Below are 144,179 nucleotides of genomic sequence, written 5' to 3' on the forward strand. Positions count from 1 at the left end.
TTTTCAGAAAAATGCCATTTAATCACACTAAAAAAGAGCCCATTTTTTAGCTTGGTGTGTCACCGAAAAACCCAGATTTTAGACTGTCACTGAAAGACACCCTATTTTTTTACTTGTCACCCAAAGACCCCCTATTTTTCATTTGTCACCCAAAGACCCCCTATTTTTCATTTGAACGCATCACCGAAAGACCCCTATGTTCGAGATGTGTGATCTTACTCGTACGTCACTTTCATATTGAGTGCCCCTCCCCCCGGGGAAAATATGTACCGGCTTGCACTTGTGGACTTTGCTTTTCTCCATACTGCAGTAGTTTTTTTGCCAGTTCTTGAGTCCATTTCATGATTAATCTGTCAGACACATCCCCATGAACTGCTCTGAAATCACCATCTATCTGTGATGCAAATTAAAATGCATAAAGAAGGATTGTAAAACCTTGATTCAGTATGGTAATTTTGGGGTGGGCACATGTGTAATGTCTAATTGCAAAATGAATATCCAGCAACCAAGGAGCTAGGCCTTGATTATGTTAATGACACCTGGCAAAAGTTACATGTAGGGAAGTATATTATTATCAGTAGTACCAAATAAAAACAGGCAGAATTTGGTAGACTTTTGTTACTGGTCCTGGCAGGCAAAAAAGATCAATGAGGAATTTTATTTGGGTTTTTGAGAAGCACACCTCAAGAATTAATGCTTTACTGTACTTTTGACATAAACCAAGAAAACAAAAGTTACCCCATACCATGTTAGGGACATCAAAGAGTCGAGGCCATTGCAACTCGATGTCATGCACGGTAGATTTCTTCTCTGAGTGAATTTTTCTTGTCTTTTCAGTGCAGTCTTCTTCATGAATTCCACCACTTTAGGGATAGGGCTATTATTATGTTGAAGCCATTGCTTCATTTCTTCCAAGTTCTCCGGCTCCATATCTTTTTCTGAAAAAGACAAGGTGATAAAAAACAAAATCAATAGTAGGCTACCTACAGCAAACCCTAAACTACCTTTTACAAAAAGTTAAAGTCCTTCTCAAGCCTTTCGGCCCATAGAGCGGCGCCTATCTCCATTTCAATAAACCTAGGCCACATGTCTACTGGAAAGTAGAGAAACTACAGCAGGGGGTTAGTCCACTGGTAGCCATGTGTTTAACTTCCCTACTCCATTCTTCTAATGTCGAGTGCCTGACAAGAAAGCAGTAGGTACCATTTCTAAAGCCTTTGGTATGGCCCGGCTGGGGTTCAAACCCACAACCCCCCGATCATGAGGCGGACGCTCTAACCACTAGGCCACCATGCCGGTGACACCTGTTTAAGGCTCTAAAATTTGACGGCAATCAATCCTAAGATCTAGTGCACTGATGTAAGTCCCGGGGGGGGGGGGGGGGGGGGTATCATGCTTGACCAAGAATTCACGTAAAAAGGGTGTTTTTTACAATCATGCACGTTACGTGCGTAACTTAAATAGGGTCTCAAAATCACCAAAAATCAAGAAAAAGGGTCACTTTTTTTAAACCGATGAGTTACGCATTCAGTGTCTTTAAAAAAAATTCACCTTACCTGTGTACTTAGGGCTAATTACATGTTCATTTAACACTACAGTTTATCACAATGATGGAATATTCCCAAATCCCAGCCAAAAACACTTTGCACATGCCCGCAAACACTTGAATTAGCCCGACCTCATGCACGGAAAGCAAAACATATATCACTATTTGCTTGGTTTGAAAATAGTTATTACTTGCTTTGGGGATTACTTACTTAGGGTAGCAAATTACCGATAATCATACTTATTTAGGGTGTATATTTTTGCATTTGTAAATACTTGTTTAGGATGCTTTTGGCAAGTCCTTGGTCATGCATGATACCCCCCTTTCAATGAGGACAGACCCCCCCCCCCCCTGGGATGTAAGTTCCTGACCAGATGCACTACAGGAATCAGACTAAGCTTCCTGTAAAAATTTATCTAAACTAGTTATAGGTTTCTTGTAAGAGGTTGGAACATGCCTTTGATGCAAGTTGATTAAGTGTTACAAGCAACAACAACAAAAAAAAACCATGCAGATGATTTTAAAGTGCGCTCTACAAATTTAAAGCGTAAACTCACAGCCTCAACACACTTTGAGAGAAATGGCATTGATCACTTTCACCCAAAAGACACTCCATTTAGCATCATCCAGGGATGCAGCTGCTATTGGGCACAGAACCCTATTCAGCCTACATCTAGAAGAACAATATTGCAACTGGGACCAGCTCTCGGAGTCCCCGAATATTATACCGGTAGCTGAGACAATAAGCAATTAGTTCCGTGGCCAAGGGAATTTCAATCAAACATACAAATCATGGCTGCGCTGGGACTTAACACACAACCTTAAGATCTGGAGTACAATGCCCTACCGATTGAGCTAACTTGATCACAAGCAATCTACTGAGCATCATGAGGTGAAAATTGGTAGACCAAAGACTGGTCCCTGTGGAATGTGGAACATTATAAATCATCTGATAATTCTGAAGATTGTAATCAAGTAAGCCTACCAAACCCAACTTGAACTTGAAGATGAGCCAGTAATAATTAAACATTCAATGTTCACAAAGCATGCAACAAAACTTAAACTAGGCACATTAACATACCTTTAGATTTTAGTTCTTCAATTTTTTCCTTGGTTGATGGTTCTTTCTGGTTCTCCTCACTTGAACTTGAAGGTTCCAAAGATGTCCACCCTTGCTTTGGCATTCTCTTTCTCACATTTTTCAACCTTTCTTCGATGAAGCCCTTTGCATGTTCACCCTCTACTGCTGGTGTATACCATGCTTCCTATGTGCGAAATTTATACAAAGAAATACATGTAACAGCAATGAGTGAATATACAGCACCTACTTTACAGTACAACCTAAAAAAGTGTAACATTTAAGTGTAAAAATTTTGTTCAATTCAGTATTTAAACACTTATGATGGTGCAAAATAGTTGACAACGCATATTGTTGTTATCGAACAGAAAGAATATGGCACGAGAGAAACCGAAATGCCACCAATAAGCGTTAGATGAGTCCGGTATTTTCTCTTCTGTTCAAAGTTATTGTTCATGGGGAAAGCCATATGGTACAATGGGACAAAAACAACTTGTTGATAACAACACAATTTTCTGCTTCAAATGATGTTCTTTTAACGTGATTAAACTTATACTTACATAACCAGGTCCTTCAACATTTTTCAGTGCTGGAAATTGTTGAATCATGGATATTGCCATGCCCACCTTCTGTTCAGCAGATGGTCTATTATTATAAAGATCCAAGAAGAAAGGAAAAAAATAATGATCTACTACAGATACCTATAAGATAATATAAGAACAAATTTGTCTTTTATTAGTAAATAGATTTTGCACTCATTCATCTTCCAGATGCTCCCTACTGCCTTTAAACTATGCTGCATACTTTTTAGCAGCACAGCAAGGGCAATCATCTTCCAGTGATGTCACTGCACCATGACCCTCATGCATCTGAACAAGTTTGGAGATGAATATTGATTGTAACTGTCTTTTCATTTTCTATTGAAAAGTTATCTTCAGAAACCTGAAACAGTCAAAGTTTTGTAACAAAGCAAATATTTCAGTTAATTTTTATAATGAAACTTCCCCCCCCCCCCAATTTTAAGAGTTGTTGAATCATATCAGGGATATGAAAATCATCAATTTATCTTTTCTCCTACCTGAAGGTTGAGAACTTATATCCATCCCTCATATATCCCCAGACAGGGCATGCATAAGCTGGCAGCAAACCTGCATTTCACCACTTTTGTGAAAATAGCTTTTGACTGGTCTAAGCTCCAACCCTGGTCTATTGATTTTGTTAGTTGTTTGGAAATTTTTGAGTATTTTCTTACTTGTTTCCATATTTCTCCATGAGGTGGGATACAACTATTCTCACCATTCTTCGTCTGTTAGAGGCACTCTGTGGTCCACCTTCTTCAAGTTCACCGAGAATGGACTGGCCACCAGCAGCCTTTTCCAGAATAGCACTTATGTCCTAGAATTTGGTAAAGAAAAAAACAAATATTTGAACGGTTATTTTTATTATACCAGTATTTTTTTTTCAGTTAGGCCAGAAAAAAATTATTTGTTACTTGTTAAAGTACATGGGAATTAGAATTTACTTCTTGTCAGAACTGTTTAAATTTATACCATGTGAGGCATTTTCTTGAGATTTGACAAAAATACTTTTTGTTATCAAAAGTTTTTGTTAACGAGTTGATATGTACATGTAATTATGTATAGTGCAATGAATAACGAAATACAAAATGTTTACATCAATCTGATTTTGTAGGCCTATTATTCAGCATGACTCCCATTTTGCTCAAAATATTGGGTTTTTATTATTGATTAGTATTTTTTTTTATTGAAAGGCAGTCCTCTCAAAAATTTAAATGAACATCCAATTTTGCAATTCTAAACATCCAATTCTAAAAATTTCAGGGTCCCAAATCCAATATTTGTCTATTTGTCAAAACTCTATTCATTTTCAAAATGCAATTTTTTGCGTTAATTTTCAACTGTCCAAAAATCTGACCGAACGTCCAATTTTGCGATGTAAGCTGTGCTTACGATTTAAAACGACGCTTGCGCGTCTTTTCTAACATTGGCGTACAAAATTGTACATGCCGGCTTAACATCAAAAAAAAATTTCAGGGTCCAAAATCCAATATTTGTCTTCATATCAGACACAAAACTCTATTCATTTTCAAAATGCAATTTTTTGCGTTAATTTTCAACTGTCCAAAAATTCAACTGAACATCCAATTTTGCCCTATGCAACCTGTAGGAGCTTTACATGGGATGAATGATAGACATAAATCTTAAGAAATAACATCTTTCTGAAAAAATAAATTCCTGCAGTTATAAGAATACATTTTACTTGTGAGAAAAACAATTGTTAGTACTTCCAAGTCATTTATGATGCACCACATACCTAACTGAAAATGGAATAGTCTAGACATACAGGGTTCAATAAAGTTCAATAAACTTATCATACCATATAGGTTCATCAATTTCGGAATAGGGGCATCAACATAATGGGGAAATATGTCAAACAGAAGATACAGTGGCTAAATATCATTTTCATTGCATTATAATAGATTCTAAAGGCATGATTATTCAGTTTGTTTTCTTCCTAAAACTGATATTGCTAAAATTTAGGCAACTCTTTGATTATCTTTGTAAGTAACTTACTCTACCCTGCTTGAGAATAGACTGGCCTGTCTACCTATTTGCATATGATATGCGCGCAGTGCTTACACACTGGGTTGTGTGTATGCGTAAAGCACACAAGCACATAGACATTGCATGGGACATTGTACTGTGTGTTGTAGGCACAGAGATACGATCTTACGTATACTAGAGAGGGAACTCTTTCCGCGTGTTTTTATCTCCCATAGGTTTTGTACATAGCCAACATGGCTGCCGGCGGACAATTTGAAGGATGATTTTGGAGGGTCAATGTTTTATTCATAAGAATGACGTCAAAATACGTATAATGCACTTGTATGATTGGATTAAACGCTAATGTTTTATTCATGTACTCATGCATTAAACATTTTTTTCCGTCCCACAATTCCCTACGATATCTGTGCGAAGTGTCGTTCTTTTGGACTCTGCGAATTTGAGGTTTCTGAAACGAAATAGCTAGACTAATTATCTGTTTATAGAATTGATGTTCGAAATCATGGTTTCTGAGTGAACTTCATTGGAGCGGAAAATCTTGGAGGGAACATCAATACTATTCTAATGACATTCCATAGGAATAAAAGTAAGTTACGCTCATTTTCATGTTTTGATCTCACTTGCAAATTGTAATGTGTTTGCCGGGGTTCGGGGCTCATCCTGTATTACGCACTATGTAAACCTCAATTTCAATATTTCTTTTGCCTGACTTCCAAATAAGTGTGATCATTGAGTTTCTCAAAAAATACTATATCTAGGGGGGCCTATATAGTTTGTCGTAGATCTAGACATTCATCGGAATGCTTCATGTAGGTCCAAAGTAAACCTTTATTTCAGTTTTATTGTGATTAGACAATTATCAGGGGTAGATGTGGACTTGTTTCCGACCTCCTGTTTTTTAGTAACGACAAACTGTCGATTTTAGGCCTATTCAAATTTAGGTCAATGTAGGGATATGGTCAGAGCGGGATCCGGCCTTTGATATCGCCGGTGCTAGCCGGCTAGCGAGATTGTCGATGTAGTCATGGGGTATGAAAATAGCGGGGACGGACTAGGCCCAAACTTCAAGCTTGAAAGTTGAAGTTTAGGCCTAGTCCGTCCCCTCTATTTCATCTTCATATGAATAAGTATAATTCTCAGCAGTTTCTTTTATTCAGGAACGCTTTACTTCAGAATAATCAGTGTTGAAATACGATTGACTTAGCATTAATGTCTGTTATGTTAAGTGTTACTTGTCTAAGTCTTAGATTCTGGGCTCCGCCCGCGCAGCGGGCGGGAGCTCTCTGGGTTACATGATGCCATGCACTGCAATGGCAATGCCAATGTCAACGTGTTATTTTGTGAAATTACTTAAGCTTAACGAAATACTACAATCATGTAAGTTTACATACCTGTAGTAAAGACACAAATATGTTTGACACTCAAGACAAATTTCTTACCTTCAAACACAGCAACTAAACCACCTAATCCCCACTTATTTAGGAGCCTCTCCATCATCAACACCAAGCGGTCGCATGCAAGACTGCAGTAAAAATTTCGCAACTTGAGACGCGGCGGCGCGGCCGGGAAATTCGAAATCATACTCACCATACATTGAGTGATTCGACCTGAAGTAAAATAGTTCTTTGATAAAAATAATATATATCACAACGCAAATGAAGTGAAATACATGGAAAGTTTTAAAATGTTGTTTCTTTCACACTGATTAAATTTGTTTGCTATTACAACATTACAAGTATTAGCAAAATAACTATTGATTATTGAACACTGCACACAGTAATATATCCCTCCGCCGTTCAACTTGCATTGCAGTCATTGTGATGATGACTCTTTAGGCAAGTTATTTTTCCACTTCATACACCTAGTCATTTTTAACTTCCGGCGCAGTCAAAAAGCCAATAGGCAAAGTAAACAGTGAAAGGTTGACCCTATATGCAGTCAAATTTGACTACATCCAGGGTTATTTTGAAATGACCACCCAAACTAGTCAAAATTTGACTACCTATTTTTAAGTGTGTATCGCTTTTGTTGGTGTGTCTGCCACACCGTAATCTATGATACATACGGACAAAATGCATTTCGGTATCGGTAAAACACTATTAATTTTGTTTTATTTGTTTCTATTTTGTTTCTCTTGGAAAATTTACAGGAGACATTGCTTTGCAGGTTACTGCTTCAATGAAACTCTGGCACATGAATCATGACGAATGTATCCTACCTCAATCCATATTTTAACTTTATTAAAATATATATCTTTTTGGAGACCCCGAGGTGGCAAAACTGCATCCCCCTGCATTCCCGCCACTTTACAAAACCAGTTTGACTTGTATAATCGACTTGGAAAAGACATATGTATGAGACATCAGTCAACATGTTTCCTGAAGAAAGTTTTTTTTATTTATTTAAGCCTACGTCCATGGGAGCCCTCCGAATTTACCCCATCCCCTCTCCGTATTTCGACTTTAAATAAAGAAAATATCGTGTTTTAAAACCATCGGCAAGGCAAATTGCGTTTTTTGGTATAATAAAGCAACTTTTATATCTATATTTTTATATTTACATTCATCATTATTGATATTATTATAATTATTATTAATATTATTATTATTATTATTATTACTGTTATTATTATTATTATTATTATTATTGTTCTGCCATTTGTAATAGTGCTCTAGCACAGTAAAGGCTATAACCCAACAGGAGCATGCCTAGGATACCCTCTCCCTTTTTGGTTTAAGTATTCAAAAATAGTTTATTGTCTTTAGAACTCTTAAAAGATTACTTTTGTTTGTATTGATATCTTGGAATAGATTGAGGAGAAAATACTCTACAACTGACATGTAGAGGAGCTGTGGTACATTGAAGAACAGCCACACAGCCCTTTATAGATTCCACTCAATGTTAAATTTAAATAATTTTAGAGCCCGATCGGAAGAAAGATGCATTTCTACTACACAAAGTAAAGACTCTTTGCATTCTCCTCTTGAAAAAAAAAAAAAAACATAGAAGGCATTGTTTTATATCTCATAAAATAAGTTCGTGTACGTGACGGTGGCCTGTCGAAGTTGCCCAACCGTTTATTTTGTTTCAACAATATATATTTAGAATATCGTCTAAATGAAACCCTCATCTGGAAAAGGGCACTTATTAAAGGCAGCATCTACATTATATAGAGGAGGCCATGGCACTGGGAAGAGGGGGCTGAAGTTTATTAAATTTCTTCGGACCAAAATTTTACATTGAAACTATTTTGCTTTTCAAATTTACATCAAGAAATTTAACAAGCAAATAAACAAAATGGATTGCACTACAAAATGAAGTTTTTTTTTTTTGTAACGTTTCTTTTTTTCGTTTTGTCACATCTGCCGGAATTCCAGGGGGTGCTGTCTATAAAGAATAACACACGCAGCACAGCCCCCTCCCCCCCCCCCCCCCTTCAGAAAAATCTTGCGGGTGCTTCAGCCCCCGCTTCCAAGTACCAGGGCCTCCTCTATATAATGTAGATGCTGCCTTTAATATGTGCCCTTTTCCAGATGAGGGCTTCATTTAGACGATATTCTAAATATATATTGTCAAAACAAAATAAAGGGTTGGGCAACTTCGACAGGCCACCGTCATGTACACGAACTTATTTTATGCGATATAAAACAATGCCTTCTATGTTTTTTTTTCAAGAGGAGAAAGTAAAGAGGCTTTACTGTGTGTAGTAGAAATGTATCTTTCTTCCGAATGGACTCTAAAAATATTTAAATTTAACATAGAGTGGAATCAATAAAGGGGTATTTTAGAGCTTACGTGTGGCTTTTATTCAATGTACCACAGCTCTTCTACATGTCAATTGTAGAATATTTTCACCTCAATCTATTCCAAGATATGAGTTCTAAAGATAAAGACAATAAACTATTTTTGAATACATAAAACCATAAGGGGAAAGGGTATCCTAGGCATGCTCCTGTTGGGTTATAGCCTTTACTGTGCTAGAGCATTATTAAAAACTGCAAAACAACAACAATAATAATAATAATAACAATAATAATAATAATAATAATATTAATTATAATAATGATATTAATATAGATAAATATGAAATATAGATATAAAAGTTGCTTTATCATACCAAAAACGCAATTTGCCTTGCCGGTGGCTTTAAAACACGATTTTTTTATTATTTAGTGTCGAAATACAGAGAGGGGATGGGGTAAATTCGGAGAGCTCCCATGGACGTAGGCTTAAATAATAAAAAAAAAACATCCTCTGGAAACATGTTAACTGATGTCTCATACATCTGTCTTTTCCAAGTCGATAATACAAGTCAAACTGGTTTTGTAAAGTAGCGGGAATGCCGCGGGGAATGCAGTTTTGCCACTTCGGGGTCTCCAAAAGATATATATTTTAACAAAGTTAAAATATGGATTGAGGTGGGGTACATTCGTCATGATTCATGTGCCAGAGCTTCATTAAAGCAGTAACCTGCAAAGCAATGTCTCCTGTAAATTTTCCAAGAGAAACCAATTCGAAACAAATAAAACAAAATTAATAGTGTTTTACCGATACCGAAATGCATTTTGCCCGTATATACCATAGATTACGGTGTGGCAGACACACCAACAAAAGCGATACGAGAAGCCGATGGAAGCTATTGTGTTGAGATTGTGTTATCTCGAATGACATACCATTGATCGCTTTATTGTCCGATTCGTGAGTGTGACTGTGACATAGAGGTTGTTTTGGTCTCGTTTTAGCGCAATATCACGTCATACATTTTGACATATTTGCCCTCTTTCTAAGCAAATTAAGACACTAATACTGTCATGAAGCATATCGATGTTTTCGCTAATATATTCTCTTTCATGTAGAATGTTGATCTTGTGCATTAATTGCTGTTATTTACAAAACAGTTCAGGATTCATGAAAAAATACTTTGTTTTAAATTATAATTTGCATAATTTATGTAAATTAGGTAATAATAAACAAGGATATCCCAATTATTTTATGACAATTTTCTTCCCTTTCTTTCCCTAAGTCTTTATTTCAAATTTTAGGGCAGTTCTGGTTAAAAATATATTCTGAAATACTTGTTTTTACTATATCGACATAATATGCAAATTTATGCAAATTACTTGCTTATTTGCATAGATACAGCGTGTCTCTTTGGATGAATCTTTTTCTTTTGACTCAAGGAACATTTGTGCCAAGTGGGACATTTGTACTAAAAAATGCAGCGTTCACCCCTTTTTTTGCAGTTAACAAGTCTACTAGTGGGGGAAGTTACAAATTGATGCAGAGGTTCGAGGCTTCGAGCCCTGGTCACGTCTTTCGGTTCGACGGTGACGTTAAAGGTCGGTCCAGACGTAAATAATCATATCTGATTGATACACGTCTGACAAACCTCAAATACACACACGGTACGGTACGTCGGTACCCTATCTTTGAAACTAGACTCCTTAGCGCTTGCCAGTGTACTGGATATACACATGTCATTGCATCAGAATTTTCGACATTTGGTGAGTGTTTCATTGCTCAGTGATTTGTTTTATATAAGAAATAAAAATCCCAATCTGTATTGATTCATATGATTTTAGTTTTTAAATATGGTCGTCGATAATCAGTATTGGTACCGGTACGAGTATTTTTTCCAGGTTTTAGCGTCCGAATTCGCGTTCACCGGGCCGGGATCGGTCGCGCATCCATCCATCTGTTTGCACGGAGCGATAGGGTAAAAAAAGGCGGAGCTCGGGCGCGGCCCGCGTGTGAGCTGCATGCTGCTGCAGCAGAAGTTCTTGGCGCTAATGCAGTTTCGCACCGGCCGATTAATTAAAGGGGAATCCAGCCTTGGTCGTAAAATGTTGGGTTGGAAAGGAGAAAAATTAATAAAAAAACAATGGTGAAAGTTTGAAAGAAATCAGACAAGCGATAAGAAAGTTATGGCTGTATTAAAATTGAGATCCTGGGCCTGGCTTAAACTAAAGCCTTAACTTCTTAAGTCAAGACTATGTATGTCTATGCTGTACTCCCTGTGCTGTAGTCATGGTAGTAAAGTAGGTAACCCAGGGAGCTGTCAAGATTTACAAGTCTATCTCAACTGCAATATTATTTAACAAACAGACCACAGCTAACAATACATGAGCTGCTACACTAGTCAGAGTCCTACTACTAGTACTACCTAACCCAGGGAGCTCCCGCCCGCTGCGCGGGCGGGAGCCCAGGCCAGGGGCTTACCCACTCACACTAATACGAGGTTCGTATATATATACAAACCTCGTACACCGGACCGTGTTTGACCGTAGATTTTGAAGTAGTCGGCAAACATTGCTTCATTGCTGAAGTAATATTTGCCGAAACTCCTTCTCGCTACGCACCGGGGCTCTTTCCGGTAAGTAGCAATACATAACAAAATTATACATATCATATTTAACTCATTTAATTTAAAAAGAGCAAATTTCGCTTACCTCGGCCTAGCAAGTGACTTCGTTTGTCTCTTCTACGGAAATACAAGGAAGCCCGTTGGTGGCGCTAATAAATTTCACAACCTTGATTCAGCTCCTCGGTAATTTTATAACTGTGTCTAAATTCTTTGAATGCGCAATTCTTATGATTAATTTACTAATTATGGGCACCAATAAATAAAATACCTTCAAAAACATAATTCAGGATTACTATTGGCGATGATAACACTTTTGTTGCAATTAATTTAAAACGATGACTAATATAATTTTTTTTTTTTAAATACACATGCCTGGAACGAAACCAGCAGTCCAAGCAGTATTAACGAACGTCACGGTATACCAAAGTCTATACAATGAAAAGATTGGACACTTCACGGACTTCGCGTAATGCCTTGCGTCGATTTGCGTGTAAAATAGTGTAGGTTCCTAATCTTTCCCTTGTCGTGTCTTTGATATGAATATAAATCGCGCGCCCTCTTTAGGCGAAAATTGATATCTACGCTGACCAAATTTTATATCCGTGAAATCTTCACTAAAGATCAAGAAAATATACATATTTTTAAGAAAAAACTTCAAGGAGAAGTCACGGAAGGATCTAAATGATTCGGTAAGTGTCATAGCAGAATGTGAAATACCAGATTATTGGTGATATTTTATGTGGGCAAAAGCCCACTATCTTTTTGACTTGTCGTGTGTGTCGCGTGCATATGACTGATATTCCTTCGCACGCGAGATGATATGAACCCATGGGTGGGGCTTACCGTGTATTTGACCATAGTCACCGGACTAGGGTGATTTATGGTCTAAATATTTCTCCAAATGAATTGTGAAAACAGAAAGTATGCAATTACCACGATTATATGGATGAAGGTCTAACGAGTGGCAGTTTCCTGACATCTGGGCACAGACTGGAACCTCAAAAAAACGAAAAGTTCTCTCCTTCTACCCCCGTCTCGATCGGCCATTTTTGTTATGAATTGTAACAAAATGGCCGATCGAGACTGGGGTAGAAAGAGAGAACTTTTCGTTTTTTTGAGGTTCCAGTTTGTGCCCAGATGTCAGGAAACTGCCACTCGTTAGACCTTCATCCATATGATCGTGGTAAGTGCATAATTTCTGTTTTCACAATTCATTTGGAGAAATATTTAGACCATAAATCACCCTAGTCCCGTGAGTATGGTAAAATACACGGTCAGCCCTGTGCGGGCGGGAGCTCCCTGGGTTAGGTAGTAGGACTCGGAGTGTAGCAGCTCATGTATTGTTAGCTGTGGTCTGTTTGTTAAATAATATTGCAGTTGAGATAGACTTGTAAATCTTGACTGAAATTAGCGACCTAAGTCTTGGGAACGCACGAGCAGATCGTTTGGTTTGGTCGTTCAGTCCTTTTCTCCAGCGTTGAGTTGAGCGAACCACCACCATTATGACTGAGTCCTACTCACTGTTTGGTTAGTGCACTTAGACTCGATCAAAAGGTTGTGAGTTCGAATCCCAGCTCTCCACTTTAACCAGAAAGGCCCAGAGTATTTTCTGTTGCCTATAACGGTCAGCTACCGACTGATTAACTTAGTCTTAGATATAAAATGTTTCCTATTGTCAGAAGAGGTGCTGCTCTAAAAATAAGGCTCATTCCTATTTACTGTTTTAATACAGGAATTGTATTTTGTTCATAATGATTTTTCCACAGAAGTAATCTTTGTGTAGGAAAGTTCATTCACCTGTCAAGTACCAACATGTACATGATGTGGCTGTCACCAATCGAGTGTGCTAGTCAATGTAAACTGGTGTTTCAAATTTCATAACTTTACCAAGATTATAGGAAGATGGCAAGTCATATAGACGGTGAAAGAAGAGAGAGAGAGAGAGAGAGAGATGGAGAAAGAGTGAGAATGCAACAAACACCCCAAAAATTCTAATGACCCCCCCCCCTCCAATAAAAAAAAATGCCCCGTTTTAGAATTTAGAATGTTAGTCAATAAGTAGCTTTCTATCGCCAGCTCCAGACCGAACGTCAACATGAGTGCAATTTCTTCGATCTTTACTTGTCCAAACAATCGGATTAGGTTGGTTTATTTTGTTTTTTTCTACTTCTTGCATCATAAAATAATTTTGTTGGGAGGGCTCTAGATATGAATCAATCACCATGCGATCATATTTTTCATGAAATCGTTTCTTAGATCATGTAAATTGGAGTGAAAGTTTTAATTTCCATGATAGCGTAAGTCATGTTTCCCAGCGGAAATCGACGAGGCTGGCCGCCGTGACTGCCGGGCAGCACGTCGGCTGAGAAGCCTATAGCCAATATACTTTTAGCTATCGGTGCAACGCAGGTATTTCGTTTATGAACATTGTTAGAATTGAATTTTGTGTTTATAGGTATTTTAAAGAAAATACTGTAGGCTTAGTATTTTCTTAGCCTGCAGCAATTATATCCCGATTGAGGAGTTTGCCTTGCCTGCAGTAACAGGAAGAAGAAGAAAAACTACTTGAACTTACTTAGGCCTAACAAAAGTTAGTATTTTTGAGAAATATCTCTAGCTCTGTGTAAGTTCAGCCTGCGCCGGCGCCTGATGTTCGCCATTTCGGATGGATTCAGCGTATACGATGTAAATTTGGTCACCTGATCTGAACATTTAGTCATGTGATATCGCCGAGGGCCCCGTAGTGAAAATCGAAAGTGCTTCTGCGAGAGAACGAAGGAGGTCTGCACAACCTCGATACGCACCAGTTAACTCGTAGTAGCTAACGTTCGGTGTGCGGGTAGAAAGCTCCGTATTTTTGTGTGTCCGGGGGGGGATTGAGGTCATAGAATCTATTTTTAGCACTGATCTGTAATTGCTGTCTATGTCCTCCAGGGTGAATTGGGAAGTGAAAAAAACATGATAATCTCAATTTATCAAGACATGATTTGTGTTGGTTTATGAGGATATCCTTGTTTTCTGGGACAAGCCAAATTTTTTGGCCAGCACTTACATACAGTAAAAGCTTGCAGGTTGATTTGTGTGTGCTGTCCAAGCGATGTGGCTGCCTGTGATGCAGTACGATGAAACAACTTGATGTTTCATTGTCTGGCATTACTTTGCTTGAAGGGTGGCAGGGTTTGATATATCCTGTTGTCTTATATTGTGATGTTGAAATCCCAACTTTGCCTTCACATATGTTTCACTTCTCGTGTAGGTGAGGACGAATTGAAGGGGGTTGGAAGAATGACAGAGTCTGTGGGAACCAAGCGCAAGGGAACCCATAAGGTTTCTACCTTGCAGAGCATAGAGGAGAAGATACAAAAGATATGGGCAGACCAAAAGATCTTTGAGGAAGATGCACCCAAAAACTTTCAGAAACCCGGACCTGGGTAAGTATTTGCTTTGGTTTTGATTCATTTTGTGCTATCATCCTTCCTTTAACTAATCTTATTATCAAAATTTTAATAAAGTAACAGAAGTCTATTCAAACAGACTAAATGTGTGTTTGTGAAATCTAATTTACTTCTCTATTTTGTTTTCTTGGGTGAAACTTGGCAATACTAGAAATTTCTGTAAAAATTATATGTGGAATACTAATATCCATCTGGAGTTTCTGGCTTAATGCTGGTATGCAGCTTTTGGCTCGAAACTCACTGTTGCATTACTTTTTATTGAACTTGATTATATCACACTATCCTTCATTTGATCATCTTACAAGTTTTCAGAATTGATTTGCCTGGAAGCTCTGTAGGAAGCTAATTTCTTTGCTTAGGACAGAGCTGCCAAGTAGTACGATTTTCCCGTATTTCATACGGAAATCAATTTAAAATACGGCAGTATGCTTTTTCATGATAAAATACGGGAAAAAACAAATTAGAGAAGAAAATGTATTGTTCCCCCCCACTACGCATCCGGGAGCTTTTGGGCGGAAACAATATGGCGGCCAGCCCGCGTCACTCGCAACGGACTTCGTATATCCATGTGTGTATGTTTTCTGCATGTGTGCGGTGCTTGTAGCATCAATTGTCTATGTGTGGGACCGAAGTAAATCGGTGCTCCAACTTGCCAATGTATATACACGTGTGTGTGTGTGTACGTGTGCATGGGACATCAACATGTGTGTGTATGTGTGTGTATGTGTGTATAATTATGTAAAGTTATGTTGAAGCTTGATTTAAAATGGGATGCAATGATAATACATTTAGGTTGATTTCTGTTTTCCTGCAAATCATTGATATAGCCATTTAACATTAATTATTATTGAAATACATAGAGGGTTGGGGACTCAGTTGAGTTATTTTTTTTTTCAGATATAAAAGTATAATTTTAAGGAGTTTCATTCCGTCCTTATTTGCTTCAGTTCTTGGTAAATATATATGTACTTTTTTGCATATCCTTGTTGATATGAAATGAAGATTTGTATTTTGTTTTGTATTCATCTGCAGTTTATGTAATTCATTTGAATGAAATCCTTAATAAAAACATATTGAAAAAAAAAAAAAAAAAACATCGTTGATTGAACGTGTGTCGCATCGCATCGCGCATTGCATCGTTTTCATCTGTGCACTGTGCCAGTGGTGTTTTGTGGTTTGATTTGAGATTTTATCGTGGAAATCATCAAAATGTCTTCTAAATCAGCTCAACCACGCAAACAACATTTCAAGGAGGAATATTGCAAACGATGGAAGTGTATCATTGCGTCAAAGAGGGACCAGTTCAGTGCGAGATGCACACTTTGTGAATGTGATTTTTCTGTGAGCCATGGAGGAGCGAATGACATTCAAGCACACTTGAAATAAAAAATGCACAAGTCACAGGAGGTAGGGAGTTCTGGTTCTTCAAATATTGCGACCTTCTTTCAAGTTAAGTGTTAAGTTCGTTGTGGAGTGTTCAGTATTCAACACAATAGTTTACGTGTGGGGCGCAAATATAATGCATGCATATTTATCTCACATGGTAAAAATACTGATTTTTTGTCAAAATACTGATTTTGGGGGATAAGAATTCTGAGAATGCAAAATACAACTTGGCAGCTCTGTTAGGATATAATAAAATGTTTAACTATGTGCTATTGTGTTCTTCAATAATGTTTCATATTTCAAGGTAGCTAAATGTAAGTTTCATAAATTTGAGTTATATAGAAACAAGTTCTTTATATTTTTCAAGAACGATTTATTGATGTTTGTTTTGTGTGCAGTGATGTTATTATGTCTACTTTAGATTTTCATGTAAGGTACCTTGTCAAAATTTAGAGACACATCCTTCCCAGAGATCCTGCATACAGCTTTTCTTTACAAATCATCACATTTCATCACAGGCAAAGTAATGGGGATTGCAGGAAAGCTACAATGAAAAGACACATCACACCTTTACAGTGGGATTCCTGCTTAACCCTAAAAGGACCGGGGGGGGGGGGGGCGGAATCCGCCCCCCTCGACATTTTTCGCGATTAATCCACCACGCGAAATTTTTTTACCGCGCTGCTCGCAGACTTTTTACTTTCAAGTCTCGCGCAACTTTTGAGACCAAATTGGAGATGCCCGGGTACGCGGTTATGAAATTACGCAACATTATGTAAGTGCATGTCAGACCCAAATTTGCTCAAAAACGTGAATTCATGTACAAATTCAATGCAAATTGTGTATTTAGCAAAAATTCATAAATGTATCATTATTTCTACTTTTACTGATTAAAATCAATTAATTTTGTCTTGTTTATGATCAGAATTAAGTCTGCAATGTAAATTTCCATCAAAAAAGCAATAAAAAACAAAAAGTAAAAAAACAGAGAAATTAAAAAAACAATAAGATAAATAAGAAAAAAATTGTGATACCAAATTTTTTTAATGTACATTTGATCAGAATCCTACAAAGAGTCTGTGAATGAATATTTAACAATTTAGGGGCATAATAAGTTAATTAGAGCAAATGTTTTATTTCATGCATAAATTAGCATAATTAATTCATTGAAAAAAAGTCTTATTTTTTCAGAAAAATTAATCATACAGCCTTGTAGATTTTATCGCACACTACCACTGCAAATTTTTGTGGCGCTTGTGCGATCGACGGCCGAGATCTCAGGGGGGCGGAATCCGCCCCCCCCCCCCACTCGGCTGTGAGATGGGTCCAAATAACCCGGCTCTTTTAGGGTTAATGACACTGCACAGACTTTTGACAAGTTGCCTACGTCTGCTGGACACAGTATTAATGAAAGCTTGTCTTTGTTTTTGATACAGGAAGGACAAGTTTCTTGTGACCTTTCCTTATCCCTACATGAATGGGAGACTTCACCTTGGTCATACCTTCTCTTTTTCCAAGGCAGAGGTATGATTCATTATTTGTGTCATCTCGGGAATTTTTTTTTTCTTTTAATGTTTTGTTCTTTGAAAGGTACAGTTTGTAGATATACATATGTTCAGAAGAGAAGTTTTGAGTGAATTTGTAACTATTTCTGATATCAATGGCAAAAAGAAGCTGCTGAAAACTGCTTATCTAATAAAAGAGAGCCAATGGAGTAAATTAGAAAGTAAAAAAGGGGCCAAGCTTTCGATCCTAGCAGAATCTTCGTCGGAGGCAAAATGACAAACGTATAAAGTGGAACAACCATAATATAGACCACAAACAAGCTACAGCAACACTAGAAACAAGGAGACAAAAGGGGCATTAGTGAGTAGAGAAGACCAATCAGGTTAGTGAAGGGGATGAAAGAAAAGGAGTAGGCAGACACAAAGGGAAGTTAGTGTAAGTAAGGCCAAGAGGGATTAAGATAATGAGGCAGGCAACATCAAACAGGATCTGGAACAAAACAGCGATAGAGGGATGAATAACTAGAGAATTAGTGAGAGGTGGGTCAAACAGGTTACAAAGAAAGGCATAATAAACTGGTGCATAAGAGTGGGGGAAAAAAGGAAAAGAATGGGGAACAACTGATAATGTGCAAAAGACATATAAGTATATATGAAAAATATATACATATATACTTATATGTCTTTTGCACTTTTGACTTTCTATTTCTGATATCATAAGGATTTTTTTATTAGGGATTCAGGAGGATTTAGGGGTCAGTATATATAATGGTTAGATTCCAAACATTCTTTCATTTTCTTTGGAGTCATATATTGCTACCGTACCTCAGAATCAATCCCTTAAAGTAGTCGCCTAAAGATTTAAAAGTATTTTATAATGATTATTTTTTTCATCATTGTAAAGGGGAAGTATTACTTGTAAGATAAATGTCTTCCCTATTTGTCTCGCCCACCAGAGGTGAAGGCGAGACTTAGGGATCCAAATGTCGTCCGTCCGTCGTCTGTCGTCCGTCCGTCACAAACCTTATGACACATAACTCCACAATCGTAAGTCACTTTTCAACCAAACTTGATTGGTAGATGGACTGGGGGGACCTGCATGTTATGCTGCAGTCAGAGGTCACATGGTAAGGTCAAAGGTCATTTTCAGGTCAACTTTAAAGTATAGATGCAAGACTCTCTTATGACACCTAACTCCGCAACCGTAAGTCACTTTTCAACCAAACTTGGATGGTAGATGGACTGGGGGGGGGGGGGACCTGTAAGTTATGCTGCAGTCGGAGGTCACATGGTAACTTCATAGGTCATTTTCAGGTCAACGTTAAAGTTTACATGCAAGACTCTCTTATGACACCAAGATCCGCAACCGTAAGTCACTTTTCAACTAAACTTGGATGGTAAAGAGACTTGGGGGGACCTGCATGTTAGGCTGCAGTTGGAGGTCACATGGTAAGGTCAAAGGTCATTTTCAGGTCAACATTAAAGTTTACGTGCAAGACTCTTATGACATGTTATTCCATCCCAGTCATTTCACAATCAAGTTTCGATACAATTCTGTTGCGTGCCCTCGCAAATCACGATATTTCTGGTTATTTTCATAAGTGGGCGAGACACAAAATCGCTTTTGCCTTGTTTCACAATAGTGAATGAGGCTTGCAGTAATCATCTCTCAAAAAATTATATATTTTCAATCCTTATTTCTGCCTTAATCAGTCCTCTGTTGAGCTACAATATATAAAGTGACATCACACCCCGAACACTGCTGGCTGCAGCTAATACATTGGTTAGTTACTTCGCACAAATTTGCATTTTTATCTGTCTGTATGGGGTATCAAAACCTCACAGACATTTCAAAGATATTTATCGGGCTAAAATTCATTCACAATATATTCACATTTTTTACATAACCAATTCAATTATAATTGTATCACCTTTCTTGTATGTTCTTCCATTATTTTTTTTTCTTGGTTTAGTTCATAGTTGGATATCTGAGAATGAAAGGCAAACATTGCCTCTGGCCATTTGGACTTCACTGCACTGGAATGCCCATCAAGGTAAATGATTCTATTTCATCAATGTTAATTATAAGTCACACAGCGCAACATTTATTGAATAGTGTGTTCTCCAGATAAGGATGTTTTTTGTGACTCTACAATTACAATAGTAGTGATAATAATGTGGTATTTATTAGGCCCGTTTCGGGTACACGTGTACACGCACGGTCAAGTCAGTGCACGTGTACTAAATTCCATCACCGTGTACACGGTAGCATCTGCATAAAGCTTGCATGGGACTACAAAATCAGTGAACAAGCTCACAGCCTCACATTAAATCATAGTTCTCAGACACTGCACATATTCTAATTACTAATATGTCAATATATTTCAATTAATCTAGAGTGAGTTCACTTCCAAAATCGCCGATTTAATCCACATACATTCTGGAGACTCAAGTTTTTGTACCACGAAATGGGTCTGCTCCGCCTCCGGTCTCGAAAGTGTTGCTCAATCACACTCATAGCCAATTTGAGAATCACCAATTGCAACAGCGATCATTGCTACAACTTCTGTGTTATACGCTCGTACACATGTGCTACAAGCCTACAAACAAACGCTCCTCAAATTGGCAACAAAATAATGAAAATCAATCGATAACTTCAGTTACACTTAATTCTGCAGCGATCTGTGCATGCACGTACGGTACAGTATACAAAATGCGCATCCAACGAGCGTCGGCGCTAGCAGGGCCCTGCACTGATTTTCTTTTGCATTCTTTATTAATTTAATGCGCTGCTAAGCTGAGTAAACTTTTAATTTGCACCAATTTTTGTGGATTGATACTTCAAACTTCTCTGGTAAGCTTTAAAACCGTGACTTAGGCTATATAGACCCCCTTTTTAATGACATGTTGATGCAGGTCCGTGTCGACATGAAAACAACTCGCTCTCAGAGTGTTTACAACGTGTACACGTGTACACGACCGAAAAACACGCCGTGTACACGTGCATCAAAAATGGACTTTCAAAACGGGCCTAGTATTTATACTTTCGACGTATCTAAGCGCTTATAGATTAATTATTACTCCCTGGGGAGTATTCCTGTGCACACTTTGCACAAGCTACAATGACTTACATCTTACCGCGTACCCATTTAGCACCTGGGTGGAGAGTGTGGATTACTACCTTGGCAAAGGACGCCAGGCCGCTGTGGGATTCGAACACATGACCCAATGATTACAAGGCGAGAGTCAGAACAACTACACCACGACACTTCCACTCTATAGATAAAAAATGTTAACTTCAGACATCATTGGAACACAAAATACCTATACATTTGATAGCCAACTATTTATCACCTTGTTCCTTTTTTCATTGGACAGCAACACTTACCAACCGGAATGTAATGTATTGTGCAATTTAGAAATAAGAAAGAATTGTTTCCCTTGTTATATATTTCTCCAACAGGCCTGTGCTGACAAGTTGAAGAGAGAGATAGAAATGTTTGGTTGCCCTCCGGTTTTCCCTGTAGAACAAGCTGTAGTCCCAGACGAGAAAGATGATCCAATCATCAAAGACAAAGCTAAAGGAAAGAAGGTAAGGTCGCTAGCTACACTAGCGTACCTACGGGGGGGGGGGGGGCAGAGGGGGCAGTCTGCCCCCCCCTGACGAGCCACAACCCATGAAAGAACTCCCCCCCCCCCTGACGAGCTTGAAGACCTTCTTTTTTTTTTTTTTTTGCTTGTCAAATTTTTTTTCTGGTACGGAATCCTTCATTTGTGATTGAAGACCTTTTTTTTTTTTTTTTTTTTTGCTTGTTAAATTTTTTGGCGGACGGTTTTGTCCCCCCTGTGAAAAATCCTAGGTACGCCACTGGCTAGCTATCAAACGTTTCTTCCATGAAGTTTTTTTTTTATGTTTTGATAAAATTAAAAATATGATAAGAAATTTTTATACTTGTCATGACTTTCCCTTTCATGATCAAAATATAATCTCATTCTTTAGATTACATGATCGTATATACGGTGCAGTTTTAAGCTTATTTACCTGTAGTTGCAACAAACAAGTATTTCATAAGAAAGTCTTTAAAATCAAGTTCAATTGTCATCGTATGCTAAATCTAGATCTGGGGGCCGTTTCATAAAGCTGTTCGTAAGTTAAGAGCAACTTTAAGAACGACTGTTGATCTTTCTTACGTGCTTAATCATTACCAATGAATATACCATATTCCAAAAGAAAGGTTCACCAGTCGTTCTTAAGTCGCTCTTAACTTACAAACAGCTTTATGAAAACACCCACCTGGTTAGTGACATAAACCTAACTGTAAAATCTAAGCTAAAAAATGACTGCACTGACAATCACTTACACAGATAAGCACATGTGGTACAGTGTATCATTATTGCTTTGAAAAGACCTGACATTTGACTGGAATATGGTGCTTCTTTAATCAACTTCTCAATAGTCCCACATTTTCTAACTTAAGAATTAAGCAATTGTTTTTATTCCTACATAAAACTTTTGATGGTCATTTTATTAGTTTCTCATTTTTATAACGTTACCACAACTTGCATTTTTGTTTAAACATAAATCAATTGTTTATTTTGATCGCAGAGCAAACTGGCAGCCAAGACAGGAGTGGTCAAGTGGCAATGGCAGATCATGGAAGGCCTGGGGATACCTGCAGAAGATATCCCAAAGTTTGCAGATGCCCTCTATTGGTTGGACTACTTCCCTCCTCTGTGCAAGAAGGACGTCTCTCGTATGGGTTGTAAGGTAATTATATTGTTGGTTTTCATCCACTTTGCCAACTTTCTTTTTGGTCTCATCACACATGGTCTATTCCTAGTATCTATTTAATGCCCCTTCTAGAACTCATTGCATGGTGTACCTCTTCTGTACTTTTCCAAACCACCATGCAAACTTCAAATATTGTCTAATCCTAGTATGTCTTCATCCAGTCTGTCTACTAACCATTTAGCCTATTCACTATTTTGTCATATTTCAAGTTAAGCTATAAGATACCAGTTTTGTCAAATAAATAACCACTTCGTCTCGCATCACTGAGTCTAAGTGATTAGATGAACTGATTTATGAACCAAATTTCATTTGACAAAGTGCAAAATAATAATAAGATAAAGTGGAAATTAGACTATCCAGGCATTAGACTACATACCAAGTGATTGTTGGAATAAATGGTAGTTAGGCTTAATGATTAGTTGACAAAGTGGGCTTAATCATGATGGTGTTTGACAAACTGAGAATTAGACCATCTGCTTCTAGACCAAGTGGCTACAAAATCACTGTAGTACCTGTTGGTACACCTTTATATTGATCAAAGATATTGAAGGGTTTTTTTCATTTGTTTCGTTTTGTTGTGTTTTTTTTCATTGATCAAGATGTTGGAAGTTTCTTTCTGTTTTGTTTTTGTTTTAGAATTGTTGAAATAGAATTTAAATTAAATTAATTTTTTTTTTCAAATACACTGTAGTTGAATGAGATTTGCTGGTGATTTGTTATCCACTGCTTTGGAGGGGTTCACAGTGGTTTGGGTAGATGGCCTTTATGATTATGGATTACATATAACTATATTGAATGAAGAGTAAGTCCTGATGAAAAACTTTCAGTTCAGCATGTGGTGCTGAAATTAACATTAATATCTGCATGGGAGTTACTTTCCTGCTTCTGCTGATTTTAAGATCAAGTCAAATTGTATATTACCTTGGTCAAGTAACACAAAGGTAAGCAATTAATCGTACGCTTGATATTAACAATTGATTGTACATTGTAGTCAATGCAATCAATCATAGAAATATGTTCTACGATCATTGCTAAGCTTTGTGTTACGGGCCCCTGTTCTGTTTTGCAACTCTTTACGTCTGTGAATGGTGTATCATTGTCCCCGTGTATGCTGTCTCTTTGTTTGCTTTATGATGCTCCCTTGTTCATTAAAAGTTAACATTTATCAACATCGGCAATATGAATTAAATTTTTCATTGTATGGAATCTTGGACTCTGCGACTCTTGTAATGGATGGACTTCTGGGGGCATTTAATGAAAGGACTTGTTGATGATTTATCCCGCAAGTATGTTTCATATTACAGTGATGGCAACTGTGTTCTCGTCCAATCAAAATAAGGAAAGTTGTGAGATCTGACATCTTGTCAGACAAAAAATGTTGATGAATTGCCCCCCCCCCTCCCCCCCCCCCCCCCCCCCCCCCCCGATGAACCATACTGGCCCATGTTCTGACCAACATTTCTGTTTCCTTGACAGTACTGCGTAATCAGTGAGCAGGACAGGTAACAATAAATTTAGTAATTATTTTGATATTGTATTCTTTTGATGATCAGATTGACTGGCGACGTACATTCATCACCACGGATGCCAATCCATTCTACGATTCCTTTGTGAGATGGCAGTTCCTGCTCCTGAAGAAACGTCAGAAGGTCAAGTTTGGGAAGCGTTACACCATCTACTCACCAAAGGATGGCCAGCCTTGCATGGATCACGACAGACAGTCTGGAGAGAATGTAGGACCCCAGGAGTACACCTTGATCAAGATGAAACTCCAGAAACCATACCCACCGAAGCTCAAGTGAGTATTTCTAGTCATATCACTTTGGATACACAGTCAGAGATGCCAATTGCTCCTTTTGTAAAAATATTTTATCCTCTATTCAATATAGAAATACTGCAGGTTTTGTGAAAAATACTTTATTTTTCAAAATGTACATGTCAATTGGAGAAGGTTTAAACTACTCTTATATACCCAAAATACTTTTCTTAAATCATCCTTCAAGATACTGTGATTCTCTTCACTTGATTGGCATCCCTACACATTTCGTCGGTGGTCATCCGAACCGTCGTATGTGTGATATGACAGTTGGGATGACCGCTGACAAAATATGACCGCGCGCATTGAAATCGCGGTCAGTCAAAACGTTGTATTGCTCTGTTACAGTACATGTTTCCAATGGGATTTGCGCATTTCATTAAAAATGTGTATGGCATCGCCATGAAAATCCTCTCATATCTCAGAAAGTGAAATAAATTGCTGCCTATAAATTTAGTTATGAATAGAGTAGAACTTGTACTTACATTTTCTGCAAAAATCTCAAAATCAATTTTTTTTTTGGAACAAAATTGACTAATACGACGGTTCGGATGACCGCCGACGATTTGGTGATTTCAAGGTTGGTGTGAGGGTTGAAAGCACTATTTAGAGTGCCTTACATCACCTAAGCTGAGTTTATAAAAATGAGCCTAATTAATTTAATGATAGCTATACACAGGGAGATACATTACAGGGCCAGCTTCATTTTAAAGAAGTAGTAGTATTTTATCATATTATATTGGCAGTGTCATTCATTTTGATCATGTTTTTCAACTAATCCATGAAATGATGTATTTTATTTCAGGAATTTAGAGAGCAAGGATGTATTCTTGGTTGCCGCTACCCTCCGGCCGGAGACCATGTACGGTCAGACGAACTGTTGGGTGCGACCTGACATGCCTTACATTGCTTATGAGATGGCAGGTGGAGAGGTCTTCATCAGCACCAACCGAGCTGCCAGGAATGCTGCTTTCCAAGGAATGACAAAGTCAAATGATGTTGTGGATGTCCTGGTGGAGCTAACAGGACAGGTAGCTGACTGCTGAATTCTCTCATTCCCATACTAGGCCCGAATCATTATGTTTACTTTGAAAAAAAACATTTTACACTAATAAATGGATAGTTAGGACTAACAGGGGGGGGGGGGTTAAAAAGAACTTCCCAAAAGTTGCTGACATTTTACATTTCACATCTTTACATCCATGAAATGGCCATCTATTTTCCCGTAAATTGGTTTGATTTAGTTGGTGCCTCCAAAAATACTATTCACTTAGAGGTAATATTGAGTCACCTCTACCCATAGTTTTAACCAGAAACCCTCAAAATCAATGTGTATTCGTATACTAGGGATAAACTAATAACTTGATTTATTTGTTTGGCTCCTATTTGACCAAGATTGCTAAAATTGTTGCATAGATACCAATACGGATAGAGATGGAGAGCTGCACCAAATAAGCAGTAAAGAAAACAACAAAAACTAGTCCAAAGCTGTGTAAGCCTTCATAAGTTTAAGTACTTACTATTGTTAGTGTCATTTTCCTTTACATATTGTTTTCCAGTTTGTTTAATGATCACTAAATTTTATGTTTTGTTCAGGGTCTTTTTTAAACCTATGTGAATGAGCAATTAAGAAATCACCATGTTGAATAATCAAATTGATGTTTACTCACTCAGGATATTATGGGCGTGGCTTTGAGTGCACCCCTTACCAAGTATGATAAGATCTACACCTTGCCTATGATGACAATAAAGGAAGGTAAAGGAACAGGCGTGGTCACCAGTGTACCTTCGGATGCTCCTGATGATTTTGCTGCCCTCAGGGACCTCAAGAAGAAAAAGGTAAGGTGCATTGGTACCTTATTAGAAGCCAATATTTTGATTGATTGATTGATTGATTGATTGATTGATTGACTGATTGACTGACTGACTGACTGACTGACTGACTGACTGACTGACTGACTGACTGACTGACTGACTGACTGACTGACTGACTGACTGACTGACTGACTGACTGACTGACTGACTGACTGACTGACTGACTGACTGACTGACTGACTGACTGACTGACTGACTGACTGACTGACTGACTGACTGATTGATTGATTGATTGATTGATTGATTGATTGATTGATTGATTGATTGATTGATTGATTGATTGATTGATTGATTGTGGTGATAATAATGAAAAAATGATGCAAAAATGCTCAGGATTTTACTTCTGCAAGTAATGATAAATGAACACATTCAAAGTGCATGGTAAGATATGTGCAATAGGTTGTTTAAGTTAAAAATAATCACACTTTTGTAGATGTACATTACAAGAATTTAACCAATTTGAAAATAACACATAATTAACAGATAATGAAATCAAACTATATTAAAGTGAAATTACGCTCATGTTTGTTGTGCCATGCAGGATTTCCGAGAGAAGTATGGTATCTCTGATGAGATGGTGTTGCCCTTTGACCCCGTACCGATCATAGAGGTACCTGGATATGGCAACCTGTCGGCAGTCAAGGCGTGTGATGAGTTCAAGATCAAGAGCCAGAATGACCGGGATAAACTCCAGGAAGCCAAGGAGAAAGTCTATCTCAAGGGCTTCAATGAAGGGGTAAGACCGGGAGAACATTTCAAAAACATATTTTGTCATTGAATTTCACTGACTTATGTTATAAGCTATTGAAAAATTTGCATCTGATTGGCTGACAGCAAATTTGTCAGTAAAAATTACTATTTGTGTCATGAAATATCCCCCTGGAGAGCATTACATGAAGAGATTTGTCATTGATTTTCACTGACTTCTGGGCCCCGTTTTACAATGAGTTACGATTGATCAATCAATCGTAAGTATTTGTAAGACGGGGGCCTGATGTATACTATTGAAAATCCTGCCACCTGATTGGTTGAGAGCAAGTTAGTCAGTGAAATTTTCTGACAAGACCCTTCATGAACAGCTCCCTTCAGTTTTGAGAATAAAAAACTTATTCTGTTTACTGATATCAATGACAATTCATGCAATCTGATACACACCTAGAAGCCTAGATTATCCAGCAGTCTTCAAGATATTTGGCAACCTCCCCCCCCCCCCCCCTTCCAGATGAGAATCAACTGCATTTAGTTTTGCACAGCTCAGTGTGAGAATGGAGATTGTATGAAAATGAGACCTTAAAGCGGAGTACAATGTTCATAAGCATTGCATACTATTACCCTAGCTAAAGCTCAGCTACCCTAATTTTGAACTTCTGCATTCATTTAATTCCTTCCGACTAGGTAACCATTTATGATGCCAGGGCCCTCTAACACAAAGATACAATTAATGGAAAACCATGTACAAAATTGTTAAGTGATTAAAAATATTAAGTATATATCTTTTCTGTTACATCTCCGCTAGATGAAGAGAGGCAGTTGTAGATTACTGCCTTTTATATGTGGATGTAAAGGGATCATCGTTAACCCTCAATCTCCCGGGGTATTTTGATTCTTGTCAATCCGGGGGGGGGCCATTATGACCCCCCCTTAAGATCTCGGCCGCCGATTGCGCGAGCGACGCAAAAATTTGCACACTGGTAGTGTGCGATGTAATCTACAAGGCTGTATGGTAAAATTTTCCAAAATAATGAGATTTTATTTTATATGATTTAATTATGCTAATTTATGCATAAATCATACTTTTTGCTATAATTCACTAAATAAAGCTCCTAGAATGCTAATTTTTGGTAAAAAAATTCTTTGTAGCAATCTTAACAATCGCAATTAAAAAAACTTCGGTTCGGAAATCAATTTCTTATGTATTTTATTGTTTTATGAATTTCTTATGTATTTCTTTGTTTTTTTACTTTTTGTTTTTTATTGTTTTTTCAATGGAAATCATTCCAGACTTAGTTCTGATCATAAACAAGGCAAAATTAATTCAGTTTAATCAGTAAAAGTAGAAATAATGATACATTTATGAATTTTGGCTAAATACACAATTTGCATTGGATTTGTACATGAAATCACGTTTATGAGCAATTTTGGGTCTGACATGCACTTACATAATGTTGCGTAATGTCGTAACCGTGTACCCGGGCGTCACAAATTTGGTCTCAAAATTTGCGCGAGACTTGAAAGTAAAAAGTCAGTGAGCGGCGAGGTCAAAAAAATTTGCGCAGCAGATATATCGCGAAAATTGTCAAGGGGGGGGGCCATTATGGCCCCCCCCCCCCCCGGGAGAATTAGGGTTAAGTATTATTCATCTCCATTCAACCAATCTAGTATCCGCAAAGTATTAATCACTTGTAACTTTAATCGCAGGTCATACAGGTCGGAGAGTTCAAAGGTCAGAAGGTCAAGGACATTAAGAAGGAAGTGAAGTTGAAGATGGTGAAGGACGGGGATGCAGTGATTTACTACGAACCTGAGAAGAAGGTTGTTTCTCGTTCAGCGGAGGAGTGTGTGGTAGCTCTATGTGATCAATGGTACCTTGATTATGGGACACCGCTATGGAGGGAACAGGCCGACAAGATGCTAGAAAAGATAGAAACGTGAGTCAATCCATACCAATAATAGAACAATTTGATATGATTTGTTGGTTCCATGACATTTGCACCGGCGGCAATTGCTCCATTGTAAATTCCATACGCTAATGGAATGACCAAATCAACACTGGATTTAACACTATACGGTATACCCTATCCTAAACCTAACCCTGAACCTAGCATAAAACCCCACTGCAACCCTGTCCCTAACCCTACATCTTAGACGAAATAAAGCCCGGAGCAATTGTCGCCGAAGCATATGACATATGGCCTACCCATTGTTATGATTATACCTTTGACAATAGAGGGGGGTGCTGCCACTGTATGATGACATGATTCACATTTTGGTACAGAATTTAGTGGGATTTCCTTCATTTTGATATACCAAAATTATTTGTCCTTCATCTTATATATGGTTTTCAGGGAATGTCATATATTTTAGTAACCATAGTCATGTGTTACATCTGTGATTACTTACATGATATTGACGTATTAAAAATGTTGGAGATAGAGCTTGGCACTTCAGAACGTAATTATAATAACGCCCCAAGCGCAAGACTTTATTTCAGTTAAATCAAGAAAAGCGAATTTAAATTTCTGTTAGTCCATAAAGGAATTTGTTCATTTTTTTCATTTTATTATTTCTGGTACTTCAGGAGCCCATTTCAAATAGATTTGCAACTTTTATAACTTTGGCATTATGAATGTTACCATGGTAACAGGGCTCAGCAGCCAGTCAAAATCAAGGTTCCTGTGGTAGTTACAATAATGGAAAACTTTCTATAAATGTAATTTTTAATATGATGCAGGACTGAGGTTGGTACTCTGAAATGAATTTCTTACAAGATGGGCTCATCTGTAGCAACAATTTTGTATGTTTGACAATTTGACCAAGAGATGGACTTTGTTCATTGTTATAATTCATTTTGAAGGGTAAGACATTCATTTTTTAATTCATACAGCTATGCAGAAGAGACGTACAAGAACTTTGTTGCTACATTGAATTGGCTACATGAACATGCATGCTCTAGGTCATACGGTTTAGGTGAGTTAACTCTTCGTGTGTTTCGTTCGCATCAATACACACCCGTAGACGTGTTGCATTTGCATTTTTGCACAACGAGATACCTCCCTATTGATGACCCTTTGTCCGGTAGATTTGTAGTTTCGTAGTATTGTTTTTTACCTATTCATTTTCAAAACCATTAGGAGGAAGACTCAATTGTACCTTCTTTACAATTAAACAAGAAATCTATACATCCTCCTACAGACCCAGGAAGTTCATTTAACCCTTATTAAACTGGGGGGGGGGGTCAATTTGACCCCCCCTCGACAAATTTTGTCACTACGCCGTCGCGCCAAATTTTTTTACCGCACCGCTCGCTGACTTTTTACTTTCAAGTCTTGCGCATTTTTTGAGACCAAATTTGCGACGCCCGGGTACGTGGTTCCGAAATTACGCAACATTTTGTAAGTGCATGTCAGACCCGAAATTGCTCAAAAACGTGATTCCGTGTACAAAGTCAATGCAAATTGTGTTTTTCAACCAAAAATCATAAATGTATGATTATTTTCACTTTTGTTTGTTTTAATATATTTATTTTATGCTATTTATGATTGCAAAAGGGTCCCTGACAATGTTCATCTGAAAAAACAATAAAAAACAAAGGTTTGAAAAAACAAAGAAATACATAAGAATTTAAATAACAATAAAATACATAAGAAATCAATCATATTTTTGGAATTTTTTTGTAGATATTTGTTAGAAATGTAATAATTGATACTCCCACCAAAAATTAGCATTCTTCTAGCTATAAAAATTTAGTTAAAGGCAAAAACATACACAAAAAACCAAAGGTACGGTACTTGAAGCTACTGTTGATCTCGATGGAGAGTTGTAGGCATGCAGAAGTCAGGATGCAGTATCTACCCTTTTGAAAACCAAACTGGAGTTCATCAGGAATGAGTCACGAAGAGGATTTTTCAGTTGACGTTTCAGCAGCAGTTCTAGTACCTTGGAGAAACTTGGTATGAGGGAGATTCCATGATAGTTTGATGGGTCATGTATTGGTTTACCCTTGCCTTTGTGTGTGGGTATAGAGTAGCACAAGGGCTCGCTTCGTTGGTTCGGGTATATGAGACAAAGTCATTCATGCATTGAACAGTAGAAGGAGAAGACTGCGACAAATTTGGCCAGAGAAAATTACATGTTCTGGCATGATATTATCAACCCCGTTGCTTTGCCTTTCTTCAGAGAGGAGATGACAGTATCAAGGGCCTTATGTGAAGGAGATAGGAGAGTCAGTTACCTTTGAATAGACAAGAGTGCTTAAGTTAGCGGATAGAACATCCTGTGACCTTGAGCTACTGCTATCATCCTTGGCAGGAACTGTCCCTAGTTTTCTGAAGCGCTCATCAAAGCCTGTAGTGACGTTTTTGCCATTATATGTAACGCCTCCAATTTCCGATGACTGTTTTCTGCGTAGATTTCTCACTCCTACGGTTCTCCTTAATCAGCTTATAGAAGAGAAGGGTTGCTGTGGGAATTGGCAGATTCAATTGCTTTGTGGGTCTGATGACAAAAAATAGCCCTGGAATGCCTGAGACTCCTGTGAAAAAGTTTCTTGGATGTGATGTATGCTACCCACTCTTGGCTAGGTTGCAGGGGTCTGCGTGTAATCTTCCAAGTAATCCAAGATCTATGAGCCTGTTTAAATGTTTGTGCAACCTTGTTTGTCCATTCCTTCTTTCCATCTTGTGGGGGAGTGATTTAGATACCTGTAACGTATTCTCTGAGAATTTCAAACATTCGGTCAATACCAGTTGTATCTACAGTGCGTCCCAGAAAAAACGAAACCGAGATTTAGCGATGATTTATCATAACTTAATCACAAATACAATAGACAAATGACCTACCAATGTAAAGCTTAGAATCTCCTCTTTCATCTGATATTACTTAAATTATTCCTCATTCACGCATGAGCGAGCAAAAACAATTTGAAGAAAGGATACCAAAAACTCATTTGGCGGGGGGTATCTGAATTTCAAAAAGAAAATCACATGTCGTAAAAGTTCAATATCTGCTCTTCAATTTGATACCTCAATTACAGAAAATGGTCAAGAAATAACAAAGTTCTGGTTATTTGGAATAAGGCTTGAATTTCCATAATTTCATTAAATAAACTGTTTTCACCAGTTTCCCACAGAAGCTATCGCATGGTTAACAAAAGACTTAATGCATGGCTGATCGTAAACAAAACGGAGTGTCGAGTGACTTAGAACGCTAGCCTGTAAAACCTCTTCATTTTATGAAATTATTGAAATTCAAGCCTTATTTCAAATAACCAGAACTTTGTTATTTCTTGACCATTTTCTGTAATTGAGGTATCAAATTAAAGAGCAGATATTGAACTTTTTAAAAATGTGGTTTTCCTTTAGAAAGCCAGATACAACCCGCCAAATTACTTTTTGGTATCCCCTCTTCAAATTGTTTTTGCTCACTAATGCGTGAAGGAGAAATAATCTAAGTAATATCAGATGAAAGAAGAGATTCTAAGCTTTACATTGGTAGGTCATTTGTCTATTTTATTTGTGATTAAGTTATGATAAATCATCGCTAAATCTCGGTTTCGTTTTTTCTGGGACGCACTGTATAGTTAAGGAGGGCAGAGTCAGGAAAAGTTCTGCAGGCAATACTTCCAGGGGATGAGTATAGACTTCCTCAATATGATTACAAGGCCATTCGATCTTGAGGCGCTGCAGTGGCTTGGAGCTTGGAGCCACAACTCCATCACTAGAGGCTTTAGAATGATCAGGAGGACTGTCACCGGCCGATGGTCAGAGGTATTCATAGGATGTTCATCATGAATGGCGAGATTTTGGAAGCGGTTAGAGAGGTGTACAAGCATACATGTAGCACATCATACCTAAATACAGTACATCTATGTTTCTGGATTTGATTTGAGTTTGATAGGCCTCATGAACTGTATGTTTATTGGTTCCATAATTATTATAAAAATGATAATAGCCGGCTTTGTATAGCACTTTTTGTCTGTGGATACAACATGCTATTTTTACCTAGAATTTAGCTAGAGCTACCAGTTCTTCAACAGCGCTCATGCCAGGTACCCATTTACCTCACCTGGGTTGAGTGTAGCACAGTGTAGATAAAGTTCTTGCTGAAGGAACACATGCCATATATAATTTTGAACTTGAACTTGAGTTAGCTTCGGTCGCCGCGAAGATAGTTTCTGCATTTATAGCAAACATTTTTGATATCTTTGGTAGATGAGCTGAACTAATGAGCAAAGAAACAGCAAATATGATATATATTTATTTGCTGTTGAATGAGATATATTGGTTTGGCTTGTATTTTTCAGGTACCAAATTACCATGGGATGAGCAGTACCTGATAGAATCCTTGTCTGATTCTACTATCTACATGGCTTACTATACAGTCTGTCACTTGCTTCAAGGTGGAGTCTTTGATGGTCAAGGATCCAGCCCTCTTCATATCAAGTAAACAGATCTATTTGTATGATTCAATTTGGGTTTTGTAACTTACATGTAGGACATAATGGGCGGAATTCACAAAAGTGGTTTGAAAATCTATGGTTGAATCCATGGTTTATGCAGATTTCCTGTATAAATTACGCTTATTTTACAGCGTATATTAAAAAATGTCCAATGCTGATGCACGCTTTTGTCACAGTGTGCTAAATTGATGCCTGTTGCCATGGTTATCCACGCTATTTTATTCATGAGTCCACTGTGTTTAATAGAGTCCACTCTTCAACAGTGGACTCATGAATAAAGTAGTGTATCTAACCATGGTAACAGGCGTCAATTTGGCGCACTGTGACAAAAGCGCGCATCAGCATTGGAATGTTTTATACAGGCGCCCAATACATGCTAAATTAAGCGTAATTTATACAGGAAATTTGCATAAACCATGGATTCAACCATGGGTTTTCAAAACCACCTTTGTGAATTCGGGCCAATATGGCAAGAGATTGTTGTCTTCACGGATAATCAATGGTGATGGGCGTGACAGAAGATCATGAGGTTGATAATGAGGATGATGATGGTGATGGTTAGGATGATGGTGATGGTATTGATGATGATGATGATGATGAGTGATGATGGTGATGATGATGATAATGATGATGTGATGATGATGACGACGACAATGGGTGTTGTGATGGTATTTTCAATGAATATGATGCTGATGATTGTGATCTTGATAAGAAAATACTGGTTAGGATGATAATATGATTATTTTATTGGAGATGGTATTGATGATGATGATTATGTTGATGCTGATAATGGTGATGATTGTAGTAATGATGATGGTGTTGGTGATGGTGATCATGCTGCTGCTGCTGATGATGATAATGACACTAGTAGATGATGATGATTATGTTGATGATGATTAAGGCGATTGTGGCAGTAGTGATGATAATGAAAATGACAAATGACGATAATCACTGTGACAGTGAATACCAAGAAAATTATCATATGCTTTAACTATCCTGCAGACCAGGACAGATGACTCCTGAAGTCTGGAACTACATCTTCTTCCAAGAGAGTCCTTTCCCCGCTTCCACGGGTATCCCGAAGACCACTCTAGATCGTCTAAGACATGAGTTCCAGTATTGGTATGGTGTAGACCTGAGGGTGTCTGGGAAGGATCTCATTCCAAACCATCTCACATACTGGATATACAACCACGGTGCAATCTGGCCAGATGAAGAAAACAGGTACCTCTGTTCTATCCATTTCTTGAATTGAAAACAACATGAATATATCGTCGGCGTTCATCCGAACTGTCGTATCAGTCAATTTTCTTTTTAAAAAAGTCAATTTATCAATGTAAAGCACTTGTCTTGGTCTTTCCTACCATGTAGTTTTTCTAGCAATAAAGGTCTTGTACGGCTTTGAATTAAAAGTGCAAACTGCAAATTATAGTAAACTTTGAAGTTGATTTTTTTCTGAAATGGGTTTGGAACTGTTGTATCATGGTACAACGTTTCAGATGACGCCGACGATATATAGTTATGATGATAAAGTAAATTTCTTTAATGTAGCTAATGTAGATTACGGTAAACAATTTTTTCTTGCACTCAAAAACTCTAGTGGAAATTATAGATGTCTAGGTATATGTCTGTTCATTGGTAGGTTTGGCCAGGGGTAATAATTGTGTTACCAAGGAATTCATGATTCATGATTTCATGATCTTCTCATAATTTTTTTTTAAAAACAATCTTTTAAACAAAATTTTCAGTAACAATTTGCCACCACTTTGCAGGTGATATGCTTGTGAATAGGATGTGCATGCTGACTTCACTTGTTGCGATGGGTCATATTGTGATCAAACAAAGATGAGAAAGGTTGAGCTATTGTTAACAGTGGATCCACCCTCCCAACCATTGTCTCATCATAACCTTTGAACACTTTCTGAGAACTGTAATTTTAGCAGTTGAGATGCTGATTGGTCTTCACCTAGTTCATCTTATGTCTGTTTAGTCTCACTCTCATCCCACTTTGTCTAATCCTATTTTCTATACAACCAATTATTAGTATTCTACCAACCAATTTGTCTAATTACCATTTAGCATAATAGTAGTAATAATAATAATAATGGTATATTTACCCAGGGTAGCTACTTCAGTTCCGAAAACTGTTCTCCCAGCGGGCCCTGCTATTATTTTTATTACCCCAGCTTTAGCTAGGTACCTAGGCGCTCAAGAATTTAAGAAATTTCTTCCTAGCGGGTACTTATTCACCTCACCTGGGTTGAGTGCAGCACCATGTGGGTAAATTTCTTGCTCAAGGCAAACATGCCATGGCTAGGAATTGAACCCACATCCCTCAGATTGGGAGATGATAGTCGTAATCACTAGACCACGATGCCCCCCAAAATATATTCACACAGCATATTTAGCACTTTGTCTTATTTCTAATAAAGGCTCTACCCATTCATTGTATTATCCACTTGGCCTAGCACCATTTAGTTTATATAGTTAGGTGAAATGTTTATGAATCTAGTTTTCATCTGCCATAGTACAAAATGATATGTACACAACGTGGAAATCAGACCGTCTGGGCCTGAAACTAAATGGGAATTAGACTAAGTAGGAATGAGGCCAAGTAAAGTGTCTAACCAACAGCAATTGGACTTCATTTGGTAGTACATGTAGGCCAATTCTCACTACCCCAAATAGGAACAAAAATTTCATAATGCGCGAGACGAGATAATTTTCACTCCGTCGGGTCGTCATCACCACTTCCGGTTCAGAGTCATGCTCGCGCGAGGTTCGCGATACCGAGTTTTCCACCACGCTGAAATCTATGCCAATCAGCGTAATATGTACAGATTATAATATTTTTTATTCAATTTGGTCAGTTTTGATTCCATTTGAATTATAAATAAAAATGAAAAATATATTTCACGTGAAAATAATTTTTATTCATGTTTTTATTTGGTTATGAAAAAATTAAACAAAAAATGAATATCTTAAAATTTTGCATTTAGCGACCGGCCTGACATCACGATCGTATTCGACTAGACGCTAAATATATATACAGCATTCATTCCGTTCAATTTTTTGTCGACCACAAAATGGATAAAAAATCAGTTTCGGAACTTAAAAAAATCTTAACTGACAGAGGAATACCTTGCAATGGAAAGCTTCGGGCAGAATTAGTGACTTAATTAAGCAGAAAAGGCCGTTAAACTGTATCGTGAAAGAGAGGGTTGTGATCACGAACTTTCCGAGTGAAAGCAACGTTGTGTTGTGCATGACGGCACTGTTGATCTGAATGGCAAAACAGTGCATTGGACTTCCGAACAGGAAGTTGTAATACCGAAAAGCTATCCCATAATGCAATGCGTGTTACAGGGATTTTCCCGGATCTCGGGGAAATCGCTATTTGGGGTAGCGAGAATTGGGTTAAGTCCATATTGTATTATCTAAGACGTAGACCAACTGGTTGTAGACCAAGTGTATTGTAGAATAAAAAGTATTTAGACCACATTGGTAGTAGAATAATTGCATTAAGCTCATATGGTATTAGACTATCTGAGACTTAAACCAACTGGTTGTAGACTAACTGTAGTGTAGAATAAAAAGCATATTAGACCAAGTTGCTAGTAGACCAATTGCATTAAGCTCATAATGGTATTAGACTACCTGAGACTTAGCCCAACTGGTTGTAGACCAAATGGATGTAGTCCATGGAGACGATTTAGATTTCTTGTCCTCTTGATGTAGATGGCCTAAAGGAACCCGATGCAATGGTCATCTCATGCTAAACAATGAAAAGATGTCTAAATCAACAGGAAACTTCCTCACCCTTGCTGATGCTATAGACAAATTTTCTGCAGATGGTATGTATAATGTCAATATCATTAAAATAAGTCACATAATTGGTCTCTTAAGCCCAGCGCACACTATACGGTCCGACTACGACCCGATTTTTGAACGAATCGCAATTTGTATTTTATTTGAAGTGCAGCATAATGCCAAGAATACTAAAATCAGAATTCGGCTTTAGTGCAAGCCTTGTGGTCGGAGCAAAGTCCAAATCGGCTTCAAGTCGTAGGCTGATGATTTAGAATTGAATTTGCTTTTGTTCCTACTGGGAGGCTAAAAAATAGACTGGAATTTCAATTTTGATATTCATCCCACTATTCGGAACTTGATTGTTCAGATTTTATAGGTTGAATAGTTCATATAAAATGCTATTATAATTTCCTTGTTAATCAGGATTGTGTAGTGTGCACTGGGCTTAAATGGATTTTTTCGAGGGAGCGTTTCATCAAGATTTTTGTCTAACAAGTTGTCGGATCTTAAAACTTTCCTTGAATTTGATTGGCTGAGAGGCACTAGTACTGCAGTATCTGTCAGATAAGACATCCGAACAAGTCCTTTCATCAAGTCCTTTAATGAAATGCTCCCAAGATGTTAATGGAACTCTTCCTCTCAATCAAATGTATACAACTTCAGTTATGCTGTCATGAATATGATTCTCAAATGAGACAATTATCGAAAGTTCAATCTTGCGTTAGGCAAAAAGCTACATATAGCCTGTAAATTAGTAAATACATCCATAGCATTATTCTCTGCTTATCTCTTTGAACAATTTCTCCTGTGTAATTTTGTGTATGATGATTTTATCAGGAATTCTCAAAGGTCACTATTAAAAAAAATTTTCTTTTAAGCTTTATGCAGTCCTACATAGTCTAATTAAAAGTATCCTTTTAGATCCTGACCGATTAGTGAAAGGGACAATGCCATTAAATAATCAGCCATTTGGATGTTCGCACCCCATTTTTCTCCATTCGTACTTCTCTGTCTGAACTACTTCCTATGGCTTGTTTTGGATATAGGTATGCGTTTTGCCTTGGCTGATGCCGGTGACTCAGCTGTAGAAGATGCTAACTTCATGGAGACTGTAGCCGAGGCAGGAATCCTGCGTCTTTACAACTTCCTAGAGTGGGTCAAAGAAACCCTTGAGAAGAAAGACACCTTCAGGACAGGACCCTGCGATACTTTCAATGATCGGGTCTTTGACAGCGAGATCAATAAGGCCATCCTGGATACTGAGAAGCAGTATGATCGTATGATGTTCAAGGAAGCCTTGAGGACTGGTTTCTATGAGTTACAGGTAATTGCAATTCTCATGCATTCAGCATTTCATGGTTCTAGAACAATGATAACATGATGTTCAAGGAAGCCTTGAGGACTGGTTTCTATGAGTTCCAGGTAATTGCAATTCTCATGCATTCAGCATTCCATGGTTCTAGAACAATGATAACATGATGTTCAAGGAAGCCTTGAGGACTGGTTTCTATGAGTTCCAGGTAATTGCAGTTCTCATGCATTCAGCATTTCATGGTTCTAGAACAATGATAACATGATGTTCAAGGAAGCCTTGAGGACTGGTTTCTATGAGTTCCAAGTAATTGCAATTCTCATGCATTCAGCATTTCATGGTTCTAGAACAATGATAACATGATGTTCAAGGAAGCCTTGAGGACTGGTTTCTATGAGTTCCAGGTAATTTTAATTCTCTTGCGTGTAGTATTTCATGGTTCTAGAATGGTGATTGCATGATCAAAGAAGCTCTACCATCTGGCAAATTTTCATCCCGATCGCACAATCTGGCAGAGATCTTAAGGAGGGCCCATAATCCCAGCGGTTGTCAAAAGAATAAAAATACCCTGGGAGTATTAGGTTTAAAATGAACGTAATTGAGATATTTGAATCAAAATCACCTTGATTCAAATATCAAAGCAATTTCACCTCTTACACAATCTGTTGGATTGTTTGGTTCAGTTCTATTAACAAAATGATCTATATTCTGCAAATTTTAGGACAAAATGCTGGATAAACTCTACTTTTTTCTGAGAAATATGTGTTATTTTGTTGTATGATTTCACCAGGCAATCAGGGACAAGTACTGTGTACTGTCCGTTGAAGGTGTTCATCGAGATCTGATCCTGCGTTTCATTGAGGTCCAGACCCTCTTGCTAGCTCCATTCTGCCCTCATCTGTGTGAACATATTTGGTCTCTTCTTGGAAAGGTAAGTAATAAAAATCAAAGGCATTTGATTGGCCTTCAGGTTGGAAGAACATTTTTTTTTATTGCATTGCATTGAATTTTCCTATGCTAAGTGTAACCAGTGGTTTTTTTTTTTACAGAACCAATTGGTTGTTTTTTATCAATAGGTGAATTACTGGCCCTGAAATTACAAATTGTCAGAAAGCTATTTCAAAATTGAATTTGTGTGTCTGTTTGTTGATTATGTACTTGAGCTTTTATACCAACATGTATAATAGTAATAATAGTAATACAATTATAATAATAATATTAGTAATAAAATGGTATATGTGTGTCTGATTGACTGGAAACTTTGTGATGGCACTAAGATGTGTTCTTGTTTTTAACATAGGATAGATTATGTAGCAACTGTATAATGGTATTAACATGTGTTTTTTTATCATAGGATGGATTATTGATGCGAGCATCCTGGCCTGTAGCTGGTTCTGTTGATGACGTCTTGGTAAGGTCGTCAGAGTATTTGATGGACACTGCTCATGAATTGCGTCTTCGGGTCAAGATGGCAATGAACCCTTCAAAGAAGGTAATACCAAGCTCTTTTTATAACAGATTCTCATTTTTTTACATTTACTCATCTTAATTTGTTTTCATGTTTCATAAAGCTTGTATATAAAAGAGAAATAAGTTTACAATGCTATTTGATTAAGGTTAAAGATCAATTCAGGTCCAAAACTTTGATAATTTTTTTGTTTTTTAATTTCATATGTAACTTGTCATATCAGTTCATTTTCTTAAATCCCTGAGGCTTGTATTTACAAATGTTATGAAATAAATATCAAGTTGGAAAGTCAAGGTCAAAGGTCATTTGAGGTCATCAATCTTAAGTACTTTTTCATATGTTTTTATTTCCTCTCATTTTTCGAAAAATTATTAATCTCTGTTGTTTTCAAAGCCAGTACTTAAATTGTGTAATGCAGGCATGATTGTCAGAACCATTCCACTTGTTTTACAGCAAGCTTCTATCCTCAAACAAAACAAAAAATGAAATGTTACAAAAATTTAGACAATTTTAATGAAAGTTCTAAGGCGATGTTGTTACCCACAGGAAGTGGTGAGTATGAGATGGCCCTTGGATGTCTTTCAATCTTGGTTCCATCAAGTGACTAATGTAGGTAGACTAGACAGTATCTGCTTCATGTGTTTTTACACTGCTGCATGCATTACAAAACAGCACTTGATACGACATCTTGTGTCTAGCTAGAAAAGAGCTGGAGGAGTGCAAGTTGTCTGAGCACATTTTTTGCACCATAAGGGGTCAGAAATCCATTGCCCTGGAATCTTTTAATTTATCTATAGTGATAATAAATATGTTCGACTGAATAAAGTGAATCTTAGATCATTTGCAGTGCTGTGCAACCAAAATTATTTCTATTTGCAACTATTGTATGCAATGTTAACTAGTAACTCTACAAATTAATCAAAAGACTTATGTTTGTAAATAAGTGTTTGGTACCGCAAAATAGCCTTAAAAACAAACATACTGAAGCTTTTCGACATGCATTTATCGGAGTAAAATTGCATGAATGACTAGAGCGCCAGAGCGAAACAATATTTACTAGAACCTAAAGAGACAAAGGATGCCAAAAATGCTGAGCTGTGATTGGCTTTCAAGGTAAACAACTTAGGCTTAGTACCAGCTGTAAATTGAAACAAAGCAACTAAAACAACGCAAGGGTTCTTACGAACTCCTTCTGGCGGCACAGAATTGGGTCTGTTAGCTGGATATACTGTACGCTGCTTCGAGCATGCACTTATGTTTGATTTAATGCTTACATTTATTCAACCAATAAAAGGATAAACAATATAAGATAAAAGATTCACAAAGTAACAAAACAAATAATACATTGATGGCTAAGAGACCTCCGAGAAGCAATGCTTGTAAAAAGGAGTCTCCATAAGACATGAATACATTACAATTAAATTCAAACAAAATAGAAATCACATTATTTAAGATGAAAACAAAATGAAACATAATATATCAAATTATGAAAAATTAAGTATAAATTTATATTGAATTAAATTGAACACTCACATGTCGTTTTTTGCAATGCCCTAATAGTTTTATTTAGGTTTCAAGATGTATTTTATTTTATTTTATTTTATTTTATTATGCCCCCGCAGACGAAATCTGGAGGGGGCATTAAGCATTGCCCCTGTCCGTCCGTCCCCCCCCCCCACTTGGTTTCCGCGCGATAACTCGAAAAATGTTTAATGGATTTTAAAGATTTTTGATGTGTAGGTAGATGACACCAAAATACAGGCTAAGTTCGAATTCGGAGTCTGCAGGTCAAAGGTCACAGCTCATTAAATATGCGAGTTGGTTTCCACGCAATAACTTGACAAATATTTAATGGATTTTAGAAATTTTTGGTGTGTAGGTAGATGACACCAAAATACAGGCTAAGTTCGAATTCGGAGTCCGCAGGTCAAAGGTCACAGCTCATTATGTATGCGAGTTGGTTCAAAGGTCTAAATTTGTTCATTATATATATCTATATTGGTTTCTGCACGGTATTAAGTTCAATCATATGAATGAATTTCTGATCACGTTAAGCGGGGGCATCTGTGTCCTTTGGACACGTCAAATTTCTAGTCTAAATGATGTTTATCAGTCCATGAATCTATTCCCTGATAGAAGGAACTATTAGTATATAATTTTAATCAATTATCAGAGTGATGGGAATGAGCACGTTGAATTTTTATTCAGAAAAGTCACTTGTTTCCAAATGCAGTGAATATGCATTTATTATATTTTTTGCCTGAGCTAATGTGTGTAATGTTACAATCCCCCCTCCTCTAATCATCTAAGATAGTGAACACAATTTTTTTTCCTCTAAATAAGTGGCTTTTATTGGGTAAAAACAATACGTTCACTTTCTTAGATGGTTATTGTAATTTGCCATGCTTTTTTCAAGATGCACATTGAAAGTTCAGGAGAGGGCAAATTACTTTGTTGCAAAAATAATTGTACTTTATTCCTGTTTGCTTCTGCAAATATATTGGAATCTTCTTGACTTGAATGTTTTTATCCCACATAATTATGTCACTAATCCAAATCATTACCAGATTATATGAATGTGTATGCTTTAGAATGGTTGTCATGTGAACGATCTAAAAATAAAAATGTGTTTTATTGCATAAATTTGCAGGTTTTACATTAAAATTTATTTTGATTGATTACCTGATCAAAGTTAAATGTCTGCATTATTAGTTGTCTTTTCATATAGAACCCCTTCTCAAGCAGGGCTGAAAACATCGGGATAAATAATTATTTGAAGCTTAAGTGCTTATGGGGCTATTTTTAGATAAGAATTTTGTATCATGAGCCTCTGATGTCTCAGGTTCAAACCCAAGTGCATGTAGATGCTCTATAAAATTCATCCCCATATACATGAATCACAGGCCCTTTGGAGAGGACTTTGAACCTTCTGTCCTCTAGTTATCTATAATAATGCACATACCTTTAAAAGAATTGTTTCCTTGGTATTTATACACTCCAGTTGTATCATGCAATTGGTTACAGAGATATTCACAAATATAAAGGCATTTTAGTAAATTCAGATCAGTCAGTGAAGTACTATTAGTTTTCACAATTTATTTAACTCTATAATATCAATCCTAAGTCCTAAAATTCGCCTGTTTGATTCACCACATGGTCTACTTTCATTTAGTCTAATGTCATTCGGTCTATTGAACCAGTTGGTCCATTAGCCATTTAATCCATATACCATGTGGTCTAATTAAACTAAAGTGGATTTGTTTTGTTTACTTTTTTATCCCCTTCCTCCTGATCTTACCCTTCCACTCTCTCTCTTTGCACCTGTATCTGTGAATCAGAAAGGAGCCCCTCCCCCTAGGAAGCCTACCCATGGTGTCATCTATGTAGCTAAGAACTTTCCACCTTGGCAGAATGCAGTCTTGACAAAGCTCAAAGAACTATGGCAGGTAAGAAAAAATAATGTTTTCAGAACATTATCTGTTGTTGGTGAGCCGTTTAACCCTTGTTTCTCAGAATATGGAGAACAGCTCAGAAATATGACAATGGCGGCAGCCTCTAATTGCCCGAAAATAATTTCCTACATGTCATTCCTGTTGGGAATTCTTTCAAGCCCAAATAATGTTGCCACTCATGTTATAACTCCAAAATAGAACTTTATAAGCTGTCTTTTAATCTTTAGATACAAGGTTTTAACAACTTACCGCTAATATGTATTAGTACATGGTAATTATGACGACTGTAGTTATAGCAATGATGATGATGGTGGTGGTGGTGGTGATGATGATGATGATGATGATGATGATAATCTTTATGCTGTTGACATTGACGATGGTGATGATGATGGTGATGATGGTGGTGGTGGTGGTGATGATGTTGATGATGGTGATGATAGTGGTGAAGGTGGGGGTGGTCTTGAGTGAGTTCTTAAGTGCCGTCTCATTTCAATCTTTAATCAATAAATCTATGTTTTAGTACCCTTAATTGTATCACACACCATTAACTGAAACATGCAGTTCAATATGAAATAAAGCAAAATTGTACCACTTTGGCAGAGATGGTGTGTTTTTAATGAAGAAATAATTGTTTGCAAGACATTTCTTTTACTGCAAATGGTTTAGATTGAGAATATATTTAATGAAATAATTGGATTCAACTTGTCAAACATTGAACTCTCACAAGGCGTGAGACTGGTGGATGTAAACAGAAACCTTGATTCTGATATGCACCTTAGAGAAAATATGAATTGTGAAGTGATAATTACACTGTACTGATATTGACTTGTTTACAGGCTAACAACAGTGCATTTCCTGACAATAAATTGATTCTTGATCAATTGAAGAGTATTGATGTGATCAAGAAGTTCATGAAGAAGGTCATGCCTTTTGTCCAGCACATCAAGGTAAGGTGATTTCTTACATTCTGTTGAAAGCTTGATTTGACATAATGATATATTAAATCAAATATATCCAACCCTAATTAAAACTGTGAAAAGAAGGAGTGAGAGATGGCATAAAGAGTTTTAAAGATTTTAAATTTTGTACAAAATTCTTTGAAAATATTGACAGATGAGCCAAAAAGAAGAATACAGGGGTCTTGATTGATGGATGGATTTGTAAAGTCATTGGTTGAAAGTTTCTACTGAAGACATGTGATTAGGACTTGGGCAAATTAGGATATGGTTTTTTTCTCGTGACCTTCTAGGGTGGTTTCGTATCGAGGCAATTTGGAACTTTTAGACAATTTGATCTTCCTAACTTTTTGTCTTGATTTAGTTTTAGCATGTAGGCTTGTTATTAAACGACTGCAGGTGCATGTATAGAACATATGCTTGCAATGTCCTCCTGTTCTCTTATTCTTTTGTAGAAGTTTGCTGATAAAAAAGAAATATTTGCTGAATCACCACTCGCCCTGTGATTAATATTTTTACATTTATGTTTAAAAATATATGTAAATATTTAGCTTTGCTTAAATGGCTCTTGTTATATTTGTTTTCTTGGAAATTTAAGTCACCTCTTTTATAATATGTGACTTAAAGAAATCTTGATTTCTTGGTTGAATGTATTAAATCATCATGATCAATTGCATGTATCCCCTAGAATTCATAAATTGAATTTGGCAAAAAAATTAGTATCGCTTCCAAATTGAATAATGATGTGCAATTCCTGTGATTAAATGCAAATTTGTTGTCTAATTGCATTCAATTGCAACTCAAATTTCTTTCAATACTTATTACACTTGATCTGGGCACTTACTTCTTTGCAATGCCCCAAAAGTGGTTCCAGAGTCTAGATAGTGATTAACTTTTTGTGTTGGTTTGCAGGAGAATGTTGCAAATAAAGGACCTAGGGCCTTGGACACTACTATGGAATTTGAAGAGACTGATGTACTACAGAGCAATCTTGACTACTTGACAACTACATTAGAGGTATACTCTCTTGCTCATTTTCTGTCTGCCTGTCTGTTTCTCTATCTTTTGCCCTCTCTCTTTCTCTCCTGCTTTCTTTCTCTTGCGCTTGTCTCTCACTCTCTGCTTTTTTGTCTCGCCCACTGGAGGTGAAGGCGAGAGTTAGGGATCCAAATGTCGTCAGTCCGCCACAAACCTTATGACACATACTCTGCAACCGAAAGTCACTTTTCAACCAAACTTGGATGGTAGATGGACTAGGGGAACCTGCATGTCATGCTGCAGTCGGAGGTCACATGGTAAGGTCAAAGGTCATTTTCAGGTCAACGTTAAAAGTTTACATGCAAGACTCTTATGACACCTAACTCCACAACTTTAAGTCACTTTTCAACCAAACTTGGATGGTAGATGGACTTGGGGGACCTGCATGTTATGCTGCAGTCGGAGGTCACATGGTAAGGTCAAAGGTCATTTTCAGGTCAACGTTAAAGTGTACATGCAAGACTCTTCTGACACCTAACTCCGCAACCGTAAGTCACTTTTCAACCAAACTTGGATGGTAGATGGACTTGGGGGACCGTAAGTCACTTTTCGACCAAATTTGGGTTGTAGGTGTATTTAAGAGACCTGCATGTTATTGTGTTCGGAGGTCACATGGTATGGTCAAAGTTCATTTTGAGGTCAACATTAAAGTTTATGGGCAAGACTCTTATGACAAGTGTTATTCCATCCCAGTCATTTCACAATGAAGTTTTGATACAATTCTGTTGCGTGCCCTCGCAAATCACAATATTTCTGGTTATTTTCATAAGTTGGCGAGACACAAAATCGCTTATGCCTCGTTTCTCTTTCAGCTCCCCCCCCCCCCCCCCCCCATGAAGACAAGTTTAATTCGGGAGAGTGTGATGCCTGCATCAAAAAGAAAATGTATCTAGTATTTGTTATTTAATCCTTATTAATCAATAATTCTCTGTATGCTGGGCCATGCTCATTCTCACATGGCTGTAATTGATGAAAATTGAAATAGTGGGGGTTATTTTCCTGAAGTTTGTGAGTCCACCATCGCTGAAATGTCCACTTCTGTTGAAGGCTATTGCAGTTGATAAAATAAAAGCAGAAATGGTGAATAGAATCTGTGAACAATCTCAACATGTCAAAATGCTGGACAGACTGTACAGTGTAATATTTTGTTTCATAAGATATAAATATATATGGGTGTGTGTTGGTATGCTGGTGTGATTGTGTTTGTGTATGAGGCTTGTTTTCTTTTTATCTTTACACTTTAACAACGTGAGATCTGTTTTGTTTTGTAAATTATTGTACAGGGCCCCATCCTCTCAAGCTATGCTTTTCTTGGGGTCCTTCCGATTTTTATTTATGAATATTGTATGTATTTATTTTGATTGAGTTTTTAATGGAAAATAAATGAATTGAATTGAAAAAAAATTTGATTTCATTACTAATTTGGATGCCCTTCCTTTCTTATTTAAATGCCAGCTTGAAGGTTTAGAAGTTCGTCCAAGCAGCGAAGCTTCAGATAAGATCCAAGAAGAATGTTGTCCCGGAAAACCTTTCTCTGTTTTTGTCAACCAGGTGAGATTTTCATTAAATGTATTTTTCGACCCCTTTTTCCCTCTTTTCCTCTCCCCTTCCCCCTTTCTATGTAACGCTAAACTATTTCACCATTGTCACATTAGTTTTTCTCTCAATATTATTCATAACTCACCCATTTTCTTCATTTATTACACATTCCTATTTTTTGTGTCAACAAAATTTGTAATTATGGTTTAGCACCTATCGATTTAAAGACTTTCTTTTAAGTGAATATAATAATATCTTTAGTTTTGTTATAAGACACTCCTTCATTTTCAAAAAATTTGTTTGATTGAAGAAAAAAAAGGCAAAACAGAATATAGCCAATATGAAATATGTAAGCTTAGTAATAAATTGATGTGGATTAATTCAATAATTTTTTTGGATTAATATAGGTGTTGTGGCTCAGTGTAAAAGTCTCTAGACTTAGAACCTAAACTTGTTCAATTATGTATGGTAATAAGGGACCAAGCATAAACTTATTGCTTGAATTGTAGCATGTGTAACAGCTACTCTGCTAAAGCCTGGGTATGATAATGCATTATTGTAGAGTGTTTTACTTTTGATAGAGTAAGTGTGGGGTGCTTTTCATATTGAGATATTATTTAAAATCGTAACTGAATTTCCACCTGTTCAATACATCATTGGGTTCTTCTCTTAGCCGGTAAGTATGATATCACTCTTAATACATGTGCCAGTGTCGTTATGGAAAGTTTCTCAAATTATGCTGTGCCCAATATAAATTGACTTTTTATTTCCATTTCAAGTTGTGAGATTTGATATATTTTGTGTATCTTCTTTCAGCCTTTCTATGAATCTGTTCAATCTTGATGTACCCCAGTCAGTTTATTGAATAAATTTCAAAATTCTAGATCATGTAATGTGGTTTGGCCGAATGATGCCTGCCATGAAATGAGATTTATTCAAGTATTAACCCTATCTTAACTGGGCTATTTCAGACCAGGATATACTGGGGGGGTCAAATTGACCCCCCCCCCTCGGATCTCGGCAGCTGATTGCGCGATCGCCGCAAAAATTTGCATGCGCATAGAGCCTGATGTAAACTACTTGACTGTATAGTAAAATTTTTAAAAAAGTAATTGTTTATATTTTTTAATTAATTAATTATGCAAATAAGTATGAAATTTGCCCAATATGTGTTTTTTGTGTATGTTCTTGCCTTTTACTCAATTTATATAGCTAGTAGAATGCTAATTTTTCGGGGGAGTATCAATTATTACATTTTTAACAAAATATCAACAAAAAAATTGCAAAAATATAATTTATTCTTTATGTATTTTATTGGTTTTTAATTCTTATGTATTTCTTTGGTTTTTATTGTTTTTTGATGATTTGTTTAATGTAATTTATGTATATAAGAAATCACTATATGATTTGCTTGGAATGATTCTATATTATTATCCCATATAAAGTTTATTACATGCACTTGTTAGCATTGTAAAACAACCCAAGTCAAATAGATCTAGAGTATGGCATTTTACCAATGGTCTTTCTTTCTCAGTTACAAACACCTTTCTTGCTCAATCACAAGCGCACAGCTATTACTTTTGATGTGCAGGTCCATGCAAATTTGTAGATGCACCTAGCCCTGACAAACTCAAAGCTATTGCACTGCATTTTTATCAAAAATGTTGAAGAGTTATGTGATGCAAATTTGATTTACATTCGCCATTCCTGACTGCATGAAATGTATGGTACTTGTCATACATTATCCATGTCATTAGCTGTTTTGTTGGAACCATTTCTTGATAGGTTTCTCAGTCAGTTTATAAATAATTTGTACCCCCTTGTTGTGTTCAGTTCTTATTTTACCATAAAAGTTTATTTTTTGTGTATCAGCATGATTGTTGAATGATTATTTTGCTTATTACAATATCATGTAGATATCATTGTGCTTGATATTAAATCTGACAAGAAATTTGTATCAATGGACTGTAATTGGCCCAAATATGTGATAGTTTTTAGATACATGTATTGTGTTTCGTAAAGCTCTCTGTCAATTACACATAACTTTATACAGAATGGGAACATGATTTTGTGTGCTAAATCAAAGTTTCTATCATTGTTGTTACATGAACTAAAGTTGACTTGAGATTCAAAACTTTGTAGATTACTTTTTATTTTTTTGTGTATATTTATTCATGTATATTTCTATTTATTTATGTATTTATTTATTTATTCATTCATTCATTCATTCAATCATTAATTTATTTATTTATTCCTTTTTTTTTTCATTTATATTTTGGGGGGTATATTATTTGTTTATGTTCTTTTTATTGATTTTTAGTGGGGGATCAATAAGCATTTAGATACATAAAACTAAACAATGTGATACTAAACTTGGGCAAATGTCATGCAACTTGATATTCATCCAGTCAGGGACCCGTAACACAAAGCTTAGAAATTGATCGTATAGTTGATTTGAAGGATTGATTGCACACAATGGCCCGAATTCACAGAGGTGGTTTTGAAAACCATCAATTGAACCCATGGTTTATGCAGATTTCCTTTATTAATTACGCTTATTTACCGTGTGTATTAAAAAATGTCCAATGCTGATGGGTGCTTTTGTCACAGTGCGCCAGATTGATGCCTGTTGACATGGTTGAGTACGCTATTTTATTCAGGAGTCCACTGTTCTGAACAGTGGACTCATGAATTCAAAAGAGTGGACTCATTGATAAAATAGCGTGGATAACCACGACAACAGGCCTCAATCTGTGACAAAAGCACACATCAGCATTGGACATTTTTTGATATACCCAGTAAATTATGCATGTTATTTATACAGGAAATCTTCATGAATCATGGGATCAACCGATGGTTTGCAAAACTTCCTTTGTGAATTTGGTCCATTAATTTAATGTCATTGAGTGTACAAATCAGCCCTACTACAATAAAGCTATGAGATTTCAGCATTTTGTCCCTGAAGTGCTGAAGTATTGCAATTCACTTTTGTCTCGCCTGAAGAAAGTTTTGGCGAGACCTAGTAATCAAATTACGCAAGTTTCATGCAAAGACACATCCACTTGTCGTGTGCTGACAGGGGGCCTTTATTAATGATTCTTTCCATTCTTGATTATTCTTGCAGCCATGTGTATCGGTAAGCTTTGTGAATCCCCAACCTAGTAATGGTTTCTTCTCACTAAGATGTCCTGTTTATGAAGGAGATACCGTCTCAAGGATAGCTGCACGTATCCAGAAGAACAGTAGGAATATACCAGGTTAGTTGGCCTGTCTCGCACAGTCCTTTAAAGCCTTTCTAAAATTTGGTACAGGGTTAGCAGTCAAACATTTGTATATTTCAAAAGTGCAGTGGCCATAAATTTTTTTTTTCAGCCAATATGATTTGAATTTGGCATCATATTTGCAACTGTGTGAAAGCAAAGGAAATACTTTTCTCTCTCATGTGACATACATTTTCATGAGATTTTAAGACAGCTAGATGAGCATATTTTTGGTATTTATTTTAATGTTCCTCTACAGTTCATCACCTCTTTACAGTGTTGATAATGTAAAGTGTTCATATATTCCCTGTAGACACTGCATGTACATGCATATATCATGCATCTTTGTATTTGTGAAATCTTGAAAGATGGTTACCCTATAATCTAGATGGTAGTTATAGCTTTTGTAGATGGTAAACTGCCTAGATTATAGCCTAAAAGAAGCCATACTGGATTTTAAGTATTGGCCTTCACTTAATTTAACATGTGTACCTGTTTGTATGTTTTTTTTTTCATCAGATCTTTCTAAAGTGAGTTTCCTCCGGTACAATGATCCAGCTCTCGGCCCACGAGCCCTCCCTCGTTACGATTGTCCAGAAGAAGGAAAGACCCCTATCCCTGCTACAGCCAAGTTCTCCATTCAAGATAAGACACAAACTGTTACTGTATCCCAGAATGGCTCAAAGGTAGATATAGGTAACATGATAGTGTATATGGTCATGTCATAGAGAATTGGACCTGCTGTAAAGTAAATGTGACCAACCCCAAAACAACAATAAGTCGCCTGGAAAGGTCCTCTGTTAGTATCCAAAATTGTAGTAATTTAGTCTTCAAAAACCGAAATTGAGAAAATTAGCTTCTCGGAAAGAGTAACTCTTCATTCTTCATTCTTTTGTATTTGTTAAACATTAAACAAGATTCCAGAGTTTTATTGACATCTTTTGTTTATGGACTGCTGGAAGTCTCACCCAGTGTGCACAGTTTGCACATCTCATCCTTGAGTAATCCCCATTCGGAGGTTTCATTAAAATTCTTCTACTTTGAATCAAGTACTTCTCTGGATCATTGTTGATCAATTTTGACAATTTAAATAGCTTTGGGTCTTAATTTTTCAAACTTCATTAAAAAAAATATTCAAAATTTATTTTTTGGTAACTTTTTTGGGGGATTTAGGCGGTGGATCACAAATAACACTTTACCCTAGGAGCTTGCCTGACATTTCACAGCTGTGTTTACATTCTGTAAACAATGGACAAATCACACCCGAATATTAAATTCAAAATTAGTAGTAGAAGAATATTGTGACATTATACAAGTCAAATTCATTGAAAATAATAGTTTTAAAATAATGTAACAGTATTTATGTAATTACTTTCTTTAATTATCTAGTGAATTTTTAGCTATGTAAATCTTTTTTTTTTCAGTTAAGGCCGCAGTTGCCTCTGCCTACATGTATGTCAACAAAGCAAAAGACAATTAATTAATCTTTTAATTCATCAGTCACAAATGATTGTGGGTTGTTTTCTTACTAATTTTATCCTTTCACTTCTTTAAAGTGTATACTTTCCCCAGACCTTCTTTCTCTCTATAATATAATGGTTCCATAATGTATCATTTGGATGACTAGAATCCTAAATTACTGTTTGAGGCCCTGTCACATCGTTCCATGCAAGCCTTGCCCGCTGGAGCGAATGCAAGTCTGATTTGAACTAGACTCACCATCAAGGCTTGCACAGAACAATGTGACACACTCTTTATATTGTTGATTTTCCTCAATGATCAACTATTGAAAAGGTATATTCTGGCAGGGGATAGAGACTCTAATGTGATATAAATAGTTAATTTACAATAGACATGTTTTTACTGTAAGTAGCAAGTCGAACTAAGCTACATGTATCTGTTGCACAAAGTATGTCAACAATCAAATGCAAGACTTATGATTGATTTGAAAAGATGTGATTTACATAATACTTGCAATATATTATAAGTTTCTTGCAATGTTCCCTTGAACTGGTAGCCAATACTTGAGATACATGTATGCTGCTCTAATGCATATAAGATGGGAGGTTTAGGTACTACCTTTTCAACTGACTTGTAATCATTGACATTGAATATGGGGGTCAATAGGGATTGTATTGGTCTGAAATCATGTACCACTTAACCATTGCAATACTACTGTATGTCATGATAATTATTCATGACCAATAAAATAAATAAGTGTTTGTGCCTGCTTTTTTGTCATTTGTATGCTGGTACACTTTGAATCACAAACATGTTTCTTACAAGTGATTGGATGGATTGAAAATCATGAAGCTCAGAGATGATCAACTACTGCAATTTATTTGTTGTAATGTTAGTGAAATGAAAAGGTATACTGTTCAAATTCCTGTCTCAATTGACAGGTTTGCTTTTAATGATTTATTTTCAAATAAGGGACGTTCTTCAAGATATTAAAGTTTGTCTAAGGATAACATGACACAGCAGCAGATAATTATGTCTACCTGAATTCATATGATCTATTGATACTATGTCAATGATACACATTGCTAAAGCTTCATTCAGGAGTCCTTTCTTTAAATCTCTTTGGTCTATTATTGGGTTTATGGCACAATGTGTTTAACATTTGTGGCATTGAATGAATTCATATATTCTATGGAGATCAGTAAGTTGTAAAATATTGATGAGTACTCGAATGAATGATTATGAATGTATTATAAGTATTCAATTTTATTTCCAATGTTTTTAAGTTGGCTACGATCTAAAAGATATGAATCATATTTATGAATTTCTAGGGAAAAAAATTATGTAAAGTCAATTACCTTAAAAAAATTCATCAAACTGTTCATTAATTCGCTGTCATGCAAGCATGTTTCACAAGCCTGAAATTATCATCGTTTGTTACATCTGCATATCTTCTGATTGTTCAAATTCAGTTGCAATTTTTATTTTCTCCTTGTGAATTGGAATTTACTTAGAAGTACATTCCTATTTATTTATGTTAAAAAACATGAATATTATTTCATAAACACTTTACTTTGATTTATTTCGACCTGCCTATTTCAAGATTTGGTAATTATCAAACCTGGTAAGATTTCTTTATTTTGCGCTTCCATTTTGTGAATTTTGAAATATACATTTAGTTCTACTATTACATTTTTCTGCAGTCTTCTTTGTAATACATGTTCCGTTTAATAGATATTTTCAAAGATGTAAGGAGTTGGGAGCTTTTTTCTTGCTTCAAACAGTAAATGGGGGCTAAGGGTCATTTAGTCCCCGAATTGTCCAAAAAATCACTGTGATTACATATTACTCCTCATGTACAATGGTGGATATTTTGAAAGAGTATAGGATATAATGATGATGAAAAAAATTCATTATTTATCAAATTTCTTTTTGAAATATTGCTTTATGAAAAGTGTTGTTACAATTCCTATCAATAGTCTGCTAAAAGTGCATTTTACAAATGTAAGATATGTATTTGTCTCAAGTAAGCTAAGTGTTTGTGCTATAAGTACATTTTGGTAATGTATACTTTGCAGAGGTCTGTAATGATAAATAAATGTACTGTATGTGTCAAGTGGAATCTGTACTTGTCTTGTTGTATTGATTATACTGGGGCCTGATTTTTTTTAAAAGTCTTAATTTGTATGCCTGTAGTTATCTTCTGCACCCTCCCCCCGAATGTGTAGGTTGCAATATTTATATTATTTAGTATAATTCCCTTAATTTTCAATCAGTGATCCAACTTCACATTCCTTCGAAAATAAAGCAAAAGCATTTGATATTTATGGCCAATGTTAGACAAAGGTAACCATCTTTTCTGGGGATTTATTTGACATTGCTTACATTTTACTATCATCCCTGTGTCACAAATGTAGTTCAGTGGACCAACCAGTTGTACTGAAGCTTTTATACACCTCCAGAAAGTGTAAGAAATTGGTAATGCTACAGTGAAATCAGACTGACAGAAGCTATTCTGTTTACATTATTACCAATGGCAGACTATACATATAGGTCAGTTTGGAGTCGGTTTCATTGGTTTAGCTGTGATGTATGGATTTGTGAAATGATAACATATAAAAGGTGAGAAGTCCCGATTTAGATAAATTGGTTCAAAGGAAGCGGATAACTAAAAGAAGGAATTTTATATTTCTCATAAAAACAAAGAAGCCAGAAAGTTGTGGATTCTCAAAATATGAAAGTATCATTGGATCTGTTTGTAGGAGGAAAATTGATGATGGTCTGTGGAATTGTTGATGGATGATGAAGGTGATGATCATGATCATGATGATGATGATGATTATAATGTTGATGATGAAGATTATTATTATTATAATGGTGGTGGTGATGATGATGATGATAATGGTGATAATAATGGTGGTGATGATGATTGTGACGTGTTTAGAGCTAGGGTTAAGTGGTAAGGGCTCTAGAGTTGGGTTCAGGGTTAGGATGAAATAGAATATCATGTTTATGTTTTTATACACAAGATTTTTGCTATTTACCCCTCCCTGCAACCAAGAGCATGTGGTGTGCCCTGTTACTTTACAACCCTTTTAAATGTCACTTCATTTTGTAAGTATCCCTTATCCATGTGATGTCAAATAAGTAACTAATAAACCATGAACGCCGATCGACACCAATAGCAGAAACTTTGCTTACATCAATTTGTTATAAAAAATGAGCACTCCAAGTTGGATAGAATGTAGGGAGGAGTATAATCTATTCATAAAAAAAATCATTTTTCAATTCCCCCAATGTTTCCACCTTTTCTATCCTTATCCTTCTTTGTTTTTTGTCAGCCGTGTCCCAACCTGGTCAGATCAAACTAAAGAAACATGAAATGTGGAATTTCATTGAAACATTTTTAACCGTGCATCCCAGAAAGAAAAAAAAATACCCAAAACCGAGAATTATTGGTGCCATATCATAACTTTATAATAATAATAATAATATAGGGTATTTATATTGCGCACATATCCACCTTGTTAGGTGCTCAAGGCGCTCCTATATTACTCGGCTAAGCTAGGCGTTAAGGAATTACTTCCTACCGGTACCCATTTACCTCACCTGGGTTGAGTGCAGCACAGTGTGGATCAGTTTCTTGCTGAAGGAAATTACGCCATGGCGTATCACAAATATAATTTAAAGGAACAGGCATAACGTCAAAAATACTTGGTGTTAACATGTCATTTTGAACAAAAACTAAGAATTCCTTCTTTTAAAAAATAATTAATAAAAAATACATTTAGCTTTGATGGGGAAATTCCTTACTGGGACCTATCATTTTTGCCCAAATGAAATGATTTTCTTTTCCTTTAAAAAAAAATGCCCTCCCCCCCCCCCCCCCCATACAGTTAGTGTTGTCAATGCCTGTCTAGGATGAGGGAACATTGATAAACAGCAATGAGAACAAATGATGATTTTGGCATTTCACGGGTCATACCATGACCATGGCCTGTCATTTTGGCTAAGTAGCGACTTTCCTTTAAACAAAAAAAAAATACCCCCAAACCCCCTCAAAACAATACTGAGTAAGTCGGGGATGTCATCAGATTTCAAGAGTGAGGGAGCATTGATAAACAGTGGATAGAAGAACAAAAACATGATTTGTGGTTCAAAATTCATATCGCAACCTGGCTAAAAAGTCACTATTTTCCTCTTTTTTGTGTGTAATTGATAGCTTTGATGTTTTTTGCAACAAGAAACTATTTTTTACTTTCACTTCCTTCATCAAACATTCCATCGTCACAAAAACTCTTTAAAACCCAAACCCCCTTTTCAAACCCCCCTCCCACACACTCACACACCCTCCCTAATACATGACTCCCATTGAAAGCACACAAACACAATAGCAAATGTTTTGAAAGAAACAGTTTATTAAAGAAGCACAGGATAATCAACCTGTTATTCTATCTACCTGTACAAGTAAATCACTTAGTATCATAAATACAAATATAATGCTCACATAGTGGACTGAAGTCAAGCTCTTCTAACATGTGCAGGAATCGTTCTCTGCACCATGTGCTTTTAATAAACACTTATTTAAACCTATGCTGGGCATGTACAGACGACAAACAAAAACAGACACATTTAAAGCATTCTTCATCATACATAACAATATTGTAAGGCATATACATGTTAACACTTCTTTAATAAATGCTCTACACGTTTGTGTCCATCGCACAAAATATACCATATACAATGTAAAAAATGTTCATTTTATTCTTGCCCTTTACATTTAAACAATACAAGAAGAATAATTGGTGTAACTAAAGCAATTTCCATGTATTCAATATAAGAGGAGTTTAAAGCTTTCTTTTCAGAGGGAAAAAATGAATATCACTTATTTTTTAAAGTGTTGTAACATATCGCTTGGATACAAACATAAATATATAAGATTATTGTAAAGTAGATTGACAGCTTTCATTCTGAGTCAATCATAAACCAGTTATATACACAGCATATTCTAAGTATAATTTCTTGAATCCAATGATTTGGCGATAGATAACCAGATGAAGCCGTTTTATGTAACAAGTTTCAACTCAGTGAAATGCCACTTTGTCTTTTCATACATATGGGGAATCCCAAATTGGGACTGAATGGAGACATTAGCCTTTTATACTTCTACGATTTACTAAACAATAGCAGGAGGATAAACACTTTCTGATGTCTCAAAAAATATATACCCACGTAAATAAATGATGAATATGGACACTTGAAGAATTACTGTGTATTTACCAAGTTTTGAATTACAAAGAAAATTTTTTTAAAGCAACAAACTTCAAATTCATTGAGAAAAGAACACATATGGCCTGTTCTATAAAGGACCTATGATTCAGGTAACTTTGCCATTACCATGGTAACATGGCTCAGCAACCAATAACAGTGAAGATTTTTATGGCAGTTACCATAATGACAAAGTTCTCATAAATCAAGTCTCTATAAAACTAGGGAGGCATTTCACAAATAAGTTAAGTATGACTTTATAGAGCCTCTTTGTGAAACATCCCCGGGACCTTTGATTTAGTATCGAACTAAAAAAGAATCCAATAGACTGGCAAGTAAAGAAAACAGAACTGGCTTTAAATGCAACAGGAACCACCAAAAGCTCTCGACTCCATTATTACTGATAGGTGGGGCATGGCTGATATTTAATTCAATATATGCTTAAAATAGAGTGATTTTAAAAAAAGTTACAAAGTATCAGAATCACTCATTTTGCTGGTGTAAGAGAATTATTTTAGCTGTATGTAATTAAAATCCAACAAAATCATTTATAGTAAAACCTAGCTTTAATCCAGACTGTCATACATACATGTACATGGGCTTTAAAATATCAAGTTTCAATGCGAAATGTCACAAGATTAATGTATCACGTATTGTTTAATAATTCCGCACAGCTTGAAATGATCAAAGTAAAGATTCACATCCACCTGTAATATGCCTCCTTGAGACGCATCAAATGTTGAGTTCGATACATGTAACTATAAAGTCTGGAATTGAAAAACCCAAGTATGGAACTCCTAAACTGAAGTTAAAATCCTATCTACTGAATCATAAAGAGGCATGCCAAAACCACACCATGCTCAAACAAACAAAAGTTCTGAAACAATCGTGTCAATGAAAAAGTGATAATGTGTTGTTAGTTTGAACATAATGATTTGTGCTATTAATTACTATGGTTACATAATTTTAAAACAATATAAGTTTGATATAGAAAAGAAAACCAAACTCGTACATACATGTAAGAAAACTAATTTATACCAAAGAAGGGTCTTTCTCTTTTGGTAATAGACTGTAACTCTAATTGAACATGTAACATAAGTTTAAAATGGTTTCAGATTACGGATGCCCATATCAGAGTCCGGTGCAATACACTTTGCCCCACAAGGGAGTACTTGATCAATTATTTAGGGTAATTGAGGTACATGTACATCAAATTGTACCTTTTTGTGGTCTACTGAAAAGCATAAGGGATGCATGTACAACTTAAAATATAACCGGATACTATAGCTATGCATATTACTAGGCTTATGCAGCAATTTTAACATGTGATCAGTCACCTGATTAGTCACCTGACAGAGTACAATGAAATCTACTTTACCATTGAATAGTAATTTTGTTAGAAATATTCTCAAGGAGCCACCAGGCCCTCTTTGAACACCAACAAACCCATATAAAGTTTTATATTGTTGCCTACTGGGAAAGGATGGCCCCAGTGCAAATTGAAGGAAATTATTGGAAATCGGGAATAAATGTCATTAAATGTATGGCAAAGAATAAATCACATATTGTCGTACATGTATGTTGGAAGCTCTGAGCACAACTACCATTACCAGTACTGTACATGTACTAATCAAAGTAGCGTGGGTATATTGGGGCTTCACCTGGCAAGTGACTTCATGAAATCATCACTGCTTTCACAAACCATTCCTGGGGCCGTTTCATAAAGCTGTTCGGAAGTTACGAGCGACCGACTGGTTAACCTTTCTTACACGCTAAATAGTCATCACCGAACATTCTGGTGTATACCATTTACCACAGGAAGGATCATCAGTCGTTCTGTAAGTCACTCTTAACTTACGAACAGCTTTATGAAACACCCACCCATTGCAAAAAAGTTGCAATCAACCGCAACGGCAAAATCAAATGCAACTTGATTTTCAACAAATCAATATTGAAAATATGAGATTTGCGCATGATTTCATGAGGTGTATTCAAACGCAACTCTGTCTGCAACGAGCCCCTGGGACTTTAAGTGGACAGAAAGAAATTTGAAATATTTTACTAATTTCACTTTTGTTTTGTGGCTACTGGTATATAATATATGTGATTGGATTTGAATGTTTTTTATAACATGATAATATACTATCTAAGGAATTGATCAAACCACTAAATTAAGACAAAGTCTGAAAACTTGGAGATAATCCAAATTCTAGTACAAATACATGTAAAAATAAATTTCTAGTGATGTGGCCCTATTGGTGTACTTCGTGAAAATGGTGACAAAATATTAGTGTGAAGTCCATATCTTTATTTTTAAAAATCAAAGACAATAGACATGATTATAATTCATTCATTTTAAGAGCAAAGTACATGTATGACTAAACATGGCCTCATTAAAGAAAAACGTTTTTTCAATAGAGTTCTATATGAATATGCCCTGGAGAATCTAAAAGGGTGTTGTAAAGGGTGTTGTAAATGGTTACCTTGTAAACAAAAAAAAAATGTTTGAAGTACACAAAGCGAATCAGAACAACATATCTATTGGGCTGTGTTTACAAAGAACTGGTTAAATTTGAACTGTGCCTATATACATAATTTCATAGATAATATAAAGGATATACAGATTTATTCATATCTACAATGAGTCATCGGAGATTATTTCACTTTCAAATCAATTACGTTCTAAAATAAGAAAGTAATCTGTCATATACAGCTAACACTTGTTTAAGATTTTACCAACTGCCAATCTTTTCTTGCAGGCTCAATCTTTTTCGGACTAGATGATATTGCTTTCCAGGAATACAATATATGATCCCATTCAATTGTTCAATGAGCGAGATAAGAATAAAAAAATTATACTTGATTACCCAATTTTGGAACTCTAGATATAAAGTCGTAAGCAATACAAATTACAATTGCAAACTTTAACTGTACCATTTATTTGATAAACAATGTATTTTACTCTACATTTTTAAAGAGCTTTACTAAATACGTTATATCCATAAACATGTGTATCCATCTGTTAAATCATCTAGGGCCCGTTGCAGAAAGAGTTGCAATCAATCGCAACTGTAAAAATCATGCGCAACTGTAAAAATCATGCGCAACTTGATTTTCAACCAATCAACAGCGCGCATTTGGGACTTAAACGCAACTCTTTCTGCGACGGTCCCCTGATGACATTCTGAGGATGCAAGCATTGAGTTGGGATACAAAGCCTAGATTACCAGTGCAAGTGGAATGGCCTTGTTACTCAGCTTACTGAGTTACTAGTAGAACTTTGCCTTATTAGGTATAGACTGGGATTGCACAATGACAAAGATGGCACATTTCTCAAAGTGTATCATGAATGGAGATCTCTCTTTAATCTGTTGTATACCGGTTCCTGTACGAGGCCTGCAGGATTTCAGGAAATGTATCCTTTCTATTTGAGGTTTAGGTAGTGATCATTCCATTTGTATTTTATGCAAGTACCTGTACATACTGTATCCATGATATATGAGGTATTATCTTTCCTATCGCGCAAAACATAAAAACAAATGGATATCAAAACACTACAGTATGAAACACATATGATACCTAGGTGGATGAAGAAAATATAACACTATTAATGTACCGATCAGGGGCTTGTTACACAAAACTTAGCCATTGATTGTAATGTTGCTTTGTATGCTGGATTGCACTTGATGGTTTGGAGCGTTGTGGCCCAGTGGATTTGTCTTCGGACTTTGAAACAGAGGGTCGTGGGTTCGAATCCCAGCCATGGCGTAATTTCCTTCAGCAAGAAACTGATCCACAGTGTGCTGCACTCAACCCAGGTGAGGTAAATGGGTACCGGTAGGAAGTAATTCCTTAAAAAGCTGTGTGCGCTATGAACGCCTAGCTTAGCCGGGTAATATATAGGAGCGCCTTGAGCACCTAACAAGGTGGATATGTGCGCAATATAAATACCCTATATTATATTATTATTATTTAATATCATCAAGTGTACTAATCAGGCTGCTACAATAAAGGACTGAGATGTAAGTGTTAAGGGTCCCTCGGCCCTGAAGCACAAAGGTTTGAAATTGATTCTAAGACTTTTTCAACAATTGATTGCAATAACATTAAATTTCAATGCAATTAATAGTGAAAGCCAGTCAAATGCTTGATCCCTAAATGGCAATGGCAAATCGGGATTATTGTACATTTTCATTTTGATCAAAATACTGACCAGGAACCAAGGAGATATTGTTCTTTCATATTTGCAATCCATTCCGAACATTTGTGTTTTGGGGCTAAAGTCAGATTGAAATTCTTGATATTTAAAGAATAAAGAAGAGTCAGCAGCAAACAAATACTGGGGAGCTGGGAAGGCATTTCACAAAGAGATTTTCACCGACCAGCATTATAAGCTACTGAAATCTCTGCATCTGATTGGGCTTGAGCAAGTATTGAAAAATAAGTCATGAAACCCACCAAGGACCAAGGTGGGTTCTCAAATCATAATACCCCCCCTTGACAAACTGAACCATGTCAATTGCTTTCAGTAGAGTGGAGAACATCATAACCAAATGCAGCGTGGAAAATTGATATAGTCAGTTCCGATTGGATTTTTGGAAGGAGCATATTTACTACAGAAAATGTATCCAAATCTTCCCAATCAAATTTCTGATTAAATGCCCTTAAACTCTTTGTGGAAGTTCACATCAATTTCTTTTATCCATATTTCATCACCCAAATACCAGTGCTAGAAAAGTGCTGTGGATTGTGAATTTGCTGCATTCCTAATCAGCGACTTTCACCAATTGTTATAAACTACCTAAAATCCTTGCACCCAATTGGTCAAGAGCAAACTTGTTAGTTTAATCATGAAATGCTTCCCTGCAACTGTCTTAACTATGGAAAGCCATGAACACCATAATTTGTCATCTTAAATTTTGTATATCTTAAGCAAAGGGCTGGCTTGAGGGATGTTCAATCCTCAATGTACAAGCAGCATTTACTTTACCATTTACAAAGGGTAAAAGCACACTCTATTTTGAATGATGAATTCTGACATTGCTAGCAGGTTAACACTGGGTGATCAAGTTTAATATTAGTGCTGGTGTTGGTGTTAGAAACACAATTTGCATTGCCTGCCATAACTCCTACGCCTGACCAAAGTTTTTAAGTCCAAATAACACAAAGGATAACTCAACACCAAGTGAAACTTGCTCTGAGATCAGTATTTTTTAGTTCGGTGCAATGGTGATGTAAAAATCTACCCAACACCAACACCAATAGGTCAACACCCACTGAACTGACTGAATTAACCAGTTGACACCTGAAACTGGTTTGTCCATGCACACAATTTAAAGGAATTCGGTAGTCAACAGGTTACGACATTTAGGACGTAGATCACTGGCTGAAATCATTTGTGCTTGACGTGACTGGCTACCATTGGCTATTAGCTACTGTGTATTCTTACAAAGGGGAGTGATGCAAATTTAGTAATGGATATAAAGGATACCACTAAATCAGGGATTAGACTAGAAACAAAAGTACCTCCTAGCTTATCACATGAAAATTATTTTCTTCTAAAAATGAAGATTGTTAAGCTTGACTCAATCGACATCTTACGATGACAACAGATTCACCTCTTCCTCTCCTCTATCCCTTTTATCATGATTTGTTATCCATCCAGCTGGTTTCAACGATAGCAGTCACCTTCTTTTCGTATTCCCGTCGGTTTTCTTGGTATAGCTGTGCAGCTTGGCTGTTTGCTGGGCTGTTGGGGTTAGGCTCGTCCAGTAAGGACTGCAGAGAAGATGCAAAGTAGCAAATCAATGCTAATATTGTTTCAGAGTATTTGAAGAATAAATCTAGTTCATTCATTTGATCATTATATAAATTATAAGATATTGAAAGCAAAGTCACGCCAAACAAACCATATACAACACCTTAAGTTGAATACTGCATGATACAAATTTGGGATTTGAAAGTTTTTAAAACGAGTTTTTGTTGGTTATTTCTCCTTTTATCATGACAGTTGCATAGAAACGCTTCTTTTTTAGAAAAATAATTGACTCAGCGCTATTACTGGGAATCTGAGTACCTAAGTATCTAAGTAATCCAAAGGCTGGGATGGAATTCAGCCCCCCCCCCCCACCGTTCATCTCATTACAGATTTATCCCCAAAAGCTGGCGCACCATCTATCCATGACTTTTCTCTTGCGCAACTACTGACACCAAATTTGTGATCCCTGGGTACGCTGTTCTGAAATTACACCTGTACGCAACATTTCAAAAGTGTATGTCGGGCCCAATATTGCTCAAATATGTGAATTCATGTACAAACCCAATGCAAATTGTGCTATGCAAATTGTGTTTTGAGCAAAAATTCTTATATCTATCATAGTTTCTTCTTTCACTGATTAAACTTAATTGTGTCTTGTTTGTGGTCAGAATGAATTTGCCAACTATTTTAATTGAAAAAAAAACACAATGAAATACAACAAAAAATATAAAAGAAATTTTAAGAATAAAATAAATACATAAGAAAAAAAATGTGACACCAAATTTTTTAGAAGTATATTTGATTTGATTCCTTCAAAGAGCGTGTAAATAGAAAATTAGCAGTTCAGTCTTATATATAGAGGAAATTGTAGATTTTACGAATAAATGCGCATAATCAATACATATAGCTATTTTCAATTAATTTGATTTTAAAACAAACAGAGCATGAAATAATCTCTTTTATTTACCTGTATTGAAGTAAGGATTGCTGATACATCATATGTAGGACTCCATCTATTCTGTAGGATATCCAAACAGATTCCTCCATCGGCATATACTGTGGAACAAAATAAAAATATCAGGCGAGAATAATAGTAACAATAATCATACTTTAGATTAAAGACAAGAGTTATAACCACTAGACCAAGACAGTGTAAGTACCATAATATGCAATAAGCAACAAGGCAATTTCAGGTTCTAAAGGAGTTTTTACATATCTTCTCCTGTCCTGGTAGATTGATTAAAGAGATTCCTCCATTAGCATAAAATTTTTAAAGAAAATAAACATAACAGGGCAAATGTGAAAAGACTTGCATCTTGCTTACTCTATTGACACCCCTCCCCCCTCTTGCTTTATAGTATTATACATGAATTCACCAAACCGAAAAAATACCTTGAACATAATAAAAGCTTTTTTCAAACAGTCCTCACTTTTTCTGGAGTGCCAGAACACTATAACAATTACTAATGAAACTCAATTCTCTGATGACACATCTTTTCAACACATCTATATTTTGTTCTTTCCTCTACTACTGTAATGTTCCTACTAATTTCATCATTTTTGTTCTCTAAAAAGCAATCATCTGTCGATCCAGTTTTCTTGATATATATATTTTTGTATAATTCAGATCAACAGTTAATATGCCAGACAAATCTGAGCCCTCTAAAATTTATTACATAGTGTGAAGCTGTAATTCTGTTGAATTGAAAAACCAAAGTAGGGTTATTGTTCTTTTGTGTGTTTTTTTTTTGCTTCCCATAATTCAAAGTGAGCAATAATTTCTTGAATGGGTCTTTAAATTCAAAGTTAGTTGTTGTAGGTTACCATCATACTCACTTACATGACAGCAATAATATTGTGGGTCAATGTGGGATAATGAAAATTAGCTGAAAATATCGCTGGAAAATGCAGATGCTACAAAATATTAACAATCCAACAATACTTCATTCAGAATTAAGAGCATCATCTTGAAGGAAATACATGTATGCAGGCTGAAAATGATACTAACACCTAATATCATTGTGAAAATAAACACCCTAACACTTTAACACTAGGTTATTCTGAACTCGGGTTAAATAGAGTCTGGTCTAATGTTATGATTAAACTATGGATAGCCAATTGTGACAGGTATCTCTAACAGTAGAATGTTCATTACACTATGAATGGGAGTTATTACTGAGATAGCTCTCTTCACCATTAAAACATGAGGAAAGATAGGACATATATAATAATGCAATTGTGAATTTTTGGCTTCCCAAAAATTTAACACAGAGTTAGACCATGCCCTATAAAGCTAAACCAAGCTTCAGAATACGGGCCTGAACTGCACAACTTTATATGCTAAAAGAGTTTATTAAACATAAATTTCACTATTGGTAATGATCATAAAATGAGCTCAAACAGATATGACCATCAGTGTTTGTAAATTTATGAAAAAAGATAGAAAATTAGTAATTATAATAGGCAAAATAAGCATGACATTTGAGCCAAGTGTAGGGTCTTTACCAAGCAATAGTAATACACTGTACCTATCTGTGATACCAATTTTAAGCGTAGGTTTGTGTAGAATTCAATCAGTGAAGTAAGTTATGTCAGAATGTACTTCATGTAGATATATGATGGTAAGGTAACATTTAATCTGATTTCAAAGACTTCCTTTTGAAAATATAGTGCACCAAAACTCCTATGCCCATATTGTGGAGTCTGGTTTAACTTACATGTAGGCCACATGTGGTCTAACTCTGTGCTAAAATTATGGCAAGCCAAACATTTCAAAATCATGTTGTTTCCTATATTTACTGGGCACTTTCCTCATATTTTGATGATGAGATCTATTTCAGGAATTATTCCCAGTCATTTATGAATGTCAAACAAGCTGACAAATTAAACTTGTGCTGTTAGAGATCACAACTGGCAATATGATGTAGTGAAAGCATATCTTTAGACCTTGGGACCGTTTCATAAAGCTGTTTGTAAGTTAAGAGCGACTTTAAGAATGACTGGTGATCCTTTCTTATGGTAAATGGTATACACCAAAACGTGCATTGGTGAGGGTTTTGCGCTTAAGAAAGGATCACCAGTCATTCTTAAAGTCGCTCTTAACTTACGAACAGATTTATGAAACACCCACCAGAGTTTAAATCCAACCCGAGTTCAGACTACAGGTCCTAGAGTGTACATGTAGATTATAAGTCTTACCATTAGGGTGATACATCTTTGATATAAAGCGTACTGTGGGTGGTTTGTTGGGGTACTCTTCTGTAAATTCAATAGTTAGCTTGAACGTTCCTGGGGAAAAATAAAATGAGGAGAAAAATTAAACACAAGAAACTTTTAACAAGAAACAATAATCATTTTTAAAATGATTTCAATCCACTTCTAGAGATATTGAATGAGAACAAAAATTATGGGACCTTTCATTAATTGGCTCAAATTGAAGCTGAAATCTGTATATTTTATAGAGTGATGTATCTAGGGCCCCGTCTTACAAAGAGTTACGATTGATCTGATCAACCTCAAGTATATGGGAATCCATCAATGTCATAACTATTTTCTTTAGGAAATTTGCACAATGTCCTTTGAAAACAAAAGCATACCTAATTGTGAAGAAAACAGTGAATATACCACGTCATATCTAGAAAATATTTTGAAGAACCATGTATTTTAGATGTTGTCGTTGCTGGCTTTCCATAGTTGTGATTGATTGGATCAATCGTAACTCTTCATAAGACGGGGCCCTGATCTAAAGTAATTTGAATTTGAATTTGATAGCAACCTCACTGACAAGCTACATGTATGACCAGTGTGCTAACTGATATACCTGTATGTCCATGGTACCCACCTCTACTACATTACGTACCTTGCTGCTCTCAAAATTATATTACCAACAATGGTTCTAACAGTAATTTTCAAAATAAAATTGCATTGCTCTCTTAAACCAGGCCAGGTTTTGGGGGGCGTTAGCTGGCCGGGGGGGGGGGGGATGACATATTGACTGCCAATCGCACGAATGCCATGAAAATTGGCAAGGTACAGGTGTTAGATGTAATCTACAAGTTAGTATGGTAAAATTTTCCAAAAAACAATCATATTTTTGTTTATAAATAAGACTTAATTTCTAATTTATGCGTAAATTATACTTTCTTGCTCTAATTCACTAAAAAAAGCTTCTATAAATGCTATTTTTTGTGTTAATATTCTTTAAACCAAATAAATTACAAATAAAAAATCCTGGTTTGAAAATTAATTTCTTATGTATTTTATTGTTTTATGAACATGTATTCTTTGGTTTTTTTTGCCAAATTAATAGCAAAACCTTTTTGAAGCATATTAATTTCAACTGATGAAAGTAAAAATAATCACAAAATCACATCTTTAAGCAATTTTTGGTCAAACATTCACTTACATGTACCTAATGTTGCGTAATTTTGTAACCGCGTACCCGGGCATTGCAAATTTGGTCTCATATGTTGTGCGAGATTTGAAAGTAAAAAGTCAGCGAGCAACGCGGTTGAAAAATTTCATGTGGCAGATTTATTGTGTAAAATGTAGAGGAAGGCAGAACCCACCTTCCCCCCCCCCCCGACCTTTTAGGGTTAAAGGTCAAGTCCACCCCAGGAAAACATTGATTTAATTAAATAGAGAAAAATCTAACTTGCATAACGCTGAAAATTTCATCAAAATCGGATGTAAAATAAGAAAAATATGACTTAAAATTTCGCTTATTTTTCACAAAACAGAGATATGCACAACTCAGTGACTTGCAAATGAGACAGTCAATAATGTCCCTTTACTTACTATTTCTTTGTTTTTTATTGTTTGAATTATACAATATTTCATTTTTTACAGAATTGACAATAAGGACCAAATTGGCTGAACCATATTGTATTAAACAATGCTAATTCCAAATGTTCAGGGACAAAATAATTGTCATTTCACTTGAAAATGAATAGAAAATTAGTAGATTTCCTATTTCATATAATACACAAGAAATAGTGAGTGGATGACGTCATCAGTCTCCTCATTTGCATACTGACCAGTATATGCATAGAACTGTTTTGTGAAATTACAAGAAACTTCGAAATGTCATAACTTTCTTATTTTACATCCGATTTTGATAAAATTATCTGTGTTTTTCTTGATTGATTATTCGCTTTTTATTCAAATCAACATTTTGGGGGGTGGACTTGTCCTTTAAGCATAAACAGTTAAAGAATGTCCTTTTTCTATATTATGTACTATCACAGTGACAACCTTGCTAATAAAAAGTAAATTGAACTTACCATCTTCAAATGGGGTGTCACGGGGCCTTTGATAAAGGAAAGACAAAAATGTATGGATTTCAGAATATTGTCATTCTTTTATATTTTGAATCAAATCCCTACAAACTGAATTTTTGTTTAAAAATTCAAATAAACAAATATCATTTATACTGAACTGCATGATACATGCACTTGATGCATATTCAGGATATTTTGTGAAATGAAATCCTGTATGACAGCAATGACAGGAAAAAGGAATACCACACTATTGTCATACATGTACATGTAGAGTATAAACTGCAAACTCATTTCCATAACCATGTTTGAAGGGTAATCTACACATGTTCACCAGGCTTGTGCGTATCCATGTTGCAAAGGGAAAGAAAAGATCCCGCTATTATGAAGACTTACATGTCATTAACTAATGAGGATAGGCATTTGAAATAGAATATTATTGCTGCCACCAGCATGATGATATGAGCAGTTTTATCAATGCTTACAGTTTATTAGTCCATGAAAGAGGAATATTCTAAAATAAGAAATATATAAGGAATTACTCTTGGGTAAGCAGTAACTTAATGTACATGTACAGTAAAACCCAGGGGGGGGGGGTGGCCAGTCAAATATATTGCTGTACACATGTGTGAGTCCCAAAAAAATGCAAATAAAGGGGTGTTTTTTCAGTTTTGGACTTGGGCCGCGCGTGCACTCGTTAAGGGTATAAAAAACACCCCTTTTGAAAGACTGGTCGATCGCGGGGTCAAACATATTTAGGGTATGTTTACTTTATTTTTCCTAAGCTTTTTAAACATGTTGAGGGTATGTTTTTTTTCCCCAAGCTTTTTCCCCGGGGTCCTATTCTGGCGACAACTTGTTTTGTAAGGGCCAAAATGTGTAAATAAAGCCTGCAAAAAACTTGTATAGGGGGTTATTTTGCACACAGAGAAAAACTCGTTTAGGGGGTGTTTGGAAATAATTTGGTCACGCATGTGTACAGCAATACATTTGACTGCCCCCCCCCCCCCCCCCCCCCCCGAGAGTAAAACTTACCCAAATATAAGAGCATTCCATAACATTATGTTATTTTCTGAAGGTGCACCACTCACGCCAGCTGGTGGATCTTCTTGTAATCTGACAAGAAAAAAAGTTAAGACATTCAGAATGGTCAATATCACACTTTAACAAGGTTGATAGTACAAAACAGCCAAAATGATTTTCCAGCCCTTGTTTACATGTACATGTATGCAGTGGTCCCTTGCTCTGTGCGATTGATACAAAAAAGATTAACCTCACATGATGCTAGCCAGGAGGTGTTTGGAGAGTAAATTGCGAACACGATTTTAATCTCTTAAAGACGCCTGGCACTTGTATCAGTCGCATGTTGCAAGAAATATCTGCATGCAATTGTAAACAAGGTCCAGAAAAGTCAGAAACCATTTCTCGGCCCCCAACGGTAACATTATACACTTGTACTTGTAAAAATACAATTTATTTATCATATCACATGTTTTGACAACGTGGCTATTGAAATCCTGCTTATTTTTTTCAAAAAAAAAATAAAATCATAATCATAACAGTTTGCATTGTATGGATGACGATCAGCCAAATGATTGCACTCCACAACAAAATCCAAGATAACAATGTAATCATCAGCGAATCTTCATGCAGTTCCTAAAAAAAAACTTCCCCCTCAGTAGCATTTTTGAAGTCAGAATTTGGTCAAAACATGCAGAGTAATATCATATTTTTACAAGTTAAATTTCTCCATCTCATCTGCCAGCAGGGATATTGTTTTCCAGATCTTGTTTACAATACATGTGGACAACTGGAGATGTGTTTGGTCCAAAAAAAGAGGATCGTCCCGGTAAACAAGGATATATCCTCATATTTTTAAACCATGAGAAATCATGTCTTGATAGATGGAAATTAATTGTCCTTGTTTATGGGGAAAGTTTTATTTTCATTTTCCTATGTGGGCTTTATAGAAAGCACTTACGGAAATTGAGAGTGCTAAATAAAAAAGGTTATGAATGGGTGAGCAGACATGGGGGACCATGTTTTGTTCAATCTGAATTTGACTGCCCAAAGTTATTTCCAAGAAAAATCATATGCATGTATTTCTCTCATTTTTTAATGAGATATTTGGCACACTTACTCATGATAAAGGAACATTATCAAATGAAAGATTCTGCGCCATAAAAGAAATTTGTGTTCAATTTTAACTCAAATCGTTAGATGCGCAGACTAGTTTGGGCCTGGGGAACACCATAACTTAAGTTGAATTTTGAACATGTTTAGCCTACACATGTATGGCTATGCCATATATATGGCCCTGCTTCAGTCCCAGCTAACAAAACAGAAAATGTCCAACACATAATTTACAGTGCAATAATCTTAATGCGTCACTATCAACTGCACTCACACGTATTGCGAGGTTAGTATTAGTACACTAACCTCGCACCACGAACCGCGTTTGGCAGTGGATTTCTAACTAGTGGGTCGCGCGTGCTGGGATCTCACTTCTTGGGTCCACAACACACGACTTCTATGGCTTGAATTTTCTGTGCGCGGCGGCATGTAATGAACCCTTGGGTGTGTCAACTGTGACGTGAGCGTCGCGTAAAGTTGGGGAAGTACAATAAGAAACAAGATGGCGGCGTAAACATCGGGCAAGTCTCTTCCGTCTTTTCACAATATTTTTTCATTTTTTTGATGAATTCTTGTTTTCAAAATAACAACGAGAGCATAGAAATGTCGGAAATGAAGTTTTATCCCATTTACATGATTTAGAGCTAGATCTTTTAGAAGGAAAGTAGAAATCTCGGGGGCGAAAGTTTCAGGGTTTTTTGCGGTACACGCAGATGAATGGGGAGGAATGCCTGGCTTCGTATGAGAGTAACCTTACGTTAGTAAATGATTTTTACTCTCTAGAAGCCGCCTGGCTAGACATGAGTTGACATGACAATGACAAAAACCATTAAAACATGAGAGGTTTTGCCTTTTTGGAACAAAATAACAAAACTAAATAATTAAAGATCTTCACAGTAGTTCACTCATTTCTCATGAAGAAATGATATTATCCAATAATATAGTTCGCCTTTTACAGGTTAAAAATTTAAAAATGTCATCATCACTGTCAGTCGTGCAGGCAATGCAATGTCGTGAGAAACGATTCTCCAGCAATCTCAATTTGTCAATTCATTGCAAGTCAACTCAAGCCTGGCCCTGGCAATGGTATTTGCACTTACTTTTTAAAATCTCTCATGAGTCGCCTTCTCGCCGGTGTAGACATTTTATGATAGATATACTAAATATCCAATAAATATATATACAAAGAACAGTCCACCACTCCTCAAACTTCTCAAAAACTTGATTTCATCGTCGTTACGTCCGCATCGGTGATGACTTTTTCTTTTGCATAGGCCCTACATGTACACTGCATGGATATGCACTGCACTGCACTATAGCGATATTGCACATACAGAGACTGTGTTTTCATATACGATGACCTCATCACAGAGAAAAACCATTAATTCCCACAATGCAAAAATTTCACAGAGATACGATCTTACGTATACGTAAGCTCCCGAAGGGAGCTAGAGAGGGAACTCTTTCCGCGCGTTTTTTATTTTCCATAGGTTTTGTACATAACAAACATGGCTGCCATTTGGCCAATTTGAAGGTTGATTTTGGAAGGTCAATGTTTAATTCATGAGTAATGACGTCAAAATACGCATAATGCACTTGTATGATTGGATAAAACGCTAATGTTTTATTCATGTCCTCATGCATTAAACATTTTTTTCCATCCCACAATTCCCTACGATATCTGTGCGAAGTGTTGTTCTTTTTGACTCTGCGAAATTCAACTTTTTGAAATACAATAGCAAGACTAATTATCTGTTTATAGAATTAGTGTCCGGAATCATGATTTCTGAGTGAAATTCAGTTGAGCAGAAAATCTTTGAGGGAACATCTACATCAGAGTAATGGCATTCCATGCAAATAAAAGTAAGTGAAGTTCAAATTTTGTGCTTTGATCTCAGTTGTAATTGTAATGTGTTTGCTGAGGTTCGGCGTCGCAGTCAGGGCCTTACTAGTACCGTACGTAAACCACAATTTCCATATTACCATTTCTTTTTCCTGATCCCAAATAAATCTGAGATCTGACTGACATATTTTCTCAGAAAATAATACAGTTTTTCCTAGAACTAAGTTGGTTAATTGGAATGCTTCATGTCCGTCCTTAATAAATCTATATCAGGGGTAGATGTGGACTTGTTCAGTATCGGCAAAGCTGCATCAAATTTAAGCCAAATAATATAGTCAGAGCGGGATACGGCCATTGATACCGCCGGTGCCAGCCGGCTGCGAAATTGCCGATGTAGGTTAGGTCATTAGGTGTTGGGAATTTTAGTGTCAAACAAGCTTGAGTTGAAGTTTAAAGTTTGGCCTGGGCCTAATGATTTTTTGACACCGCTATTTCATCTTCATATGGATCAATATAATTCTCTGCATTTAAAAAGAAATTGAATTAAATTTAAATGAACTAAATCTATTCGGAATGATATCGGTAGATTTTGCCCATGGTCATGACTCATGGAATGATTTGAGACAGATTTTAACGTTAGTCTTTTTTTTTACTAAAAGTAAGGCCCTAGGGATAGGTCTAACTTAGATCTAGATTTCTAAAAATAAAATTCTAGATCTGTCTGGTTCGACTTTTTTCTCAAGATTTAAGTTAACTTTATTCTAGTCCCTGCCTGGATCACCGTTGGACTAAAATTATAATTAGTCATTAGACTCTAGCCTAACATAACGGAGTTAAATTAGTATTGTTTTTTTTTGGGGGGGGGGCCAACATTTCTTTGTCAGGTTTCAAACTGCTCAATTATCGTATACCATGAGTGCAATTTTTATGGGAAGGGATTAGAAAATTTATAGTGCCCCATTTTGAATTTTATAAGTATAAGCAGAGAGAGGGGCTGATCCAATTGATTTATCTTTATTGTCTTCCTCACTTTACCTTATTTATGGTGAAAAGCAAAGGATCATTTAAACTTGCGAGCAAGCTAACCTCTTTTTAAATCAAAATCAAACTTAAATAGGAACTTACTTAGACGTAGAGATTCACATGCTTATAGACGAGTGCAAAAAATTAAATAATTGTTTTGCACTGGTGAATGAGCGAGAGCCAAATTATCACAAAATTAATAATTATTCTACATCTGTCAAAGCTGGATTGGTGTATATATATTGAAGATTGACAAAAGGCCTCAGGCTCGCTATAGTAGGCCACGTATGCTTGAACCATTTACTGACTCTTATTGACAATGAAGATGGTCAGTGGAAACAGAGCCAGGTATGCCTATTTCGTCAGTGGAACATGATACAGAGAGAAGGAAGTTTTCGGTTTAGACCAGCTTTTTTTCTAGTTGGGAACTTTAATAGGATATGACTAGCTGGAAATTTTGAAAATATTGTTTTAAAAGAGGAATTTTGTGTATCACATCTAAAATTCTAAACTGTTAAGTATTGTGTGTATTTTGAATTGCAGATCCAATAGGATCAAGTTCTTAGCAGTCCCAGCCTAGTCAGAAGTACAAAGTCAACTACCATTTGCACATCACCAAGAGTAACAATCTGATGAGGAATAGGATATCTGAACTGAAAACTTGCAAGGTATGCTTGTTTTCGTAGAAAGGCCCCCTATTTCCTTTTTTTTGGGGGGGTGGGGAGGTGGAGGGATATAGCAACTTTTCTGAATCATGTTATCCCATATAGTAACGCTCCATTGTGAGTTAATATTTATTTGGATTCAGATTCACCAGTATTTCCATTCTCATCAATGCATACTTATTATTCATGTCTCTTATCTATATTAGTCATACATGAAATAACTTTGAAACTCAGTTACTATGTAGACAGAAATAAAAAGGACAAAATATTGAGAGTAATCTTATATATATTTGAATTATTTTGCACACTTAATCAAAAAAGATCTATGAAAAACGATCTATAAATAGTGATCTATGATTTTTATCTGGCTATATAGATTACTACATGTGCATTATCTAAATAATATTTTGCATGGAAGAGTAGGGCCTAATAAAAAGTTTTAAACGTCTTAATAAACTGGACTAGATGAGTGAGAATAATTATTATTCAGCAGCTCATTTTGTACTTTCTCTTTTTGTTTACCATGCAGGTTTCACAGGCTGTTTTAGTACCACCAGGACAGATTAAGAAGAAATATGGAGGCCAAGTTCATAACAAGTAGTTACTTAATCACAATTACACATTTTAAAAATTGAATGAATTTGAATATTGTCAATACATATTGAATTTTGCTTAAACTACACATCTTTAGAAAAAAATAGCATTGGAGTATAAATATTTAGGTCCATAGGTTTCACACAAGATTAAAATATATTCCCAAAGGGCACACCTACCCACCCATTATTAATGTTCTAATCATCTAAATGTAGTACTTATAGTAGTGAAAGAACTTTTAATGCTATTAGTAGTTTGAAAGGGATAGTTTGTATTCTGGTAATAAAATCAATTCAGAATGGGTCTTTACTGAGGTCTGGGCTATGTAACATACATGCCTACAGAAATACACAAGAAAATAAGAAATAATGGATTTTCATTGAAAAAATGTGCATTCTAAAAAAACAAGGTTACAGAACAAAGGATTAAGAAATCACTCTCACTCCTGGACCCCATTTCATTACTAGACTAACCACTATTCTAACGTTGCCATTCTGGTAATTACCGTGGAAACAAGCAACAGATCATCAGTGAGGTTCCCATGCTAGTTGCTAGTTACAATTGGGGCAAATTTACCATAATTCAAGTCTTTATGAAACAAGGACCTGTAGTGCTGGACATTAACTGTTGAATTTATTTTTTGGGGAAGTGAATACCTATGAAAGTGAATATACATACTCATTTTTTTCGATTTTTTTTTTCTCTAGATTTTACCTAAAAAATTACATCCGTTCCCTTGTAACAGGCTTGCAATTTCTGTTGCATTCATTATATGCATTTTGCTGATGTAATGTGATGCTTTGGCGAGAACAAAAGGATAGGAATATTTTTATCACATATTTCAAAAATTGATTGCTTATTAAACATTTTAATTTAAAATATACTTTCTAATCTTCATATTCGTGATTTATTTAATCCACCAATTCATATTGTGTGAAAGATAAAGTGATGATGATGTTATTGCTACCAAACTGTGTTGTGATGAAATATTTAGATGATGGTATGATGATAATGAAGAATACTTCTATATGACTGGAATATGATGGTGCTATACTGATTGATTGATTTTGTTTGTCAGGTATCTATGGGTATAATACTAGTACAACAGGTAAGAGTATAACATAAAGTATAAAAATACCATGCATGGCAAGATAGCCCATAAAAGCTATTGCAACATGGCATACTGTGACATTTTATGATCAGGCACAGCCAAAATAAATATTCTTCCTGAAGAGATAAACCAATTTGATTTAAGAGTGGGATAGAAATAAAATGATATGAGAATAATTGTTTGCTCGCATGATTATGTGGTATGTGTGTGTGTGGAGGAGAGAGAGGGGGGGGGGGTGGGTGAGATTGATAGATTTAGGGGGCGGGCAGGTACAACAATTTTATATTGTTTGGAAGTCACCTTTATAAGATAGCCTTGATGAGAGCAAATTCATGCTGGGGGATAATGGGCTGCCTTAATTTTGCTCCAAACCTAAACTCAGATTTTTCTAAAAATCTTCATAAGATTTGCAACAGATTGTTCATTTCAATTTCAAAATAAAGACAAAATGACCTCCTGATTGCTTTGCTCTCTTGCTCAGATTTCTCTGATCATTTTAAGCATTTAACCCCAAAAAAAAAAAAAAAAAAAAAAACCAAACAAACAAACATATATATGGCTATTCGTGATGTATAATTAAAAATGAAAATAATATGCAGTGATGTCTGTGATGAACACCTGATGAATAGAGCAAGCAGATCCCTAAGTTCAATCCTATTAATGAATCCTTTGAAAGCTTCCATATCTCTTTCAGGGAAATAGCTAGCAAATAAATAATTGTATTAATTGATGTAGTAAAAATCGCGACAGATAATAATTATTAAAAATATGTAAACAAGAAAAGATGAATAAACAACTGAATACCGGGGGGTGAACGGGGAATGAATGACGTAATCCACCTTAAAGACGCAGCTCTATGAATTCATTTCATATGCAATCACGTCGCGCATTATGCTAATTAGTGACACTATACTTATTTGCATATTTTTACGCTGTGCGCGCAGGCCAATTATGACCACGCCTCCGTTTTGCTGGTGTGCCATGAAGTTGTGGTGTCCGTAGGCTTGTACGCGAAAAATGGGAGCAGTGTGCACTTTTGACCTTCCAAAATTTCCCCATGTCTAACCGGATGCAGAAGCGGAGTTTCACCCCCCTGAAAAATTTGTTGAATAGCCCCATCTGCGTCCAGATTAGAAGTTATAATTTACGTTCCATTTTGTTTTCCATTTTCTAAATCTACAATTCTTTAGATTTGGTTTGGACGGGGGTGTGCGGCTAAAGGTTCAAAACTCACCCCCATATTTACGGGTCATTTTGGCCAAAAAGGTACCCATTATTAAGGATTTATCAAAATGTGACAAGCAAGCAACCAAAAAAAAGCAACCAAAAAAAAAAGGTTGTAACCCAAAATTGGGCTTTTTATCATGGCCCCCGGTCCGCATGTGGCGCCGCCCATCACCACCACCAACACCACCACCACCACTGCCACCATCATCATCACCATCATCATCATCAACATCATCATCGTCATCATCGTCATCATCATCATCGTCATCATCATCATCGACATCATCATCATCGCCATCATCATCATCACCATCATCATCATCGGCATCATCATCACCATCATCATTGTCATCATCATCGCCATCGTCATCATCACCATCGTCATCATCATCATTGTCATCATCATCATCATCGTCATCATTATCACCAGCATCGTCATCATCATCATCAACATCATTATCATCATCGTCATCATCATAGTCATCACCATCATCATCATCACCATCATCATCGTCATCATCACCATCTTTATCATCATCACATTAACTCAATGCTTCATAATGAAGTTGATATTTACAGACTAATTGCTTTGATACCAATGACAAAATTCTCGTTCAATTAGTTATAATTTGCTTCGTCCACTTTCATTTCTTAGAACACTCACTGAAGTCTCAAGCCCTCACTGAATAATATCTTTTTTTATTTTTATTTATTCACAAAAACGTTTGAACATTTGCAAACAAAGTAGTAACACGCATGCTCAAGCCCAATGCAACATGTAAAAAAACATAATGTAAACAATTACGGATTTATGATAATATTAATAACGCAATTCTTGTATAACGCATATCACATTATGTCATAACGTCCCTATGCGCTTCCAAAAGGACTTGGATATTATAACCCTTGCTTTAGCCCCGCAGCCTTTTACAGCGCAGTGGCATTTCAAGGAATAAATTCCTGCCAGGTACCCATTCATCTCACCTGGGTTGAGTGCGGCACAATGTGGATGAATTTCTTGCTGAAGGAAAATACGCTATGGCTGGGATTCGAACCCACGACCCTCTGTTCAAAGTCAGAAGACTAATCCACTGGGCCCCAACTACTACTACTATACTATTACTACTACTACTACTACTACTACTACTACTACCAGTGGCGTACCATGGTTTACGGCATGGGGGGCACCAGCAAAAATTTTGAGTCACTCAGTGAGCGCGCGAAGCGCGCTCAGTTGCAACGTATACTGACCTAATATACTTTTTAAGGACAATTAAACGGATATGTATCTCACTGATCAAATAATGCGAGCGCGAAGCGCGAGCTTAAAATTTTTGATATTCAGACCTAAAAAGGGACATTATAAGCCAATTTTGTTATGATACGTACCTGTCTTGCTAAACAAATAACGCTAGCGCGAAGCGCGAGTTGAAATTTTTGTATATTTTGACCCCTAACAGGCATATTTTAAGGACCGTATTTTTAAGGAATCCATTAAGAGTACATATCTCACCATAGTAATCTAATCGAGTGCCAAGCGCTTGCTGATTTTGTTAGAATTACGTCTAAACACATGAATTACTTTTTGTAGTCATTGTAATCATGATTATCATACGCATCTCACAAATCAAATATTGCGAGTGCGAAGCGCAAGCTGAAAATTTTGGAAATTCAGACCTGAAGAGGGAATTTTTGTAGGAATTCACTAAGATCATACGTATTTCACAAACCAAATTATGCGAGCGCGAGCTGAAAATTTTCGATATTCAGATCAGAAAAAGGAACATTTTAAGGACTGATTTTAGGAATTCATGAAGATCAGATATATCTCACCAATCCACTATTGCGAACGTAAGCACGGATAAGAAATGTTTTATATGATGACCTTAGAATGTGGCAATCGCTTTAAGTTGTCATGAAAAAGAAGTATATGTCACTACATAAAACAATAATAACTCGAAGTGCGAGGAAATATATTTGGTGTATATTGACTTGAAAACGGAAGGTTTTAGCACAACAGGATTATATATCTCGCTAAACAGACAATACGAGCACCAGGAACAATGAAGACATAGGCCCTGAGCAAATTATGTTTCATAAAGATATGAAAAAAAAAATTCTTATGTAATATAACAATACAAAGTTATAATAAAATATAAAATTATAATGAACAATAATTTTTTCTTTCCCACTACGTTTCTCTTCCTTTCTCCCACTTTTTCTCCTTTTCCCCGTATTTTTTTGGTTAGCCGATTGGGGGGGGCACGTGCCCCCATGCCCCCGTAGTTACGCCACTGACTCCTACTACTACTCCTACTACTCTTACTACTCCTACTAGTACTGCTACTACTGCTACTACTACTACTACTACTACTAATACTACTACTGCTACTACTGCTACTACTGCTACTACTACTACTACTACTACTACTACTCCTACTACTCTTACTACTCCTACTACTACCACTGCTACTACTACTCCTACTACTCTTATACTACTCCTACTACTACTACTACTACTACTACTACTACTACTACTACTACTACTACTACTACTACTACTACTACTACTACCGCTACTTCTACTACTACTACTACTACTACTCCTACTACTACTCCTACTACTACTCCTACTACTACTGCTACTACTACTACTACTACTACTGCTACTTCTGCTACTACTACTACTACTACTACTACTACTACTACTACTACTACTACTACTACTACTACTACTTCTACTCCTACTACTCTTACTACTCCTACTAGTACTGCTACAACTGCTACTACTACTACTACTACTACTACTACTAATACTACTACTGCTACTACTGCTACTACTGCTACTACTGCTACTACTACTACTACTACTCCTACTACTCTTACTACTCCTACTACTACCACTGCTACTACTACTCCTACTACTCTTATACTACTCCTACTACTACTACTACTACTACTACTACTACTACTACTACTACTACCGCTACTTCTACTACTACTACTACTACTACTCCTACTACTACTCCTACTACTTCTCCTACTACTACTGCTACTACTACTACTACTACTACTGCTACTTCTGCTACTACTACTACTACTACTACTACTACTACTACTACTACTACTACTACTACTTCTACTCCTACTACTCTTACTACTACTACTACTACTACTACTACTACTACTACTCCTACTACTCCTACTAGTACTGCTACTACTACTACTGCTACTACTACTACTACTACTGCTACTACTACTACTACTACTACTACTACTACTACTACTACTACTACTACTACTCCTACTAGTACTGCTACTACTACTACTACTACTACTACTACTACTACTACTACTACTACTCCTACTACTACTCCTACTACTACTACTACTACTACTCCTACTACTACTCCTACTACTTCTACTACTACTACTACTACTACTACTACTACTACTACTACTCCTACTACTTCTCCTACTACTACTGCTACTACTACTACTACTACTACTGCTACTTCTGCTACTACTACTACTACTACTACTACTACTACTACTACTACTACTACTACTACTTCTACTCCTACTACTCTTACTACTACTACTACTACTACTACTACTACTACTCCTACTACTCCTACTAGTACTGCTACTACTACTACTGCTACTACTACTACTACTACTGCTACTACTACTACTACTACTACTACTACTACTACTACTTCTACTCCTACTACTCTTACTACTCCTACTAGTACTGCTACAACTGCTACTACTACTACTACTACTACTACTACTAATACTACTACTGCTACTACTGCTACTACTGCTACTACTGCTACTACTACTACTACTACTCCTACTACTCTTACTACTCCTACTACTACCACTGCTACTACTACTCCTACTACTCTTATACTACTCCTACTACTACTACTACTACTACTACTACTACTACTACTACTACTACTACTACTACTACTACTACTACTACTACTACTACCGCTACTTCTACTACTACTACTACTCCTACTCCTACTACTACTCCTACTACTTCTCCTACTACTACTGCTACTACTACTACTACTACTACTGCTACTTCTGCTACTACTACTACTACTACTACTACTACTACTACTACTACTACTACTTCTACTCCTACTACTCTTACTACTACTACTACTACTACTACTACTACTACTCCTACTACTCCTACTAGTACTGCTACTACTACTACTGCTACTACTACTACTACTACTGCTACTACTACTACTACTACTACTACTACTACTACTACTACTACTACTACTCCTACTAGTACTGCTACTACTACTACTACTACTACTACTACTACTACTACTACTACTACTACTCCTACTACTACTCCTACTACTACTACTACTACTACTACTCCTACTACTACTCCTACTACTTCTACTACTACTACTACTACTACTACTACTACTACTACTACTCCAACTACTACTACTACTCCTACTACTACTAATTATTATTTTTATTATTATCATTATTTTTATAATTATTATTATTACTATTATTATCATTATTATTATTAGTAGTAATATTATTAGTATTATTATTATTATTATTATACGTGATGTGGGCGGGAAACTAATTAACGATTACATATCAACAAATCTATTCACAGAGAAACAAAAACCATTATGTACCAAGATTATATATTCCCTATTTCAATGCAGGATCCTAACAGAGTAAAAGAATATATAAGATGCTATGCTATTTCGTTAAAGTATACTTAAGCGAAATAGGTTGTTTTTGTTTCAAAGCTTCATGTTTTTGTATAAGAAAATGGTTGCAACGATTATTTCATTTTTTGGTAATCGAACGGTTTCGATAATAATAACAAATGGTATGATAAATAGCTTTATTAGGGATTGAGGTCATCTTTCAATTGTAACAATATTTTTCTGTATAGGGACTAAGCAATATTTCAATATATGAAGAGCTTGATTCCAAAAGGAGCTAAATCCGCTTTTGACCAAAATCGATTTTTGATACAAATGTGTATCTTATACGTGGGAATCAAATACAACATATCGCATTTGAAAAAAATGAAAGGCTGGTAAAAATTGATTGCAAATTTGAGTTTTGTTCCAAAAGGAGTTAAATCCAAAACAGTTTTGTTCCAAAAGGAGCTAAATCCACTATGCGGTTCTTTAAAATTTGTTATTTTTCCTATTTTAGATAAAGTTATGCATTTAATTTTGTAGGTACATGTTGTGGATACAAATTCACACCATCAGTGCAAATTTTGCTGAAAATATCTGAATTTTACAATTTTTATGAATTTTTTGGATTTAGCTCCTTTTGGAACTAGATATCGAAAAGTCACCGTCCTTAGAAAAGATGACACAATTTTTTTTTTTTCTTTTTGTAATTTTCGATGGATAAACATCAGAAAAGATGTGAAATGTGCTCTGCTAGCCATATCTATGTGTTTTGTGTTCAATTTTCAATATCAAACGTGTCTAAATTTGCAAAAATTGACATTTTACAAGGGTTTTGTTCTAAAAGGAGCTAAATCCATGAAAAATAAAATTTCTAAAATTCTTAAAAAATTGATAATGAATGCTAGATTCTTGAAATCCTGATTTTTAAGATGGTAGTACTATCATCTATATAAAAATAAAACAGCATTGGCTAAGGGAAAGTGGTGAGTTGAAAAAAAACCTTGATTTACAGAAAATACCCAAAGTGGATTTAGCTCCTTTTGGAACAAAACTCTTCATATTGTCAGGGACAATAACTAATTGTCCCTGATTAATTGACGCGACATAAGTATACATGTACATGGTTTACAGTGTATTTTTTATCTTGTTTTTTTACGGTTGTATTAATTTGTAATCAATGTGAAACCTCATTAAAGGGAAAACAAGAAATACGGGCCCCAATTCGCTTAGCACGCGTTGCATTTTTTTGTTTACTTTTTGTTCTTAGATTGTTCTTTGGGCCTGATGTTGCCATCATAAAATGATGAAAAGTGGCCCATGACTGCCACGTAATAAACTATAATTAAATTAAAAGTGCAAGGTTTTACATCAAGCTAATTAAATATGTATTAACACTACTTTTTTATCTGCCCATGTTGGGAGCTAAAGGAAATGTGTTGGCGGGAAGTGAATTGTGTCTAAAGTATCTCTTGCTGGAGTGCTCCCCAGGGAGTGAAAAACGATCATCCTACATTGGCCCCGTTGCATAAAACTTTTGCCGGAGTTTTTTACGGCAAAAAATCAGGAAACTACGGCAAAAAAAAAATTGCCGGAGTTTTCCATTGCATAAAACTTTGCCGGAGTTTTTTACGGCAAAACTTTAAAAAAACTCCGGCAAATCAAGTGGGTTTTTGCCGTAGCTCCTGTACCAACGGCAAAGTCCTAAAAACTCCGGCAAAACTATTTCAAGGCAGCTGCTCAGGATCTGTCCCAAGTACCATATACAGTATTCACCTGTCTACGGCTTCAAGAATAATTAGAAGGGTGACATAAGCCTTGTATAGGCTACGCAATAAGGTAATTACAGAAAATTTCATATAACTTAGTAAAAATAGGGCCTAGGAAGATCTAGATTTTAAGTGAAGTGGGGGGAATAATAGTTGGTGGTTTAATTTTTTTAAATTTATCAACCCTGTGACAGCTCAATAATAAAAATCTTCTAAGATAGAATCTAGTTCTAGTTTAAGTAAATCTATATGATTATAGTGTTTTTGAAAAGTTATGCTGTGAATAGAGCGATGCAGTTGGACTAAACACTTTAAATTACTCAAAACATAAGGCTTTAAAGTTGAACTTGAACTTAGGCAGTCTGCTCTTTTTCTTTGCTACCGTGACCTTTATCGCCAGAGCCTCCGGATGGCGAGTTGGCCGCTGGTTCAACCTCTATGCAATATGCAACGATGTGTTGTTGGAGTACCTCCTAAGCCGCCTCAATTTTTGCTGTTTTATACCATTTAACCATCTTTGTAAATCCAAATATGTACAAGTTCTATGAGACATACCAAGAAATACTACCCTAAATCAACTGAAATACTCAGAAGTATGAGCTAACTTTATTTTAACGATTGAACAGACTTGTACTGCAAGTTCAATTTTACGAGGAAAACTTGAATAGCAGTCGATAAGGCCTAGTCCCACACTTGCAAAAATAAGTTGGAACTTCAAAGTAAGATTAGGACGCGCTCATTGGACATCTTAATTTCTCACCTTTGCCAGTCTCATTTTTCTTTAACAGGTCATAAAAACTGGGTGATGATTGAGAAGGAGGAGCATGCCGGAGGAGGTCTATCTTTCACTCAAAACAGACAGACCTAACTTATATTTTTCTTTCCCGTCGCTCGGCTTGCTCCAGTCCAAGACAGACGACGATCGAGCACGTAAACAAAGAAAAGGGGAAATGAAATATCCGACTGATATATTTATCCAAACTTACACTATATAATACAGTGACCCGAAATTTGTGTGGATTCCTTTTTAATTTCACACTTGTGTCTACATGTATATGATAGAAGGCTGGGAACAAAATGTAATAAAGTAAGAAAAACTAGCCATCATCGAAAGTTACTATACGGGGACAACTGAGAGATGTTTTATTTTTTCTTTGTGGTTGCTTTATAAAACCCAGGAATAAAACTCAATTAATGATAACCTCCATGATGGAATGAAACTGTCCCCGAACATCTAACATACAATAAGAGAGAGAGAAAGAGAGATAGCAAGAGGGGGATTATTCTGGAAGAGGGGGGGGGGGGAGTAAACAGCCTAGGTCTACACATTGTATTTACATTGGATGAAAGTATGTATATCCAAATTATTTGACAAGGAACAAATAATTAAATTCATCAATTCAATCACACCACCCCCTCCTCAATGCCATTATTCAAAACATTATAATATTGTTAGAAAAAGTGGAGGAAAACATTTTGTATCACATTTGTCCATAATATTTCAAAAAGGTTCTTTTTTGTTGTTGTTGCTTTCTTGGCAATGTTAAAAATATTTCCAAAATATCCAAATTAGCAATTTCATTAAACATAGATCCATAGTGTTGAAGGTGTGGCAATTATATGGGTGGGGGGGGGGGGGGGGGGGGCGAACAAGACTTGATGTTTTTCTTGGTAATATTTTATGTAACAATCAAGAATATTTTCCTTTATGGGCCAAGAGGGATGGTGCAATTGTATTTTTATAGTCGGAGGCCAACCTAAAGGTTAAATCATTTTATTTCTACTGTCAATTAAAATATCAGTCACACAAATCAGACATCTCTTTCTTAATAATTCTCCTTTCTTTCTTTTTCTTCCTCTTCTCTCTCCCTTTCTCTTTAAACAATTTAATTTTGAATTATATATTTAAAATAATTTAATTTGCAATTGAGAATGGGGAACACTTATCACTTATTAAGAACAGTTTTCTTCTCTCAATTAAATTACGGTCACACTACTCGGATGTCTCTTTCTTAATACTTTCTTTTTTCTATCTTTTCTCTCGCAATTTGTCCTCTTTTAAACAATTTGTTTCTCATAGAATTATACATTTAAAACAATTTTATTTGCAAGCGAGAATAGGGAAAAACTTATCACTTATTAAGAACAGTTTTCTTTTTTCAATTAAATTACAGTCACGCAACTCAGAGGTCTCTTTCTTAATACTTTCTTTCTTTTTCTATCTCTTCTCTCGCAATTTATCCTCTTTTAAACAATTCATTTCTCATTAAATTATACATTTAAAATAATTTTATTCGCAATCACTTATTAAGAACAGTCAGAGTGACAGTCAAAAGAACTTGTTATGAACCATTATAATACTTTTAATTTAATGGAAAATAATTTTTATCAAGTCATATTTTAATTTCAATGCTAACAGTATCCCATACCCTTATATGCGTATTGAAAGATGTGATTGAATGTTGACAAGGTCCCTTTTCTTTTAAATCAACATAACAGTACCATTGGAAAACGTTTTGCAGATGGCTTAAGATTGGAACTATGGCTAATGACACCAGTGTGAGATCCACAAACAATGCTGACAGATCATATAACAGACTTGCAATATGAACATGTATAAATAAACTTTAAAACTGTTCTTGCACAGGGATTCCCATCAAGATTTCAGAACCTAAATTTTTATGTTGCATTGCAAGGCATTTGTTCAAATTCTACCGCAGTATTGAATGAATAACATTATCTTCTATCTACTGAGATGAGAATAAAGTTCAAGTTTAACTTTCTCAATCCTGAAGAATGTAGTCTTTGTCACTTTTTGTTCAAAATTATGAGGCAATGACATCAACAACTTATGCCTAGGTCACATTCGCCAGCCGGTGGCATTATGGCGAGTCGAAATCAACCATTTTACTCATCCTTGTACCAGCTTCATGTAGGTGGTTCGTATAGTAATACATAAAACGACTGATTTCGACTTGCCGAAAGGCCACCAAATGTGACCAAGGTATAACTCATTTTCATATTACTTGCTAAAATATATGCTTTTGGAAATTTCCAAAGTTCAAGGTGATTTACTTCATTTTCTAAAAACAATATTCAACAGGTTTCCAGTTTAAAAAAAATGGAGAGGAAGTTGCATTGTTCAATGTTACTACTGATTTCCATTAACAAACTGCTGCAAACAATTGTGGATAATTACAAAAATCAACATGGATGATTTTAAATGTTTGCAGCATAGCTTGCTGTATTCTGAGCGTCTCCTGCTGAATTTGCTGCAGATCCATGCTCCTGGTAATTGGTGTGCTGGTCATAACAGGAAGAGCACCTTCTCTTCTCTTATGCTGGGTGTCATCTTGGCGTCCTACACAATCAACTAGACCCAATCTACCCTGGATGTCAATGGTGCCCCGGGAACAGCTTGAGGCTCCGCCTCAACCTCCTTTTCCTCCTCTGGCTTCCCCATGTCCAGAAGCAGGCTGCCTTATGTGAAAGCTGCACATCAAGAAAATAATTTTTTACTTAACTTTAATTACATCTTCAACCATTCCGCATTGATTTTTTTTTTAATTGACTTACTATGATTCAACATTTTTATTTCATTTTGGAAATCTTAAATCATTTACCAACTCTGAACGAAAATCCCTCAATCTGGCAATAGTAGTTGAAGCTACTTACTATTCCTTGCTGAAATTTTCATGAGGAAAGAAAAACTATCCCCTTTAAAATTCAGATTTAATTAATTCAAAATGAATGATAGGAATTCTATGAGTTAGGGATAATTATTCTAGGTTTTAAAAAATCTGAATTTTTCATTGTAAACCAGTTTACCTATTTCTATAGGGAGAACCATCTTGTACAAATTTCAATCGAAATTATGCTCATTATTTGAGAAAATTAATGAAAGAATATAGCAAAATTAATACAATGATCCTTAGGTATATATATTTTCAACTTTGTTATGCATTTGTGTGATAAATATTTTATGTAAAACTAACCAGTTGCTCAGATGGACCCAATGCTTGGCCTTGTCCCTCATGGCTGCCAGCACAATCTCCATCTTTGGCTTCACTTTACCAAACTGTCCACCTAAAGATTTAACAAAGTGCAGTAATGCCACAATTATAAATGTTCTCAATGCAAACAGGGATCACAGCAGAAGGATCTTAAAAAAACTATGAAGGGTGATTTTGACTCGCCTCACCCCAGGCGCAGATCCAGGTATTTCCAAAAGGAGGGGCACTTTTGTCCAGAAAATGTTGACAACCCCCCCAAAAAAAAGGTCATCACTTGCATACATACACGGTACTTTCAACAATTTGATCTGCGCCTACCTCCCCCCCCCCCCACAAACACAGGGGATCTAGGCCAAAGAAGAATCTGTCAATAACAAATTTTGAAGTCACTACACACAGAACTGTTCAGTTATGAAGTTTTCCACAAATGCAACAATTTAATTACTGTATGACTGAAATAGACAAAGAAAAATACTTGTTTTTTTTAATTAGTATTTAGCCGTGACACCAATCCATCCTTAACCCGTTGAGGATCATGGGGGTACATTTGTAAGTTTCGAAATTTATGCATCCGCCATTGCGACATCAAAAGATAAAAATATTAAACACACAAATTTGCCAACGATCTCTGGTGAATTTTTACATTTTACCTAACCTGATCATTGTCACTCCCAAATATATATTTGCCAAGTTGAAGTTGAACCATCAAAGGGTTCTTTATTTATCACAGGAACGATGTATATTCAGGTGAACAAGGCATGCCACCTTTGACCTTGATACCCTCAAAATAATTAAAGTATAATCAATCCTACATGCATTCTTGGACAAAGTTTGAAATCAAACAGTTCTTTACTTATCAGAATAATTTAAGAAAGACAGGATGGCCAGACAACCCCAAAACCTGTCTTCGGACCCACCTTCGATGGGTGGATGTAAAAAAATTCTAGATATTTTGGATTAGTTGCATGACAATTACAACAAAATAAAATTTAAGAGATAGTGATCTTTAATTCTTCTTGATGCATATAAAATATATTCTTAACTCTTATAAATAAAAATACATACCAGTCTTTGTCTGATTCCTAGCATAATCATTCACTCTTTTGTTAGATCACTCCAAGACCGCCTCAGGTTGGAGGCAGTCCGACCTGGGCAGCCAATAGCATCTCCACACAGGCTCTCTGTCTGGTTGCTGCAAACCTTTATTTAAAATGCAAACACAAACAAATCATAAAATAGGTATATGCTATATATTAATTGAAAAGACACTCTGCACTTTGTCAAGAATGTCTAAATTTATTTGACAAAAATCTCATTTCATGGCATATAATTAATATTATTTATCTACTTTGTAAGTTATCAAAATTTAAAATTGCAATCTATTAATGTAACTAGAGTTCAAATCAGGAATTTATAAGAAAGATGTGTTGTACTCTTTCAGTTTTATTCCATGAAAATCTAAATCAAAACTTGTAATTGTAAGAAAATAAGATTTCATCATTTCCAATGGACATATCAAAGAAAAAAAAATCAAAATCAATAATAATTTTCAAAGAATTGCAAGAGGTAATTAAATGAACTCAACTATTATTGATTCAGGTCTACACAATCACTAGCATAGCCAGGTGAGATTAGGTACATTTTTTTTTTTTTTTTTTTTTTGGGGGGGGGGGTTGTATAAATTTAATAATCAACATGAGGATTCTTACTCATTTCAAATATGCCTGAAACAATTTTTTTCTTTCTATTCAAGAAGACGAAACCTTTTTAAAAAATTGTATTTTATAACTACTTTATATTCGACATTATCAGGCAGTAATGACTTCTTCTTCATAAATATTTTTTTCACTTTGAGAAACTTTGCATCGAGATTACCAACATAAAATATAAGCCTGTCTATAAATACTTAAAATGGTAGCAATTAGAATTTTGGCTAATTTGAAATTAAGCTGTATATCTTACCCTTTTACATGGTGATTGCTAACCAACAGCCTTGTGTGGTTTCTTCTCAAAAAGTCACACATGCACTTGAGTTGCTCCAGTGTATATACCTCAACTATTTAAGCTGTTAGATATTGAATGAGAAAATAAATATTCCTATTAGAGAGTCACAAATTAAGACTAGATAAAGTCACACAAATATTTGCATTGAGATTACTTTCAGTTCAGTATAAATTATCAAATGAATATATACTAATATGTTTGTGCCGGTGAATTAAACCATTACTAGGATAGGACATTTTGATGGTTGATTCCAATTGTTGGACTTATTACAGTGATTCAAACTTAACAGAAAAAAATTAGCTCAGTACAAACTGGAAAAAAATATTTGGATTGATCATTGAAATTCCCTTTCAGATGATAAATAACCTAAAGGGATTTGTTCATTTCTTCAACATAATTTAGATATGCAAATTTATATGAACTTAGAATATCCAAATTCCAAAACTGCAATTTTTTAATCATTTTTTATTTTCTATCTTAAACAAATAATCAATGATGTTATATGCAATTGAGACCAAAATCAAAATTCTAGCCCCTTAAAAAACATAGTAATGCATGTTAAATACTAACAATACAACAATCCCATAGTCTCCATTCAGCCACAAAATAACATTATATATATGATTTGTTTCTCTGCAAGAATTTTTTTATGAAGGATTTTCAAGATTTTTACTTTAGTGGTCATCAGATCATTAATTTCAATTAATTGAAATAAATTGCAGAGTGTTGGATTATAACAAGCGTTAAATTGAGACCAATTTTTAATCTCTAGCCACTGTATAGATTCACGTTCACTGGCGTACATTTTTATTTGGGGGGGGGGAGAGACTATGGACCCTCTAAAATTTTCAAAAACAAAATAAAGGGGATAACAAAAATTTCGATTTTTTTATTATTTTTATTTTTGTATTTAAAAAAAATGTAAAAATTTTGGATTGCTCAGTTTTTATTAAAAAGATTTGCCCCCTACGCCATTGTCAGTGTCAGGCCCCCTCAAAATTTTTGGCACATTACGCTAAGTACTGTTCATGATCATGATGTCGCAATTTCATGTGGGGTCACCTATAGCAGATCCAGGGAAAGGGGGTCAATTGGTACGACTGCCTCCCCCCCTATTTTATTTCAAATTTTTAAGGGAGAAATTTAAAGCCACCATTCAGAGTTGTCAAAATTTTTGGATCGCAGCACTGCACTGTAGCTGTAGGCCCGGCCCTAGTGCCAATTCGCGCCCTGTAGTACTGTACTAAGTAAAGACACAGGCTCTAGATCTGCACCTGGTAAAAGAGAGTCTATGCGCCAACCGTTAATCTAGCTCTAGCTCTACTACAGCTACGCACCTTTTTTAAGGGCCTACGTAATAATAGAACATGTACCTCACTCAGCCTTAGACCAAAAGCTTCGGTCTCTGTTATGTTGGTTGTTCAGCTGAACTCTGTTGGCTTCACTCACCAAATACAGAGACCGAAGTTCTAGCGCGATCTGTACAGGGGACTCAATGGCCATATGTTTATGTGTATTAAGTTCGGATAAAACAGGGCAGTGAAGTTGCGCGACAGCCGAGGTAAGTCACTGTTTTTGTTCCTTTTAACTTGATTTTCCCCGTTTTTGGCAATTAATGCCAAGAGGGAATATTAATTTGCATTTCAGTCGCATTAATTTTCAAAAGTTTGATTCATTAAAGACAAAAATTGAAGAGCCCCGACGGGGGGATTTTGCATTGTAAGTCCCATACTGGTGGCTGCACGATAGCGAGCCGTCTGTGTATGAGGAGAAATTTAAAAAAATAAAAAATGTTAAAAAACTCCTCGAAACAGACGGCTGCCAGCTGTCTAACTCAGCCTCAGCTCAGGCAGGGCTTCACGGTGGAGCCCTAAAACTGACGTACTGACTGAAGTCTCAACTTCTTCAGAAAAAGTTAACTTAGATCAAGAATGTTGATTCTATGCCTAAAGTTAGATCTGAAAATTCGATCTAACTGTTGTTGTAGGTCTAGAATCTAACCAACTTCAATTCAACTTGTCTGACTTGGTAACGACCGACAGTGGTGGTCCAAAGTTTGCAACTTTGGCTTTGCATTCAATTCAAGTCTAACATAACAATTAACATGAAAAATTTATTTGAACAACATGAAATTTTCATTTACTGATACTAATCATAATGTAGAATGTGTGATCATAGCAAGAGAAATACGATAAATCGATAAATAAGCTTTCCAAACGTGTCGATGCAGTTGGTGGTTTCAGCTGTTGGCGCACCAAGTGCGACCAGCGCGGTCACATCACCATGCCGAAGCTCCGGCGGCAATAGACATGGCCGAGACGCAGACCCCGCAGGCGCTTGCGACACAAAAATGGAACGATTCAAACGTGTAAAAAAATCGTGAATCTCACTTTCACGGTGCGAGCACGGATTCAAAACAATACACAGATATTTTTGCAATTAATTAATCGACTTATAATGATAAAAATAGCAAATATCAACACATTTCATTTAAAAAATATCAAGCTTACCGTTCTATGGAGTCTCCATGATTTTTTCAGCAGCCGCAGATACCGATCGCGATATCGGCTGATATCGGCGTTCATCCTCGTTCAAGTTTATTCAGTCTTAAAAAACTCTGGCAACTTAAAAAACTCTGGCAAAAGTTTGCCAGAGTTTTTTTGCCATGAAATTTTGACCGAATTTGAAACTCTGGCAAAAAACTAAGGTTTTTGCCATAGAAAAACTATGGCAAAAATAAGTCTGGCAAAAGTTTTATGCAACGGGGCCCTGGTGTGCGCGCATGCATGCAAAACCCGAAGGCCGGGGTAAAAATAAATTTGTAAAACGCTCAGAGACGTCGTTTTGATTTACGAAATGCTAAACAAAAACCGAATATCATTACTATTTATTTGTGATACTTGCGTTGTTTTTACAGTGAAGGCATTCCTTGTTGTTTTAGAATTTCAATCATTATTTCAATAAGTTAAGGGGATACCCATTCATCTTTTTATATATTCCTTTGAATATTCAATTATTTGTATGCCTGCAAAGAATACACAATAAATAAGTGTTTGGTACCGCAAAATCGTAAAATAACCTTAAAAACGGACATACTGAAGCTTTTCGACATGCATCGGAGTAAAATCGCATAAATGACTAGAACGCTATTATATTGTTTTGCTCAGATAGCGCACTTGTCATTCATGCGATGAGTGCATGTCGAAAGGCTACTTTACGATTACAAAATACCTAGATGTCATGGACCTGTATTTTTTTTAATACTCCGAAAGGGCTCCAATGAATGAAGGTCATATTCAAGAAGAAAAAAAAGAGAGAAGTATAATTATTTATCTCAATACATAATTCAAAAGTAATTAAGGCATCGTGTAATCCTTAGAGGTATACAAATAATTTTATTCTTAAAGGAATATTAAACACATTATGAATATATTTCCTTGACTTATTGAAATAGTGGGTTCCATGACATTTGCTCCGGCGACAATTGCTCAGATGAAAAGTCTACACGTTAAGTCAAACATGAAATAAAACCTATCCTCCAAATCTATATAAATAGACCCTTATCCTTATCTGTACTTTTGACCAAAACTCTAACTCTAGCCGTATGCACTCTGATATATTAAGGCACAGGAGCAAATGTTGCAGGGGCATAATTATGTCGCGTCACCCCAAAATACATCATACATGGTAGCAAAACATGGACAAAAAGATTGAACGAGATACTACGAAAAACCATGAAATCACGTCTTTCTTAAACAAGCGATATATATATACAATTATACATAAATGTATACACATAAACTTCACTACTTAATGCAAACACACTTGGAAAGTTTTGACAAAGTTTTTTTTTACATATATCTTTGGTATGAACGTTTTGTATATTGCGATGGGATATATCGTACCCGGGGGGGGGGGGCACTCGACCAAAAAAGTGGTGGGGGTGTGCCGCGGGCGAGACAAAAAATGGGGGCCTTGGAGCGGGCTTATTGTAAAAAGGAGGGTCCTCGGAACGGGCTTCGGAACTACAAATGTTTGTGAAAACGGGGGTCCTTGGAACGGGTCGCCTGCGTGCGAGTGCGTATGCATCCCTATGGAACGTGCATGCAGCTGGGCTGCGGCACGACTGCCGGGCGCGCTAGCGCAGAGGCGATGGTCAGACAGCGAGCTGCGGCCGCTTTTCACCAAAATTGCGACCGGAACGGCGTAACGGAAAATATGCGAAGCCCTGGAGCAGATTTTTTTTCCTTCTTTTTTCTCGAGAAGAAGAAAATGCTATGCTTTGGAGCGGCTTTCTTTTTTCTTTTTCTCAATAAGACAAAAATGCTATGCCTCGGAACGGAAATTTGAGTGTAAAAATGGGGGTCCCCTCCGCGGCACATACCCACTATGCATTATATACTGAGTGCCCCCCCCCCCGGGATATCGTATCATTTCGAAAGGAGTACACTCTAAATGGTAATGGAATTCGTCACCTAGCCTACACGAATGTCTGGAAACCTTTTATGTTTTGATAATGTAACTATCACCACTAGTATCTTCGTTTCTATTCGAAAATTAAAGCTTAAGGTCAAGTTCACTCCAGAAAAAAATGATTTGAACAATTAGCGAAAAATCAAACTAGCATACCGCTGAAAATTTCATCAAAATCGGATGTAAAATAAAAAATTTATGACATTTTAAATTTTTACTTGTTTTCACAAAACAGTCATAATAAGTGAACTGCAAATGAGATAGTCGAAGATGTCCCTCACTCTCTATTTTCTCTTTACTGTTTGAATTATACAATATTTCGGTGTTTTTTTTACAGATTTGAAAATAAGGACCAATATGACTGAACCATACAGTTTTATTACAATGCTAATTCCACATGTTCAGGGGAATTAATCTTTTTTTCACTTGACAATGAGGAGAACAATAGAATAGTTCATATTTCATATGATAAAATGCAAAAGAAATAGTGAGTGGATGACATCATGAGTATTCACAGCGTACCGACCAGGATGTGCATAACTTTTTTGTGAAATTAAGCTTACGAAAATTTAAAATGTCATAACTTTCTTATTTTACATCCGATTTTGATGAAATTTTCAGTGATATGCTTGTTGGATTTTCTCTTTTTATTCAAATCAGCTTTTTGTTAGGGTGGACTTGTCCTTTGACATATTTTCTATAAAGCCAACATGTAAAACTTAAAACCGATCACTTACGCTATTGAGATGCATGCATCTCATTGTCCCCCTGTCTGCTCGGATTAAATACAGCAAACTAACAGCCTGCTTCTTGTTACTTTTCTCTACTTGGATAAGTTTCCTTCATCAGTTCATGTGGCAACCATTTGAATTGCAAGATTGCTGCTTTTCTGTGTGGCTTGGAAATAAATTTGTGTCAATCATATCTGTGGTTTTGTTGAATTTTTCCTTACAGTTTGAAAGTTTAAAGATGAATGAAATAACCAGTTTCCATGTTTGCTTTTCTTTTGTTTTGTTTTTAAATGGTAGCCATTTCTATTTACAAGATGTGAAGACAATTATTGATAGGAATGATCCATCGCTGTTACATGTATTACATGCAGCATTTTAATCCGTAGATGGTTTTATCAAAATATCCACATATTAGGATGAATTGCATTGGATTGACCAAATATCGCAATTCAGAGATAAAACAATAGCACAATCAAACATTATATACAGAACTATTTGCAAATACAAAGACTAACGCTTCGGTAATCTGAGAGAATAAGGAAAAAATGACCAGAGTAGGGAAAGTGGGAAAAGAAAACTCGACAGAGTCAAGGGATAAATGAGAAGGGATGATAAAGATAACACAGACATGACAGAAGGAAAAGAAGAAATTTCATACAGAAACAATTAATGTTAGATCGACTTATACAAATTTATAGATGAGAAGTAGAGATGAGTACCCTCACAAATATGATTAAGTCCTTGTAGACCCAGCCTTTCTGAGTGGAAATTATATACTGAGCTATGGCAGCTTTTTGATTTCCAGTTTACAGCCTAGTAAAGTTACCCACTAGTCCAGCAGATATAAAAGCTGTATGACAACATTATGAGCACCCTCTTTCCAAATACCTTATATTGGTCAAAGCCATTACAATTAACCATTTTTGCATGATTTGTGATTCATAGAGATTCAATTGCGAATTCCCACGGCATCCGTTATTTTTTTTTTTTTATCGAATTGCGACCTGCGGTGGTCAGTCAAAACTAGTTGCCATTCTACCTTTATGCCCGAACTTGTGTTAAAGAATAAGTTACTAATATTTTATCGTAGACACTTTGAGAAGACGGTACTTTCCAGAATTTTCTTACATGCTTTCCGAAATCTGTCGTTAGATGCAACATAAACGAAGAGATTTGCGACGTGAACGACCTCTCTTAGACGGACCAAGAATGCCATTACTCCTACCAAGGGTGCAACCAGTGATTGGTCATTTTCCCGGAGAAAGTATTGGATCTGTTCTCCTAAGAGACTGCTTATGACGTATGGTAGCCAGGCAAGATAGATAATCAATGTTAAAATCATGACCATCTTTGTTGCCTTGACATGGTCATTCCGCTTCACTCGTACCTTAACCAGACGCTGCTGAGTCACGACGTCATCTGTGAACTGTTTAGACTTGGCATGCAATGTTTCAGGGACAGTTGGGACATCTTTAGAGGCAGTCGGATCTGTTACATGAGTCTTTCCGTCGCGGTTGACATGGTTGATCTCTGCTCTGTTGGTGGTTAAAGCGTCGATCTTCTTGCTTTCAGATTTACCTTCGGATTTTGCCCCATCCATGATAAATGCTGTATTCTTAGATGTCGAAGGCTCCATGGGATCTTCTGAACACGCAATAGCTACTTTCGTTTCCAACTTTGGCTCACAGTCTAGTTCTTTGGGTTTATCATCAAGCGATCCTACAGGGTGAATGTACCTGGAACGACATCTTCTCAAAAACCAAATAATTTTACCATAAAGACCGAGGACCGTGGTGAGGCATGCAAAGTAAAGGCCTACGACAAACCCCCGGTAAATCCACAGTCCTTGTCGTCGGTTCCCGAAAGGCAAACACACCCCGACTCTATACTCTGCATATAATAATACACCTGAGTGTGTCAAGAAAGCTAGGACAATACACAAGGTAAAGACCAATCCAATGATCCAAGGACTTCGTGACCAAGGTTTGACACCGTATAAGATGATATGATATCGATACACAGCTACGGCAACAGTCATGAAGAGGGCTGATAGGCATCCATGTCGACTCATAATGTAGACATATTTACACCTCCAGTCTTTATTTATTATTGAAAAGCCGACGTTGAAAGGTGCCGTCACACAAGCTGTAAAATCGATGGCAGCTAATCCTAGGAGTAGCAGATCTGTTGATGTGAAACCATTGAAGGCACACATCTGACCTGCCCTTCTGCGCATCTTTGACATCTTGTAGTAGACCCATATCAAAAAGCCGTTTGCCGGGACGCCAATCAAGAACATGGAGCCGTAGATGACCAAGATCGCCGTAAAGACATACATCTTGGCATGTGATTGGTCTGTTAATCGAAAAATGACAAGGAAATGAGCAATTATAAGACTTTAAGTTACAGACTATATTATGCTTATTATCATTGGCTTGGCGATCGGGAGGGGGTGTCCCCCTCGATTTTCGAATTTCGCACAGTTGCCTATGAGATCATCTTGCCCCTTCCCACACTCTTGATGGACCAAAAGTTTTGAGAAATCGCAGCCAACTTTAAAATAAGAAGGAAAAGATAATAATTATTGGAACATACCTATTAATACATTATGTATGTTTGTTCGTGTTATTTCACTGTTCAGTCTCGGTAGAATACAATAAATCAATAGTCTAACAGTCACCCTTAAATGTTGTATCGGCTAAAAAAAAACACTCTAAAATATGAAATGGTAAATCAACATTTTGGAAAGTTGGATGAGTGGCATTCTTTACTAAATGTTATATACCACATTAAATAGTTCGACCAAACACTTAAAATGTTAGATTCAGCTTCAAGCAAAGCTGGATTAATATTTGGGAAAGGATTGTCAATACTCTAACCTTTTAAATGTTGATTTTTAACATTCCATTTTTATTAAGTGAACTATAAATCTAATAATGTTGATCAGTGGCACACTGTGGGTCACGGCATGGGGGGGGGGGCACCAGAAAATTTTACTTAGTGGGCGCGCAAAGCGCGCTCCAAAGCCAGGTATACTGACCTCATAGAAACATTTAAGGACTGTGCCGTTGAAAGGATACGTATCTCACTGATCAGAACTTCATGATTTTCACTCTGATCATGACTTAATTCGCAATCCATCATCAGTATACATCACTGAACTTCAATTAAAAAACACTAGTAAACAATTCTCCAAACATATTTTTTCTTTATTACATTTAAACATAAGAAGCATAAATAAACATTTCGAAGAGTTCCAACTGCTATTAGACAATAATTCATCTAGACATTCGTTTTCCATTATTGGACTTACAGAAACTTGGTTAACTGATGAATCCAATATTCCATTTGCATTAGATCAATATGATTTCGTTTTCAATAATAGGAAAGATAGACATGGCGGTGGTGTTGCGTTATATGTTTCCCACAATTACGAATACAAAATTCATGACGAAATCACTAATATGAATGAATATATAGAGTCACTTTTTATCGAAATCAATGTCCCAAATTCCAAAAATATAATTGTAGGTGTTATATATAGACCACCAAATTCTAACCATAATTATTTTTTACTTTACCTTTCTAACTTAGTTAGAAACCCACTGTTGGTGAACAAAGATGTTTTTATATTAGGAGATTTTAATATCGATATATTGAAGCATGACAGCAACAAATACTGCCCATGAATTTCTTGAAACATTTTTGACTTCTTCATATTTGCCACTAATATCAAAACCCACTCGCATTGCAGATCGCTCTGCAACCCTTATTGATAACATATTTTGTAACATCATGCCGTCTCCTGATTCTGAAATAATATTATCCGATCTGACAGATCATTTTCCCATTATGTCACATTTTCCCCTCAAACACTCGTGTATTAATCCTTCCAAGCCATAAAGGCGGAGACCTACTCCCGAGAATCTTGCAAGACTGGGTGTTTCGTTAGAGTCTGTTGACTGGTCGCCTATTTATAACAATAATGATGCAAACATATGCTTCAATAACTTTCTGAATATTTTTAACAGTGAATTAGATAAGCATATTCCAAAAGTAAAAGATAGACAAACTAACTACAAAAAATCACCGAGACTTCCTTGGATATCTAAAGCACTTTTGCGTTCAATTAACAGAAAAAATAATTTATATTATAATTCAAAACTTAAAGGTACTCTTCAGGCAAAAACTAAATACACCACATATAAGAATACTCTAACTAGGACAATACGTTTGGCAAAGAAAAGATATTTCACTGATCAAATAATTCTGTATAAGCACGACATTCAAAATACATGGAAAGTTCTTAAACAGGCAATGAATTTATCCAATAATAAGTCCGATATAACTGAAATTAGGTCTAACGGTGATATCATTGGAGATCCTGAAAATATAGCTAATGTTTTAATGATTATTTTTCATCTACAGGAATTAACCTAGCTAGAGACATCCCCCCTTCAACAAAACATTTTTATGATTATCTAGGTACACCTAATTCTAGTTCAATATTTTTCACTCCCGTAGTCAAAAAAGATATTACTGATATTGTATCTAATTTGAATAATAAAAAAAGTCCTGGTTATGATGATGTCAATAACTTTATTTTAAAAGGTATAATATCTGAAATTGTCGATCCTTTGACATATATTTTTAACCTTTCTCTAACCTCTGGTCAAGTCCCTGATCACATGAAAATTGCCAAGGTCATTCCATTGTACAAATAGGGTGACAAGTTAAGTATCAGTAACTATCGCCCAATTTCTTTATTATCGTCCTTGTCCAAAATTTTAGAAAAAGTGGTTTATAGCAAAACAATTGATTTTTTTAAAATCTCACAATATTTTTTCTAACTTTCAGTTTGGATTTAGAGAAAAACATAACACAGAACATGCATTGTTGAATTTCGTTGATAAAGTGGCACACGCTTTTGATAATTGCTCACATCTAGTCGGCATTTTTCTGGACTTCTCCAAGGCCTTCGACACCATTAACCATGATATTTTATTACACAAACTTTCTCATTATGGGGTGCGCGGGAAGGCCTGGGAGTGGTTCAGAAGCTACTTGTCCGACAGACGTCAATTTGTATCTTTGAATGGTCATGCATCCAACATGCAATCTATTAATTGTGGAGTCCCGCAAGGCAGTTTGTTAGGCCCGTTATTATTTATCATCTATATTAATGACTTTTGGAAATCATCTGATGTCCTTTCGTTTATACTCTTTGCAGACGATTCCAATATATTTTATTCCCATAAAAATCCATATACCTTAGTAAATACTATTAATAATGAACTTTTAAAAGTCACAGAATGGATAAGATCCAACAAATTGTCTCTTAATCTACTTAAAACTAAATATTTGCTATTTAGCAATTCCATTGATACACTTCCGATGGACATTGTTTTAGATGACACTAATTTAGAAAGTGTCATCTTCATAAAATTTCTCGGTGTTACCGTTGATAATAAGCTTTCCTGGAAATACCACATAGATTGTACTTGTAAGATTATTTCGCGAAATATTGGCATTATCAATAAATTGAAATATCATTTTTCGTCGTCATCACTTTTAATGCTATATTCTTCTTTGATCCTACCTTACTTGAATTATGGGATACTTGCCTGGGGCAGCACCCATCAAACCATTTAAGATAGACTGTTATTACTGCAAAAGTAGTCCCTTCGTATTATTCATAATTCAGCTTTTCGTTCACACACTGACCCACTATTTTTTGACAGCAAATTGCTGAAGATAAGCGACCTATATTTGTTTCATTTAGGGCAATTTATGTTTAAATTTAACAAAAATATCCTTCCACGTGTATTTGATTCTATGTTTCCTCTTAATCGGTCTTTTCAAAATCACCCTACGAGGCAATCTAACGAATTTCATTTACCCCGTTTTAGAACTTTATTGGCAAAGAGTACATTTATGTTCGATGGCCCTAGTTTTTGGAACTCCCTCGACAATAACATAACAAACAGCCCTTCCATACATTCTTTTATAAGAAAACTGAAAAACTTCTTACTTAAATCCTACCAAGGTCTTCATTACTAATTCCCGCTCGTTACCACCCCCTCTCAGACATCAAGTTATTTTTATTAGTCTTTATCATCTTGTTTTATTCTCTATTTTCGGTCGCAATTTGTCCTGTTTCTATTTATGTTTATTTCTCCTTTTGTCGTCCTGTTCTTGTTCTTGTTTTTTTTTTCTTCGTGGTATTTTACTCTTTATTAGTTTTGTCTTGTTCTGTGGGTTATCTTGTTCTTTTTAATCTATTCGGTAAGTCTCCGTAGGCAAATAGCAACCATTGCGTCTCTCTCCCCCTCTTTCTTTCTCTCTCTCTCTCCTCTTTTCTCTTCCGTGAGGGAGGTTCACATTATACAAGCTTTGCTTTTGAGTGAATCTCCTATTTCCACAGATACCTTTTTTTTCTATTTAAATTATATATTATAATTTGTCTACGAAATGCACCACATTTTGTATATATCTTTATATGTTAATTATCATGGATGTTTTGACTATGATTATAATGACAATGATTTGTATCGCAAATATTTGTTACAATGTATGAAAATGATTTGTATCAATATTTATGTTATTTCTGTTGGAAATAAATCTGAATCTGAATCTGATCAAATAACGCAAGCGCGAAGCGCGAGTTCATTTTTTATATTCAGGCCCTAAAAGGACATTCTAAGCAAATTTTTGTAGTCATGATACGTATCTGTCTCACTAAACAAACAATACGAGCGCGAAGCGCGAGTTGAAGTTTTTAGTATATATTGACGCCAGACACACTCTAAAAATATGTTTACCCAATATTGGGTAAAATGGGAACATGCATGTTGGTTGGGTAAAAAGATATTTTGTAAATGTTAAGGCAATGTTGCGTTGAAATAGCCCAATATGCATGGGATAAAAAAATACACAGCAAACATCTATATATGTTCCCTTTCTATGTCTACATTATTGGGTAAAATTTTACTCAGTTTTTTTAGAGTGCGAAGTGCTAGGAGATATATTTTGTGTATATTGACTTAAAAACTGAATGTTTTATTACCATTTTAATGCCCTTGCACAGGATTATTCATCTCAATAAACAGACAATGCGAGCACCAGGAGTGATAAACGCATACGTCCTTAGGAAATTATGTTTAATAAAATTATGAAAAAATATTTCTTATGTAGGCCTAACATGAAATATATAATATAATATAATATGATTTATTATTCCCCCCCCCCCCACTACCTTTCTTTTTCTTTCTCCCTCTTTTCGCCTTTTCCCCGTATTTTTTTGCCAGTCGATTGGGAGGGGGAGACACGTGCCATAATGCCTCCCCCGTAATTACGCCACTGATTTTGATGGTTATTATAGGCCTACAATAAAAGTATAAGTTGGTACGAATATGATTTCATTTATTTCAGTGTTGGCATTGGAATGAATTCAATTGCACAAAATTATATCAGTCGGGTTGGTTTATCAGTCAAATGGCGATGACTCAAATCAAGTGGATATATGCACAATTTCAGATTGATGATTAATTCAATCATAGCAGCCACAAAATACAATTCTTACAAGAATAAGAAATACATTTCCCCCAATAGATTAGACACGACAATAGTAAATGAATGAAAACAAAGAGTGAATCGGATTTGGAAAAACAGAAGGAAAAAATAGTTGTAAGTATACTTACGGGTTCCTTGATGTGCCCCTTCTTCGATTTTGATAATGCGTGTGCAGATGTTAGACCTACAAGGCAAAGTGTTGCATTTGAAAACGAGTTCTTCAGTAGAATTTTCGCTAAAACTTGTTTAGATAGAAGAGTCGAAGCATAATGCCTAATTATGCAGTCATAACCGCTCATCGACGCACTGATATGGTATGAGAAGTGGAGGTAGAAACTTCGATATTTATTTTTGAAAATATTGGTCGCATCAGTGTGCTTCTAATAGGAAGCTTTCACAACCTCAACGGATGGGAGGTAAATCTGCGGGTCGTGTGCAAAATTCAAGGCGCTACCCGACATGACAAAAGTAACAGCCGCGGTTATGGCTGATACAGAGCCAAATCTGCAACCGTCATGTGCCAAATTCACGTTATATGCGATGGTTGTGTACCAGGCGCGTAGCAGGGGGGTGAAACTCCGCTTCTGCATCCGGTCAGAATTGAAGAAAATTTCGGAGGGTCAAAAGTGCACACTGCTCCCATTTTTCGTATACAAGCCTATGGACACCGCCACTGTTTTGGTACACCAGCGAAATGAAGGCGTGGTCACGGAACGTCCTTCGCGCATAGCGTAAAAATATGTAAATTAGTATTTTGTCACTAATTAGCATAATGCGCGACCTGATTAATATCGTTTATGGTGTCTGTCAGTGATTACATCATGTCAGATTCATCTATTTTAATGATCTATTTGTTATTGCTTGTTACGATTATTACTGTATCTTTGCTTTGTTTTAGCTGCAAATGGCCAGGATCTTTGCTAAAAAATATTACAGAGGAGGTTCCCAAAGAAAATGTTGCCATATACGATGACATCTCTTTAAGTTTCTGGAACCCTTTTTTCTTTTTATTGCAGAAAACGAAATGAACCTCTTTTCATAATATAAACAAAGATAATAACAAATCAAATTCTTTTCCATAATTGTAGTCTCCAATATAAGTCCTATTATGAATAGCAGTCCTCGGAGCACTTAATTTTAAATGGCGACTTCTATGTCAAACATCAATAATCATGACCTAGGTATATACCATATTTTAGGGGGGAGGGGGTTCTCAAAATTAAATAGGCAAGAGAGCAAACCGATCGTAGGCTATTTCTTTTTTTATTTTCAACTGAAAATGAATCTGGTGTAATTTTCATTTGGAAAGAAAAAATGAATTTTATATGCAGGTTTAAAAAATTTGGAGAAATAATTAGCCCCCCCCCCCCCGTTATGAACAGTAAGGTCTTATAATTGCTTCTTTCAAAACAAACTTAACTTTCACCCCCCCCCCCCCATCTCTCTCTCTTTCTGTCTGTCTCTCTCTCTCAGAAACTGACATAACTATATGCATACAAGCAAATAATTCTCCTGTCATTTACTTTCTTTCCCACTCTTATCCTTATTTTTCTTGAATAATATTTTAATTGACTGCTGTTTGATCTCATGTAACAGTGGCATCATCACATTTCAGTACAGTGCAACATCTCGTGCCATTTGTGCATAACAGCTCAGAAGCAATACATCATCACAATTAATTGATAAATGAAAATTACCAAGATAAAAAAATTCAATTCAAAATTAACATGTTTATTAAGGAATCCATTTTCTAAAACATTGACATTAACATAAAAATAATAATTAGCATCTACCAAGCATTAAATTGTATTTTAAAAAGTGAAGGCAATGCATAGCTAAAAATGGCTGTTACTGGGTAAGGGTAGTATGGGGTGGGTATATAAATGTACAAAAATAGGATTAAGTACATTTTTCTACATTGCACAATGTTTGTTAAAATTTCATTCAAAGGATCTCGATGAGCCTATAGTTAATATTCCATAAAAGAGCATAAAAACCTTTGATATTCGTTTATTTTCTTCCACAAAAGTTTGCCACTCAAAAAAATTGGTAAATTCCTTTCAAATTTGCTGACAAGAAATAGTCTACTGATGTGAGAGCACTCCTCATAAGGGGGGGGGGGTGGGACACAATGCCAGAATCCTAAAGAGTGCCTTCCCCAATCAATACATTAGCGAATCATTAACAAAATTTGATTTGTCTACTGTCACTGTGGTTAGAATTCAATCTATTTTTGAAATATAGTCTATTTATATATTATTGCAGTGGTAACCCATTTCACATTTTTTTTTAATGAAGATAACAATAAATGCAACTTAATAACCCTACATAATTTATGAAGACTTGCAGTGGCGTACCGTGGGCCACGGCATCGAGGGGGGCACCAGCAAAAATTTTGAGACCGTTTCATATCTCTTCTTGGCACTTATGTTGTGATACCAGTACTTAAACAGCTTAGGAAGTGGGAAACCTGCATGGTAAAAAAGAGAAAAGAACATAATAAGCTGTAAATTATTTTTACTCATCTAGTCCAGTTTAGTAAAAAAAAAGATGTAAACTCTATTTTATATCTTCAGTGATAAAACAAGTTTAGCACATGCAGTCACTTTCGTCCCACATCCAGATAAATTCATATATCAATATAACTATCTACAGTATGTTTTGAAAATAAAGAGTGCAAATTAATTCAAATATCTATCAGAATTTTGTGATAACTGTTAATATCTTGGGTTTTTTATGCAAATGCATGTATAGACAGGAGATATGGATAATTAGTATGCAGTGTTAGAAATGGAAATACTGGTGAATCTGAATTCAAACAAATATTAACTCACAATGGAACTTTAACATTACATGATATCGCATCATGTTTCAGCACAATTGGCCATAGCCCACCCCCTCCCAAAAAAGGGGAAATATTCATTTATTTGGTTTTATTTTTATTTTTTTTTGGGGGGGGGTGATGAGCTTAGATACAGCCTGTATATTATCAAAACAGTAAGCATACCTTGCAATTTTTCCATTCAGATATCCTGTTCCTCATTAGATTGTAACTAACACTTGCTGATCGGCATGGTTCTCAATTTTGTACTTCTGACTAGGTGTGAGCTGCTAAGAACTTGGTCCCATTGGATCTGCAATTGACAATTTAGATTTGAGAGTTTGAGATAAATAAAATTACTCTTCTTAAACAATATTTTTAAAAATTTCTAGCTGCCCATATCCCAGGTCTATGAATGAATATTCCAAACTAGAACAAAAAAGTGGACCCGAAACTTCATTCTCTATCACATAGAGGCATAGGCTTACCTCACTCTGTTTATAAAAGTAAAATGATTCCAACCACATGTTTCTACAGCTGTATATAGCTGAATCTGGTCTATGCTGGGCCTGTATAACTTAAGAATCACATCACATTTGAATGAAGTAAACACTAAGAACGTTTTCAAATTACCACCCCAGGCCGGGCCCAGGGTATCCTGTTCAAATAGACTTGATTTAGGTCTAGGGTAGGCTACGCCATTTCATTCAAATCTAAGACTAAGACAAGTAACTTAACATATCAGACATTAATGCTAAGTCAATCGTATTTCAACACTGATTATTCTGAAGTAAAGCGTTCCTGAATAAAAGAAACTGCTGAGAATTATACTTATTCATATGAAGATGAAATAGAGGGGACGGACTAGGCCTAAAGGCTAAACTTCAACTTTCAAGCTTGAAGTTTGGGCCTAGTCCGTCCCCGCTATTTTCATACCCCATGACTACATCGACAATCTCGCTAGCCGGCTAGCACCGGCGATATCAAAGGCCGGATCCCGCTCTGACCATATCCCTACATTGACCTAAATTTGAATAGGCCTAAAATCGACAGTTTGTCGTTACTAAAAAACAGGAGGTCGGAAACAAGTCCACATCTACCCCTGATAATTGTCTAATCACAATAAAACTGAAATAAAGGTTTACTTTGGACCTACATGAAGCATTCCGATGAATGTCTAGATCTACGACAAACTATAGTCTATAGACTATAGACCCCTAGTCCTAGATATAGTATTTTTGAGAAACTCAATGATCACGTCACACGTACGGTACACTTATTTGGAAGTCAGGCAAAAGAAATATTGAAATTGAGGTTTACATAGTGCGTAATACAGGATGAGCCCCGAACCCCGGCAAACACATTATAATTTGCAAGTGAGATCAAAACATGAAAATGAGCGTAACTTACTTTTATTCCTATGGAATGTCATTAGAATAGTATTGATGTTCCCTCCAAGATTTTCCGCTCCAATGAAGTTCACTCAGAAACCATGATTTCGAACATCAATTCTATAAACAGATAATTAGTCTAGCTATTTCGTTTCAGAAACTTCAAATTCGCAGAGTCCAAAAGAACGACACTTCGCACAGATATCGTAGGGAATTGTGGGACGGAAAAAAATGTTTAATGCATGAGTACATGAATAAAACATTAGCGTTTAATCCAATCATACAAGTGCATTATGCGTATTTTGACGTCATTCTCATGAATAAAACATTGACCCTCCAAAATCAACCTTCAAATTGTCCGCCGGCAGCCATGTTGGCTATGTACAAAACCTATGGGAAATAAAAACGCGCGGAAAGAGTTCCCTCTCTAGCTCCCTTCGGGAGCTTATACGTAAGATCGTATCTCTGTGGCGCGTAGCCGGGGGGCGAAATTATTTTTCCCACCAAAGTTCCGGACGCAAATGTGAATATTCATGACTTGCGTCTTCGGAATCCTGGAATAAAAGTACGCATGCGCGTGGACCACGAATGAATCAACACCCTCAAATGAAATTACCGGTACCCTTACATCATGTACATAAGCCTCAGGCTTCGAGCTATTTTAGATCCAATTCGTGAACACTTATCAAATTGCCATTAATGACAAGACGAACTGCTAGGCTAGACTGTAGGGCTAGTCTAGGCTACCGACTGCATTAACTTTATCTAAAATCTGGACCTGTCTAATGCCATGACCATGCATGGTTACCTGGTTAAAATTCCGAGCTTTACGTTTAATTACTTACCTTAGACGTCCAGTGAGCTTGGTAGCCTGGCTTGGTTTAATAGGTCTAGTCCGTATATGGGATAGAACTCGGCACCACAAACAATTGCCGATTTTGAGCTGGGAAATTAAAAACTTGATTAGTAAAGAAAATGCATATCGATCTTGTTTTGTTAATCAATATAGTTACTCTGCGATTGTAAATGCTAGCCGCGCGTTTACATTTAGTTTACGAACTTTATGTACATGTTTTGTGCACTGACGTGACGATTCTGATACAGTGTAGATTAGAGTCTAGTCTATCAAGATCTAGACTATAGACTAGATCTAAACTAAATCTACTTAGATATACGACTAGTTCTATAGGCGGACTATACCTATTAAACCACGGGTATAAAGCAATGCTACTAAAAGCTCATGTAAGTAAACGTAAAGTTCGGAATTATCCATGCAGTTCCAATAACCATGGCATTAGTCGGCCGGGTAGTCGGCATTAGGCATTGAGACAGCTCCAGGTCCAGATTTGAGATAAAGTTAATCATACCTATAGGCTAGCTCTAGTTTAGCCTAGCATTTTGTCTAATTGTCTTTTAATGACAATTCGATAATGTTAAGAACAATGGGGATCAAGATATAGATCTAAGCCTGAGGCCTATATGTACATGATGTAAGGGAACCGGTAATTTGAGTGTGCTGATTCATTCATGGCATGGCATGCATGCATCGTTAACGTGGCGACAATTAATTTTGTTTTAGTCCACGCGCATGCGTACTCTTATTCCGAAAACACAAGTCACGAATATTCACATTTGCGCCCGGAACTGCGGTGGGAAAATAATTTCGCAGCTGGGGGCGGGGCGCTTGTGGCGGTCGCCTCCCCAAAAGTCACCAAAAATAAAATTAAAAAAGGAAAGGGGAAGGGAGAAAAGGAAAAAGGGTAAAGCTTTATTGGTTCCTCATTGGTTTATTGGTTTTCCTCAAAAAAGAAATAAATACGAGATGTCTTCTCTCTTTTCATGCAAAAATTTTGCTCCCGCGATCCGAAATTACCTTTCCCCTTTGTTTTCCACACTATTTTCTATCATGTTTCCCCTCTCTTCTGCCACAGGAATCGTGAATATCTTGCCAGTCGCCAAAAAATACCAAAATATACATTCGTGCATGTAATTACAGTATATAGGTATCTAACGTATGAAATGCGATTTTTTTTTCATTTTGTTATCTGTTACCTATCCTCCAGATGCCTAGTGGCACATTGGGCCTCCATCGAATGTCTCCACCTTTGCCTAACAGAGGCCACAGCTCTGTCTTCTGTCCACGTCCTCCATCCATTGCAGGGTCCTTTCGTTTTCTTCTGTTCGCCGCCAAGTTGTTTTGGGCCTGCCCTTTTTCCTTTTCCCTTCTGGTGCCCCGGGTCAATGCTGTGTTGCAGATGCTTGCAGTTTCCCCCTTAGTGTGTGCCCAATAAATTTCCATCTTCTCATTATTGCTGTGCTCAGTTTATCCATTTTGGTCTGGTCTAAGAGCTCTTTATATGTTCTTGCCATTTTATCTTCATTATTTTCCTTAAAACACTTCGTTTGAAATGTATTGAGTTCCATTTCGTCCCCTTTTGTCAATTTCCACGTTTCAGATCCATATAATATAACACCGAGAGTACTTATGTTTTGTATATAACCTAAGTTTTGTTGTTCGCTTGATTTTGTTACTGTTCCATATTTTGTTGAGCAGCCTGTATGCATTTCTCCCTTTTGAAATTCTGTTTTCTATGTCGCGCATTCCTCCGCCTGATTTTGTTAAGGTTGCACCCAGATACACACATTGGCGGCGGAAGCCAAACAATTTAGGGGGGACCACCAACATTTTTTGACAAGCAAAAAAAAAAAAAAAAAAAAAGGTCATCAACGAAAAATTTAGGGGTGGGATCGTCCCCCACCTCAAATTTAGGGGGGCACCCCCCCCCCCCCCGCTTCCGCCGCCTATGGATATACAAGTTTGTCGACATTTTCGACTTCTCCATTGATGTGAATTCTGTCAACATTTCTTGCATTAATTCTCATTACTTTTGTCTTCTGCGAATTTAATTTTAGGCCAACTCGTTGGGCTTCTTTACATAACCTGTCTGTTTTTAATTGGATGTGTTGTTTTATGGATGCTATAAGGGCCAAATTATCTGCAAAATCTAGCTCATCTAACTTTGATGTGAATTTCTTTTCTTCTTTTTTTCATATTTTTTTTTTCTTTCAATGATTTTTATGTTCATAACTTCATATACATATAACAAACATAATCATTATACATTGTACATATTATATACAAATTGAAATAAAATACAAAACAAAGCATAATAAAAAAAAGGAAAAAAATTAAAAAATAAATAGAAAACATTTCAGGATTGAATGGTTGTGACATCACATTTGATTTCGTTTTCCATCAAGCTGCCCAAACTATTATATGAATGAGGGATGTAGAATTTTCCATTTCTTTTCAAACTTAGATAATAATTGTTTATTCTGAATGCCAATTTGTTTTTCTATTTTGTATATTCGTTTCAGCTTTACAAAGAACAAATCAAAAGACGGTGAAATATTCAAATGTCTGCATGTATAAATCATTTGTTTAGCTACAACTAAGCATTGATTCAAAAATAATTATGTGGTCTTCCATCTGATATACCAAACAAAATATCTTCATCATTTAGTTGTTAATTAACATTAAATTTTGTATACCACCATTTCAAAAACTCTTCCCAAAAGGTACATGCATGCTGACATTCTGTAAAAAGATGCTCTGTTGTTTCCGCCTCTAGTTTACAAAAGTTTACAAAAGGTGCATAATTCAGATTCTACAATTTTCATTTTATATAATATTTTATTTAAGAGGAGTGTGCTTGTGTTTATTTTATATTGAAAAGTTCTACTCTTAGTATCCGTTAGAAACACAAAACGCATTTTATAGATAATCTTCCATGTATCTTTTTCTATATTATATTTATTGTTCCAGTAAGTTTCTGATATTGGAGCCTCAAAAAGTTTGCCTTTCAAAATTAAATTGATATTCTGTGTTGTCAGCTTCATAAAGTCTATATCTTTGCCTTTGAAATTACATACAAGTTTTAAATCTATTAACTCTCCTTGATTATAATTATGAAGGCATCTGAACTTCAATTCTTTTGGAATGGCCGAAGCAATTGAACACCATTTCATATAAAATTTCTTTTTCACTCCTCTTTTCATCCATATATTGAAATCTATAAGTTTACCTTCACTGTCATATAAATCTGAGATGTACCATAAACCAGCTATAAAAAATTCTTTAACAAACAAAGGTTTACCTCCTACTATAACACTTTCATTGTTCCATATAATTGTTTCCCTTATATCTTTATACTTTGAATCTAATGACCGAAAATATAAAAAAGGCACTCAATACATCTTGATAGAAACCAGGGCAATTGCCCATCATTTTACAACTCTTTTTTGACATATTACAATAAAATATAAATTCACCTCCAAATTTCTTCATAAAATATCTAAATATAATAGACCAAAGAGAGTTGTCTTCCTTAAACAAGTGGAATGCCTCTGGCCGTCTCACCTGCATCACGCGATTCAATATAGCAGCAGTGCTGATTTTGAAAACTACTATAACTCGCACAAGATGTTCAGTGATACTTGGTTACTCTTATTTCCACGTTTTATGAACTAGACCAACACACTTTCAAATTTATGGCTGTAATTCAACAAATACCCCAATTTGGCCAAAGTTCATTGACCCTAAATGACCTTTGACCTTGATCATGTGACCTGAAACTTGCACAGGATGTTCAGTAATACTTGATTACTATTATGTCCAAGTTTCATGAATCAGATCCATAAACTTTCAAAGTTATGATGGTAATTCAACAGATACCCCCAATTCGGCCAAAGTTCATTGACCCTAAATGACCTTTGACCTTGGTCATGTGATGTGAAACTCATGCAGGATGTTCAGTGATACTTTATTAACCTTATGTATAAGTTTCATGAACTAGGTCCATATATTTTCTAAGTTATGATGACATTTCAAAAACTTAACCTTAGGTTAAGATTTTGATGTTGATTCCCCCAACATGGTCTAAGTTCATTGACCCTAAATGACCTTTGACCTTGGTCATGTGACATGAAACTCAGGCAGGATGTTCAGTAATACTTGATTTACCTTATGGCCAAGTTTCATGAACTAGGTCCATATACTTTCTAAGTTATGCTGTCATTTCAAAAACTTAACCTCAGGTTAAGATTTGGTGTTGACGCCGCCGCCGCCGCCGTCGCCGTCGGAAAAGCGGCGCCTATAGTCTCACTCTGCTATGCAGGTGAGACAAAAACCTTGATATCCATCTCATCTTTAAAGCATTGAATAAGAAAGGGATATCAATCATGTTTAAACCTCCTTGTGAATATGAACCTATTTTTTTTTTCATATTGATCACACAAAATTACCGTGCCTTTGGTCGGAGCCGGTAAACAGTAACGCCACTCCCCATATGCTCCTCGTTTGTTATCGGATATAGGAAGGTAAATGGTCTAGAGTACACCCTCACCGTCAATATCAGTTCGTCTACTTCATGTCGTCTAATTGGCATTTAGCCCTAACCTTAAAAGGCAAATGAATAGCAATATGAATGAATCCTCCATCTTTAGTATACAACTCTGAACTATACTGTAAAATATGATAAAAATTTACACGGAATTTTGACTTAGTAATAGAGGTTTAACCTCAACGTAGTGATCTCGTTTGGGTCTAAAAATGTCAAATTCTGTTTAAGGAAGTTCCAAAGTTATGTTTGTGCGCATTATGATCTGCGCATATTTTACACTCTGCGCGCTGACGTCACAATGGATGAACAGGTGATTAATTAGCTGTCGGTATGAGATGATTTTTTTTTCCTTATCTGCACATTAGCTGCAGATCCGATGTGTTCTTATAATCTGGAATTATTCAATGAAACGTTTTTTTTTTAATTCCTCTACAACTTTACTCTGCAAAAGTATGACGAATATGACCCTGAGTTTGATGGTTGAGTGGTTTGGAATTTTTCCTCACATATATACAAAGCTTTTGGCGCGTTTTGGGGTGTTTTAAAAAGCACATTTGCTCTAATAAAAGTGCTAATATATAGTTTGAAAACGAGCACATGAACCCATATTTTTTATGTTTGCACCTCTTCGGTATACCTTCCTCTACAACTTTTCAAAGTTTGGTGAAAATGACATGGGTTTTGAATAAAGTGCAGCATTTCTTGTACTTCTGAAGTTTGTTATTGAAATTCACATTTTTGAGGTTGAGTTTTTGTTATATTTCGCGCAATTTCTAAGAACTGAGAGTGCTGTTAGACTTAGAAGAGCAAACAATTAATAGCAATATAATTTTTTTTTAAATAAGGATTCAATTATTAATTATATTGCGAATTTGATGAAATTTTCATGGATTTTCTCATTGTTGTGATCTCGTGAGGTCTAAAAATTCCAAATTCTTTTGAATGCGCAATTCTTGAGAACATCCATTTTGGGTGAACTTTGAAGCTCTATAGAAAAAGTATGATGAATATGATGAGTATGATGAAAATGACATGGATTTTGAATGTTTGGGAGCAGAACTACGGAACCATTCGTATTTTAGACATTTTGGACGGTATTTTCAGACAATATTGCACGTTTTCTGCGCAATTTGAAGCCAACTCGCAACACTTAAGACACTGATAGTTTAAAAACGAGCACATGGATCCCATGTTTTAATATTTAAACGTCTTTAGAATATATTCCTCTACAAATCTAGTGAGTATGATGAAAATCACATGGATTTTTAGTGTTTGGGAGCAGAACTACGAACCATGCGCATTTTAGACGGTATTATTAGACTTTTGCATGCTTTTGGCGTATTTTAGGCGATTTTCAAGCCGACTCGCAACACTTTGGACACTGATAGTTTAAAAACAAGCACATATGGACCCCCTATTTTTAAGATTTAAACGTATTTAGAATATATTCCTCTACACATTTAGAGAGTATGATGAAAATAACAAAGTGCAGCTTGAACTATAATTTTTTACTTTTGTAGTAGATTCACCATGGACCTTGCCACGGAGGATTATCAGATTGTTACTGGGGGTGCTGTGACAATGCTCAGCACCCCCAATAACAATAGACTAATCCTCCGTGGATAGGTCCCTCAGATTCACTTCTCTTGAAGACTTGTTTTTCGGAAGTTTATGCACCATTCATGTCAAATGAGGGCGCTGCTGACTCCATATATACAGGGACACAACATATAGATTATAGTTTTGCCAATTAAAAGACATTCTCCTACTTTGGTATCCACTTAGTTACATATCCTGACATTTTGATGAAGTGTGATGCGATATCGACAGAGTAAAGATGATTCAAACTCATTTGGTGAATTCGTGAGGTCTAAGAGAGGCATAATTCTCTTGATTGCGCAACATTTCATAGCATTCAAATACGGCGACTTTGAAGTCCCGAATAAAAAAATAAGCACATGAACCTATATTATTTTTTTGCATTTTCATAATGCATAGATACTAAAGTAACTCTCTGCCAAATTTCTTGAAAAAAACATGGACTTCATTTTAACTGTGGAACGTCCTTAATGCACATTCTTAAGAACTTATTACAATTATTGTGTGAATTTAAAAGCTCTATAGCAAAAAAAAAAGATCAAGCACAGGAACCCATGTTATTTTCTAGCATATTCAAAATATTCAGGTGCTTAAGAAACACTGTACAAAACTGGGTGAAAATGAATTGGATTTCATTTTATCTCTGGAACGTCCTTTACAGAATTTCGAGCACAAAAATGTAATTTGATGAGCGAAATACAACGTGTACCCTAGACCCATTTATAGGAAACTATATTAAACAAAAATCAGCGCGCGCTTCGCGCCGCGCACTTATATTGTTTAATGAGATAAACATCCTATTCATAATAATTAAAAAGCCCTTTAAATGTTTTGTTTTCAGGTCTAAATAAATGATGAAACATGAAATAGCCCCAAAATTTCAGCTCAAGCTTAGACTTCGCATTGTTTATATATTTCTCAAGAAAGAAAGACCTATGGTGTAATATAAAGCTAACACGAACTTGAACTTCGGTATTGAGGACACCCCCCCCCCCCTCCCCCCCCCCCCCCCCCCATCCCAGCATCTAACTCTTCGTCTTCGATCGGACGATCGGGGGAAATGGTGATGACAACGTACAACTTAGTATATTAATTTGTAAACTAAAACCAAGGATGGAATTTCCGATTACTTAAGCCATCATTACGAGCGAAGTTGGCTCAGTCGGTAAATAGTCCAGTCAATCTAGCCAGAATAGGGGGGTAACCCACCACTAATTGCAACACGAGATATTCCACTGAAATGCTTTCCAGGAAGGTCCCCTAAACAACATACTTAAAGTCCCAAGAAATCCAAGCAGTGGAAATTTATGAAATTTGCATATTATGCAAATTAGCCATGAAAATTAGAAAAAGAAGGGAAATAATCCAAAGATTACAAATTAAATGTCCAAAACGATTTAATTTTAACGGAAATTCATGATGAATAACTGAATTCAATGTTTTTAATCAAAAGTGCAAAAATTTCTACCTCATTTGCATATTATGCAAATAAGCATCCTTAAATGGAAAAAATGTCAAGATATTGTGATTTTTCTCTTATAGACTGCTTGAAAACATTTCATTAATGTTGACATTAATATGCTACTATATCACTAAGCATGAGAATTTATCCCAATGCCTGAAAAATTATTTGCATATTATGCAAATTAGTCATTAAAAAAAATTGAAAATGAGGAAAATAATCCAAAGATTAAAAATTAAATGTCCACAGCAAGTAATTTTGAACAAAAGTTCATGATGAATAAATAAGTTCAATGTCTTTATTAAAAAAAGCTAGCAAATCTGCCTCATTTGCATATTATGCAAATAAGTATCCTTATATAGAAAATGTCAAGAAATTTTGGTTTTTATCACATTGACTGCAGTTAAAACATTTCAGTTTTTCAAATTAATGTGCTGCTATCACTAAGCATTCAAATCTATCCTAATATGATTTATATTCAAGGAAAAATACTGGAAATATGTTCTTCGCTTCCTAAGCCGCGTTGTTAGTCTGACAAGATGATGGGATTAGCAAGAACAAAGCACAGTATTTGAACTGCTCTGTAGTTTGTTAGAACTGACAATCCTATCTTATATGGATGGGAACGACTAAGACTTTCTTGAAATTTCACCGTATAAACATGATATGAATAGTCTCATTAAGAAGTGTAGCAGAGATTCCGTCTGGCCTAGTAGCTACATGAAGGTCGTTTTCTTTAACAATTTCTTCAGTAGTCTGGCTACACCTGCTTGACTAACCAATATGTTATCTGGCATATCTGGGTCAGGACTGGGTCCCAGGACTTGTAGATCAGCGTCATCATCATCATGATCAGTGGTGAATACTAAGACTAAAAATCTTTGCCTTCCTTTAATAATGCTATTCCAATGTAGTCATAGCTATTGGTATTAAGGGCTCCCAACATGCTAATTGTTACAGCCTGGATCATTGTCAATCCGGTCAACAAATTATGTATTATAGGCTTGTCTACCAACCCTCTTATGGTCCTCCTTAATGCATTGTAGCAATTCTGAGCTATACCCTACTGATGCTTTCGGAGCTCTAAAATGTGCAAGCCTCCCTAGCCTTTCTCTAAAACTCTTGACATCTTCCGACACAACTTATGTCTATTGTCTCATTGAGGCAACTTGTGTCGGAAGAAGACATGGTTAACGGTGTGTTCTTGTTTAAGTCCTCTTGATTGGCATTCAGTCTCCTATGATCGACTTGTCGGATTTCAGTACAGAGAGTTGTATGATTGTCCAAAGTACACCTGCATGACGCTATTGAAGTCAGCATTCCTCCAGAAGAACATCCTTAGTCGTACCATAATTACGAAAAGGTTTATTCCTCTTGATAACCTCACAGTATACCCTTGATTAACACATTGTGGCAAATAAATCCTGAAAGTGGTACACACTGTCTAATCAATGTTGGATGGTATTTGATGGTGATGTTAAGGGTGTTCCATTATGTTGTGTCCTCTTGTTGGAAAGGCAATAATCTGGCTTAGTCCTCCATCTGGTTTGTTCATTGTCTCACTGAGGAATTTCTGTTTACCATAAATATCAGGAAATTAATATTATTATTTGCATACGACTTACTTAAAAACTATAGCTTTAATATTCGGAGATGGTTGCCATAGGAGATTCATCAAAGAGGAAAGAATAGAAAATGGATGCTTCATCATGAAGCAGCAACTGGATTAAGCAAGAACGTCTAATCACGAGTCCTGTATCTGAGAAAGATGCCTATAATGCACTTTAAGCCTTCATCATGAATTTATGAATGGCTTTCATGTCGCTCGTATAAGCAAATGCCCATTGTTACTCTTATTAACCATGCCCAGAGATCTTGTGATCCAAGCAAGTACTCATATTCACCACCAAGACAAGTGATGATGATGATGATGGGTTCTTGTAAAGTGCCGGTATCCGCCTCAGCTGGGCGCCCATGGCGCTTGCTCAAAAATACGAAATATCTCACAAATATCAAGGTCTTCAAACAGTGCTTATAGGATCATCATTCAGTTCAAGTACTGTCCTAGTAATGCTATACAATTGAGTTATTCTTGGGATAATGTTGGAGTGGGGAACAGAAAGGTATTCAGGTAAGACTCAAAAGTTGATTCGGTCTCTGCTCTTCTGATAAATTGGGGAAGGCTATTCCACAGCTTTGGTCCAGAGATGTAGAAGGCTCTGTCACCCCAGGTTGTGTGGCTGAGAGATTCCCTCAGCAATGCTTGATCTGCTGATCTGAGACTGCGTGTTGGTCTACGCTGAGATAAGAGCTCTGATATGTAAGGTGGAGATTTATCGTTAAGCGCTTTTATACAAGGACCCCAAGTTTATAAGCTAAGTGGTGTGCTACAAGGACCAAGTATTCAAAGCTAATGGACTTTTATTTGTACGGGTGTGACATCTTGTGCTGATCACTTGACAATCCAGGAGCTTGCTAGCGTGGACTATACTCGCAAGAAATGCAAAGTCTCTACAAAGTCAAGAAGAGAGCAAGACTTGGATGCAAATAATGAAGCATTCAAGCAGTGGGATCCGTGTAGAATGGACTCATCATTGTACAATATGAGTGGGGTAACTCATCGTAAAAAAGTCAATATCAACCAAGCAAGAAGTGTAGGGAAGATCATCATGGTTAATACACATAATCTACATGGAATTTTAAAGGAAAGTATCACGTATGTGTTTCCTTAAATATTTATAACATGTCGGATGCTTATTTGCATTATATGTAAATTACACTTCAGATATTAAGCTGATTATTAATGTATTGGCCATTCTTAGTGATCACATCATATTGATCTAGACTGAAATGTTTTCATAACTGTCTTTGTGAGAAAAATCAAAATTTCTGGATTTTTCCATATAAGGATGCTCATATATATGCAAATGAGGTTGATTTATTTACGATTTTTTATTCAAAGAATAAATAAATTTGTAAAAATCATCCCGGGCTTCAGTTCAATTCGTATTGTTTTCTGCTCTTAATTTCCAATATTTGGATTATTTTCCTTATTTGTAATTTATTATGGCTAATTTGCATAAAATACAAATTTTGTGATTTTCCTATATGCTTGTATATATTTAAGGACTTACATTCCTGTAAGGTATTGCTATATTCCAATTTCAATAGATAATCTACTTGAAATTTTTGAGGGTGTATCACCAGTGTGTGTTTTTTTTAATATTTATAACATGTTAGATACTTTTATTTGCATAATATGCAAATTACACTACAGGCACTAAACTGAATACAAATGTATTCAACGTCCTTAGTGATAGCAGCATGTAAATTTCAACATTAATGACATTTTCAAGCAGTTAATGAGAGAAAAATCACAATACCTTGACATTTTTCCATATAGGGATGCTCATTTGCATATTATGCAAATGAGGCAGATTTTCTTGCACTTTTGACAAAAAACATAGAACACAGTTATTTATTATGAATTTTCGCTCAAATTAAATTGTTTTGGACACTCAATTTGTAATCTTTGGGCTATTTTCCTTATTTTTCTAAGTTTTTATGGCTAATTTGCATAATATGCAAATTTCATAAATTTTCACTGCTTGGATTTCTTGGTACTTTTAGTATGTTGTTTAGGGGACCTTCCTTGAAAGCATTGCAGTGGAATATCTCGTGTTGCAATTAGTGGTGGGTCAAACCCTATATCGACTGGACTAAAAGCGTCTGCCTGTCGAACCAAAGATCGTGGATGACTGAGGCTATGCGTTATGTGTAAACGTCTCTCCCATGTTTCATAGATGCAGGCTATGTTACAGTGGAAAACACTCCGTCCCTTGGATAGGACGTTAAATTGAGGCCCCGTGTAGGAAAGAGTCACCACCTTTGCGCGTTAAGAACCCATTGCACTATTCGTATAAGAGTAGGGGAAAACCTCGGTGTATAGTGGTCCACCTGCACTCCCCTAATGACCGATCATTTGGAAGCTGTATTTATAGAAATTTTGCTTCCTGGTAAAAGAAATGTTGTTCTTGGAGAAATCTACAGACCTCCCCATGGTAATTTCACAAGTTTTATAAATGACATGAAAAATATATTGGAAAAAGCTTTGCTTTCTCATAAATCATTATTTTTGATGGGGGATTTTAACATAAATCTATTACACTGCAATGATAATGTTCACGTTGATGACTTCTTGAATCTGTTAATGTCTTTTTCATTGTTACCTTTAATCACAAAGCCTACCAGAGTGACTGATACATCTTCCACACTTATTGATAATATTTTTAGTAATTCGAAACCAGCTCCGTCTTCTGGAGTAGTAATTTCTGACTTATCTGACCACTTTCCTGTTTTTACTAAACTAGCTTTAGGACAATATAAGGATCCAAATATTTACAACACCCATACTCGCCAAAGCAATTCTGAAAATATCGCTCGGCTCAGAGAAGCGTTAACTTCGGCTGATTGGAGTGACATACTCTCAGACCAATATGTTGAGAATGCCTTTGATAATTTCATGAAAAAATTAATGGTTCTATATGACGAGAACGTACCTGTGATTAATTTTACAAATAAGAGTCGATTTAGAGTACCACGTATGCCGTGGATTACCAAATCTTTGTTAAACTCAATTAATAATAAAAATAAGATGTATTACCAATATAAAAAACAAAGTCAGCATTTTTGTATAGGAAATATTCAGCCTATAGAAATACTTTAACTGCTACATTGCGTAATGCAAAAAAGCAATATTACTGTGCTCAATTCCAAGCGACTTTTAATTATATTAAGGATACCTGGAAAGTGATCAGAAATGTTTTTAAAGCACCACTTAAGGTTTCAAAGATAAAACAGGTAATCATAAATGATCAAGTTGTGGATGATAACAGTGTTATTGTAGAAGAGTTCAACAATTATTTTTGTAATATTGTTCCAAATTTACAGGCGGCTATTCCACCCTGTCAAAAAACCTGTGCTGACTTCTTGTCTGAGCCTACTTTGGAAAGTCTATTGTTTTGCCTACAAGTGAGGAAGAGTTGACTGATGTGGTTAGATCTCTCAAAAGTAAAAAGAGCCCAGGCTGTGATAATATTAAGAATGAACTTATTAAACATGTTATTGTAGGAATCTTGACACCTCTTACTCACATCTTTAATCTTTCAATGTCAAATGGCATTGTGCCTAGAAGCATGAAAATTGCAAAAGTTGTGCCAATTTTAAGAAAGGCAACCCTGAATTGTTGACCAATTATCGTCCAATTTCTTTGTTGACATCTTTTTCAAAAATCCTTGAAAAACTTATATATGCAAGGGTCATACATTTCTTTAAAAAGTCAAATATCTTTTTGAATTTTCAATTTGGGTTTCGCGAGAAGCATACCGCTACACATGCCATTTCGCACTTTGTTGATAAGGTTGTCACTGCCTTGGATAATGAGCACAATTGGTATATATTCTTGGATTTTTCCAAGGCTTTTGATACAGTTGATCATAAAATTTTGCTACATAAGTTATCCCAGTATGGAGTGAGAGATGTTGCCCTTAAGTGGTTTAGGAGTGATCTCACTGACAGGAGACAATTTGTATCTTTGAATAGAATTAATTCCAGCTTGCAAACTGTTACATGTGGTGTACCTCAGGGCAGTGGCGTACCTAGGGTTTTCCACAGGGGGGGGGGCAAAACCGTCCGCCAAAAATTTTTACAAACAAACAAAAAAAGGTCTTCAATCACAAATAAAGGATTTTGTACCAGAAAAAAATTTGACAAGCAAAAAAAAAAAAAAAAAAGGTCTTCAAGCTCGTCAGGGGGGGGGGGGCAAGAAAGGTCTTCAAGCTCGTCAGGGGGGGGCAGGGATACGTCCTTTGCATGGGTTGTGGCTCGTCAGGGGGGCAGACTGCCCCCCTGCCCCCCCCCCCCGTAGGTACGCTAGTGTCTCAGGGGTCTCTTCTAGGACCTCTCTTATTCATACTGTATATAAATGATTTTCAAAATTCATCAAACAAATTATCCTTTATTTTCTTTGCTGATGATTCTAGTGTATTTTTTTCACATAGGAATCCTCTAACCCTGCATGATAGAAACAGTGAATTGTGAATTGAAGAATGTTATTTTGTGGGTTCAAGCCAATAAATTATCACTTAATTTTCTAAAGACAAATTATATGCTTTTTAGCAATTCCTTAAAAATGTTGCCTGGCAATGTAATGTTTAATAATGTCTGTCTTGAAAGAGTAACCTCAACTAAATTTATTGGGTTATTTATTGATGAGAAATTGAACTGGAAACTTCATGTAAATCATCTCTGCAAACTGTTGTAAAAAATACTGGTGTTATATACAAGCTGAGATCAGTTTTCCCTAAAGAAGTTTATTTATATTATATTCCTCATTAATTGTTCCTTACTTAAACTACGGTGTGCTTGCCTGGGGCAACTCACTTAAAACGCAATTGCAAAAATTATTCATTGTTCAGAAGAGAGCTATTAGAAGTATATGTCAATGTCAGTTATCGTGCCCATACAAATGTTTTATTTCATGACAATCACTTATTGAAAGTGGACGATATTTACTTTATGCAGCTAGTATCTCTTATGTATGATTTTGATTCAAGAAGTCTCCCTTCAGCCCTGGCACTGATATTTAAGAAAAATAGTCAAGTACACAATTACAATACTAGACAATCTTCCACTCTCCATGTATCTCGTGCAAGAACAAAGTTCACTTTCGGCACTCTAGTTTGCACTGGACCCAGGTTTTGGAATGCACTTGACCCTGACATTACACATGCTGTCAGTTCTACAGTGTTTAAACGAAAATTGAAATCTTATTTACTGAGTAACTATGGAAGTGATTCGTAAGGCCTATTTTTCGTGTGTTATTTATCAGTTAATGCTAAATTATCAATACGTTTCACCCCCCCCCCCCCTTTCCCGGGCCTGGCTGGTCTCTGTCCTCATGTCCCCTTTTTTGTCCCTTTTGTACATAAAATGTGTCCCTCTTCTCTACCGCCTCTCTCTTTAGTTATCATATTATATATGTATTATAATTATTGCCATTTCTGTGTTGTTTATCCAATGTTCTTTGAATTCGTAATGAGGAACCTTAATTTACAAGCATTGCTTCACTTAGGTCTCCTCGTCTTCCTTTAAAATTATTTATTTTCTGTCTTAAGCTGTATAATGTATTTAAAAACAATGTTTTCTGCATACTTTGTTTTATGTATACCTGTATGCTTTATCAGGTACTCTGCTTATTGTTTCATACACACTTGTATGTTTGTCATGTATTCAAACTCAGAGTTGGAAGACAAATAAAATGAACTAATATATCGAAAGGTGGGACCTGCGTGTCATAGTGATTCAGTTCGCTTTTCGCCTCCCATACAGGCAAATGTGACGCAAAACAAATAATAATAATCAAGGGCTGTACTTCTGAGTATTAGTATAATTGTTTTCTTACTAAGTATACATCTGGGGACATGTACGTCTTAATTGCGACCGTGCTTACTGCATTGAAAATATTATTTGTCGTAAGGTTGTTGTCAATACCCCTGAAACAATTGTACATATATTTTGTGATTGTCCGGTGGTTAACATTGTATGGGATGATCTTTTATCTATAATAAACCAGAAACAACATTCGAATATTATCCTTTCCCCCTTTGTAAAGATTTTTGGTATTCAAGGTGATAATTTTCTAACATTCATTTTCCTTGCTTTCAAATACTATGTTCACTTTTGTAAATTTAATAACAAAAACCCCAATATTGTGGAATTCAAAGCTCGTATCAAAGGTATTAAGGATATTGAATATGTTTTGGCGAAGAAAAATGGTAAATTACCTGTACATTTTAAAAAGTGGAGATTTGATATCTAATTTGTTTTATGTATCTGTCTTTGACAAGTATATACCTACGTGTACGTAAGTGCTGCTCTGTTTAATCATGTAAATAGCTTGTTGATTTGTTTGATTTGTACTGTGATTTATTTTTTGATCAATAAAGATTGAAAGAAAAAAAAAGAAAAAAAAAAGGTTGTTGTCAATTCTCGTAATTTATGACCCCCCCCCAAAAAAAAAAAAAAAAAAAGATGGAAATTACCCCGGGATATTACTACCCATAGCGGTATCATTTTTCATTTAATACTTGTTTCTCCACACCTTTTCAAAGCTTGACAATGATTAACAAAATGAAAATCAGGCCTTAGCCACGGGCTTAGCCATTTCATGTAAATCACAGGTCAGTGTAAAGCAAATGTCGTCACAATGGCCTCGGTGGTGGGGGAGTGGGGTGGGGCGCAATGTAATATTCGAAGTGTTTTGGGCAAAGAAAGAAGTTTTAAAATGTAAAAGATATCTTCAAATCAATTTTACTAGCTCAATTCCACGTGTTCTTCATGATTAAGGTCTACTTTTATTCGCCTAACTATTTCAAGGTTCTGCGCAAATCATTTTTCACTAACATTTCAAAAGTAAGTGGTGCTCACTCAAGCGGAAATATTTTTCGACAGTTATATCGTCATTTGCTTAAATCGATCTGTACTAATGTTAAAATGTGGAAAAGTCTTCAGGATATTACAAAATATTAATGTATTTTACAGGATTTTTTTCTAAGTGTAAACTCTTTTTTTGATACGCACTGTATTATTCAAATAGATAAAAATCCGATTCATAATTATCGAAAAGTCCTTCAAATGTTTAGTTTGCAGGTCTTAATAGTTAATGAAACATGACATAGCCCCAAAATTTCAGCTCACGCTTCGACTTCGCATTAAACACGAACTTGAAGTTCGGTATTGAGGACTACCCCCCTCCCCCATCCCGCATTAGCTCTTCGTCTTCGATCAGACGATCGGGGATAATGATAAACTCAAAAACAAAAATGGAACTTTCGATTGTTTAAGACATCAGTAAGGTCTGTTCTTTCTAATGATAGTGGAGGAGAAGATCATTTACAGTCTTTTAATTGTTTTCTTACTACGTATACAGCTGGGGTCATAGAATTTTGTAAACTCAAAACCAATTAAGGATGGAACTTTCGATTGTTTAAGCCATAATTAAGGGATGTTCTTTCTAATGATAATAGAGAAGATCGTTCACAGTCTTCTAATTGTTTTATTTCTATACGTATACAGCTGGGGACATGTATGTCTTAATTGCGACCGTGCTTACTGCATTGGAAATATAAATTGTCGTTAGGTTGGTGTCAATACTCGTAATTTATGACCCCCCCCCCCCGCAAAAAAAGATGGAAATCAACCAGGGGCGTAGCTATGGGGGGGGGCACGTCCCCCTGTTACACCCACAAATGTAATAACTCCCACAAATGTAATAACGCCCACAAATGTAACAAGACTTTACCCACAAATGTAATAACACTTTACCCATAAATGTAATAATTTCACCCACAAAGGTAATTAATGTGGAATAACATAATGGAAATATACCGTAGTCTTTCAGCCAGACCCAGTTATTTCAAAATTATGAATAACAATACAACAACAACAACAAACAACAGTATAAAGTCCCATAATCTTATTAATGTTGAATAAAATGGAAATATAGCGTATTCTTTCTTTCAAACCCTGTTATTTCAATCTTATTAATGCTGAATAACATGGAAATATAGCGCAGTCTTTCAGCTAGACTCAGTTATTTTTTCTTCAAAATAACGCTAATAGTAATTATAAAGAAACTCAAAATCTAAGACCAAAGAATCCTTCAAACTAAGAACCTGTAATAAAACAGAGGTTATCTTCTCAGAAAATGCACCAATTGATGGGGGGAAATCATATAAGTGAAGTCTACAGAATGGGTTAAAAGATGCACATTGTGAAAGTACCATCTATGAGAAAGTGGCAACAGAAAAAAAAGGCAAGTTGCTGTTGCGTCAGTGTGAAGTACTGACCGGATTAACTCAAGTATCAACGTTACGGAGGTTAATCGTTAAAATTGTCCACTTATTTTACTAAATTATATCACTTTTAAAATGAATGTAATAGAAATGCACACAATTCAGTTAAAGTGTGGTATCAAAAAAATTTACTGAAGGCAAAATGTTTGCAAGATAGAAAAAATATTCAATATTGTTTTTCAGAAGCAGTATGTTACCAAATAACATATGACAAAAAGTACCATAAAAATCATTGCACATCTTTCGTTCAGTATAATGTTCATAATTTGAATGAGGCTACCTTAAAATAACTGTTCATCTTTAACCCGAGATCCTAAGCAATGCATGACCAATTTTGGGAATCCCAAGATACTTTACCATCAAATCCTCGAGTGGCATTTACCCTTGCCAATCTACGTTACGGAAGATAAATCAAGTTTAAAAATTGCAATACATATTTTGTTAACTTGGGAACATCCATATTCAGGTATTCATATATATTTTTTTAATAATTAAAGATGAATGTAGAACGCATTGCTTAATTTTGCCACCCCCCCAAAAAAAAAAGTTAAAAACAGAAGAAACGGACAAGTCGGACAACTTTACTTTTTGCTGTTGTTGTTGAAATTTTCGTATATATTGACCCCAAACAGGGACATTTTAAGGAACCCACTAAGAGTATACATACCTCACCATAGTCATATGATGCGAGTGCCAAGCGCTTGCTGATTTTGTTAGAATTACATCTAAACACACGAAGCACTTTTTGTAGTCATTGTAATCATGATTATTATACGCATCTCATAAATCAAATATTGCGAGCGCGAAGCGCGAGCTGAAAATTTAGGAAAATCAGACCTGAAGAGGGGCATTCTAAGGCTTGTTTGTAGGAATTCACTAAGACCATACGTATTTCACTAACCGAATGATGCGAGCTCGAAGTGCGAGCAGAACATTTTTGATATTCAGATTAGAAAAAGGGTCATTTTAAGGACTGATTTTAGGAATTCATGAAGAGCAGATGTATATCACCAATCCACTAATGCGAACGTAAGCACGGATAAGAAATGTTTTATATTAAGACCTTAAAATGGGGCAATCACTTTAAGTTGTCATGAAAAAGAAGCATCATGTCACTATACATAAAACAATAATAACTCGAAGTGCGAGGAAATATATTTGGTATATATCGACTTGAAAACGGGAGGTTGTAGTACAACAGAATTATATATCTCGTTAAACAGACAATGCGAGCACCAGGAAAAATGAAGACATAGGCCCTGAGCAAATAATGTTTCATAAAGTTATGACAAATTTTTCTTATGTAATATAACATAATGATTATAATGAACAATAATTTCTTCTTTCCCGCTACGTTAACTTTCTCTTCCTGTCCTTTTTTCCTTTTCCCCGTTTTTTTTTTTGCCAGCCGATTGGGGGGGGGGGGGCACGTGCCCCCCCCCCCCCCCGTAGTTACGCCACTGAGTTAATATACACAAAATTATTACTAGAATCTATATGATCTAATCGCGATTTTTTTTTTTCATTATTTTTTTTATCGAAATACGCATTTACGCATCCTGTTCGTGATAAAAAAAAAAATGATGAATAGCCAAAATGTTTAATCAACGAAATACGTATTTCATTCCTAATTCCAACAGACCGTGAGTGTTTGAAATATCCCTTTCCATGTTTTTATGTCAGTAGGCCTATATCAATTATTTCAGCGCTTTTTCATGCGCATTAAAGGAGTCATCCAGGCTAAAAAATATGATATGAACAGATGATTATCAGACAAACGAAATAATGCAAATATCATAAAAATCGGACAAGGAATAACAAAGTTATGCCATTTTAAAATTTACATTATTTTAGTGAAACAGTTCTATGCATATCTTCATGAATATTAAAAGAGCTAATTAGTGGTTTACACAATCCCCACTTGTTCTTTTGTATTTAATTGCATGAATTTTTTAAATTCAAATCAATTATATCATCTTTATTTAAAAGCGTGCTTAAAATGTCTGGTCTTCATATTGGAATGACACATATTTTCAGCTCGCGCTTCGCGCTCAGATCATTTCCTTAGCAAGACATCCATCTTTTTTTATGATTACAAAAAGTTTATAGAATGTCCCGTTTTGGGGTATAAACCTCTGAAAGCGCGCGTTTCACATTTGCAATACTTGTTTATTTTAATATATATCTTGTTCTCAAATTAAAACGTCCATAAATTATTTTTTTCAGATCAAAATATAAACAATTCAGTCGCATCAATTAAGATACCCATCCTTATAATTGGTACAAAGAGTGTTTAGAATGTTAAGCTTTCTGTCAGAATACCAACAAAAAAAATCAGCTCGCACTTTGCACTCGCAATAATAGTTAATTCAGACAACATCCTGATCATTTTTACAAAAAAAAAATGCTTAGAAATGTCAAGTTTTCAGGTTGGAGTATACAAAAGTTTTAGCTCGCGCTTCGCGCTCGCATTTTTGATTGGTGAGATATTAATCCTCCTCATGAGTCATTGCGCAAATAGTCCGAAAAGAGGTATTTTTTAATGTTTTTAGGTCAGTATATTACGAGTTTCAGCTCGCATTTAATTCCGTTACGTCACAGTCATTTCATTTTCCATCCAATCCATCAGACATTATTTTGATATCGCACCTATTCCTTTAGGTTACAAAGCGCTGTACACATACTAGTTCCCATGTTTAAATGATCAGGTTGTAGTGGCGACTACATAGGCTTTGTCACAATTTATTTATCTTCTTCATTTTGTTATGATAGGTTTAGTTTCGATCTACTCCTTTTTACGCTTTTAATGCCAATTCTTTACTCTCTTCAAAACAGCCCTTCTAACTTCTCTTGACTTTTAGTTCTTTCTTGGAAAGCATGCAGACCAGTATTGTGTGAGCGGCGTTTTATTTCTCTTTCTTTGGCCATGAAAGCTTTCTTGTTTCTCCTCCTCCCCCTTTCTCTCCATCGTTTCTGGCGACTTCAGCATTAGGAAAAGCCATGACACCTGTTCTGGAACTAGAATCGTACTATCAATATCAGCAGTGTACAGCAGAGAAGTGTATTAACTTCCGTAACAATTACTGAAAGAACTTATATAGCAAAGGAAATTAGAAATTTTAAGTTCTAAATATTATGCTTATACTTAACATTTGTAGTATGAATTATTTAAAACTCTAAAAGCATTAAATATCGTATATAATTCTCGGGAAATTGTTTTCTTTGGCAATTTTCCCTCTGTTCAAAGTGATGTTGAAAATAAGTTGTGTAATAATAATTTGACATAGATGAAAAGCTATGATTTTCATGGGTACCTAGGTGGAAGGTACCTTATATGATTAATATTTGTATGATCCAGAGTGATTCAGTAAAGCACAAATTTGTAGCATATTCAAGAAAAAATCTTACGGAAGCTAATGTCTTTAGGCTTTATGGCCCAACACAGTCCTTATTTAGAAGCTCTATACCTTTGAAAACTGTATTTATTATGAAATTTGTCTCTTATCCTACATAATAGTGAATCCTTAACAGAACTGCCAAAGTGCATATTTTTTTTAGGTGCGTTACAGATGTTAAAGCTGTTTAGTCATACATTTCATTTTTTTAGAATAGTCCTTCATTTCCGTGTAATACAGGAAACACATATGATAATTCCCTATCAATTATTTATTAATGAATATCACTCTACGTGTAGACACATTATCATATAATATCAGTCAGTTTGAAAGGGAGAAAGAAACTTGTGGCAGTATTCGTTACGGAGGTTAAATGAATTCGGGACAAAGTTGAAAATAATCACAAATCATCAAAGACTAGGATAAGCGCAATATGTCAGACCAAGCTGCCCTCACCAGACATTAATGTAAGTAAGAAATATAGACTAGTTAGGAAAGAGAATGATAGTAAAATCTAAAACTGACCAGGGACAGTGTCGATTCTAACTAAATGCAAAAAATAAAAGGCTTTTGTAACAAAATTAGAGCTAATCTATTAATGTCATTGTTTTGATAATATTGTTGTAGAAAATGTTCAGGGGTGTGAAGCTAGCGGCCATAAGATAGTCGGGACACGTTTTTTGTGAATTGTAACGTTTTTTTAGAATGATCCCCTATCATATTCTTATTCTTGTGGAATAACACGAGTTTTAAAGCGTATTATTTCCTCCGGACCCGGTTATTTAAAAAATGAATAAAGAAACTTCAAATCTAAGATCAATCTTCAAAAGTTACACCTAGTGAAAAAAAAAATGGGTTTAGAGCGTTGTCTTTACCCCACACCCAGTCTTTTTTTTAATACAAACTAAAACCCCTACAAAACATTGTAATAATGCATGGGTTAAAGGGGAATCCAACCCAAATAAAAACTTGCTTTTAGAGGAAAAAGGACAATCAGACAAGTTGATAGGTGAAAGGTTGAACAATATCGGACAAACAATAAGAAATTTATGAATTTCTAAAAGTTGTGAATATTGGTAATCACTATACCTATGGAGATTTCAAATTGGCAACAAATGTGATGTCAAATTGATGTAAGGCAGGGACTACTCTTCCATGTACTCCGAATGACTAAAATTACATTTTTTCAAATGTTTTACTTTTAAATTATGTTTTTCTTTCATGAGGACATACAACAATATAGGCTATATTTAGATTACAGCCCCAGGGGAATGGGTACTTGGGAGAAAACCACAAATAACTGATAATAAAGTACATGGCCTATGGGAAAGTTGTCCTTGCCTCTTGTCATAATTTACTTACCCAGTTGCCAATTTGAAATCTACATAGTCTTAGAGATCTAAATTTTAAAACAGCAATAACTATCTTATTGCTTGTCCGAATTCTTTCAAACTTTCACCATTCTGTTTTATTTATTTTTCTCCTTTCAAACACAACATATTATGACCAGGGCTCGATTTCCCTTTAAGCAAACATCTTTTCTGCAGACTTGGTTTTTTTTTTTTATTAAAAAAAAATATTTTAAAACGAATACCCAATAATCTAATTCATGTGGAATAACATCGATTGTAGACTTTCCTCCAGACACGGTTATTTCAATAATAAAAATCAATAAAACCCAACCCCCCCCCCCCCCCCAAAACGAATCTAAGAACCAACAATCCTCCAAACTAAGACCATGTAGAACAGCACATGTTTAGAGCGTTGTCTTTATTCCAGACCCAGTCATTTTAAAAATAATTTTAAAAAAATTAAGGCCCTGTCATATTCTTATTCCTGTGGAATGACAAGAGTATTAAGCTTAGTCTTTCGTCTAGACCCAGTTATTTAAAAAATGAACAAACAAAAAAACTTCAAGTTCAAGTTCAAGTTCAATTTATTAAAAAACCAGACATATTATGAGTACAAATCAAAGATCAGATGGTACAAAAGAATACATGATACAATATGAACGGTTTTCTAGGACCCCGAAGAAGCACAGCTTGTGAGTGGGGCCCTATACCTCTAAATAAGATGAAGATCTAAATGTATAAAATGACAAAGGAGAATACATAATAAACAGATATATCGACTACAAATATGTACAAAAATTAAACAAGTGTCAGCATAAACACAAACACACTCACACACACACACACGCAAACACACATGACTAGGGTGGCCAACTACGAGATACATGTAAAACATAATAGACTCTACGGAGGAAAAAACTTTCTAATTTAACTAAGATAATAGATTGTCAAAGAGGTATTTTTTACATTGCACTTTAAACCGATAAAGAGTTGTACAGTTCCTAATATCAGAAGGTAACCTGTTCCACTCCTTGATACAGATTGTTATGAAAGAATTTAAGGATACATTAGTTCTTACATAAGGTCGGTGGATAAAGTTATGTTGACGTGTATTGTAATTGTGTATCTGAGAGTTAAGGGGAAATAAGTCTTTTAGTTGGCAAATTTGGGGGCAAAAATGAAGATTAAACATGAAAATCAGACAATTAAATGCAACTAACTCGTCAAAAGGGAGCAATTTTAGCTGAAGGAATAAAGGTTTACTAGGGTGTCTGAAAGTCGAATTGGTGATGAGCCTTATGATTTTCTTTTGTAAAACTTTTAGTTTGTCAATGTAAGTCTTAAAAGTATTACCCCATGCAACATTGCAGTAAGTCAGATAGGGAAGCACAATGCTGGTGTATAAGATTCTTAGAATAGACCCAGGTTAAACACACCTTAACCTACATATAACACCTACACCTCGAGAAACCTTTGTACACACTGATTCTAAATGGGGTTTCCAAGTCAAATGCTCATCAATAATTACTCCTAGAAATTGAATATGCTCACTACGAGCAACATTGTGGCCCCCAACATCAAGAATATTGACAACGTCTGGAATAATTTTGCCTCGTGATCGAAAAATAATACATTTAGTTTTCTTAACATTTAGCAAAAGTTTATTACAACAGAACCTTGCAAGTAACTTTTTAATTTCTATATTTGCAACTGAAATAAGAGTAGCAACATTTCTATTAGACAATAATAAACTTGTGTCATCAGCAAACAGAGAATACAAAAACACATTTGATGAGTTAATGATATCATTGACATAGATTCAGTAAAAATAACAAAGGACCAAGTACCGAACCCTGGGGCACACCATAATGAATATTACCAGATTGCGATTTAACACCATCAACCATGACATATAGTGTAAGACCAATCTTCAAAATAAACCCAGTTAAAATGCTTGCGTTTATAGCGTTGTCTTTACCCCACACTGTTAAAAAAGAACCCGATTTTACAGAAAAAACAAGATTTTGCAGAAAGCAATAACAGAATCATTCTGTAAATTCATAAAACAGTCTGGTAAGATTACAGGTGTTCTCGAGACTCTGCTGCAGGAACTTCTTTTATTTTAAGGATAAATTTTCTAACAGTGCAGTTCTTCATAAAAATACAAATTAAGCGAAACATTAATCTTAAAACTTAGACCCCAGCATCTTCCAAACTATAAAACCCTGTGATAACGCATACCTAGTTTTACCAGACCAGTTTATTAAAAAGAAAACAGAACAACAAAACAAACATTTGAAATTAAAACCCTCTTCCAGCCTGAGATCCTGTAATAAAGAATGCATTTAAAACGTACTTTTTCTTCCAAGGCAAAAGAAACTGCTTCTTAGCAAATCAACATCAAGGAAAGTTGTCAGATCTGACATCCTGTCGGACATAAATGTTGATGAAATGCTCCGGCCCCCGATCATCTTATGTTGAACAGGCACAAGAATATGATTGATTCTTAGTTATGAAGATTATCTTAATTTTGAAAATGACAAGGGCTGGAATAAAGAAAACTCTCTAAACCTTTATTTTATTACAGGTTCTTAGTTTGAAGGATTGTTGGGTCTTAGATTCTGGTGTTCTGTTTTTTTAATGATTTTTTTATTTTGAAATAATCGGGTCTGGAGGAAAGACTACGCCATATCTTCATGTTTTTTTACTTGCATACTTAGTAGGTTCATATGACATATTTTCAGTAAAAGCCCTGATTTTAAATTGAGAGACACACCTACTCGACTTTAAATCCTAGTAGATATCCTATTAAAATTAAAAGACATAGAAAAGAAAAAGAAAAAAAAAAGAAAGGAAAAGAAATAAATATTTGAATTTTACTTTACTCATATATATTTTTTTATTTTTTCAAAGAAAACAAACGTTAATAATATAATATTTATGATGGCAAAAATAGTCAAATTTGACTGGTTGCCAAATAAAAATAAGAACCCCCCCCCCCCCCCCCCCGTTATTCAGCATTAATAAGATAGTGGGGTCTTTGTTCTTTTTTTATTTTTATTTTTTTTTATGATTTGTAATTTTGAAATAAGTGGGTCTGGAGGGAAGACTACATTATATTTCCATGTTATTCAACATCAATAAGATTGTGGGGTCTTTGCTTTATTATTATAATAATAATGATAATAAAGGGTATTTATATTGCGCACATATCCACCTTGTTAGGTGCTCAAGGCGCTCCTATATTACCCGGCTAAGCTAGGCGTTCATAGCGCACACAGCTTTTTAAGGAATTACTTCCTACCGGTACCCATTTACCTCACCTGGGTTGAGTGCAGCACATTGTGGATCAGTTTCTTGCCGAAGAAATTACGCCATGGCTGGGATTCGAACCCACGACCCCCTGGTTCAAAGTCCGAAGACTAATCCACTGGGCCACAACGCTCCATTATCTATCTTTTTTATGATTTTTTATTTCGAAATAACTGGATCTTGAGGAAAGATTACGCTATATTTTCAAGTTATTCAACATCAATAAGATTGTGGTGTCTTTGTTAATATTGTTTATTTGTTTTTATTGTTTTTTATGATTTGTTATTTTGAAAGAAATGGGTCTGGAGCAAGGATTATACCATATTTCCATGCTATCAATATTGATAAGGTTGCAGGATCTTTTTTGTTGTTGTTTTGTATTTCAATTATTTTTTATAACTGGGCCTGGAGGAAAGACTACACTTTATTTCTATGTTATTCAACATTAATAAGATCTTGGGTCTTTGTTTGCTTTTTATTATTATTTATTTAATATTATTTTTTATTATTTGCTATTCGAAATATCTGGGTCTGGAAGAAAGAATATGCTATATTTCCATGTTATTCAACATGTTATATTTCCATGTTATTAACATGTTATATTTCCATGTTATTCAACATGTTATTCAACATTTTTATTAGTAACCACGCGCATGCTGAGAAGCCCGTTCAAATAACTGAACCAGGTTGGCCAGAAAATACTATTCAAACAATCAATGATTTGTGATGAGCCGCCTTTCACGATCTCATACAAATTGTCTTAAAGCAGCGCTGATCCATAATGCATCAAATTTTATAACCACCAAAATAAGACAAGTTAATAATAGGCGTAAATATTAATATCTAAATGGTACACGCCTTAAAACCCAAGATAACAACAACAACGTTATTCAACATTAATAAGATAGTCGGAGATAGTGGGGTCTTTGTTACATTAAAAAAATGATTTGTAATTTTGAAATAAGTGGGTCTGGAGGGAAGACTACACTATATTTTCATTGGCTGGACGTTGTGGCGTGCGCCTGTAATCCACGACATGTTGTTAATCTTTTTCATATTGCTGGTTAATCTTATTCACAATTGCAGGAACAGAAAATATGGCGGAGGTGTATGTTAAAGACTCCCTTAATTTCAATGTATTACATGATTATTCGGTCAATGGAACGAAATGTGAATCCTTATTTTTTTAACTCAAGCAAGATACGGGAAAACCTAAAATTATTGGATACTTATACAAAGATCCTGACTCAGATATCACACATTTTCAGGTTAGAATTGATAAAAATCTCAGTGATATCCATTTTGAGAAAAAAAATCTGTATCTTTAGTTCTTGGTGATTTTAACATAATATACCTGCTCAATTATGACTCTGATAATAAAGCTGTCGAATTTTTAAATATTACATTTTCCCCATGGATTATTCCCATTATTAACAAAACCAACTCGTTTAACAAACACTACTGTAACCTAAATGATTGATAACATCTTTACTTATTCTCATGGACCTGGGAAACGGGGGTGCTGGGGGTGCTGCGTGTATTATTTTCCATAGGCAGCACCCCCACGAAATCAGGTTCCCCCTGTATTTTTTTAAAATATGTTATAATAGTGTACGTAATTATCACATCCGACAATCGCAAATCATTTACTGTCTTTCACATATTCCAGTAACATCCCTCCTATAAACGCGACTGAAGCTCCGGTGTAGCAGGTTTTTATGCCCGGGCGGTGAAAAGGCCCGGAAATGCGAAGACGGACAAAAAAACCTGATGTCGTTCAGGCATTTCCGTCCGCCAGGACGTAAAAACGTTTTGCCTGCTGAAAATGTGTTTTCCGGAGATTACGCCCGCGTATTTTTTTTCAGCGACTGGAGTACAGGCTACGATTTTTTTTCGGCGACTGGATCGCAAGCTACGATTTTTTAGGTGTCGATCTGAATCACAGGCATATAGATGTATATTCAGTGGCGGATCCAGGGGGGTGGCGCAGGGGGCGCGCGCCCCCCCTAATATTTGAACGGCGCCGAAGGCGCCGCTCAAAAAAAAAAAGTAAAAGAAAGAAAAGGCGCTGCTTGAAAAAATAAAAATAAAGGAAAGAAAAGAAAAGGCGCCGCTTAAAAAAATTATACACTGATATAATGTTAGCAACAACAAGGAAAGACTATCCCCCAGCAAAGCACAATCATATCATCTTCCTTATCTTTTCTTTTAACTACCCTTTTCCCAACAACTTCGCCGGTTAAAAATAATCAGCAGTGCGCTGCCGGCATATAACTGGCGCCAATCAAGAATAATCAGCGCCACCTTAATCTAAATCGGCGCCGGACAAGAATGATCAGCGCCATTTGGTTATAAATCGGCGCCAGTCGAGAAAAATCCGCACTGCCATAGAGTCTTAACCGGCGCCGATCAAGGATAATCTGCGCCACCTAAATCTAAATCGGCACCAGATAAAAATAATCGGCACCATCTGGTTATAAATCGGCGCCGGTATTGAAAAATCGGCGCTGCCTGAGTTCATAACCGGCGCCGATCAAGGATAATCAGCGCCACCTAAATCTAAATCGGCGCCGGGCAAGAATAAACGGCGCCATCTGGTTATAAATCGGCGCTGCCAGAGTCTTAACCGGCGCCGATCAAGAATAATCAGCTCCACCTAAATCTAAATCGGCGCCGGGCAAGAATAAACGGCACCGTCTGGTTATAAATCGGCGCCGGTATTGAAAAATCGGCGCTGCCTGAGTTCATAACCGGCGCCGATCAAGGATAATCAGCGCCACCTATATCTAAATCGGGGCTGGTCAAGAATAATTAGCGCCATCTGGTTATAAATCGGCGTTGCCTGAGTCTTAACCGGCGCCGATCAAGAATAATCAGCTCCACCTAAATCTAAATCGGCGCCGGACAAGAATAATCAGCACCACCTGGTTAAAAATCGGCGCCAGTCATGAATAATCGGCGCCTCCTGGTTCTAAATCGGCGCCAGTCAATTATGAATTGCCGCTGCCTGAATCTTACGTGACGTCGGTAAAAATAATCAGCACTACTTGTTCTAAATCCGCGCCGGTCAAGAATAATCAGCGTCCCCTGGTTCCAATAAATAGGCGCCGGTAGAATACGGTAGAATAATGAAGAAGGGCCTATTGCCAACCAAATCTAGATCGGCGCCGGTCAAGAATGATCAGCGGCACCTGGTTATACATTTTATTGTTGAATGGTCATAACAAAGCTTATCGCATGCCCTTACAGAGTGGACTGGGGCGGGGCAGTTGCCCACAGAATGACAGATGTCATGAAATCTTTAATTTATTTTAAAAATCCCAGAATCATACAAAAGCGTAGAGCAAATCCTTTAATTTTGATCTTATTTTCCAATGCTTTAATAAAAAGAAGGTCAGTCACTTTTCTTCTTTACACATTCCACATTGTGCCACCTCTACGGCCTTTAGTTTAAGACAGCTACTATAGTGTTTTATGAAGATGATTCGATATTTTAGCCCAAAACTTTGCTAAAACCCGTTGCTAGTACCGGGAGTGTATAATTACGCAACCAGTCGTATATTGAGATTGAGCTACACAACTCGTTCTTTATTTAAAATCGTGCTTAAATCATCTGCTTCTCAGATTGGAAAATAAAAATTTTCAGCTCGCGCTTCGCGCTCGCATCATTTCTGTAGCAAAAGAATAGAATGTCACTTTTTCAGGACTAAACGTCAAAAGAACTCCCGCTTCGATTTGCAATAATCTTTTGCTGGATATAATCTTGTTCTTTATTACAAACGTCCATTAAACTGTCATTTTTTTTTCAGATCGCATCTATTGTTTTTTTAGATAGCCATCTTAATCATTGGTACCAAAAATGCATAGAATATCAAGCTTTCTGGTCAGAATATAAAGAAATTTCAGCTCGCCCTCGGCACTCGCATTATCTGTGTAGTGAGATATGTATCCTCCTCATGAGTTACTACAAACAGTCCTAAACAGGCACCTTTTTCCTGTTTTCAGGTCAGTATACTAAAAAAATTTAGCTCGCGCTTCGCGCTCGCATTAATTTGTTGGTGAGATATGTGTTTCTATCTCATGAGTCATATAAATATATATATATATATATATATATATATGCATATGTGTGTGTGTATTTGTGTGAGTTTGTTTGTTTTGTGTGATATCGAGCGCCTTTGGAAAGTTGATTCATGATTTTGCCCCCCAAATCTTAAAAAAAGGATCGACGCCCCTGTATATATATATATATATATATACATATAGTAACAAAAACTTGTATCTCTATTAATATACAAAAGTATTGGCCTCATCGCAATAAAAGGGTTAATACACGAGATTTTGAATTCGCACATAACATGCATAATTTGTGTTACTTTTTGCTTGTTTCTTTCTTTAATAAGTTTTTCAATCTCTCTCTATATATGTTTTAGAAAGATTATATGTTTAAATTGATGTATATTTCTGTTATAAAGAGATATGTTTAAGTGGACTTCAGGGAATGGTCGTACGCAGCAAGGGGGAAGGGGGGGGGGGGGAATTCGCGATCTGCTGTTGTGAAAAACTATTTTTTCCCCTTAACATTTCATGAAAACTATGAAAAATGTGCAAAATAATGTGAGATGTGCACCAAATTTTCGAGTCTTGCCCCCCCCCCCGGAAATATTATCTGCGTGTGGTCATGCAAAATGGCATGACTGGAAATCCTACATTTTGAAAAGAGCATTTGACAGGGTCAGTCTTTACCCCTTTTTCAACATTTTCTTTTATGGCGCCGGTGAAGTGCAAAAATATGTGCGCCGCTCGGCAGTGCGCCCCCCCTTTCGCCAAAAGCTGGATCCGCCTATGATATTAGTATATATATCTCTATGATCACAGGCTATCTGAGTATCTGACAATGGTGTCCGTGTAGTGCTTGCGAAAAAGCAAGTCAAACATATTTTTTCAGATATTCGGTACTATAGTTGTAAATTACAATCCACTGTTTCTCGTAGGTGTTCTCTCCATCGTGAAATTTTACATGAGTTTGTTTTTATACTAGATTAATATGCAAGTAGTTTGTGTTACTGTTACTTGTTGCGTGTGAATCAACAAAATTAGGTCCCACTTATACATTTTTATGTGGCTGTAGAATCGTTGAATCGGGGGGCAAATAGTGCATATAGGTATTAAGGACAAAAGATAGATAACCACTTTTATTCATGTTAATAAACGTTATGAAATTACATAGACAATTTGTGCGTGCAGTGTGTATTTTAAAGGGGATCCCTTAAGAACAATGTGTTGTAAAAATAGCTGAAAGAATAATACAAAATATTAGTGAAGGTCTCAAGAAAAACCTTTAAGTTCTTTAGGATTTTAAGTTTGGGATTTTGACGTCATAAGCGAGCAGCTGGACCATTATGTTATGTATTAGAAAATGCACTGAAATTTCAATTTTTGATGGTTCGTAATGAGTTGTTTTTGTTTTCGTTTTAGGAACGGGTGTAAAATAATTTGTCTATTGATGTACTGGTGGTACAATAAAAACCGGTTTCAATTTTCTGAGAAAATGACATTTCATTGATTTCTTACCATTCGATTATGTAGGAAAGCTGCTCGCATATGACGTCACAAATCAAATAATAAAAATTCTAATAACTTTTTTCCTTTGATGGATTTTTTCTTAAACCTTTGACAAAATTGTTGTATTATTTTTTTGGTGCTATTTTTACATCAACTTTTTGTCATTTTGTTAATGGTGTGTTTACTATCCAAGATTATTTATGTGATTGCTCGAGTTATTGTTTTGTATGTATAACAAAGTATGACATTGCATCCCCCCCCCCCTTAAAAGAATTACGTCCCGCTCGACCGATTATGAATACTCCACCCCCCCCCCCCCCCCTACTCACAAAAGAAAGGAATTCGCGTCTACGCCCGTAAATTGTGAGGTGGGGGTGGACCATGCACTTCAGTGTGTCCACAAAATTGGTAATTTATCAGTAAATATGCTCTATTCAATCCTGTCAAGAGTCAAGACCAGGGGTTACAGCCAAATACCAAACTTTAAATTTAAATTTCTAATAATTTTCAACCAAACTTGGTGACTTTTCCTAAAATTTCAATACATATTTTGTTGAGTATAATATTTCTTGTTGCCATGGGAACTACAAGTTTGAAACACGTTTTTCTATTTTTTATCCCATATAGTATATATAATAATTAAATCTATTTTTTTCCAATTTCTAATGTCTGAAATGAGTTTATCCCTTGAAAGTCATATAATATGATTATTGCTTATTGTATAGTTTACCTTGCATACCTAAACAGTATACAAATGAGTACAAAAATAAATAAATTATTTTAATTAATTATCCATATCTAGTGGAGAAAATTTGCTCCCGATTTGACAAATTTGAGTATTCTAAATCATAGATTAATGAATCGTAAACTGTCTCCATCATCAAACTGTGATTATAAATATTTTTACATTGTATAATTCTAAATGTTTTTTATTAGGCCTTTTTTTAATTTAACCACCCAAATATGTTGCCATTCAAAAATTTAAGTCTTACCAAGTTTTAAAGCTCAATTGATCTATGTCATCGATCGTGCAAAACATGATCAGAATATTAAATAAAAACAACATTGGGCCTGTGAACGATCAAAATACCTTGGTGTTGATAATGTTACAAAGCATGTGTTGGTTGCCCCGACAAACGGGGAATGTACTTATTAACAAGGGACACTAGCGTACCTACGGGGTGGCAGAGGGGGCACTCTGCCCCCCCTGACGAGCCACAACCCATCCAAAAGACATATACCTGCCCCCCCCCCCCCTGACGAGCATAAAAGAATTTTTTTTTTTTTTTTTGCTTGTCAAATTTTTTGGCGGCCGATTTTGCCCCCCCCTGTGGAAAATCCTAGGTACGCCACTGACAAGGGACCTAACCAAAATCAACCAAGACTCGCGGGAGATTATATGTCGCTTGAGCAATCTTCTCGTAAGTTCAGTTCCTATTACTTAAAGGGATGCTCCGGGCTGAAAATATTGATATCTGAATAAATAGAGTAAAATTCACAAAGCAAGATGCCGAAAATTTCATCAAAATCGGATAACAAAGTTATTGATTTTTTAAGTTTTACAATATTTTGTGAAAACAATTATATGCACGTTGTCATGAATATTCATTAGGTGGGCTGATGACGTCACATCCACACTTTGTTTTTCTTATGTTATTACATGAAAAAAAAAATTTCATTATTTCATACATTTGAGAATGAAATGTCTCCCTTATAATGAATTAAGATGCAGCAATTAATAATGCACTAAATCAGTTGTCAATCCAATCTCTTTAGTTCTCGGATGAAAAAATTTGAATAAACCTAATTTCATATATTAAAATACACAAGAAAAAGTGTGGATATGACATCATCAATTTGAATATTCATGAAGACACGCCTAGAACTGTTTCACTGGAAAATTAAAAAAATCTTTAAAATGTCATAACTTTGTTATTCCTTGTCCAATTTTGATCAAATTTTCAGTGTTTTGCCTGTCTGATTTTTCCTCATTATGTTCAAAATCATATTTAATTGAGCGTGGAGTATCCCTTTAAGCATAATCCACATCCCACTATCGGGACCAAAACTGTGTCAAAATCTGTTCTTTTGACTTTTTCATTAATATGTCTGGATCGTACGAAAGTGACCAAAAAGCGACATATTTTCACAAGCCTTATGACTACAAGTACTAGAAGAGTAAAATACAGGTTTCATCGATGTAATCCCTCTCGAGTTTACTTCACATGCCACCGTAGGGGTGCTATACCCCCTATACTAATTCACATTACTTTTCTAGGCGTAAAATAATAAAAACAAACTACTACTACTACTACTACTACTACTACTACTAATACTACTCCTCCTCCTCCTACTACTACTACTAGTACTACTTCTGCTACTACTGCTACTACTACTATACTACTACTACTTCTACTACTACTATACTGCTACTACTACTCCTCCTCCTCCTACTACTACTACTAGTACTGCTACTTCTGCTACTACTGCTACTACTACTACTACTACTAATAATAATAATAATAATAATAATGATGATAATATGTAGTAATAATAATAAACACAATATATATGGAGATATAATACAATAACAGTAGCATACATCTACTTATTATTACTTATATCATTATAATGATATCCCAATAATTAGACATGTTAGAAGGCTAATTCTGAGGCCAGTGCCTATTATGAAATTAGAAGAGTGATACTACTTGGCGGATGCCTACTGCCATGGCTGCCCCGAGTGTCCCTTCCCCTATCATTGAAATAATGGGATGATTTCACATTGAATTGAACTGAACTATATCTTGACAGCGTCGGGTAATTTCGTAGTCTAGGGAATTATTTGCAATTATTTCAATCGACCAGGGAGATGTCTGATGCCTCGAAAGATTCGGTGCACTCGTGCCCGTACGTTACGTTGCTTCAGCGTTATAGTCTATAACCAGGGGCGGATCCAGCTTCCGCCAATAGGGGGGGGGGGGCGATTTTTTTTTCACCCATATTTTCCCCGATCGGCCGCTCAAAGTTGATTTTTGTTTTTATTTGAAGGAGTTGTCTCAGTGGCGTAATGAGCCAAATATTTTAAGGGGACTCGATACAGCATATCGCTTGCGAGCGAGCGAAGCAAGCGAGCAAAATTACAAAAATCAAAGTTTGTGATAGATTTTGACATAACATTTGAAAAATTATAGGCCTATATTTCACACTTACCCCTTTCATTTTCACCCCATTTTCTTGATCGTGAAAAATTGAGGGGGGGGGGCAAAACGCCGATGTCCTAACAGTCATTTAGCTTTATTCTTATAAAACAACATTTAAAAATGTAATCATCTCATAAGCCCTATTTAAATAGTGCGAGCGCAAAGCGGGAGCTGTTTTTTTTTTGGAATTTCATGTATTATGTCCTGAAAATTGAATATTCTGGGCAATATTTGTGAACCTGAACAAGATGCGTATGTAGCTAGATGATTACTGCGAGCGCGAGCAAACATTTTTAATTTGGGTTCTGGCTTGATCGAAAAGGGACCTGTTAAGGACGATTTGCAGTTAGCCATTAAGACGATACATATTTCAACTTTTAGATAATGCGAGCGCGAAGCGTGAGCTGAAATTTTTTTGACATTCCGACCTAAAAAATTTACATTCTAAGCACTTTTTAAACGGTAAAAAATAAACGGTATTGGTATAAAATTAAACAATTGAAGCGAGCGCGAAGCGCGAGCGGAAAAGAAATGAGATTTCAGACCTAAAAATGGAACACTCTATTCATGTTTTTTAAATCATGAAAAAGGATGAGTAATTTGGTATCTTCCTAGAAATTAATAATGCGAGCGCAACTTGATAATTTTAGCACGTTTTGAATAAAGATCAAGCTGCGTATCTCAATAAACATGTGTGCGCGTGTTTTAGATTTAGACAGAATCTGGGCATTCTGAATACATGTAATTTTTTATCCTGAAAATCAATAATGCGAGCGCGAAGCGCGAGCGGAAAATATTTGACATTCCGTTACTAACAGGGTGAATTTAAGCACTATCCATATAGCTATTAGCTCTATGCACTATCTAAAGCACTACATGTGTAGAGAAATTATGAATATGCGAGTGCAAACCGCGAGCTGATATTTTTATTATTATTTTGACCTAGGATCTGGACATTCTAGGCCTAAGGATATTTTGTCATCATATGAAAATGATGAATATCTTCCTATTCCTCTTCCTAAGCGCGATATTCCTTTCTGAAAAAGGGACAATTAAGTTATTATATAGGAATTCATGACAATTCTATTATCATATTTATTGATGTAATAAGCCTAATGAGTTAGTGAAATTTGTTAAAATTTTGAGGCCGGATATTTAAGCACTATTTTAATCATGAATAGGATTTATGAGTTGATATGTTTTAACTATTAATGCGAGCGCAAATCGCGAGACGAATTTTTTTATAAACTGTAATAAAAGGGGGATCTAAGTAGTTTGTTACAGAATTAATATATACAGAATGTTATGGAATGAACAAAGACAATATGTATAGGCCTACATGGCAAATCAAATAATGCGAAAAAGCTGCAAATGATATTCACACCATAATACGGACATTTTACAGAGCACTTTAAGACAAATCAATTTGTAAATCAAACAAAATAATAAAAGCTCGATGTCCGAGCTGAAATATGTTTTGTATATTGACTTCAAAACTTGATATTTTGAGCTATATACTTATCAGCCTATTGAGCAAGATATGTATCTCATCGAACAGGCTATGCGAGCGCGAAGCGCGAGCGAAAATTTAATAAAGTGACATGAAATATATATTTTAAATTATTTTCCAAGTCTTCCCCTGACCTTATTTTATTAACTCGTCTCCCTCCTCTTATTTTTCCTCTTCTTTTGTCCTCCTTTCTTTCCCCTTCTTTTTTTTTCTTTGTTTTTCCCTTTGTTTTTTGCTCCGCCAATAAATAGGGGTCCCCGCCCCCCTGGATCCGCCTATGTATAACATCCAGCTGAGTTGCAGTACATTGCTGTTTTTTTTTTTTAGACAGTTCGGAGTTCTGAAAACTTGATTTTGGGGGCAAATAGTAAAATGTTTGCCTGGTAATGAGTGATCTCATTATGACCTTTAATGCAAAGTTTGTCTGTAAAGGATTTATTTCTCTAGAATCCCCCAAACGGCTGAATCATCCTAACACTTGCACCGCATTTATAAAATATACATGAGGATTGCCTTGTTGCCTGATAATAAATTTAACCCCAACTCCCCTTAAGTAAGCACCTAACCCTATTGGGGGTATAGTTTTCCTGGTACGCTAATACGCGGTCCAATATACGGAGAGGCTGACATAGTACAGGCTGTGCAAAACAGGAAGCCTTATGTGTTATGACGACTGAAAAACAAAGACTACGCATGGAGAAAACGTCCGCCCCTCGCCGGAGAATTCGTCCACTCAACACGGTCTTTTTTTCCGCGGACAAAAACCCCAGAAATACTCTAGGATTTATTTATAAATAATGAAAAACAAATAATCATTATTTATAAATAATAAAAAACAAATGATCAATATTTATAAATAATGAAAAACAAATAATCATTATTTATAAATAATGAAAAACAAATAATCATTATTTATTAATAATGAAAAACAAATAATCATTATATTTATAAATAATGAAAAACAGATAATCATTATTTATAAATAATGAAATGTTGAACTATTATTATTTACAAATAATGAAGTATACCCAGTTGTTGTGTGTCCGGACAGGTTGTGTGTCCGGACGATCAGTTTTAGAAAGTCATTTGGAAAACTTTACAAGCAAAGTTTCATAAAATGTTTAGTACGAAATGTTAGGTAATATTATAGAGAACAAAACAGAAGATGATTACAACTATTGAATTCGTATTTTTAGTGTAATCCAAAGACAA

At 35.8% G+C, this 144,179-nt stretch overlaps 4 protein-coding genes and 3 long non-coding RNA genes across 10 annotated transcripts in view; 2 read left to right on the forward strand and 5 right to left on the reverse strand.

Moving 5' to 3' along the window:
* The window catches only part of LOC135157710 (uncharacterized), a 10,848-nt gene extending 4,060 nt beyond the window's left edge, over nt 1–6,788 (reverse strand). The window contains exons 1-6 of one of the 2 annotated variants that reach the window (XM_064114380.1): nt 6,649–6,788; nt 3,877–4,019; nt 3,185–3,269; nt 2,628–2,811; nt 746–938; nt 271–394 (exon numbers count right to left, since the gene is read on the reverse strand). In XM_064114380.1, the coding sequence (XP_063970450.1) occupies nt 394; nt 746–938; nt 2,628–2,811; nt 3,185–3,269; nt 3,877–3,923 (510 nt within the window). In that variant the 5' untranslated portion in view covers nt 3,924–4,019; nt 6,649–6,788 and the 3' untranslated portion in view covers nt 271–393. The remainder of the gene's footprint in view (nt 1–270; nt 395–745; nt 939–2,627; nt 2,812–3,184; nt 3,270–3,876; nt 4,020–6,648) is intronic. The other variant, XM_064114381.1, reaches the window with a different exon arrangement.
* A 3,564-nt stretch (nt 6,789–10,352) lies between these two features.
* LOC129260677 (leucine--tRNA ligase, cytoplasmic-like) lies at nt 10,353–53,997 on the forward strand. Of its 3 annotated transcripts, none has more exons than XM_064114396.1 (24): nt 10,353–10,713; nt 14,830–15,004; nt 17,851–17,938; nt 19,893–19,973; nt 21,383–21,511; nt 22,526–22,687; nt 24,265–24,509; nt 25,333–25,558; nt 26,202–26,366; nt 26,944–27,138; nt 28,821–29,050; nt 30,007–30,089; nt 33,424–33,562; nt 34,582–34,803; nt 37,318–37,433; nt 38,436–38,713; nt 39,492–39,632; nt 40,056–40,193; nt 43,508–43,615; nt 44,458–44,568; nt 45,490–45,594; nt 47,071–47,166; nt 50,279–50,411; nt 50,934–53,997. In XM_064114396.1, the coding sequence occupies exons 2-24, from the start codon at nt 14,859–14,861 to the stop codon at nt 51,140–51,142; spliced, it is 3,546 nt and encodes a 1,181-aa protein (XP_063970466.1). In that variant the 5' UTR covers nt 10,353–10,713; nt 14,830–14,858; the 3' UTR covers nt 51,143–53,997. The 3 variants fall into 3 exon arrangements, with proteins under 3 accessions (XP_063970466.1, XP_063970467.1, XP_063970468.1); XM_064114397.1 differs by having other exon boundaries at nt 10,709–10,829; XM_064114398.1 differs by lacking the exon at nt 10,353–10,713 and adding an exon at nt 11,217–11,582.
* Nucleotides 53,998–56,273: 2,276 nt separating this feature from the next.
* On the reverse strand, nt 56,274–71,831 carry LOC129260926 (ubiquitin-conjugating enzyme E2 A). The gene is made up of 6 exons (XM_054898934.2): nt 71,411–71,831; nt 69,213–69,293; nt 68,184–68,209; nt 66,100–66,189; nt 63,869–63,957; nt 56,274–62,921 (listed from the first exon to the last, which is right to left on the reverse strand). Exons 1-6 carry the CDS (start codon nt 71,452–71,454, stop codon nt 62,787–62,789), a joined length of 465 nt encoding a protein of 154 aa, XP_054754909.1. The 5' UTR covers nt 71,455–71,831; the 3' UTR covers nt 56,274–62,786.
* Nucleotides 71,797–75,310, forward strand: LOC135157685 (uncharacterized). The gene is made up of 3 exons (XR_010296644.1): nt 71,797–72,173; nt 73,720–73,844; nt 74,371–75,310. It is a non-coding gene; the product is annotated as an uncharacterized LOC135157685 (long non-coding RNA).
* A 10,277-nt stretch (nt 75,311–85,587) lies between these two features.
* LOC129258447 (uncharacterized) lies at nt 85,588–91,861 on the reverse strand. Its single transcript, XR_010296661.1, has 5 exons — nt 91,776–91,861; nt 89,224–89,326; nt 88,327–88,461; nt 87,244–87,334; nt 85,588–86,740 (listed from the first exon to the last, which is right to left on the reverse strand). It is a non-coding gene; the product is annotated as an uncharacterized LOC129258447 (long non-coding RNA).
* A 3,601-nt stretch (nt 91,862–95,462) lies between these two features.
* On the reverse strand, nt 95,463–102,359 carry LOC135157745 (uncharacterized). The gene is made up of 2 exons (XM_064114546.1): nt 102,170–102,359; nt 95,463–96,824 (listed from the first exon to the last, which is right to left on the reverse strand). Exon 2 carries the CDS (start codon nt 96,805–96,807, stop codon nt 95,551–95,553), a length of 1,257 nt encoding a protein of 418 aa, XP_063970616.1. The 5' UTR covers nt 96,808–96,824; nt 102,170–102,359; the 3' UTR covers nt 95,463–95,550.
* A 1,395-nt stretch (nt 102,360–103,754) lies between these two features.
* On the reverse strand, nt 103,755–106,688 carry LOC135157711 (uncharacterized). Its single transcript, XR_010296683.1, has 3 exons — nt 106,273–106,688; nt 105,049–105,175; nt 103,755–104,511 (listed from the first exon to the last, which is right to left on the reverse strand). It is a non-coding gene; the product is annotated as an uncharacterized LOC135157711 (long non-coding RNA).
* Nucleotides 106,689–144,179: the final 37,491 nt, after the last annotated feature.

Source organism: Lytechinus pictus, unplaced genomic scaffold (assembly GCF_037042905.1).
Source record: "Lytechinus pictus isolate F3 Inbred unplaced genomic scaffold, Lp3.0 scaffold_19, whole genome shotgun sequence".
NCBI classification, from domain to species: Eukaryota; Metazoa; Echinodermata; class Echinoidea; order Temnopleuroida; family Toxopneustidae; genus Lytechinus; species Lytechinus pictus.

Bases quoted from the DNA above. Each gene is read 5' to 3' on its own strand.
- LOC129260677 (XM_064114396.1), top strand. From the start codon at position 14,859: ATGACAGAGTCTGTGGGAACCAAGCGCAAGGGAACCCATAAGGTTTCT. The intron at 15,005-17,850 runs GTAAGTATTTGC...TTTTTGATACAG, and splicing joins TTTCAGAAACCCGGACCTGG to GAAGGACAAGTTTCTTGTGA. The intron at 22,688-24,264 runs GTAATTATATTG...TTTGATGATCAG, and splicing joins TCTCTCGTATGGGTTGTAAG to ATTGACTGGCGACGTACATT.
- LOC129260926 (XM_054898934.2), bottom strand. From the start codon at position 71,454: ATGTCTACACCGGCGAGAAGGCGACTCATGAGAGATTTTAAAAA. The intron at 68,210-69,212 runs GTAAGTTTTACT...CCTTTATCAAAG, and splicing joins TGGAATGCTCTTATATTTGG to GCCCCGTGACACCCCATTTG. The intron at 63,958-66,099 runs GTAAGACTTATA...TTTGTTCCACAG, and splicing joins AAAGATGTATCACCCTAATG to TATATGCCGATGGAGGAATC.
- LOC135157745 (XM_064114546.1), bottom strand. From the start codon at position 96,807: ATGTATGTCTTTACGGCGATCTTGGTCATCTACGGCTCCATGTTCTTG.